This window comes from Lentinula edodes, assembly GCF_021015755.1.
Source record: "Lentinula edodes strain Le(Bin) 0899 ss11 chromosome Unknown C8R40scaffold_60, whole genome shotgun sequence".
Classification (NCBI taxonomy): Eukaryota; Fungi; Basidiomycota; class Agaricomycetes; order Agaricales; family Omphalotaceae; genus Lentinula; species Lentinula edodes.
Window position 1 is genome coordinate 1 of NW_025764366.1, and position 132284 is coordinate 132284.

Here is a 132284-nt window from a genome sequence, read left to right on the forward strand (position 1 = left end):
TGAAAACAATGTTCAGCTGTGCATACTTCAGACTCTACAAAGTCGGGTCTGTCGACAGCTGGATCTGGATGTACGAGGGACATGGGTGGAAGCCTGTGGAATGGATGTAGTAGTAGAAGCGAGGAGACTCAGATAAGCCATTTCATGATCACGACACGCCATCAGTGGCGCAAGCACAATACTTCGAGTGGAAGTTTGAAATTCCCGTATATCACAGGACATGTATGTACAGAATTGTACGCTATAAGGTAAGCTAATTTGGAAGTAAAGAAAGTAGAGGGAAAGCAATGCCAGGGTGAAAAATAATGTGATATGAATGTGCATGTCATGAGATGAGGGATTGAAAGAGAGTAAAAGAAAACCGAGGCGAGGCTGAGCAGACAAGGAAGCAACACAGATAGCAGTTACTAGTGTGAATAGATGCAAAGACCGAGACGAGATGGTGGTCAAACGTAGATAAGTACACACCCATAAGTACTGTGATAATTGACGGAGGAAGAAACATAACGAGCGACTGTATGAATGACTGGAAAAGAGGGCGAAGGGCGGCCGGCGCGAAGAAATATTCAACAACAGCTCCACCCAGTGGAAGAATTCTTGGCTTTCTGGCGTGCTTCCTCTTCCTCTGCTTGGGCAGACCATGTTGGTGTGGCAACAGATGACAGGAAAACACTGTCCCGCTTCTTCATCTCATTCTCCTTTTCGATCACATCCTTTCGCTGAATGATAGCAGTAATTAGATGGTCGAATAACGTATATATACCTGTGGAGAGGGGTGTACATAGTCAAGTCTATAAGCAAACTGAATGTCAGTGAGGAATAATCGGGGACTCACCGAGGTCATCCTTGGCGGAGACTTCAAAGAGCTCCATCTCTTTGGTCAAACCCCATTCCTGCTCATCCTGCTGGCCCTCCTCCTCCTCTTCAATACTATTACTACACGAGTCGTGTAGTTCATTATATCCCCCATTTTGAAAACCAAAATGAGAGCCATATTGCGATTGCACACCGGTGGTATTTGAGCGCATCAGAGGGGTAGGGGCATTATGTCGCGATCGTGCCGGAGCAGCGGACTTGCTGCGGTTTAGCCCTGAGCCTCTGGATGGAGGATCCAGGTATGGTAACGTGTCCATCGGCGGTGAGGAAGCAGCTGGACTGACAGGTGGTGAGCGAAGGCCCGGAAATGAAGTGAATCGCGGTCTAATGTAGGAAAGAGTAGAAGGTTGTGGAGGGGGAGGAGGGGGAGTAGCTGGCCGTGGAGGCGGAAACCAGTTATGTAGTGAAAGTCTTGCGAAATCAGGCGACACCTGTCTATGTCGGTGTAAATCCGCCTTGGATCCAACAATGTATATTATCAGCTCCGGCGGGCAATTTTTCTTAAGTTCTGATAGTTGGACATTAGGAAGTGAAAGAAGAACCGAAGAGTCACGCGCACCTTCTAACCAACCCCTTACATCTTCAAACGTTGAAGCATTGGTGATGTCGTACAGAACAAGAGCCGCATTCGCGCCTAAGTAATTACGATGTTAGTTACAGAGATAGCCCCGCAGTTCCCGCTTGACAAACCTCGATAATACATGGGAGCCTGAAGGAAACCGAGATTCAGAAGCGGTGACACTACGCGTTTGTTAGAGAAACTCACCATACTACGAAACCTTTCTTGGCCGGCAGTATCCCAGAGTTGTAAGCGGACCTTGAGGCCCTTGACATAGACCTTCTTCGTCACAAAAAATGCCCCGCTGGTCGATGTGGTATTCTTGGGATCGAACTTGTTTTGGGTATATCGGTGTAACAAGCTCGTCTTTCCAACGCCTAGGGAAGGTCATGAGTTATATCTAGGCTTGAAAGTTAAATGATAGATACACACCAGAATTGCCCATGATAACGATCTTGCTATCTACACCTTGGTCGTATCTGGACCGAGACATGTCCTGATAATAAGTCATCGTAAACCCGCTTAACGAAGTGGGCGGGGCACCAGCGGAATTTGACGCGGAGGAGTAAAAAGGTATGAGCACAAGAGAGCACAAGAAAAGGGAATAAGAAAGAGGCCCAGAGGCCGCGAGGGCTGAAGGATAAAGGAAAGACGAGAACACAGCTAAGGTCCAAGAACAGTTAAAGCAGGTGCCGATCTAGCTCGGCAACTGCACGTGATACAAGCTCGGAATTAAGTTTCGGTCGTGCTTGAAAAGTTGCTTTTACAAGTATTTAGATGAAACTTATCCATTGTCAGCGTAGAATGCATGCCTTATATGTGTATTGTGGAGAAGTGCATATCATATGGTAATCATTATCCACCAACATAATTATCCTACTCCTGTACGACCACAGGGAACTCGAAGACAACATCCTTTCCTGTCAGACGGCGATACACCGATGAGAACGAGTCAAGTTTGTACTCCAATACATTTGCATCCTTGGAGTCAAGGAAGCTGTGCATTACCACAACCGTTAGTGAAAACCGGATAGGAGCTAAGAACATGAAACATACACTTTTAGCAGTTTGGAACCGTCAACAGCGACACGGGTGCGCTTTCCAACAATCTCAGTGGGGAAAACGAGATCTTCAAGGATCTTTTCATGGACATTAGTCAGTGTACGGCTGCGAGGTCGCTTTTGCTGGACCCGAGAGTTACGGGTAGGCTTGCGCAGCATCCTGCGCTGAGCAACGAAAACGACGTGTCGGTCGGAGAATTTCTTCTCCAGTTCACGAGTGAGCCTGCCAAATCCGGTTACAATAAGGAATAGTACACCAAGCACTAGTGCTGAAACAACCGCGCACCTCTGCTGCACTTTGTGGAAGGCTTTCAACTGGGGAACCGGAACGAAGATTACGATGGCCTTTTTACCACCTCGAACATCGACTTCACGGGCAGCGGAGATTTGCAGAGGCCGAAGGTCAGTCTTCAGGTCGGGAACGTTATTCTCGAGGTCGATAATGGCCTGAGCGACGCTGATTTCCATCTCATCTGGGGGCGTTGGGGGAGCGTTGGCAGTACGGAGAATCTTGTGGTTGACGGACATCTTGAGGGGCCCTAATGAAACAAGATTCCGAATCAACATTCTGAGTTCCAAACTGTACATCCATTTCCTCAACATCCAATCCAGCCTCTTCCGCCAAACCTAGCAAACCTTCCTCTTCACAACTCCTCCAGAAGACCTACAGCAGTCTTCTCATAGATTGATACAACGGTGAACTTACCAGATGGCTTGATACGACCTGAATAAGTTTTTGGGTAGCAGCGGGTGAATCGGATTCAGATTGATTCAACGATCACACATGCGAAAAAATTAAGCGCTAGTCAAGTTAGACGCCAGGGCGCTTACATCACAGCGTACAATGTTACTATTAGTACGTCGTTTCCATGTGAGTAAATACATGAGTTTAGAGTCTTATCGGGTCGCTTTGAATTCCTCTACCCACTTTATATCCACCTCTCCCTTGGGAAGAACTACGAAGGTAAGACAGTTGTCCTTCAATTCTAGACCATCCGGAGGATCGCCCTCTTTCCCCTTTGATGCATTGAAGACATTCCTCAACGACATTTTCTTCCCTACCTTCAATAATCGCTTCCGTCGCGTAATCGCGTACACCACGAGGTTCTCAGCCTTGTATTGACGCTTTGTGTCCCATTCGGGGGCCGGATTGAACATGATTTCCAGGTGTGTAAAGAACGGTGTGTCCTCAACGTACCCTGGTATGACATCCGAAGTGGCGTATTGTGGATAGAGAAAAAAGACAGGAAAGATAAGAGTGTTCCCAGAAAAATCTTCGGGATCGAAACGGGGGACATAAGGGTTTTGAGACCCATCTGCTTTGGGTAGAACGAATATATTTCGCTCCTTCAATTAGATCAATAAGGAGCCGTCGTGATTTCGAGGTAAAATCCCCACCTTGAAGGCATTATCTAATTTCGCCTTTGCCAGAAGTTCTTGTCGGAGTTTCTCCTTCCGTTCCAGGTCCACCTTGTCTTTTGTCGCTTTTGACTTTGCAGCGTGTTCCAGGACACCCAGTACGCCCTTGTTGTCTTTGTCAAACTCAAGGCAGCGAGTACAGCAATCAATCGCTTCTTCCAGTCTGTCTAAAGCCACGAGAGCCATCGCTGATCGATAATACGCTTTTAATGACTTGGGGTTTAGGCTAAGAGCTTTTGAGCAGTCCCGCAGGACAGACCCGTAATTCTCTTGATAATCGAAGTCAGCTGCATGAAAAGGATATATTGCGACAGGAATGCCCACTGAGCGCCAAGTTGCATGCTGCACGATTACACAGCAGAGCCTCCAACAGAGAAGAGTTGTCGGGTTTCGCGTCTATTCCTTGCGTGTAAAATCCAATTGCATCACGGTATCGTTTCCCTTTGAAGTAGTCATTCCCTTGCTCCTTGAAATTTTCCGCAATTTCTGTATCTATATAGAATATCTAGTAGACGAAAAGTGGTAATCAAACTGACCATCCGGTGTTCCTTCGTGTGCGAGACTCTGCAAAGCTGCCAGGGTAGAATTTTCGACTGGATGATCATCAGGGAGCGATCTCATAAACAGAGGGATCGAATCAAAGGAGTCCAATTTTGCTTGGAGATCATCAGAAGTTAAAGGTTGTGGTCCCGACATGGAAGTAACCGTTTTAGACGCCCAAAATCTAGCTTACTAATACTTCAGCTTTTGACGCGAACTTTCAAAGTTTCATCTAGTTTGTTTCTCAACAACATGGTTGTACGTGCTCTCTAGTAGTTCTACTCAGCTACTGATTGTGATATATTAGTCTCGCTGCTCTGGTGCCCTTCGCTCATTTACTCGGTCCGCGGCTTTTGCTTCGCAAGTCATTTTCCCTTCCCTTCCTAACTACTGTTCTGTTGACCTGCATTAATAGATCATCAAGGACAGCAGTTCCGCTATCCAGGCGAATGGCTACCGCCGCCGCAACAACAGCCAAAACTAACCCTTCCTCTCCGCCTCCTCTAGCGAAGTCACCAGATGCTACTATAAACCGTATTGTGGACGATATATCAACGCTGACATTGCTGCAAGCCGCAGACCTTGTATCTCTCTTAAAAGTGCGTGCCATGTTGTCATGTGAATTACCCGTTCCTAACTTGTGTTCATAGTCTAGACTTAATATTCAAGAAATTACCATGCCCGCTTCCGCGGTTCCTGCTGCTGCTGCTGCTGCCCCAGCGGATGAACCTGCTGTTGTGCGTACAACAATTGCTTTATATACATCCACAACTGAAACCTACTCATCATATTCAGGAGGTACCGAAAGAAAAGACCGTCTTCAACGTAAAATTAGAGTCATTCGATGCCACCTCCAAACCAAAGGTTATCCGTGAGGTCAAGGCCATGAACCCTACTCTTACTCTTATCGACGTCGGTCATTTTCTTCCCTGCGCGTAGTCCGTTTACTCAAATATTATGTTCGTCTGCACAGGCCAAGAAGTTTGTAGAATCTTTACCTCAAATTTTGAAGGAAAATATGCCCAAAGAAGATGCGGAAAAGATGCAAAAGGCCTTCGAAGCTCTTGGAGCAGTTGTCAAACTAGAGTAATTAATATATGGATACATATATATGCATCAAGTCTTTCAGGACTTTCGACTTCGATTGTCATTGAGTAGTCCGAATGTACTATACTGCCTATCGCGTACAACTACACAAGCCCGTTGAGATTCGGGGAAGAAGTAATGTGGAGAAAAATAATAATCGTGTACTGAGCAAAATGAATCTTGAATGAAAGGCCTAGTCTTCTGACAGATATCTGTATTCGAAGCGGAAATCGGCCTTTTTCCGCTGGCACCAAGAGCCTTCCCAATCAAAATAGACATATACACCCTGTTCATACTCTTCTGTTATGGCCTGTGGTTCAGAGTGCCGTTGAAACCACGTCAGGTATTTGACATGAAATCGCCATGATTGACGCTTGAGTTCCTTGGCGGCAAGGAACCTACAGACAGACAAACAGTAAATTGGATCCATAAACGAGGGAACGTGCAAAAACTCACTGTTGATATGTTCCTGGAAGATAATAAAACACATAGAAGAGTGTTTCGACGTCTAGCTGAGCGAATATCGCAGGTGTGTTTAATAAAGGATTAGGCATTTGAGGGTAATACGAGGGCGTGTTGAATGGATTCCGCGGAACATAATACTTCGGCCTGAAGAAGGGAGCAGTTAATTATCGTAGTTGGAAAAACCTGAACTGAGATCACCTTTCCGTATCTTGAGGCTGAGGCAGATTTGACAGGCCCCCTTCGAGTAATTTATGCACTTGGTCCAAGTTGTTCATGCGATGTACAGCTAAACAACAATGAAAATGAAAACTGAAATGACCGATGATAAAACAAACCCTTCTGTTTTGCGTTCTCAAAAGATACCACAAGATCTGACAATGAACCAGGAACAGCCCGAGGGGCTTGTTGTGCGACTGACGGCGGTCTTGCAGTCGGGACATTCTGCTGTGGTACTAGTAGCGACTGTTCGTTGACAGCAACTTTGACTCCAGGTGGAAATTGGGGTGCTTGTGCTGATTGCGGTGCCGGTGAGCTTGGCGCAGGGACACCTGAATATTGCTGTAGTTGTTGGGGGAGCGGGGAAGGATTAAGAGCTGATGCTTGGAGAGCCCCGTTCGTTTGGGATTGTGATGGCGGAGGTGCATCCATTGTCTACGTGAATATATGAGTCAGTGAGTGTGGAGTAAGATGATCAAACAAGTTCCAACACGTACAGTATTCGCAGCTTTCGAGGGAGATGATATTGAATCTTAAAGCAATGAGCAGATTATGGTGAGAAGCAAGATTACTAGCAAACCTTTCCGTGCGATAGATGCACGATGTGGAGACGATGTTGCTACGGGAGCACCTACGGAGCTTATTACAGCTTCAGACATTGCCGGCGACTCTTGGCTGGAATAGAACGAGCCGTCAAACTGTTGCGATACCGATGCCGCAGAGGAAAGCATTGGGCTTGTGACCGAAGGGTGGGTCAAACTCGGGGACGATGGAACGACCGATACCTGATCTTGAGACGCTTGTGAGGAGGATGTTGGTATTGAGAATGCTGGTGTTGCATTAGGCCCAGAGTTTGTTGACGCAGCCGCTTTAGTTGCAGAAGGAGGCGTTGGTACTGGTGCAATCGCTGCCGCGGCTGCAGCTGCATACCGTATAGGAGGCAACGTCACTGCAGGTCGTGGTGGTGGTGCCGCTAGCACTGGAGCAGGATGGGGAACAGTTGTTTTGAGAATGTTGGTTATTGGTTGTGCTTTGGCTGAAGATAGAGTAAAACTTGTGTTGCATACCCGGAAAATGCAACGTTACCATCGACAGAACCCTCTGTAATGTACAGTGAGGTCAGGAAAAAATGTCATAAGAAAATGAGGAACGCACTTCTCAGTGTAGTCGTCGCTTTCTTCAATATTGGACTACTACCATGCCGACTACTTGTTGTGCTCTCATCATCATGTTTCTTGTTGGGTGTCCGGGGAGGTAGATCTGTGATAAACACTCGGTAAGTGATTTACTGAGATTGAACAAATGAACGCACCTTCGCTCGCATCGTCAGATTCGTCGCTGTCCTCGTCATCGTGCACCAAGCCACGGAATTTCTCTTCTTCCTCATCAAGATTTAGCTCATCATATATTCCTTCATACTCGTCGAAATCCTCCTCCTGTATACATTTCATTAGCGCTTCCTTCGTGATATACGTATAGAATATACCGTGTTGCTTTCCACGAAGTAGGCAACGTCGTCTTTCAGAGCGACAGCTTTTTCTGTGAATAGAGAGCCATTGTTCAGCAGCCGAAGAACAATTTCAAGGCGACTGATGTGCCACTTCCGTCGGTCGTTCAAATGCTCTAGCTCTTCTGCTCTCCCAGCAGTGCTCGAAGATTTACCCCGCTTCTTGCCTGAACCCTGTAGGGACTCAATCTCTGCCTCGGCCTGCTCAATCTGCATCTGCAACTCTTCGACCTTTGTCTGAAGCCATGCCATGATTTCCTCCTTTTCTTGCTCCTTTGGATCAAGTTTGGCGGCCTGTGTCAAACCTTCTTTGGAGAATGCTTTCGTCTTCATCTCCTTTTCGCAAGCTTTGAACTTCTCCATTTGCTAAAAAGAGGATATAGATGAGCATGAGAAACACAGAACGCGTCCGACACTCATTTAGCAGTGTCACGGAGCAGAGCACACGCGATGCAAGCACCTCAAACACTCACCGTCTCGATCAACTTGCGGTTTTCGACCAGTGCAGACTTATCCTTGATGTCATTGCTCGCATACCAAGTTTTGATTTGATCGCGCATTCGCTGAAGTTTCTTGATTTGTGTTTTTAGGTCAAGTTCCAATTTCTCCTTCTGCGTTTGATTCGAAGAAGCCTGCATCTTGTCGTATACGCTCTCGAAGTACTCAACGCCTTCGCCGACCTTCTTCAACGTTCGGTCGATTTCGGCTAAAGCAGGATAGTCAGTTTCTGCGAAAGTAACACCGCCAGAGGATCCTCACTTTGAAGTTTTCTTGCCGCCATGGCAAGTAATGTAGTGGTTCAATATCAATATGCAGGACCTTGTCTTTCAACTCGAAGGACAGGGTGTGACATTACTAAGCAGATGCCTGGTGCTAGCGCCGGTGAGCGGCATTACTCGACGGCTTAAACGGCCGCTCCGCCGAAGGCGGATCAAATGGGCAAAACCAGTTTCGGAAGAGATATGGCAGAGCGCCGTGGAGCTTCCATGAATGATGAGTGAACGATTTTTCTTCACTCTCGCGAATTCTGGCTTGCGGGGCTAAGTATCATAGAATTATCCATTGTTCTAGCAAGCATATGATACAGGTTTTGCGAATTCTGGCTTGCGGGGCTAAGTATCATAGAATTATCCATTGTTCTAGCAAGCATATGATACAGGTTTTGCGAATTCTGGCTTGCGGGGCTAAGTATCATAGAATTATCCATTGTTCTAGCAAGCATATGATACAGGTTTTGTAGATTGGCAGGCTAAATCATGCTGAATCTCTTACTTCAAGAATAGTATTCAAAGTGGCGGCGGAACCGCGGAGATGAGCACGATTCAAGTTTGAACGATGTCCCTGTACTGTATCAGGATGTATCATTGGAAATCAACTCTCCCCCCTCAAGTTGCCCCGTCGACGTCCTTGCCTCTCGAGTTCCATATCAAGAGATGTGTCAAACTATGTCAAATTTGACCGGGCATACGACGCAGCCATATGTAACGTGTATACGAAACGGATTACAGAAGATCTGAAGACATGCGACAACTTGAAGGTCATGCAAAACCATCCTACCAAGACTTTAGAGTCATAACCGTTGAGGTGATCTACCTAGACCTAAGGCCCTATATGAGGTTGTCGGCTTAAAAAACCTCGCTTAAGCCGACACAGAGGGTGCAGAGGCCTTAAGTCTCCGAGTCCTTAAGCTGCCTCAAGCTAGTCACTGAGGGCGCAGCAAAATTTCCCACCCGTGAAAAAAGGGGGGAAATTTTTCGTAAAAAAAGCTGTTTATTGATTCGAAATATTACCCATTATTTGTCCGTAAAGCTATGAATATCCCAACTGATATTTGTCAGTCAATTTTGACCGAAAAAGGATTCCTTTTGCCTTTGATAATAGTATATTACTGTATATATTTGCTTTGGCCATAAATAACCTTTGTCGCTCGATATAGATAATCTTTCACACTAGAGATAGATAATCTTTCGCGCCTAGATTAAAATGTCCTTTCACTACCGTCTTTTCTTTCTTTTTACGGTCGCGAAAGTGAATGCCCGGTTTTTTGTACATAAGCGCTCAAATGTACTCTATTTGAAAGTGAGATGTCCCTACTTATGCATCTGCAACTACAGTATCTACAAGTTGATACTTGGTCCAGTGCATTGATGGTCAATGTGACCCAGTCAATTTACATTATTTCGGGCCACTCTGGATTGGTGTGCTTACAAATCAAACCTCAGCGCTTCCGGAAAACCGGGCATTCACTTTCGCGACCGTAAAAAGAAAGAAAAGACGGTAGTGAAAGGACATTTTAATCTAGGCGCGAAAGATTATCTATCTCTAGTGTGAAAGATTATCTATATCGAGCGACAAAGGTTATTTATGGCCAAAGCAAATATATACTATTATCAAAGGCAAAAGGAATCCTTTTTCGGTCAAAATTAACTGACAAATATCAGTTGGGATATTCATAGCTTTACGGACAAATAATGGGTAATATTTCGAATCAATAAACAGCTTTTTTTACGAAAAATTTCCCCCCTTTTTTCACGGGTGGGAAATTTTGCTGCGCCCTCAGTGAGTACCATATATTGAATTTAAATTTAAAGCAACAATGGTGTTACTTCGTGACGTAAGCGTCACAATCAGATCCCTCCGAGCTTTCTTTTGTTCAAACCTTCACCTTTTACATTCACGACTTGCAACGATTTTTCTTCTCTTCGAAACGCTATGAAGTCCATTCGAAAAAGTTTGAATGGAACTAAAGACTCACTCAGAAATCAGATATCTACACCACTCCCTTTACCTTCCGTCTCCAAACCCGCCTCTGCAGTTACCCCGCCGCAGAAAGTAATCAGAGCAACCGCGGACTACCGGTCCCAAGCTCCCCAAGAGCTCTCGTTCAAAAAGGGAGACTTCTTTTATGTCCTGAGAGACGTCGACGATCGCGGATCGTGGTACGAAGCGCACAACCCGATATCAGGCGCACGGGGGCTTGTTCCGAGAGCAATGTTTGAAGAGTTCAATAAAACTTCCGTTTCGTAAGTATTCTACATCTCCCTGCAATCAATCTGAGCCCGAACTTACCTAACCGCAGCTCTCGTATCTCTCAAGGTAGTAGTCTTGGTAACATCAGCATTCCCACCGGGATACGCTCGTCGGACGTTCCTTTGACACCCAAAAGTCCCACCAAGTCGCAGGTGTTTTACGCCATCGTCTTGCATGATTTTGAGGCTGAGCGAGCAGATGAGCTTGATGCCAAACGCGGCGATGCCATTACTGTCGTTGCACAGTCTAATCGTGAATGGTTTGTTGCCAAGCCAATCGGAAGGCTGGGTCGACCAGGACTCATTCCTGTCTCCTTCGTGGAGATTCACGATCCATCAACAGGAAGAGCTGTTCCCGATGTGAATGCCCTTATGGATCGAGGAGATTTACCAAAAGTTGAGGATTGGAAGCGGGCGATGTTTAATTACAAACAGAGCAGTATTGCTCTAGGAGTTATTGACGCACCAGCCGTGCCGAATAGTCCCTTTGTTAATGCACAACCTCCACCACTTCCCCCTTCATCCAACCTGTCCGTCATCGAGGATCCTGCCGCCCGCAAGCAGTCGACACCATCGATATCCTCTGGTCCCGACAGTGCCGATTGCCTTCCTGAAGGCATCCTTCTGTATGCCGAAGCAGTTTCTTTCCACTATGAAATGGAAGAGTACTGGTTTCGAGTAAACGCAATATTTCAACCTTATCCTCCGCCTGGTCAGGATTCACTGCCAAATGCGAAACAGCTCATCTTGTTCCGAGTGTATAACGATTTCTACGATTTTCAAGTCTCATTGCTTGATACCTTCCCAAGAGAAGCAGGTCGACAGCCTCCACATCCACGGATGTTGCCCTACATGCCAGGGCCGGCTGAAAACGTCAACGATCAACTCACCGCGACCCGCAGATCGGAGCTTGATGAGTATCTACGTAGTCTTTGCGACCTCAACAAAGCCGGGGCCAAGTATATCCTGGAACACAAAGTGGTTAGGGAGTTTCTCTCCTTGAAACCTGGCGATGTCGAAAGTGAAACTGAACCGAGGATGCAGGAGATAGAAACACTTTTTGCAACTGACGATGATGAACAGTATGGCAATGACGATGAATATGATGAAGTTCGGGACACTCTTGGAAGGATGAAAGTTGAGGATGACAGAAAAAGCGCAGGTTCGGAATACGGAGAGGACGAGGGCTACGCACCCTCTCCACAGGGGACGTATGATCGACATCCTTATGCACGGGTCGATGAAAGAAGGCCTGACGATAACCTTCGTCTGCATGCTCACACTCAGAATCATCAACGCAATGGCTCTACTTCATCCTTTAACCGCACATCGTCACCATATACCTCCAACTCCCGGTCGAACTCACCCATTCCTGAACGTGGTCAATCTCCTCTGCTTGATGGTGAATACTCGTTGAGACATTCGACTGGCAAGACTCACAATGCATCCTCACCATCAGTATCATCTGTACGCTCAACAAATGCACCTACCGTAGGTAGAGCACGTTCACACTCAAATGCCAACAATCCACCCATATCAGCAGCCAATCCCCAGACAGCATTTGTCAAGATCAAAATCTTTGACCGTGTTGCCGACGACCTTATAGCCATACGTGTCCATCCGCTTGTGACCCACTCAGAGCTGATGGACAAGGTGCAGACGCGATTAGGAGGGGAAGTCAGTAATCTTAGGTTCCGTGACAGCATGAGCAACGCCTTTGTTGCATTGGATGATGACAATCAGCTGAGAGCATGGATGGATGGAACGGACAAGCATGTACTATACGCTGATTAAGCCCACCCACTGGATGGAACATTGGTCTGACATCCGAACTCGCATTTGGATATCTAGTTCTTGATTCTAGTCTCTTTCGATTTCTTTCTTGTATGTGTGACTAAATGTCTTCTTCCAACTATCCATTATTATCTTCGTTGTTCTCTGTTTCTCTTTTGTTTTCCGTGTTCATCTCGATGTCTTTCTGAATATAATGTAATAGTTGCTTACAACTAGCTTAGAATGAAGCACGTCGTATAAGATGCACAGGCTGAGCATTATTTAACTATGCATGCTGAACGTTTCAACGTTGAATCCCGGAAAGGACTCCGACGACTGCCAAAAGAGGCAATATATCACCGGCACCAGTCAGACATAGCTTGACCATTGACTGTCATGGTCTCTTTACATCGTACAATTCGCAATATGCGTCGGGTAGGGCTGCGGGAATGGTGGAGGCAGATGCAGTATATTGGCGATGCCAAGTCTGGAGTGCATGTCGGCACTGACCAGTAGGTCCTCTCCAGGTTTTCAAAATTGTACTGATTCAACTGCTTTGCATGAAGATTTGGGAACCGCTATTTCGAAAATATGAATGGAGAGGAAGAGATACCAGGTGCATTGCATAAACAGTCTCGATGAACATTGCTCATTCAGATGTGTAGGTCGTCAGCGATGGGTTGATTTCGCCCAAGTGCGTCCATTTTATTTCTGTTAGAGTTATGTGACCAGCTTGTTGAGACGATGACAGCACGAGTATCATGCTTCTCAAGTTCCTCCTGAGTGGCATTCTTGGATCCACCATATTCGAAAGGACCCTCCCACGAATGACCCTGTCATCAAGAACTTGACCCCTCCTTGGCAAACAGTGCGCTTCTGCTCTATCATCCATACAAACCAAACACTCATACGTCTTCAAAGCCCTGGATGGAAAATTTGACTGGGACTCGTGGTGCGTTCAAGACTTATAACACGGTTGCGCCAAAGATCAACGCATGGGAACCAAAAACTGTTTCGCGAGGAGCTTAATATTCATTGCGCAGGATTAGTACTACTGAGTAGATCATTTACAATATATTCCGCAATTGCCAGACAAGAAGTCAATCCAGGACTCTCTATTCCTAAAAGACTGATCATCGGGCCTTCTCCAACAGTACCACCGCCTCCAAATTGACAAGGATAATCAATTCGAAAGACAAAATCCTGGAACCCCGCGCCTGCAGGTACTAGCTTAGGCCGAATACCCACATAATCCGGCCGCAGACCATCCGCCACGACTTCCGGAAGATATTGTTTGACTGCGAGATGCATCTTTTCAAGGCTAGAGTCATCAGGGATCAAATGCCTCGTCCAATAGTCCATGTTTTCCTCCGAATCTTCAGAGCTCGGAGGTGAAAGGAATTCGATGTCTGGTCCGAATTTGACCTTTCCGTTCAAGTCAAGTGTTAAATGTGTCCCCAGTGAAGCGAATGCATGAGCATTAGGACCTGTGTCAGGACAAGGATAGATGAGATGAGATATTCCTGAAATTCCAGGGCCCTGGTACGAAGCATAGGAACCCCGTGCATAGTACATGAGAATGCGCCGCTCTGGAGGAAGCAAGGAATTGAGAATAAAAGGACCAGATAAACCTGATGCATTGAAAACCGTCCGAGCTAGGATAGTATCACTTTCTGTTCCCGAGCCCTCGTCGTTTCCAGTAACAGTCTGCACCACCCATCCTCGTTCTGCCTCTGACATTTGTTTAGAGCTTCTGTAAGGGTCCAACCGGACGACACGGGTTGCATAGGCCAAGTTGCCCACTTCGGATTCCGAAATATCGTGTTCCAAACTTTCCATAAATGAATGAGAGTCGACGATCCCAGTCTCTGGACACCACAACGCTGCTGAGATATCCTGGGACAAATTAGGCTCCATAGCACGAGATTCGTCTCCGGATATAAGCCTTGTAGGAAGAACAGGTGAGTCATCAATGGCATTGGAATACGGAGGCCATTGTGATCTCAACGCCTTCAGATGGAGGTTCTCAATGTAAGGACGCTGGTTGTCCTTGGCAACAACAAGTTTACCAGTCTTGCGATGCGGTATATCCAGCGCTCGACATCGCTGATACATCAGGTCGCGTCCACGTAGACACAGTCGAGTCTTTAGAGAATCAGCCGGATAGTAGATACCTGCATATTTATGAAGAGTGTTGCGCCACAGTCAAATGTGAAATTAAACTCTACCAGAGTGTATGACTTCAGAGTTTCTGGAGCTACGGTATAAAGAACGATTGCCGATGAATAGCTGCACACGATAGTAAACGGCCTTTAGATGAATACCTTGTTTCTTCTCCTGCTCGAGCGTGGCGTTCTACAACATACGTCGATTTTGAAGGGAAACTTTCGCACAATCTTTGAGCGATTGCGAGACCCACCACACCTGTGTTTAATTGAAATCCAATGACAGTAGCAGTAGAGCTTGTCGAGACAACTCTTACCAGCACCAATAACCAAATGGTCCACTGCGACTTCTGGGGCCTACGAAATTTCGTTAGCACCTGAGATTAAAGTTAGTGAAAAATAGTGGATAAAACTCTACCTTGAACTTGAACTTGCCGCTACTATTTAAAGCAGCTACTAGACCTCGAACTGGTTGCTTCATAAGCTTCATGGAACCGATGAAGGAGAGCGGGGAATCCGGATCCAGAATTAATCCGATATGTTTGTTTACACTGTCCCTGATATTCCCATCCTTCTGACGACATTTTCACTGCTATATCTTCTCAACGTCGCTGAAGCGATTTTCAACTACCTCCTCGAAGCTGGCCTCCTGGGCTCCCTGGCAGTAGGAATCGTCTATGGGCCAGAAGTCTCATCCATCGTTCCTGAAAATGTCCTTCAGACTCTTCTTATTCTTGGATACATCGGTCTCATACTCCTGGTCTTCGAAGCCGGATTGAGCACAAACATTGCTCTACTGTATGATAATTCAACTTCATCAATTCTGGTTGGTGGATCAGGTATTTTACTTCCAATTGCACTTTCAATTCTTGTTGTGCATTTCGGATTTGGGTATGACATATTACCGAGTTTCGTAGCAGGTGCATCATTGAGTTCCACATCCCTTGGCACAACCCTTTCACTTCTCAAACCAGAACTTCGTCAAACCAGGCCCGGGATAGTTCTACTCAGTGCCGCGTTATTTGACGATGTCGTGGGGCTTATCATTGCGGCAATAATGCAGACGTTATCGTCTAATGCCCTTGGCTCTGTGTCATGGCAAAACATCGTCCGACCACTTCTGGTTTCAGTTGCATTCGCAGGAAGTACTTGTCTTTTGGTGTGGGCTCTACAACTATTGATGAAACCAATGCCTGATCACTGGAAACGAGACATTTATCGGGCGGAAACTCAGCTGTTTTTACAAGCAGTCTTCTTGGCGGGCTTTGTAGCTGGGGCCAAATACGCTGGGACCAGTGAGCTTTTTGGAGCATATCTTTCCGGTGTCCTCGTTGGTCACATCTTTCAATCACCCCCAGAAAATGTTCAACCGTCGGCACGATCTGCGTCGATCGACTCTGCTGGTGAAAGCCGCGTTTCGCTCGCATCGGGAGCTCCCAGTGCCGGAATTTATACACCCCACCTCACATTTGATACCTTTGTCCAACCTATCCTTCGATATGTTCTTTCGCCCATATTCTTTGCCTCTATCGGATCTGCTCTACCTATCCGGACTCTTGGTTCCGTGGACGGCTCATCGCGAGTGGTTTGGCGGGGTTTTGTATACGCGCTTTTAATGGCGGGCGCAAAAGCCCTGACTGGCTTCTGGCTTTTTATCCCCCCCACATTCTTGACATTTCAAACGATTTGCCCAACATGGAGAATAAGGAATCGACATAGGCAGTCTATCCCCGATCCTCTTGAAGAGCTGTTGATGTCCCCAATGCGCTCGGCAATATTTGTGGGACTAGCTATGATAGCTAGGGGAGAGATAGCACTAATTATTTCTCAAATAGCTAGACCCATTTTGACACAAGTTTCTCAAGAACTTTATGCAATCGTCATTTGGGCCATCTTGTTAGACACAGTCATCGGGGCTGTGGGTGTAGGGATAGTTCTTCGACAAAATCCTAAGGCGTCAGGATGAATCTACAATTTTTCCTGATCACTCTTTTTACATAGTATGAATATGTACAGTGCACGGAATTGTGTTGATTACCTTACTCAATACGTGGTCCTCTTGTAGACCTCGGAATCGTTGGTGGAATCATTGCTTGTATCCCCAATGCTGACTTCTTTCCGCCAAAAACATATCGCTCTCAAGATATCCTTTGAGTGACAACGATAAGTTGAGTGTTCAGCCAGTCAGTCAGAGATGATCAGTCACCAGCTGAGTCCCGAATATCAAAATGACCACTGTCGCAGCTGATTCAACTTCAAGTGAGCCTGATATCTCAAGCTCAGAAAAGACAGCTGATTACGTACCAGATGCAATGATTAAATCCGGTATCGGACTTTCAGGTGATTTCATTGATAGAAGGCTTAAACTGAAAGAAAAGTTCAGTATGTATCAGACTGCTGCTGAAAACTTCCATTGGTACCTCATAGCAACCAGAAGATACATCCCAAAAGCCAGAATGCGTAGTGGCAGGTTGAGCTCTGCAGCTGTGAACATTCCGCTGCTCCCTCGGGCAATCGAAACCCAACGTTTATAGAAAAGCACAATTGTCCAAGCTGTTGAAGATTGAGTAACGGTTCACCCGAGCAGATATGGAAGCAGATTGCCTTCTAGAATCAAGGTAGCTAGTAGAACTACAGCAGCGAATATCGTCAGAGTACCAGTGCTTTGAAGGGCAAGATTTGATGAGTATGATGTTAACGGTAATCGGTTGTAGCCCGCCCTCACAGAGCATCAGATTTCACTGAACAATAGAAAAAACGGCGATCCCGCGACACATTCGCTGGTTCACCAACACCAACCTTGTATTTGATGTTCAGCGAGACAAAAATATGTTTTACCAAAGATCGCTCACAAAGACTGTCACCACGATGAATACGATCCAGACAGCGTATGGAGCGATGATCATCTTCGATCCAAACCTGCAATGAGACGGAGATTTACGAATCCGAATAATAAGATCTACGTACCACCCAGATACGTACGAAGTGTGTATCTCTGCTTGGCTGCTTGTAGAAAGCCGCTCTGATTACTATGAACATCTGGAATTTCTGCGTTAGAAGTATTCTAAAGTATGGCCCGAGAGCTACCTGGAATACCAGTGCGAACACGGCAACAGATGTACTTGATATAGACATTGAGTTTTGAACGTGTTCACAGAAACATTATCACTTGCATTCCTGGCATTCCGTATAGCAGCGCCGCCTGAGCTAAGCATAACGCTGGCGAAGGTTCTGGGCCTGACGCCTTCCCGGCATAAACGCTGTCCATTTTTATCAGCATCAGCGTGATCGGTGATATTTCTATGGCACGAAACAGCGTACAGCAGGCTCGAAGAGCTATGTGCAAGTGACTGTCAGTAAATACCCGCGACCGAAGCATAACGCTCACATTCCCACTACAATGAAAACTATCAAGAGATTGACGAAAGTCGGATGACGTTGTACACGTTTTGAGAGCAATACGATTGCTAGAAGAATCGGTAAACCAAAGTGGGAAGGCCACATATTCAACACCAGAAACAATATGAGCTCTGCGTGCGTTCCATGAACAATATTCATCGGCATTGCCGGTCCTGCATCAGCTGTGGTGAAGGAAGCTCAGAGATAAGATCCAGAAGATACACAGCAGAGACATACCAGGGAGAGCCATAGAATAAATATGAGTGAGCAAAAATAGTCGCAGAAGCCTGCTTCAACTGGGCGGTAGAAAGTGAGAGAGCTCGCAGAGCAACAGAATGGGAGAATGAAAGGAAGATAATTATATTCTTCGATGCTTGTGACAGATCGTCAAGATCAATCCAGTTTGAAAGAATCACAGCCCCCTACAGCCCCTCGCATGGAGTGGAATCCGATCTGAGTGGATCGCTATATATCCACGACCAAATGAATCTCGTTGTCAGCTGAGCTGAGAATAGATCAAAGGGGATTTCTTGCAAACAGCGGATGCATACGCTCCCATGAATGGAAGTTGATCCGCCGTTGGGTTATCACGTTGAATATTTCAACAATGGATAAATGTTAGGATCGAAAGCCAGAATAGGCCAGAATTCACGGGAGCCTTGAAGAAAAAATGTTCACTCATGGGAGCCCATGGGAAAGTAAATGTGGTTTTTTTCTGAAACTTGATTTTTGCAGTTTTGACTCGCAGTAACTCGAATGAGAAGACCAGATAACAGCTTGCTTGGCTAGGTTTCTCGCCATGTTTAAATTGACGCACCTTTCGTTCCATATCGCAATACTCTAGGGCCGCCGCCCTATTAACTCTTCCGTTCAGTCTCAATTGCACTTCGACTCTCTGAGCTGCCACTCAGCCTGGAATCACCTTTGGCTTCATCGTCTTTTCTTGCTCTCATTGACTGCTACGTAGTACTAATCAGTATGCACATTTCAAAGATTGCATCAGCCACCTTAATCTCCTTGTTTTGTATTTGTGATCCAGACAAGGTCGCCTCGGTACGATTTGATCTTAGTAACCTGAGCCTCTGGGAATTTCAATTACGTGACTTCCCGGCGCTTCCTTGACTTCCTCTCGACCAACACTTCGATGTACCATACTTTTCCGCGGAGAGAAGGGATCGCATTTGCTCAGAGTGCACAATGTTATACTTACAACTGGTAATCCTGAAGGTTTCGAAACCCCCTGGAAGCTCCTTGGAGCTCTGATACTCTTAGTACGACTCCGTTCTAACAACGTACACGCATGGTAGTTTGATTAACATTTCTAATCCTTCCAAGCACATGCACCTACATGCACTGATCTTTGACTGAATCGTACAATTGCTTCCAACATGTACGCTCACTGAGGCCTGAGGATCGAAACCTCCGTACAATGAGTGGGCCGCAATAATCAGGATGTACAAACAGAATGTCTCTCCTTGTCAGATAGTATTTCTCAACCTCTGATCGAATTTGATAAAGTGTGAGTTTAACATTCAACTCACAGTCTAGCCCGGCTATAGTTGTAACAGCTATCTTCTAGCTCGAATTCCTCTGTAGGCAGATCAGTAAAAAAACAGTAGAGACCAATAATTTTGCTTCTTTCAAGCAGGGATAGCAAGGTAAACTGTAGCACTCGCGGGCTCCGTTTTATCTTGAAGCTACAAATCAAATGGTAGAATGCACACAGGCGACCGGTTTCCAGGTTGTCTTATCACCGACGGTTCGAGTTAACCTCTCCATCGTTTGCCTCTTTCTCGTACAGGATTCTTTAGGAGCAAAGCTCTTATCGAATAATTCCCGGGTCGCCTGAGGTCTTAGGGCTGGCCGTATCATCAGGAGAACACCCTCGGAAAGCCAGAGCATGGTCAATATGCGATCTACCTACTTTGTATCACCACGAAACTGAAGGCTTTACCGGGGAAAACATGCTACAAGCTAACCACTTCGATTACTCAGATGGGCATCTTTGTTTGAGCTTCTGCCGTCCTCATATCCGGTTGAATCCTTAAAGACCAGTCCCGACAGGAAAGTGGATAGAAATATTCACCACTTGACCCAGAACTTGAAGCTTCACGTTCTCTTCGCTCTCCTTATCGCCCTGAAAAATGCCTACAGCTGATGAACCTCACATTATTGTTGACAATACGTTCGTCTCAGGATGTCCTTGTCATATTCTTGAGCCGATTGTATCATTCTAGAATGGGCGCAGCCTTTATTGGCGTCATCTGTGCTGCAAGGTAAATTCGGTTACATGCGCTCAGGCGCCCTACTACCTCGAACTTACACTTGGAATGCGTTTCCAGTCTGTATGGAGGTTGGTACTTTTTTGCTCTAACATTGTAAAACTTGCTCAAGAGGTTCCTCGCTAGTATCTTGCGTCCAAACATGGTTCTACTTCAGCCGTTACCCCGGGGTCAGAATCACAATTCACGCGTTTATCACTATAACTCCTCATTAATTCGTAGTACAGGACTTATGGTATATCAAGTGTCTGGTAAGATTTGCATAGTGTGTGAACGCGAAAGGAATTAAAGAGCACCCCCTTCATAGGTTGCAATTGTGTGGGTTTTCGACAGCATCCACCAAGCCTTGATATCACATACAGGCAAGCCTCTTACTGAATCGAGGTGCTAGTTTCTCAAAGAAGGATCTAGTGTATTTTTATGTGGTAACGAACTTCAGTAATCCCACAGAGCAAGCGAAATTGGTCTGGTAAGCTTCTGAACATTTTGACGAACGGCGCTCATTGTCCTCTAGGAGTATACTAGTGGGTCAATGTTGCCTTCACCAAGCACTGCAGTTGATTTTGCTTTTGTAAGCTCGAGGTTTTGTTCAACGTAAGCCCATTTTCATTTTTGCTAGTGGGTCAACAGTGCTAATACCCCTACAGGGTTTAATCGGATTTCTGGTTCAAAGGTAGCCGTTTGTTTACGATTGCAGATGTATTGAGTTTGGCTAATGGATGACCTCTAAACAGTTTCTTGACTATGCGCGTATGGAAGAGTAAGTTTCAATGTACAAATTTTTTATACTACTCACATTTTGCTCGTTAGTGAGCAATCAAAATAAACCTCTCACATTGCTCATTGTAAGCGAACAGTGTGAAGTTACTATGTTTACTACTCAATTAATTTACTGTAGGTATTGTTCGTGTTGGGAGAACTCGGTGAGTGGTTGATCAGACTGTGTCATGTCGTGCCATTGTTTGACCTGACTTCATCTGCCAACCAGGATGCTCCGTCGGTGAGTTTAGTATAAGTTCGAATCGGTACTCCGATATACACGCTACCACTCTCTACAGCCTTCACCATTTCTTCGTGGGTGATCTCTTCCTAAATTTCTGGCTAGCTCAAAATGAATGCCTCGCATTGGCAGACTGAAACTTGTTACCTGGAAGGACTTGACAAACCTCAAGGTGCGCACTGCAATCTTCTTCGTTGTTAGTCTCTCATATCACCTGCATGCGATGTAGAGTCTTTCAATGACAGTTAATGTCCTTGGTGCTGTCTCCGACGTGATTATTGCAGCGGGTCTATTTTACTTCCTTCATCGTTCCAGGACAGGATTCAAAAAGTGAGTCGCATTCGTGCAAGGTTCACATCGGTGTCTGCTGTTTTCCGTGCAGCGTGGGTGTCCAGTTAACATGTATACTGATACGACGATCATTCTGGCACTCCCTAGATCGGATACAATGATAAGCAAACTGGTGTGTACATCGGAAGTCAAGCTTCAAGCGTTCTTTGCCTCATTGGGAAGGATGTCAGATCATGTTTACCGTGAGCACCGGTCTGCTGACTAGTGTTTGCGCTGTGGCTTCACTGCTGTCTGTACGTCGACTTTTTTGATTATGATGATCCAGAAGTCCTTTACAGCGTTCCTGCGTCTTTCGGGACCGCTATCTAAAACCGTTCTGCTGACTGAGTATCCTTGTTAGATCTTAATTTGGGGTAAAACCTTGATATATGTCGCCTTCTATTTCAGTCTGGGAAGATGTTCGTTCTATCTTGGCATTGTCTACTGTTCAACCCTCATGAGAATTTCAAAAAGTGTATTCAAACTCCTTGTTGGCTACGCTCAACGCCCGTAAGGGCATCAGGCGAGTGTTTTGTATCTCGACACCTGGACGTGTTAGATTGATGTTTTTGCCTGCTGTTAAAAGAGGTCTAAATGTCGAAGAGGGTGACAACGTCTCTGTCTCCTTGCAGACGTTTTCCAACAAACTTCGACTCCGACCTATGAGGAACATGACGATGGCGCCTAATGTAAGCGACGTCCTATTTCTACCTTCTAATCTTTGGTTGATATATGATCTTTTCCATTCAAGCAAACGAATATCTCTATCAAAGTTGATACTACTCAAGAACTAGTCCGGGACAAAGCGACAAAGGAAAAAGATTTTGAGGTATGTCTACTACATTGATGGTTTGCCGTATTGAATTATTGATTCACAACAAACGTAGTTTGACATCACTGACGTTGGAAAATCGGAAGACACACAATCTGAGGTTGTATGACAGTACAACGTCGATATCAAATATACTACAAAATTCCAATCTTGACTCTCCTTCCGCGTTGTACATACACGTTGTAGAATATCTGGGCTCAAGAGTATCTTTGATTGTGCCCGTATGTTTATCATTTACGGTGTAGAACATTTATGTGCACCTGTACCATGCTTCTCCTCAAAGACATCAGGAAAGTGGATATTCATTTGTTACTGGGCAAGTCAATATTTGCGGTATGCGTTATAAGAGCGCTAGACCAGGCTTGACTTCTCTTCATATCCAGGGCAACTTCAAACTACTCCAGGCCCCCCTCCTTAGAATTTTATCATCCCTGAAAACTGAGTACCTGTTATGTAGTTTAAGCGCCAGACCGCCGGATCAATGGCATGATTCGGAGCGCCAGCCTCGAGGTCAACCTCGTGTATTTTTGCAAATCACTTCCATTGAAGTGTTTCCTAATTCAGCTGAGTTCGCTTTTGGACTCGCGAAGAACAGTACTCATGCGAAATATCTTGAAACGACCACGTTGGCTCGCCCTAGCTCTCTTCTTATCTGCCATTCGTTGACGTCCGTCCGCTGCCTATTGGAACTGGAGTACTGAAGCTTGAAGGCCTCTGCTCGAGTCTTTTCGGCTGCATTTAGCAGTTTGGCATTTTGGATCGTTGGTGGACCGAATTGGGTGGACGTAGGAGGTGCCTACCTGAATCTGAATAGATAATGAGCCTGTTCCGCTGGACTAGAAGCTGTTCCGGATCTTGTGAGTTGGAAACCGATGGTTTTTCCTAGTTTCCTTGGTCCCTCTAACTACGCAACTAGTTGCCCTAGTTGCCTAGAGAAGCCTAGGTTTCGATGAGAATTATACTTGACGATTATTACGCGCCTCTGTCGGCAATCGGGAAGGCTAAAGGCTTCCATCTGTGAAAGTGTCATCGACAATGTATCAAGGTTCATTAATGCGTTTTTTTCGATTGACTTGGGTTAGTGTTCGATTGTTCGAAAAGAACTCCGAACTCGGACCAATCGATATATGCCTGTTCATTTAATATCGACCATCCTGAACTTCCCTTTCTTTCGTTCCTTCTTATTTTATAGCAAAAAGGACTTGTATAAAGCCTGACCGACCTGAACGCTTTTGGCCAACTCTTGGCCTACATCGATATCAGATAGTCACATTGTGACTTCCCTTCACGTTCCTTCATTGTTTCTTTCTTTCTAATCTCCAGGACGCTGTCAGTTGCGAGAACAGATGGCTCTCAACGTTCTTACCGTGCTCGATCTCTGCTTCGCTGTCGTCGGTCTCATCATTTTACGACGCATTTTTGGTCCAAAGTCGTTACCGCTCCCTCCTGGTCCCAAGGGCCTGCCACTTATTGGCAACATTCTCGATATGCCTACCGAAAAAGAGTGGGAGACATTCGCTCAGTGGGGCGATGCTTTTGGTCAGCCCCTTCTCTCAGTCATCCTTCCATCGTACTGACTGAATTTATTTTCTCTTTTCATATACAGGAGATATTTGTTCGGTAACAGGTGAGCTCGAGTTAGTTCTTGGCCCTATCAAATTTAACTTGCATGCAGTTCTCGGACAGCCTCTCATCATTCTTAGTTCCGCAAAAGTCGCTGTCGATTTATTGGACAAACGCTCTTCAATCTACTCCGATAGACCCGTGCTCCAAATGGGTGGCGAGCTCGTTGGCTGGAAGAACACTCTCGTGCTCCTGCAGTACGGGGACCGATTCAAGCGATTCCGAAAGTTGTTCCACAATCTGATTGGGTCACATGCGACGATGCGGCAGTATTTTCCTGCACAGGAGCTGGAGGCGAAGAAGTTCTTAAGAAAGGTGCTTGCGGAGCCGGATGACTTGCAAGCACATGTAAGGAGGTGAGTTTTCTGAATCTCAGCTGGTGCCTCGTTTTCCATTTCCGAAGGGGGGAAGTATTTATTTCAAAATTTTCACCTAGGTTAGCCGGTGCTGTGGTCCTCCGTATTTCGCATGGATACGAAGTGCAAGAACATAAAGAAGATCCTTTTGTGACGCTGGCCAATAGCGCTACTGAACAGTTCTCGCTTGCAACATCAACTGGACAATTCATGGTTGATTGTATTCCTGCTCGTAAGCATGATTCATTTTACCTTCTTTCCTATTTACCTGACGGTTACCACCTGTAGTTCGACATGTACCCGACTGGGTGCCTGGAGCGGATTTCAAGCGAAAAGCTAAACAATGGGCCGCCACCCTCATAGAACTTGTCGAACAACCTCACAACTTCGTTAAACAGCAGATGGTGAGCTCTTCCCCCAAATCCAAGGCTCACAAACCTGCATCGTGTGGATTCTTGTCGGGTATATTTACACACCGCATGCTTTATAGCTTGCTGGGACGGCGAGTATCTCCTTTACCAGCTCAATGTTGGAAAGTAAGCAGCTTACCGAGGAGGAAGAATTCGATCTTAAATGGTCCGCGGCTTCGTTGTATAGCGGTGAGTAGAATCCTCTCGTACTTTATACTTTAATAACCCTTGTCTCTCAGGAGCTGCTGACACAACGGTGCGTATTTCAGTTTCCTCATGGTTTTGATTTTCATTAGGACAAGTCCTATGAACTAACGCATACCGTACATAGGTCAGCGCAATTTATGCCTTTTTCCTCGCAATGACACTGTAAGTTAGCTTTCGGCTTGTGTAAAATCAATCAGCTAATCGTTCTTTACAGGTACCCGGAAGTCGCGCGCAAAGCACAGGCTGAAATCGATGCAGTGGTTGGGAATGACAGGTTGCCTACATTTGCGGATCGCGAACACCTTCCGTATGTGGACGCAGTCGTAAAAGAAGTTTTCAGATGGAATGTCGTTACTCCCTTGGGTATGTTTTTGATCTCAGGCATCGATAGGGAAGTGTGAAGCGAGACGAGTGACGAATACTGATTCGCATGGAACAGCGGTCCCTCATCGTGCAACGCAAGATGACTTCTATGATGGATATTTTATTCCGAAAGGGTCTTTACTTATTCCAAATCTTTGGTTTGTTATGCATGATCCCGCATGTCTTACACATTATGCTCATATCCCCGCTGCAGGAAACTCACGCACGATTCGCGTGTATATCATGATCCGTTCGAGTTCAAGCCCGAGCGGTTTCTTGCTGATCTTCTTGCAACAGAAGGGCTGGGGAGACAGGTGGAACCCCATCCTCGAGAAACGTGTTTCGGGTTTGGAAGGCGGTATGTCATTTGAGTACATCACTTGGTTTTTGATAATCATTGAATTCTACTTGGCTTCAGCATTTGCCCGGGTGAGCCTTCTTATTTTCCGCCCCTTGATTCACCTGATTTAACCATGTCCTGATCACATACAGGCATGCACCTCGCTGATACCACCGTTTTTGCTTGCTGCGTCACATCTCTAGCGATATTGGACATTGACAAGTGCAACGAGAACGGCGTTGTGATTGAACCGGTGAATGATCAAACGAGTGGGACGATCAGGTATGTTCGCATTCAAACTTCTCTTTCTAGGTACTAGTATCCACGGAATGACTCACGATCCACCAGTCATCCAAAACCTTTCAAGTGCAGCATCAAGCCTCGTTCACCAAAAGCAGTGGCACTTGTTCAATCCTCCGACGAACAATTTTAGATTTTGAGCATATATTACTGTATCTAAATCCTTATCTACTGACGATCCCAGTAGATGCGCATAGTATATCTCAACTGTCGGTTCGCAAACTTTTCTTGCGCTCTGATCATTATTGCAGTGTTTTTATTGCAGTGTTTAGGCGCTTTCATTTATTCTTTTCAGCTTTTTTGTAAACCAGACTGTAGACTATTACTTGTTAAATAATACTCATGTGCGGGTAGTCCCAACCATCATTTCTTTCCACAAGTTACGGGACTTGAGACGCAGCCATTACATAGTTGTAATACCTCGCCAACAAACAAGGAGTATTGTAGTATTTTGAGCAAACAACTCACATCGAATGTATTGTCCCCATTGCGACATGACTCGGAGCTCTCCTCATCAACATCAGCATACCTCATCCCTATGCTGCATCCTCCGGCTTTCTCCCTCCGACTCGTAGTGAAGTGAACTCTCCGTAGTCCAAGCTGTTAGCGCTTCAAGTTGTGAGGCTATGAGTAATTGCAAATTTGATAGTCTTCCTTAGGTAGAAAGGGTGAGCAACTCCAAGAAAGTCCAAGGATCCATCCGGCACAGTAGATGGAATGGCAACAGCCGCCCTTTCTTTAGAGAATAATGATTTCCTTACCCGGAGGCGGAAAGAGAAGAACAGGTTTATTATGCAGGCCTGCGAACCATCGATATTTCTGACCATGGCAAATCGAAGTTCATTCACGAACCGCGTAGTATAACGACTTTGATTTTAGTTTACAGACGTACAAAACAGCATAGTTGGAACAGAAACAAATGTATTTAAATTTCAGTCTTATCTCGTTCTCGAACCCTCAGAAATTCCTCCAGTTGCCATGCTACCGGCCGACACTCTTCTGTTCCTTGTCGGGAAAGTGGCAGAGCCCTTCTGCTAGTGGTTCATGGACCTCGGTCCAATTGTGATGCATGTGCTTCATCCACAATGCATCCCAGCTAAGTGCCCGACGATGACCTTCTTAACAGCACCGATGAAGGCAGACAGCCAAAGGGCGGTGAAAGAGGGACATGTGCGCAAGGAAATAAGCGAGACGAGGAGTTGGGGAATAGTGGGAATGAGTTCTATTGATGAACAAGACGATTTCGAGATCAGGTTCATTGAATAGCCATTGCATTTGACATGACGACATCTGAGCTGCCTTCGGTTGTTTGCTGAGTAGTACGAGCAATACTACGCTCCGTCTGGCTCATAGAGCTTCCGTCCTGAGTAGTATGACTTCTCCCGTCGTCTGGCACAGACTCAGGCAAAGACGCGGGTGCGGGAACGCGTACGATTGTTGTTTTATCCGTGTATGTTTCCGCAATAACAGACGGTGAACGAGACGACACGGAGGATAGCGAGGATAAATTTGAAGAAGATCGTCTAGTTAGTGACGGCGGCGAAACTGTAGGGTCTTTGACATCGGGAGTATTGTCGAATTCTTTTGTACCGTTTACAGACAGGTGCGACTGAGGGGAGGGCGACGTTGTGTCAGCAGGATTGTGGTTGCCTGCACAAGAGGAATTAGATCGTATGGGAGGATTCGTATTTATTGCACCATTGATCAAAATCCTGGCCTCCTCAGCCTTTGTATTCTTCTCTTCTCTGATGTTGTCGGCAGACCCGCCCATTGCATCTTCCCGTTTGTGATTTGAGTGTTCAGAGTCTCTGGGAGAGGCCAAATCGTTCTCGTCTCCCACTTTCTCCTTCGATTCCCGATTCCTTTCATTTTCGTTTGGCTGGTCCTTGAGAGCTCGTAAGATGGATTCCTTTAGGCTGTCATCGAAACTTTTGTCAGAGAATATCGGCATGTCGTTTACAGTTGTTTCAACGTATGGGTAACTATTCAGGAAGAGCTTGAAGTCAGATACAAGACACCTTCTGAAAACTAGAAATAATACCGTTGAATTTCCTGCAACAACTCTGTCCGAAGGTTGCTTTCATTCTTGTTGAATCTAGCGCTGATGAAGGATCGCGATTTCATTGATGCAAAACGCTGCTGGACGACATCTTCAGTCTTCTTGTTGAAGGAAGAGATATGGTCCTACAGAACGGAGAAATGTAAGTTGTCAAGGTACAAAGTTGTATGTGAATGAAAAACTGACGCCTTTCTGAAATTCCGCGAATAGTTCACGGCGAAGTCGGTCGAATTCTCCTGATTTCTTGAACCTAAAGAGAATTATCTGAGAAATCATCTTTGTGACATGAAAACCACGCGGACTCACTCTTCAACCAACTGGTTCGGATTGGAAGCTGGCATCGTAGCCTGGGAAGTAGTTCAGAGAGGCATGGATTCCTTGATGGAACATATAAAGAACAAGATACCTGAAGGTTCGGGTAAGTTTCGGGCGCCTATTCGGAAGCTCAGTTAACCGGCCGGCAAATATTTAACCGGCAGTGGCAATCGATCGTGTCGCGACCGAAAACCAGGAGCGTGTATAATTAAAAACATTTCTCTCTCTTTCTGCGTTCACGAGCATCCCAGAACCGCTGCTAAAGGCTGAAGAATCCAAAATTGCAATGGTTGAACTCCCTCCTCTGCGCAATGACCTCCTGCTACGGGCAGCTAGAGGAGAAAAGACGGAAAGAGCTCCGGTCTGGATTATGAGGCAGGCTGGAAGATATTTACCAGGTACACAAGTTTCGTTCAGTTACGCTTAGATTCTTATACATCCTCAGAATTTCGTGCGCTCCGTGCTAATCATGAATTCTTCGAAATCTGCCGTACTCCTGAACTCGCGACCGAAATAACACTTCAGCCTATCCGGCGGTATTCTGGTCTAATCGACGCTTCGATTATCTTCAGCGACATCCTCGTAATTCCTCAGGCTATGGGAATGGAGGTTCTGATGAATCCTGGTCCATCGTTCCCAGATCCATTGAACATACCGGCCGATGTAGCCAAGCTGAGACAAAATGTCGACGTGGAGAAGGAGCTAGGGTATGTTTTCAAGGCCATTACGCAGACCAGGATAGAATTAAAAGGCGAGGTCCCATTGATTGGCTTCTGTGGTGCTCCTTGGACGCTCTTTGCATACATGATCGAAGGTGGAGGATCAAAAACATTCACCAAAGCCAAAACTTGGCTATTCAAGTATCCTAAAGAGTCGGAAGCACTACTTATCCAAATAGCGGACGTATGCGTCGACTTCCTGGTAGGTCAAGTAAAAGCAGGGGCTCAGGTATGCATATTTGGCAGGAGTTCGGTTCATGTCTCAATATCTTCTCCTGCCAGTTGCTCCAAGTATTCGACTCTTGGGCAGGAGAGCTCTCTCCGCACGACTTTGCCCTTTTCTCTCTTCCCACTCTGAGACATATCTCAAAGGGTGTTCGCGAAAAACTTGCGAATCAAAATATTCCTCAAGTTCCCATGACCCTTTTCGCCAAGGGAGCGAATTACGCACTGGGTGAGCTCGCCCAGGATTCCGGCTATGACGTTTTGGGATTGGATTGGTGTATCGAACCCTCAGTCGCTCGAAGAACTGTCAACGGTAAAGTTGCACTACAAGGCAATATGGATCCGAATGTGCTGTACGGAGGCAGGGAAGCCATCGAAAGTGCTGTGAAACGGATGTGTAAGGAATTCCAAGACGGTAATAATGGTGGAGTCAGTGCATGGATTGCGAATCTAGGTCATGGTATAACACCTGGTGTTGACCCAGAGGATGTAAGATGGTACTTTGAGTGTATACACAAATATTCTGCAAGTAAACAGTAATTTCACCGTCGTCCCATGGGACAATATTTGTGCGTAGATGTAAATCAGGTTTAAAAAACAACCATAAGTGTAGATTAAGATATTGGATGAATAGAGGGAGAAATTGTGAGTGATCGTGGATGTGGTGCAGGTAGCTATGAAAACAGACATTGTGGAAAGAGGGAGCCGCAGAGAAGCTATACGATGATGGAGATGTTATAATGAAAGTACATGCCAGCCAATACATTGGATAAAAATTTAGAACACAAATCAAAGAAAATCCTTATGCAACAACATCCGCCGAACTGAAACTACTTCTTCTCCTCCTCACACTACTCCGCAAGCCAGGCCTCGACTCGCTCTTGTTCCCGGTCCCACTAGTGACCACTACCCCGGCGGCTTTTCCGGTTGCCATCCATGCAGGAGCGTCAGCACTTTCTTTCGTTTTCAGGTCGGTTGCTGCGGGACTTTTCTTGCTATGCAAAAGCGCGGCCGCAGCCGCATCACTTGTTGAATTCGAATGATGTGTAGCTAATCGGCCTCGGGCTGGAACAAGGGTTGGAAGACGTGAAGGTGTTGGAGAGGGAGCAGGGTTCAATTTAGAACGCGTTGCTACCGCAATTCGTGGTAAGATTGGTTTCGGAACCTCTTTGGCAGCAGCAGCCTTGGCTGCTAAACTAACTGTCGACTTGCCCATGGCCAACCGGGGAATTTTATTGGGTCTCTGCCCCGTAGTAGGCTTTGTAGGGGACGCAACGACAGACCTACCAGCGGCACCTGGCTTAACTGCAGCCCCAGTACTTGTTGTACCGGCCTTTCGAATAACGGCAGCTCCAGCAGTTGAACGTGTCACTCTCGTTGGACGCTGCTCTGATGCCGTAACACCACGGGAAACGACTCCCGCTTTGATCTTTCCAGTCGTTTTGGATGTTGATCCCGCACGAGCACGAAGTCTCGCAGACGGAGCAGGAACAATAGTATGTAGTGAAGGAAGGATGTCGTTCATTTCATCAGAGTCAGAGTCAGAACGAATACCCAGAGGATCGTCTTCATCGTCGGAATCATGTGCAGGAGCGGAGCGTTTTGCGTTGGGGGTTTTGCGCGGTTGACCGGGAGGAGCGATTTCCCTGGCCCTTGCTGCTGCTGCTGCAACATGGCGACTGGGTGTAACTGGTGGAAGAGGCATGGCAGATCCCGTGGGAGTCGTAGGTCGAGGAAGTTGTTCTTCATCTATATCCGCAGGTGGAGTGGCAGGGGTGACAAGAGTAATCGTCGGTGGTGTAGCTGCAGCCGCTGCTGATTGGATCTTACGTGCTTCATCCATCGCAGCCCATTTTGACCATTCTAGCTGCTTCAGATATAGATACTGCTGTTGAGGGCCCACGACACTGCCTGGTCGTACGATCCTCATAAATGCGATAGCCTCGTTCGCCGTGAAACCGTATTTCCACACGAGATAAGCTCCAATAAGAGTAGCTGTACGACCTAGTCCTGCTTTACACTGTGAAAGAGATATGAGGCATAACGATGTCACTCGGAATGTTCACGTACATGAACAGCAACAACACCTCCGTCTTCTATCACTCGGTCTGCAACATCTAGGAAAGTTCTGACAATCTCATCTGTAGGATTGGTTCCATCATCGAAATAGAGTTCCATATGGTCGATGCCTCTGTCTAGAAAGGTTGTGCGATCATATAATTGGTTATTCAAACGCACTACCATCTTAATGTTGCGTTTCTCAAAGTAGTCGAGGCAATTGAGGAATGGTGTTGGAAGTTTGCCTTGTAGTGCGAGATTGCTGTTGGTAGACGACGCTAAAGCAGAGGGCGATGCTGGATCCTTTGCTGCTTCTTTCTGGCGTTTGATCCAATTTTGATCCACAGGCGAGGCAAACGCGATAAAGTTGGGCGTAATCCAGTTCCAATCACCATTCTCGACCTTTTCATAGTACTCATAATCGTCAATGTCGAACTCATTCATGTCACACAGTCCGTTCTGCATAGCTTTCCAAATTCCCCATAGGCAGTCTTGAATATTGAGGTTGAAATCTGATGGACCCCGACCTGCGTCTCTAAATGGCATAAATTCAACTTCTGCGATCGGGTGAAAGGCTTCCCAAGGCGCACGACGTTGGACAATCATCTGTTGAAAGGTACCGGGTCAGCGTGTCATGGCAAAGAGCTGGTACGGCAGACATACGGAGTAGAGGGCCATCAGAAGGGCGGCATTTGCTTTTCTTCTCGGGTCACTGGACGAGTATAACACCAGTCGGTGCGCGGAGAGGTCCTTATCCTATCGCAGACTTATAAATAAGCATAAACCGACATGAAAAAGCCTCGAACCTCGAGCAATTCGTGTAACAAGATGCACGCCTTGTAGACCATGGCAATATTAAGAGGGCCCCAATCTTGAAAGAACGAAAGATAAAGCAACTGGTCGTCAATTGTGAAATAATAGTAGGATGCTTCTTCATCGGGTGAAGTGGCGGGAAAGCCTCTCGGTCTCGGCCTGACGCGCGGTCTATAATTCGCATCTGCTGCGAGGCGATTTAGAGTCCCGGGATTCGGCGCAGGATGAGGGAATGTAGTGAAATATAACCTGCCGTCAATAAACAGCGAAACAACAAAAACAAGGACGGTTTAGTTAATTATAGAACATGTTAAAAGCGATAGACAGCACACCTATCACTGAAGCAGCACAGCGGCTCGCATTTCGGGGGCATAGGAACGCGCAATTCGTCGAGATCAGAGTCCGAGTCGTTCAAGGAAGAGAAGGAATCTCGCATGTTCAACTTCAAGTGCAAAGCGACTACAACACGTGGCGCAGGTAAAATTGGTCACATGTGCGGCGCGTAGAAAGACATTGGCGCCACACTCACTGCGGGGATGAGCCGATTTCCTCGAGGCGAAAATGTGGGTTTTATCTCGAGGTTATGTACAAAAATATGGCAGCAGATATCTTGAAGGAATTGAGCTGATGTTATGGTAAAATTATGAAAAGATAATTTAAAATAAGCACGCCCCCCCGCCAAATTCACGATAGCTTCACAATAATTGCCACACGAAAAGTTTTAAAATTCGTGCTCAGGATTTTTGACGAATTTTGGTAAAAATCCTTGCATTTTCTCTTCATTTTCACCGCGAAGACATTGGCTCATCCCCACAGTGACTTCGTCGCGCGGAGTACGAAGTTGAAAAGGTAGTGAGGTCAACTATGTACTGTAGTACTTGGGTATTTTGGGGTAAGAGAGACATCTGGCAAAGTTTTCAGATCGAGCTCCAGTCTGGTTTGTGGGAATATGAACCGTTCAAAAACATCATTTATTTTTATCCACATACAGAGAGCCAGTACATTTGCCGAATAGAAATTTTAGTACAACACGACCCAACAAAATTTGGAAAGTTCGACTTTGCATTTCAAAACATTCAAAAGAAAAGAGGTCAATAACTTACTACTTATTCTAGTATTTCTCTCCATTCGCCTTTGCCCACCAAATCATGTACTACCTGTCTGTCTAGGCATAGAGAGTCCTAGCCTCGGGATGTGTTAGATTTACCAGACGGCTCTTCCGACTCCAGCGTCTGAAGGGGGTATAGATCAATGCACACATTTACCTAGCACCCACCACAAAATCCACATACCTCAAGAAGCATCCCCAGAACTCCATCCACCTCCGACGGAGGTATTCCCCCACACCCAGCCCCTATCAACCTTCTATAATCCTTCATCCTCCCCTTCGTCCCTGCCTCAGCTTGAAACTCCACCAATTCATCAAAAATCACTTTTCTCCTCTTTCTATGCGCCCCAAGCTCCTCTCTTAAGCCGTCGCAGGCGCGTTTTAGGGCCTCAGGGTCTGTGGGAATGTTGTCGTGTAACACAAGAAGGTCGGAGACAGTTTCGTCTATCTGTATACCAACTTGGCGCTTGGACGCGGTCCCGTCATCATTATTCAACAGAGGGTCTTCGCTAGAAGGCCCACCATTAATGATGAACGTAGCTGTGCCGGGTGTCAACTCTAAAACACCCCCGGATGCATCCCTTATCCTTATTTCCCTCCCTTCCTCATCCTTTACCCACTTCTCACAGCCCATCCTGTACCGCCTACACATCCTGTCATTTAACTCCTTCTCCAACGCACTCAAACTCTGCTTTGTATGCCCCATTCCTTCCGCCACGCGTTGTAACTGCCCTACAGCGCGTTGGCTCTCCAAAATCTCACCTTGGATATTGCTGAGTAAGGCATGGGCTTGCGTGGTGTCTCGTTCTTTATCTCGGAGTTCTTGATCGAAAGAGGCAGCGAGACTATCGAGCATGCTCGTCATATCGTTCACACACCGTGTACTTGCTCGCTGTCCGGCGACGGAATGGTGAAGAGGCGGACGATCGCCATTCGATGGCCCGAATGAATAGTTGGGGGGTGCATTAGGTGGAAGAAAAGCGACCTGCGCGTTCCGGAAAGACATAGTCATTGCTCGGGAAGGAGGAACAGGCGAAGACCGGAATCGTTCGTCTTCAAGGATATAGTCTTCTGTGCTTTTCCCATCGTTGTTTACAATCTTGGGATCCGCCCCATGGTCAATAAGGAGTTTCACCAGCCTCTTACTCCGACACCTTGCCGCCATCGTCAACGCCGTTTCGCCATCTTCGTCCTGGAAATTGATCACATCCGCCAATTCCTTGGGATACTCAGCTAGTCGGGTGAGGATAGTCTCCATATAATACCGCGCCGCATGGGTTTTTCCTTTAGACATCGCAACGTCCACGACGTGATGGAATACCGTCCGGTTGTAGTTATCGATGTTGAGTGTAGACCGATGCAACAATTCGTATAACTCCGGGAACTTCCGAACATCATAGTTGTTAGCGAACATTACACTGCGCATGAGCGGTGTCTGCCCGGCCTTGTTGACTTTGAAAATGTCCGCTCCGGCAGTAAGTAAAAGTTTCACGATACGGAGCCGTCCCATTGCACATGCCCAATGTAAAGATGTGTGACCGTCATCGTCAATGGCCATATTCGGGTCAAAATCGATAGGAGGATTAATGAGTATCGCTGGAACTTGATTCGTGTCAGAGATGAAGTACTCGAGAATTTGGTCCCCGTATGCACGAGCATCGTTGATGCCACCATCCGGTACTTCATCCTCATACTCGTTATAACGATCATCGATCGACTTTCTCCTTTGTCGTGAAGAACCAACCGTGTTCAAGCTATAGGGACCAGGGCTATTTATCGGGGAGGGGGTACGTGAGCTGGACGACGCTTCTGATGGTGACGGCGTCATTGATCCATCTTCTGTCCCAACGACAGACAAGGTTTCCTGTCCCTCCGAAGCCTGGTCGACTTCCTGATGAGCTTGACGACGAGACGAACGCGTATTAACGACCGAACCACCAGGTCCATCACCGGTGGCTGTTCGCCGTGCGGGACGCGGGGCGGTGGCGGAGACAAGGTGTTTTGGTGCTAGAGGAGGGCTTTTCGCAGCTGGTTGGAAGTCGATGAGGGGTCGAAGTAGAGTATCGCAGTTGTATTGTTTGGCTAAGGAGAATCCTCGTTCTAGAGGAATCCAGGTACCTAAGGAGATGCCATTCGGATCAGTTATCTAAATAAAATCGGTCCGAGAGCATACCTTGGTATTTTCCATACCCACCCTGCACCTTTTCGTGCTCACCCTTTTGTACTTCCCTCTCCAACACACGCGTCCGTTGAGGTTTATCAAACCCGGCGACTTTTAGTATCTGCGTCGCGTTCAACCACGCATCAGACCGTCTACGCATCACAGCTACCCCTTTACACATCCTGTACGTGTTTTGTTAATATAAAGTCGTGTAAAATCGCGTCAAAAATATTAATAAAGAGCACTTGCATCTCGTATACGGGGATTCCACTGTATGTAGCCTAAAAGATGGCAATATAAGTATGGGTCAATTAACAAATCGCCTTATGTGAAACATTGACCTTGAAAATCTGAGGATCTGGCGGCATGCTTGGGAGAGCTGATAGGCCGAGTTCAGCTAGTGGAATAGAATATGGCCAGGGTTTAACGTCGAAAGAGAACAAGAGCCGAAAAGTTGAGAGCGATGTGATGACTGAGTGCTCGTGGGAAGCATTTCGTGTGTTCCTTTTCCAGTCAAATGACCTCCGGTGAAAGTCCCCTTTGGACGCTGAAACCGCCTCTTCAGGACTCGTCTTCACCACTAGACCAAGAACCAATCGAAGTTCGAAAGCTTAGAAAATGGCAGGAACAACGGGTAGCCAAAAAATTACGCGGTGATCATGAGTCTGCTACGCTGCATCTTGCGGACTTGGTGTGTACAGTAGTTTTTTCTTTGATACATCTACATGAACCCATGCTGTTGCTTCTATATTTCTTAGATTAACAACAGTCTCCTTGCGCCTCTCTGCGTTGCCTCCGTACGCGTTGAAGGGACACACAAAACTCGGCCTTCCTTCTTAGGCTTCTTAATTAATCCCATCGTGTCACCCAGCTCAGGGGGGTCTCTGCAGGGTCCGCAGGATGTGCAATCCGTATTACACGCTACAAGACATATATCCGACGTTCTACAACGCGCCGATATCTTTCATTCCGTTTCAGCCAAGATTGAACGTTCGAAGGATGAATTGTATCCTCCAGAAGCGGTAGACCTTGTTTTTCAAGTGCGCGAAAAGGGAAGGTTTTATTTGAAGACTTCTACGGAATTGGGAAACAATGAGGGTAGTGCAGTACGTCTTCGTAATGTTGCTTTAATATTGAATCAGGGCATTCATGCAATAGCGTGTTAATGGTGATCACAGAGCGCAATAGGCCGCATTCGTAACGTTTTCGGGGGTGCAGAGACATTCGAAGCTAACATGTCCTTGGGGACAACCACTCGGAAGTCATTCAACACCTCGTTCTCCTTACCGATCACCCCTGACCTCAACACGTATGCCGAGATCGGGGCGTTTGGGTTGTCCAGAGACTATTCAACTTTCGCGAGCTGTTCCGAAACTTTGCGTGGTGTCAAGGCGCTTGTTAGGGTGAGCCTTCTAGGTTAGCTTCTGAAAAACTTCTTCATTATGTGACTGATTTAATGCCTTATACCTTATATCATTGGGCTTCCCTTATATTTTTTAGCACGGAGAACCATCGACTGGGTCCCATGAATTGGCGTATCAAGCTGTTTTAAGAAACCTCGGGAATCTTTTGCCAACTGCGTCTATCAGGTGCGCTGATAGTTATACCCTCAGCTGATTTATGCTACATCGCAAATTTTTAGTATTCGAGAATCAGCAGGCCAAACATCTAAGTCCTCTATATCCTACACCTACTCCTTCGATAATCGAAATGACCGTATAACTGGCACGCGTGGGTTCTATACGAAATTGTTCCAGGAATTCGCTGGGCTGGGTGGAGATGCTTCGTATTTCAAAGCAGAAACTGAGAATCACATTTCAAGATCGGTTTTACCTGGGTTGGTACGTGGTTACGCCACTTTTCCTAGTTGAACTCCAAAGAGGAGTGACTGTTGTTTTGTTCTTCTTGTTGTTGCTGTACAGACTGTAGCACTCTCAGCCTGTTCAGGCCTTCTGTGGAGCTTCTCACCGACACCAAGTCTGTTCCCGGATCGATTCCAGCTCGGAGGTCCGCTCTCCGTGCGTTCCATGAGGTTCGCAGGTCTGGGACCTAGAGATGGCTGTATGTTTTTTCTCATTTTACACAAAACGATGTCGCTTCAATATTTTTTATTTTCAGTGGATTCTCTAGGCGGAGATCTATACTGGTCTGCTGGTTTGAGCGTCATCTCCAACATTCCCAAAAAGGGACACTGGCCGCTCAAGACGCATATGTTTCTAAATGCTGGACGTTTAGATAGTATTGATAAATGTCAGTCCTTGAGCTCAGCGGTATCCCAATTGACTCTTATCCTCCAACTCCACAGCCCGTAACTTCGTCGAAAATATTCAGCGTACCATCTCCCAACCGTCGATATCCGCCGGGATTGGGCTGATATATAAATTTGAACCTATACGGATGGAAGTGAACTTCGGTCTTCCACTGGTTACTAGTAAGAGCGATGGTACGAGGAAAGGAATACAGGTTGGGATAGGACTAGAGTTTTTATAAAATTTATAATATCTATACTTACTCATGATTACCCCTTCTCGTTCGAATAAAACCAAAAATTCTCAGTATAAGAAATCGTACAAGGCGGAGGGCAACAGATACATGCTCAGACTGTGACTGTGGAAAACCGGTCCGGTCTTATTCAAAAAAGACGCCAGGTCGTTTCTGCTTTTTACTGACAGCGACTACCTCCCATGAATCATGCCCCTCCACAGATTAACTAAACAGGAAATTCATAGGGCAATCACTCGGAGCCCATGGACGACATCTTTCCGACACCTTCTCCCCGTATCTAAAATTCTCAAGGATAGACTCCAGGTGTCGTCTTTGGAGAACGCCAGTAAAAAGGTGGTGCCGGTGAAGGATAGGATTAAATACTGGAATATCGTGCCTGGAGATCAAATTAGGCTGCTCGGTAGAAGGAGAGGAGGGAGAAGCGATGAAAACGAGGTGTTGCATGAAGTAGTCGCGGTCAATAAGTTTAGGAATAGGGTTTATGTGCGAGGGATGAGGCATGATGTGAGTGTCTACCTGCTTGACTCCAGTCCCACAAAATAGTATAAAATTGAAGCTGCATCCCTCTCTAGGTTTCACCGGACGCAGGACAACGAAAAGACAAGAATTATCACTATTCTCGGTGTCAATTGTTTTTAGGAGAACACGAGCTCCCACTCAAAGCTGGTGAGACGGAGCGAAAGGTTGTGCCGTACGTGTTTCTCATCCTATTTCCTATCGCAATTCCATTTGCGTTCTCCTTCGCCTTTCTGTGCGCGCAGTCTGACGACTGCTCTCGTGTTTCTGTTTGCAGGGTTTTCGCTCAACGAATAGGAACATCTCACCCCGTGTGGAATTCGTTTCTACGTAGATGGCAATGGGAAAGATTTGCTTCAAAAACTGTTCCCGTCTTACCAGAACGTCGTCATGAACATATACTCATTCCGTGGCCAAAGTCACAACCTACTATTCATGCCGATGGTGCGTTATCGTCAGCTATTCGCTCTGTATACGCTGCTAATTCACACTGGAATTTTTACATACAAAGCTACGCCATACGACACCCCGGAAGAACAAGTCTTGAAAGTAACATACAAACCTCCCCCGTTCAGCCCGACATTGCGAGGACTACAGCCTCGAGTACCTACAGAAACAGAGTACCTCCGGGCTTTGTACAACTCGACCTACAAAAACTCGGCTTATAAAACGTTCTTCGCCGGCACCCAGCCGCCTGTGGAACAATTCCTCTACAAAGAACTCTCAAACCCGCATTCGCGTGCGAAGAAGATGAAGCGCTGGCAGGAAGTTCATCGTGCCAAGAGGGTGCTGCTCAACGAATACATTGAGGAAGAGGTGAAAGACCTAAAGGGGCGGACTCGGGGAGAGGCTAGAGCAGAAGCTGCATTCAGGTGGAGACAGAGGCTGGAGGAAGATAAGAAAGAGGGTAGGAAAATCAATTGGATAAAGAAGGGTGGGGAGGAGAAATTGGCGAGGAAGATTAAGATGAGAAAGAAAAAGGAGGAAAAACAAAGATCGAGGTTGGCGAGTTTGACATTGAAGGAGGAGCCGAACCAGGTCATACCCAAGGAGCTTTGATTATAATATACATTCATAACATGTTTTGCTTAATTTAACCGGACAGCTTGAGCCGGGCGCTATCGGGCTATAAGCTTCTTTATATGTCTCGCTCATCACCAGAGGCATTGTACCACTCCATCGCTCAAGCACCGGTTGCTGCGCCAAACGGTTCTGACATTGAGCTTGATAACGAAGAGGGAATTGAAGAGATTATACAGCCAATATCTCGTGTGGATCCAAGAATTAAGTGGATAAATTTCGTTTTAGGTGAACAAAAACTGCTGAACAGAATGAAAGAATGACTGATTACCGACTAAGGATGTGCTGTGCTCCTGCCTTGGAATGGTCTGTCTGTCCTTTCGGTCGCTAGACGCACCTGGCTAATTCTCGAACAGCTCTGATAACTGCAATCCCGTACTTTCTCTCAAGACTCAGTGGATCGTCTCTGCAATCTACATTTATATCTTATCTTTCAATAACGTTCACTCTATCCAACTTTCTCTGTTTGGCTCATGCCACCGCGACGTCCAAACAGGTATGTAATTATCGTCAATGCTTGAGCTAGTTGTCTGAACAGGACAATCTAGATGGCTCCCTCCCGCAGAGCAACTATCTCCCTTACTGGCATTACTGTTCTCACCCTCCTTCTCACCCTCAGCACATTCCTCACACTATCTCCCGGTTTCTTCTTTACATTCGTGCTCCTCAACGGCATCGCTCAAGCAGCTTTCGGATCGTACCTACAAAACTCTGTCATAGCCGTCGCGTCGTTATTCGGGCCTGCAGCCGTACAGGCGATGCTCGCGGGCCAGGCGGCGGTGGCGGTTGTGGTTAGTACTGTGCAGGTGATTAGCGCAGCGGCTTCTGTTAATACCAGCACCGAGTCTATGGACAGACCAGCTGCCATCGATGCATTAGACGTCATATCTAGTAGAGCTAGAGATCCAGAAGAACGCTCAGCATTCATATTCTTTGGCCTGTCGACGATTTTTCTAGTATTTTCGGCGGCGGCACATAGATGGCTAGTCTCGTTGCCAGCATATCACTCCGTAGCAGGTGCATTAGAAGCAAGGAAACCAGAGCCGGAGCTTGGTACAGATGATGAACGTCGAATATTAGTTTCCGCGGGACCGTCACGAGGATTATTGACACAGAAGCAAAGTATCTGGCGGGTGGCCAAAACGAACGTGTTGTATGAGATTGCGGTAGCGTATGTGTTTACGGTGACTTTGGTATGTTAGGGTTTCGGTTTTGTTCTGTATGTCCTAATCTCTGACGATATTCCCTTTCCCTTTATCCCCCCATTCAAAAGACCGTCTTTCCCCCAATCACATCCTCAATCCAACCAACCAACCCGTCCATTCACCCCCTGCTTTTCACCTCTATCCACTTCCTCGTATTCGGTCTCGGTGATTTTTTCGGACGGTACATCTGTTCGTTCCCGAGATTATTAGTATGGTCTGCAAAGCGCCTATTGGCGCTGTCCCTATCTCGAACATTGTTCATCTTTTTATTCCTATTGTGTAATGTTCAACGACCTCCAAATCCTACTCCAGATTCTCTTTCTTCACTAATCCCCGACTCCCCAATACCACCGATAATCAACTCTGACTTTTTGTTCATGCTCATTCTCTTCCTCTTCGGACTATCGAACGGATACGTGGCGAGCATGTGCATGATGTCGGCGCCGTCTCTAGAGCATAATCCGAGGCTGAAGGGGAAAAAGGAAGATGTGGATGTAGCTGCGACAGTGTCACAATTTTGCTTAATTGGGGGACTAGTACTGGGGAGTGTTGCAAGTTTTGCAGTGAGAGGTGCGGTTTGTGGATGTAACCCATTTGTGCTGTAGTATTAAGGACATACATAGTCGTGCATCGATATTTTATGATCATCATAGAATGAAGGGATAGGTTGCGATTTTTACGACATTATACCAGAGATAATCGTTCCATTCGTATACATTTACAACAGCAAATGTGGCAACTCAGAAGCTCGTTCACGTCGATGTTTAGATATTTAAGTTATCTGATGAAATTCAGATGTAGAACAACTCGAATATGTCAACCATAGTAAAAATTCTGTGAATAAATATAAGTATTGGATCTGAGCCGACCCACATAGTGACTGATGGTATCCTGATACCATCTCAGGGTAAAGCCATGAACTTGAAGGAGGTACGAATACTGAAATAGAGCGAATAGCCCGGGCCAGCAATATTATTTTTTGGCGTCCTGACATGTCACCACTGCTCGAGTTATAAAGTCATCTGGAGGATAGCATAGGTTGCCAGACACCATAGGAGATCTCTTCGATGTGGTGCAGATCTACGCGATCCCAGGGAATAGGTATTCGGTTTGCCTGCGCGCGCGCAGACATAGGAGTCAAATGCAGACCTTTGAACACGAGAAAGTAGGACTAACCTGGAGGTAGTGGACACACGCTCTTGAAATACGTCTCGCTAAGGTTTGTAGATTTATCCGGTCGTCGTACGAAGCTTCTACCGGAATCTCGTACGTTAAGGAGTTATAACCAGCCCACTGGTATAAAATTTTCTTAAGATACTGGAAAAATTTTAGACCTTCTTCAACATGGACTTACTCTTATCTTCAGGAAAATCGTGTGTCGTCGATCTGCGTGCAAATCGTGAAGGGTATAGTAATCATTGTTTGATAATCTGGCATATCCTTGGGCTTCAGCTAGAGAAATACCAGCCATAAGGCTACTCCGGCGTTTAAATTTGATGTGGATTGAGCTAGCACGGCGGTACGTATCCATGGGTGGTGGAAGGGGAATATGTGATATAGCTGATACTGCAGAATGCCGTCGAGGCCGGGTCATGCTCATCGCTGAACGAGGTCGTCGGATATCAGGGTAGTACGGCTCTCGCACAGTCATGTCATCATAGGCTGCTGTCCAACCATTGCACGATGCAATTCAGCAAAACATAATAGGAGGAAAGATCAACTTACAGGGACCCATCATCATGGGCGTCACGCCCCCCATGGAGGGGTGCAGGCCATGCATGCTGTTGTACTGCTAGAACGAGGGATAAGAATGGCATCGCCAATGAAAAAATGATCGATGAGTTTGTCTTACCCCGCCGTACATAGGATCTAGGTCATGGTAGCCTACTTGATCATATGCATAAGAACTGCCTCCTCCGTACATGGACGGGCGGCGAGACATTGAATAAGGATTATAAGCATCGTAGCTGTTGTCGTAACCAGGAAATACTAGAGCCATACTGTACAACTGCGATTGAGGCCGGGTGCGGTTAAGCTGGGAATCCTACTACCTCGCACATCGTTCTCTTATATATGCCCTTGAAAAACGACAATACGACAATGTGGTAGGTTTCCAAAAAACCGCGATCACTGGCCTCGCGGAGGGGACGCGGCTCCTGACAGTCCAACAGTGGGAACGAACCGTTAATAGAAAACGTTCTGTGCCCGGAATCCTTGCTGAGTCTGGTAAACAAAGCGTAGGAAGAGTTAGCTTCGTAGGTCCGCCTCACAAGAAACTTTGAGTATATCAGCATGGAACTCTCTAAGAATGGTCAGCTCGAGAATGAAACATTTTCGTCGATTGATATTGGTGGCATCGGGAGAGGACATAATGAAGAAATGGCGAGCGCGCCGCGAAAGGGAAGAAAACCATGCAGAACTTGAATGACGATTGGCAGAATTATTCATGCTGATCTTCGGTCGAGTCGCTTAGTCACTTGAACTGAATATTACTGAGTGATCAAAGGACCGGGGAATAGGGATGCGAGAGCACTCGAAACCTGGAAAGGCCGGTGCATATCAGTGAAAGTTCTAGAGAAAGGTCAAGTGCGATGGCGCCACATAAGCGCACACGTGGGATGCTCGCGGTTTTAGGGCTTTCGATTTGACCCAACCGTCCCCAGAGTCAATTACCTCTAAGCCCGTTCGTTCATTTCACTGAAACACATTAGTGGAGAGCCACCTCCCCCTGAACAGCCTGCGTAGTGACCACGCACGGATGTACTGTGTATGCGAGGTTTCTGCTTGTAAGTTGGTTCTCGGAACTTAGCTTTGAAGAAGGGATTTTGACTACTGAGTACTTGTTTTAAGCGTCAATCTAGAAGATCTGAAGCCGCATGAAAGGTAGAGTGTGATGATAGAATAAGCATACACTCCCTTCTCCAGGTGTCGCGTGAGTATGAGTGAAGTATGCGACTGCGAGTATTCAATGTGAACGCTTGAGAATACCTGCGGACTCGCTTCGACATACATAGTCCTCCTTATGTGAATTTCTGTAAGATCTTGAAACAAAAATGTAACCCTACATTGACCAACGGCTTTTCCTTATAGATTCAGTGTATTCGAGCAGGTAGACGTTGATTAGTGGATAGCAGCCCAACTCTCAACTTCGTGTGCAGTTGTCAGGTTTTGTTTTCTTGTAAATGGCAGTGGACAATGCAATGATATTTTGTTGAACCATGGAAAACTCGAGTACGCTCCAGTCCAACCTAGAATGAATGAGAAATATTCAGAAAGTCTAGAGTACGAACGACCGCGACAAAGTGCGTGTTTCCATCTCGCTTAAAAAAGATATCTGAACGAATGAACAAGAACTTCTTCTTGCTGCATGGTCGCATGAACCAAGCTAAGGAAATAGGTCACTATCATCTTCAAACAAATATCCCACTAACTCACTCTGCACTCTGCTTAACAATTTCCTCGTCAGTTATATAGGCCTCAGCTTCACCCCTGTCTAGTTTCTCATTCTGTGATATCAAATATTGTCGATAAGCTGTACGCATTGACGGTCAGCGACGATAGAGTGTGAAATTGATTTGAAAACATTCACCAAATGCAATCGTTAAACTTAACGCCATCAAGCATATTTCGGTGGTAAAGGATTGCCAGTAGCGTTTACCCCACCTCGTAGGCCATAAATACGAAGTCGGAATCTGAACGCTGCTTCAGGACACAAAGAAACGTACAGAAATGAATTGTCGGACTTGTCCAATATTAGCGAAAGCATTAATGAAAGCAATGGACGCCGCGCGCTTAATGGGTGGGCGTGGTATTGAGGTGCTGATCCAGCCGAGAATGATGATACCACCTGCATGTACAAGTCCGTGAGCGAGGATTCAGCCGCTTATTTGAAGAAGAACGTGCCACTATAGCCCATACACATCCCGAACAATGAAACATATTTTCCGGAAACCGTGTTGGCTAGAGATGAGGCATTGAAAAATAGAAGCAATTTAGAGTTCACTTTATTTTGCTGTACCAGTCAAAGCGACGATATAACCGAGTATGGCGAAGCCATAAGCACCGGCAATATGCCAAAACTTATCGCCTGTTCGATCAGAGTGCCAAGAATTGGCCAGAGCGTAGACAGTGGCAAAAGCCCATGGGGGAAAGGTAAGGAGAAGAGTGATCGTAGTCGAGAACCCAAGCGTCGCAGTGATTGTTGGCATGTATGATGCAAACGACAAACCCATAATGTAGGTGAAGTACATGAAACTAAGGACAATTAGTCGAAATGAGTCAAACGCTAGAACGACAGCAGTCAAGGGAACTGACGCCAAAGCCCAGACTTTGATGTCTGATATAGTCATGAGTACCCCTCGCATGATCCCAGAACCAGATTTTTCGTCATTTTCTGGATTATCAATGATACCGACATCCGTGACCAGACGGCCTTGCGCAATGACCCGTTCGCGGTCAGAAAGCCAATTGGTACTGATTGATTGACGCAAATCAAAATGTGTGTTCACATTGATTTGACAAGGCTCACCTGGAAGGATAGTCGGCAAGAATGAAGGGCAATAACAAACCAAAGGCAACGGTGATGCTGCCCTCGATTATATAGAGCTTCGAAAGAGATCAGTAGGTCGAGAACTGTACACCAGCCCAACCGAACTCACCCATCTCCAGCCGCGAATACCTTTTACATTTTCCATCCCTCCTAGTATACCCGCAGCGAATAAACCACCGAGACCTTGAAGACGTGAGACGGTCGATGGCGACGTGGATGAACATCGTTCACCTTGAGCTAACATATTCCCAGCATTTAAGCTGTTGCAAGGCATGAGCCTTTGTGTTTATGATGTTAACATCAAATGCTTACAACGCGATTCTAAAGCCAACTTCCTTGCGTGTATACCATCTTGAGAGGTAATACACTGCAGAAGGGTAGAACGCAGCCTCTGCAAACGAGCTTGAACAGTAGAAAATGAGCATCGAGCTATAACTCACCAACGAATCCTAGGAAGAACCGACACACGACGAGATCAGAGAAGTTGTCGCAGAGCTTATATTGCAGAGTCATTCAACGTCAAATTCAGTGGATGAAATAAATATTACAGATGTCAGCGCGGAAATGATTCCCCAGAGGCCTACTACGGTAGCCATGAATAGCCTAGGCTTCGGGATCGCGTTCATGATGAGGGTGCTGGGCACTTGCATCTATTTAAGGGACTGTTGATGATGCCATAGAGGAACTTGCACATGAGACAATACGAACAAGGATATACCCTGCGAACAGAACAGAGATGCACGTTGCGTATTGAGTGTCATTGAGGTTCAGATCGGTTTGTAGCCCTTTGAGACGGGCATTGGCTAAATTTCCCCGCTGTGGTCGATGAATAAGAACGGCAGGATGACTCATCATCGTAATTCTTACATCCTGAATAACCATCAGCCAAAGTACACTACACGGGATAAACGACACTCACGAGGAAATTCAAGATGAAAAGCTTGACACATCGGGTAAGTTTCCTTCTTGTGAGACGGGTAATCTGGCACGAACAATAACTAAAGCAGGCTGTGATACACGTTACATGTTAGAAATTGAATCGCTCGGATTTCGAGTGCTGGTAAAGCTCGTACCATGCAGCGAATGTCAATCTTCCTCAGTAATCGCTTTTCCTCATGATGGTCCCATTCGACAGATATGTTCTTGCCAATCGTGTCCGAAATTGAAGAGATTGTACCTGCCTTCACATCAGGCGAGAAGGAGCGCATGTTGCGAGGAAGTTCAGAACTGTGAAGAAAAAATTTGCAATTTTTATATCAACGCAAACTACGATATTGTGTAGAACTCTAGAACTCTGCTCAGCTAGATCGACCAATTAGGTCTGCCGCAAGAGACTCCACGAATCTGCACTGCGGTACCTTTCGGGTGTCCGCTCCGCTCCAATCCCCTTTCCACGAACCAAAATTTCCTTTGTCACTCATGTCCTACAAATCATCTCTCGATGTCCCCTCTATTGAGACTCTACTGGGACTCCAAAAAGTGATGGCTGATGCCAGAAATCCCCGACGACCGGTAGTTGGTAGTTGGTAAGCTGTAGCGTCCGAGAAATCTCTGCAAAAAAAGTAATTCAAATTCTAGGCTAATGCTTCCCGGCGCAAGTTTAGCACGTATGGTAGCCCAAATGGGATATGATGTGTGTCACTTCCTCTTCGACTGGACGCCATCTCATACTATTTCGTGATAGTTTGTTCTAGTGGACTGCGAACATGGGAATCTTGCAGATGCAGATATGCATGCGTCCGTTGGGGCTATCGCTGCGCAAGGCGTCTCGCCAATGGTCAGAATTCCTGCACCCGAGAACTGGATTGTCAAGCGAACTCTCGATACCGGAGGTGGGCTAATTATTCTGCAGAACGTATGTGTAAACCGCCAATCGACTAATCAACTCTGTAGCTCATGGGATTCTGTGTCCCATGATGTCTACATCGGAAGAAGCGCGAAAACTCGTGTCTTATGCAAAATTCCCCATTCCAAAATCTCAAAGCACACCAGATACCACCTCCGGGATCCGCGGTGTAGGCTCACCGTTTGCCCCAGCAGTATTTGGTCAACGAATGGATGATTATATTGCAAGTGCAAATCGTAATACTTTTATCGCTGTCCAAATCGAAACTGTTGAGGGGTTGGAGAATTGTGAAGAAATTGCAAGGGTTGATGGGATAGGTCTTTTTGTTGACATTTTCTGCACCGTGGAGACATTCCTAATTTTTTGTGTAGATATGCTCTTTGTTGGGTACGAGGGAAACTCATTAGGTCAAATCACTCATATTGAGAGGAGAATTTTCTTAGTCCAAATGATTTATGTTCCTCAATGGGCTACCCTGCTTTAGAACATGCCAGTATTCCCGAGGTTCAAGACGCGGTTCAACGTATCCTTTCCGCTGCAAAGGCAGCTGGAAAATATGCTGGCATGTTCTGTACTTCAGCTGAACAAGTTGAAGCTAGATACAAGCAAGGGTGTGAGTAATATCACTCCTACCAAGCATTACAATTGACTGCTTTGTGTATATAGTCGATTTCATGAATTTGGGTGCTGACGTGGTAGCTTTGGCCATGTGGAACGCGGCTGAACTAGAAAAGTTGAAGAATATTCGCATTCAAGTTTGAATGCATGTACACAGAACAAATTGATGTATGTAGAGTACCGGATAGTAAATCAGAGTGGTTCATACTATCATTGAATTATCTGCATTGTTGACGTCGACAAGAATGAGCTTCGCGGTCAAGAACTTACTGACTCAAGCGTACTAATGCCCCAATCAGAGCCCAGCATTACATTACTCTTTCCATCCATCTCATTGATCAGCATGCGTGCACTCTCTGCACCTGAAACTGGCAAACGCAACATCTTCTGTCCCTCTGTAGTAGGATATGGTACATGGCTAGCCAAAATTCCAGCTTGGAAGAGTGCGGTTGCTTGATCCCACCAGATGTGCTCTGTGTTAAAAAGGGTTGTGAACATATGGATGCCAGAATCTTTGGGAAATACTTGCCGTGGTATAAACGGTCCCCCCGAATGTTGATGACACCCATCATGGGTATCTCCAAAAGTTTCCCGGTTGGGGGAACTCCGGGAAGGAGCCAGTCAACGACTCTGTCGTGAGTCAGCTTGAAAATGAATTCATCTGATAAGATATTAGCATCCATGTTCATACTTGTTTTAAGTCCCAAGTGACATACCAACGACACGGTCACTTCCGACTGTCCTGGAAACAGGTATCATGGTTGCATCAGCAGGGTTCCTGCGGAATGAGAGATACGAGACACATAAATTGTAGAAATATCAACGTATGTAAAAGAGGAATGCATACGCAAAGATAAAATGGTCTCTGTAGAAGGCGCTGAGAGCCTTTCGCCCGACACCACCCGTCATCTACGTAAAGGTCAGCTTACTGGGTGAAGAATGGCGTTGAGTAGGAAATCCCTACTGTAGGTACGTGGTTCACGTATGGTTCAGCCTGCACTAGGTTTTTTTACACTTGAAATCCCAACCAATGACAGGTTGTTCATCTTACCACCATCGTTCCCATAGTTTTGGCGACACTTCGTACTTCGAATTCGAAGTATGTGTGCTCTTCCCAGATGGCTTCAATGTCGAAAACAGGGCCTCCTAAAATCCTTCGTAGAAATTCCAATACACGACTGTGCGCGAGCGTCGCTTCGCCAGGTACATATTCGGACGATTGAGGAAGGAGAAAGTATGGTGATTTGGTAAATCTGTGGGAGATGGTATTGGGGATTTGAGGGTAGTCGGCTGTGGGAGGAAGGTGGAGGTACGTAGGGACGGGAGGGAGCTTTTCAGGATTACCAATAGCCACAATACAGGACAGGCGGGTATCATTGGCTTGTTGGATTCGCAAAAGGACTTCGGAAACAGCATTTGGGTCGTATACTAAACATGAGATATGTAGTATAGTGCATACAGACTTATCGGCGGAAGCCGTGTGCAGAAACTCACCATATACCGCAAATTTATCCCTGGTGTCAAGCTCTTCCAGAGACAACAAGGCCTCAACGCCTTTCGTCAGAGCTTCTTCAATTGACCATCCTTCACCGCTGGTTACTCCGACAACTGCAAACCCTTCTTCAGCCCATTTTTGTACGGGTTCTGGATCCAAAGTATTCTCTATGTTGGGTTTGTAGGCGGAAGATGGAGGCAAGAACGCAATCATTCCTGGACCAGTTCCTCGACGAGTGAGGGGAGGTTGTAGATAGGCATTGCTGCTAAGAGTTATGAGAGGAGACGAAGGAAGGGCAACCTCCAATTCGTCCAGTGAATCAGGGTCATAACATAGAGGGGCCATTGATGATGATGTTTCTCATCAAGCATAGATTATAATCATCAGAGAGAGCACTTGATACTCGGATGAATCCGCGGAAGAGCGCGGAAGTAAGTCCGGCAATGACTACGGCATTTGTACTGCAATTGCTTTCCCGTTCCGTGACCTCTTCAACCAAAATTCAGATGCCAAAAGGATTGAACATACGTTCAAGTCAACTCTGTTGTTATCATGACTCAAGTGAGTAACTATGGATGCATTCTCATCAAAGCACTGTCTGTCGAGGTCAAAGAAGTCACTCTCCCTGTCGTCGGGCGAGAGGATGTGATGGTGAAGGTCGAATCTACCGGAATATGTGGTAGCGATGTATGTTGACTGTCTTCGTATTCTATGATAAGATACTGAGCCAGAGGATACTCAGTTGCACCTGTACAATCACTTCGGTTTCGGAAAGGTCATGATGAGAAAACCCAATATTCTTGGACACGAATCAGCTGGAACAGTGGTCGAGGTTGGACATAATGTGACCGATGTCGCTATCGGAGATAGAGTATGCATCGAGCCCACCATGTTCTGCAGAAAGTGGGTTCCCTCCGCTGTAAGACTATGTCCCACAGACTGATGTGCCTTGGTCAGATGCCATAATTGTAAAATCGGTAAGACTAACGTTTGTCGCAATTTCAGACAAGCTGGGATGGAACCAACTCCAGGAAGTGAGTGTGCTCAACCATGCTTGTAGAAATTTCAGTCATAAGCGATCTTCGCAGCGTTGCAACAGTACTACGTTTGCGAATCCGATTTTGTTGTTAAAATACCCGACTCTCTGTCTTGGGAAGAGGCGGGATGTATCCAACCCCTCGCTATCGCCATTCAGGTAAGCTTGGGCTTGTAAGGAGAACCACTTCTCTGAACTACCCAACATCCAGTTAGCCAAGCGCGCGAAATTTGCAGCGGGACAAACGGTAGCAGTGTTGTAAGTACACCAGCCCTCAAGTTGAAAACCAAAGCACTTCGATTAATTGCAAATATTCCAGCGGATGTGGACCTCTGGGCGCTTTAGTAATGGCTACAGCTCGAGCTTATGGAGTTTCCAAAATTGTCGCCATTGATATCTCTCAGAAGCGTGTCGATTTTGCAAAAAGCATGTGGGCTGATTATAGTTTTATTTCCCCACCGAAGGAACTCCCCCAAGATTATCCAGATTGGGCCGCAGCATTCAAAGATCAGGTGATGAAGGATGCTGGTCTCGATCCATGGGGAGTGGACATTGCTGTGGAAGCCTCAGGTGCAGAGCCTTGCATGCATGCGGGTATTGCTTTTACTCATCCAGGCGGAACCTGTAAAATATCTCTCTATTCATTTGTGTTTCATCCTCACTTTGATTGCGTGTAGATGTCCAGGCCGGTTTAGGACGTGCTATAAACTCTTTCCCCACTGTGGAAGTTGTGGCAAAAGAATTAGATGTTATTGGGTCGGTTCGATACACTGCAGGTTGCTTCCAGACAGCGATCGACCTGGTAGTCAGCGGCAAAGTTGATCTCAAGCCATTGATTACTGCAATCTTCCCCCTCTCCCGCAGCACTGAGGCTCTCGAAGCTGTTCGGAGGGGTGATGACTTGAAAGTAGTTATCATGAATCAGCAGTGACCATGTACCTCCATGTACTTGTATATCTATTGTTCCAATGATATTATTCCGATTTTTCTTGAGAGATTACCATAAAAAGAAAGTGGTGACAGGTGGTGGCGGTGAATTTGAACAACGGGATTTCCGAATTTCTCACCGGAAGACTTCCGTTTACCTTCTCTCTCCCGCGGCAGAATGTCCGAGCTCACTGAACAATCAGGCGAAGGAAAGACAGATGCCAGGTGATTATGGCCTTTAATCAGTTTTCTATGCTCCTCACGATGCTCAATCTCTATCTCATTGTTACCACAGTCGCAAAGTACAAGCCAGAGCAAGAGTATGGCGAGCATGTGAAGTTTGTCGTAAAAGAAAAGAAAGTTGTGTTGAATATTGAACTGTTTCTTATAACTAAAACGACAAATCCGCAGGTCAAGTGTAATGGCCAGGTATATCACGACTCTAACTGGTGCAACTTCCAGTATCTCAATCGATATGTCAAATAGGAACCATGCGCATACTGTGTCTCATCGGGCAAACTTTGCAGCTGTGCGTGGCGTCCCTATGTTATCGGTCCTTCCGGTTCTTACATATCTAGTCAAAGATATCAACGACAATGCCGCTTCAGCTCGACAGTGCGATCCTTCCAATCATCCCAAAGTGAAACAAGATCCTCATGTTGTTTCCAGGCAGAGTAACAGTGTAGAGCTTCGGCTGGCTAAAGTTGAAGAGACGATCCTGAAGCTGCTTCCGATGGCACAAGCCTTCGAAGCCTGGCTCAGAGCTAACAATCAACTTTCAACTCCAGGCTTGCCGTGCGTCGTGTGCTCTTACAACAATCACGTTGTATCTGACTTTCTCGCCTGGTTCACTAGCTTCCGTATAGATCCCGATTCTACCGCGTCGAACCTTCAATCTCCAATCTCTCGTTCTCCGCCTGTAGAGGACCGCCCCTCGACTTCCACCTCGTACCGAGCGTCAAATGCGATCAAAGACTTGTGTGTCAATGATGTTTCCGAATCAAGTTACACTCCCCAATACGACCCCGATCTCATGGAAAGCAGCTCGTCTTACGGACCTGAAAAATGGTCCGACAGATACTCTCATCTTTCAAAAGACAGTTACGGCCATCTCAGGTGTGCATATCTTGTACATGGAAGTTCTATTTGTTCAACTATATCTTCAGGTACACCGGTGGTGCGGCGTCTTTCATGCTAGTGGATGCACTTGCGTCTCTCCAAAATCATGCTGCAATCGACGCATCATCAAACTCAACTCTGTCAGCGAAAACCGATATACAACTACCTTTTTTTGCTCCGGACAAGACATTTCGCAAGCAGCCAGCATTGTATGTTTTCCGATCATTTCAGAAGTTGAAACTGACTAAAGTTCTCCGCCAGGCCGCGTCCTGATGACATTGGATACCCCTCTCATGAGCTGGCAGACGAGCTTGTTGCCACATACTTTGCTAGTATACACCACACGTTCCCCATCCTACATCAACAGACATTTGTCGATCAATACATGAAAGCAATGGCGCAAAAAGCCAAAGGGAAACCAAGTAGAGAACATGGCTTTCTGTCGTCTTTGTTTGCTGTATTTGCATGCGGGGCTTGTTTGATTGAGAAAGGTAGGCCAAAGTCTGGTCAAGGTGAAGGAAACGAATTCCGAGGCTTCGAGTAAGGCCATACAGTCTTCTACTGGGCCCTTCATTGATGATCCATTTTAGTTTTTACGAAAAAGCACAACTGCTATTCTGGATGGGAACGGGCTCTTCACAAATCGAACAGTAGGTCATTTTTGGCACCTTTGCCGGTGGCCCCTATCGTTGATACCCATTCAACTAGTGTGCAATGCCTGTCAATCATGGCCATATGCAATGCGACGTGGAACAGTGAGTGTTTACGTTTCACTATCTTTGGTTCTAACGTCCAATTCAGCCCTTGCTCAAAGCTGGATCAACGTTGGTGGTGCTGTTCGACGGGCGCAAGATCTTGGCTTGCATGTGAGCTTGTGATCGTATGTCTAGCAATAGTGTTTGCCACTGAATATGATTATAGCTTTCTGGTCGACACCTTCCCTTGACGCACTTTGAACGCGAGTATCGAAGGCGTGTATGGTGGTGTGTTTATGGCTTGGATCGTGTCCTCTCTATATCTCTTGGCAGGCCTAGTGGAACACACGAAGATGACTATGATGTTGAACTGCGTACGCCGTACTCCATCAGCTCTATCCGTCTCCTCTGACTCTTTTTATATCCAGCCTCTGAACTAGATGATGCACAATTGGCTGCCCTCCGTGATGGGACTTTTCTGTCTAATTCCGTTCCTTCAAAAAAATCTTACATGATCGGATTCGTTGCGTGAGTTCCTCCGTCCATCCGAGTCAATCACAGGCGACTGAAGTGTTTGCATTTGTAGGCTTCTCAGAATTTATGTGATTGCAGGCAAGATCATGAGATTTGTGCAGTCCGCCAAGGTCGAGGACGCAAAGAGTGAAAAAATGCACGAAAGTGTCATGGATCTAGACTCGGAATTAGACAACTGGCAGCACAATCTCCCACCCGAAGTCAAATATGCAGCAAACGATACTTCCAACCCGAAAATGTTTACCCTTTGTCTCATTGCTCACTTTGTGTACAACTCAGCCAAGATTAATCTTCGTGGGTACTTTCTATTCTTATTTCCTCATATTCTGACAACATAACATAAAGATCGACCATTTATTCCGGACCGTTTAACATCATCTAGCGATCACTCCTCGTGGACTCGATGCTTAGCTGCCGCTCGTTCTTGTATGTTGTCTACCTGTTTTCCTCTTTCTTTTCGTTTGACACGGTGGCGAACAGGTATCAGGATTGGTGAAATCACCCAGGAGGTAGGTATTTGTTAACGCCAACGACGTGTTCGTAATTGCCGATTCCCTTATGACTGTTCCTAGATGCTTCCGGCGTCTCATCATCTTGCGTTTGCTGTGCAGTATATCACGGTAGGTTTTATTTTGCTACCCCGTTCAGACATTTCATTCCTGCGCAGCTCAGCGCTGTCCTTTTACTACGCTCAACTGCCTATGTGAATCAACCGGAACTGTTTTCAACTATCATATCAGATGCAGAAACAGCGGTGAAGAGTCTAGAGGGAATGGAAGGCATATTCCCAGCTTCAAAGAGGTGTAAAGAAATTGTTTCAAGCCTCCTTTCTGTCGTTCGAGTTAAATTGTACGGAGGCCCTTCAGCAATAGAAGCTCTACAAGCAACCCAGCGAATGCAGGAAGAGCCTCAACAAGAGTCTTTGTGAGGTTTTTACTTGACTTATACCGTGGACCTGTATTGAAATGGATATGTGTAGATCTGCTGGCGTCAAAAGAAAAAGGTCGGAGGACCCTGGTCCCATCGCATCATCTTCTCGGCAGCGTTTGGATGATCGCGGGTGGACGTCTGCGGGATATGACACCTCCCTTGACCGAAACACCGACGAAGAGCGGTATGAGCAGCAACAGTTCTCGAATCTTATGCGCACGTCCAGCATCCGTACCCCCATGTCAAATGATATCAGCCTACCCCCAACTCCTAGCGACACTGTGCCGGGGCATGTGTTGTCCAACTTTCGCGGTGATCCTGCTCTCACACTAAACTCCGGCAAACAAGCTCTGCCATCTTTCGAACAACTAGTAAAATCTCAAGGGTATACTGAATTACCGACACAGATCTCTCTCGACATCAATGCCTGGTCAACCGGTAGGAATCATAGTATCGACGAATATTCTGGTTATGATTTTCTTGGAGAGGATCTCTTCGCATTACTTGGTAGTGTTGTAAAACCTCTTGAGCAGCCCAGTCCTCACACTTTTGAGGAAAACGCACAGGCTTTGTGGCAAGCCTTTCACGGGAAACCGGACGCACCATTTGCGACATGAACCGGGCGATTTATTTTACACTTGCATTCTATAATTGTGTATATTATATATCTCCATATCTGCGTATTTACCTACCTACATAATGATCTAGTTACTGTATAGAACTTTGTGTTTATAGTCTTTAATAGTTTGGAATTTTCCCCTCAGCTTCAATAAGAATTAGACGCGAATAAAGGCGCCTGACCGTTCGTTGGTCTGTGCGCGCCTGGCGGACTTTCAACGAAAATCCAAGGTGGACACAGCACAATAAGTCGCGTCAGATTTCGTTTCTTTCTTTCCCCCATTTCGAGACCTAATACACATCGTACTATCTATGCCAGGGTATCGCCTTGAATATGCTTCAAGCAATCGTGCCAAATGCAAGGGTATGCGACGTTATTTCAAAAGAGCATGTTGATGTCCGTTGACTTGTACTTTTCTCATCGTTTCTCTAATTTTCTAGGCCCGAAACCTTGCGGTGGTATGCAAAACTTGCCCTATAATTAGTTTCCTCTGCTCATTTTCTTCAAGGTAGCACTCTCACGAAAGGTAGCCTTCGTTTTGGTACCACAGTCGAGTTTCAAGGCAAACAAAGCTTGTAAGCGTGTTTTTTCTCGGCGATAAAGCGACATTCCACTCACCGATGTCTCTATACCTAGCGCCTGGAGGCATTGGGGCTGCGTTACCTCGAAAGTGCTGTCCAATGTGAAGAGTGAACACCCAGAAGCGTCGGACGTCGATGGATTTGAAGACCTTCGCCCTGAAGACCAAGACAAAGTGACAAAAGCTTGGGAGGTTGGAAATGTTGCAGACGAAGATATTCCCGAGACTGCGAGAAAGGCAGATGGAGATGGGGACGAGGAGGAGGAAGATGATAAGCCGAAGAAAAAAAGCCGTGCGACAAAGAAGAAAGCCGATGATGATGGGGAGGAGAAACCCAAGAAACCTAGGGCTACAAAGGCGAAAGCGAAAGTCAGCGCTTCTTCTGATTGACACAAGTCTTACATTTAACTCGATCTTAGAATGCGGAAGAGGATGGTGCTGGCGACGAAGAACCCAAGAAGGCAGAAAAGAAACCTCGTGCGAAGGTATGGTTTTCTTTTTCCGGGCTTTTCTACGATTGTTTGAATCTATATCGATCTATTTCCTCAGAAAACTACAGGAGAGGAGGACAAACCAAAAGCGAAGAAAGCTGCTCCCAAGAAACGTGCAACCAAGAAGGTTTGTCCTCTTGTCATCCTGTATATGGCCCTCTTGATAACGCGATCGTTGTAGAAGGAGGACTCTGACTCGGGCGAGGACTTTTCCAAGGACGTTGCTGAAGTAGAGAAAGGCAGTGATGAGGAGGACGACGATGAAGAACCGGCCCCCAAGAAAAAAGTAGCCAAGAAGCCTGCAAAGCCTGTATCCAAGAAGAAGGCAGCGAAAAAGGTCTGCTCTTATGTGTTTAATTAACTGTGTCTAGTAACAGCCAATCTTATTTTCCAGGATGATAATGAGGACGGAGATGAAGATGCTGAAGAGGACCAGGAGGAAGGTACCAGTAAGAAGCGGAAGGCGAGTTATAGTTATATGTGTTGTGTATCCTAGTCCTCAAGTGCCTGACGCTTGTTACAGAAACCCGCTTCGAAAAGTGTTCAGAAACCAGCGAAGAAGCCGAGAGCCACTAAAAAGGCAGCAAAGGTAGACACCGAAGAGGAGGAAGAGGAGGAATAGGTAATTTGTTTACATTCTATGAAACACTGCTTTCCAATCCAGTTTTTGTTGGTCGTTAATAACTGCATCTGCTTTGATAGTCTTGTAAATTATGTATACACAAACTGATAAGTGCTTGTCTCCTCCTCAACCGCGTTACAACCTACCCTCAAGTTTGAAGCTTATATGACGTCCATATCGGTGACGTCTGCAGTTCAAGTTTCAACGCTCAACCTTTATCGATTATCACCAAACGATGTCTTCTCTGAGTCGTTCCCAGCTCCTTCAATCTGCTACTGCGTTTTGCGATGTATTTGCCCAGAAAAAAGACTTAAATGTCATCTTATCCCATTTCAGCACCACGCACCAAGTTTCAGCTGTCGAACATGGTGAAAAGGCTTTGGCTCCGTTTCTGGGCAGGTCTTTTGAAGGTCTAGATGGTATTCGGGCGTACTTTGAAACCATTGCCGCTCTGCTCTCGTACGAGGACATGGAATTCTCGGAATTTACGGTCGACACGGAAGCTAGGAGAGTGGCTTGTAAAGGCAAGGCAAAATTCACCTGGAATCAGACAAAGGAGAGTTGGGATGAGATGTTTGCGTACCTGTTAGACTTTGATGATAGTGGCAAAATTACACACTATCAGGTATGGGCAGACTCTGGTGCAGCGTATCTTGCGAGAAACGGACAGCTGGACAAGATTAGAAAGGTATGTAAACAATCTAGCTTCTTCCGAGACGTCAGTGAACCTTTCTGCAGGGTGAGTCGTAGCTACGGTGCAACTTTATCAATCCATCGTACTACATTAGGTGGAAGTGTCTAAACACAAAGAATCTTTACATATGCTGTCGACTTCATAATAAAATTACTTACCTTCCCTTGACCGGTGTCATCAAATAAATCGAGGCGATAAAAGTTCATAAAACATCGCTGTCGTCCGTCGGTGGGCGCTTAACAGCCTTAACTTGCTCTTCGCACGCGGCGCGGAATCATCCGCGGGTACCCGCGGCCGAGTCAACTGCTGTATTTGGTTGCACTCAACACGTTCAATAAGATTGTGATAGGCAGAAACCCAGTTCCATACTTAAACATGCAAATCTCACTCGTCACTCCAACATTCTTCTCCATAGCATTAGCACTTTCTCTCATACATTGGACCTCTACTTTTTCGAAATGGTATCCTCAACAAACCCCAACTTCAAACAACTCCGCGTGGCAGTAATTGGTGGAGGTCTCGGAGGTCTCTCTGCTGCCGTCGCTTTGCGTCGTGCTGGTCATCTTGGTGGGCTTCATCACTTGAACATTGCTTCACGTCATTCTAATGTGTTGTAAATTTCCACAGTTGAAATTTACGAACGTCGCGACTTCAACGTAGAAGTCGGTGCCTCCATCTCTTGTGCCGCCAATGGAACCCAGTGGCTGCGAGAATGGGAAGTAGATATTCCCGATATGAAACCTGTTATCCTTGTTCGTCCCGTTTCTGGTCCTTTTCACCTGTCTAATGCTCAAGGATACCTTCAGATGAAGCTAGTAATGCGCGACTGGGAGACTGGAAGGATTCTGAACCAATACAACTTGGATAAATATGAGGAGGAATGGGGAAATGTCTACAACATGTTACATAGACAAGACATGCATGCTACTTTGCTCAAGACCGCGACTTCTCCAGAAGGCAAAGGAACGCCATGTATAGTGAAAATCGACCACATGTATGACCTCCAATGATTCATCACTGCGTATGGCTGATTTTACTTTTGGAATCTAGCTGCGAGACAGTCGATTCAGAAGCGGGAACCGTCACGTTCAAAAATGGTGTTACAGTCAAAGCGGACATTATCATTGGTGCAGATGGTATCCGGGTACGCTGAAAATCTGTTTTGATGTCATTGTTCTGAATGTGACGCTTCATTTAGTCTGTTGTTCGAGGCCAAATCGGGGTCGTACCAGACATGAAGTCGGCTCCGCAGACGTGCTATCGCCTTAACGTCAAAAAGTCAGTTGTTGACGAACTAGGGCTTGTGAAGTACTCTTATGAGCCAGCTATGTGAGTGACTATATAGTAAGACATCAATTACTTACTGAGTACGGATTTCAGTCAGTTCTGGGGTGGTCTTCAAGGCAAAAATGGTCGATCCAAATATTACAAGATTGTGATGTCGCCGTGTTCTGATGGAGAGATCGTTTCCTTCTATTGCAAGTATCATTCCCACATAGGCAATTTCTACAGTGATTCTCATTTCTAACTTCCAGGCTTTATGCCAACTGAATTAACAAAGCACCACGAAGAGGGCTTTACCTTCGCGGAAGTGCCAGTATCAGACGTTATTGCCGGACGGTACGACGAACTAGACCCAGACTGCGTGAACCTGTTGAAGAATTCGGTCGATCGGATGCCTTGGCGCCTGTACGTTCATCAACCTTACGACGTAAGTGTCATTTTGTGCTCTCCCGCTCTCGATCTCCTCATGAATCATTTATAGCGGTGGTTCGCGGGCAACACTTGCATTCTTGGTGATGCAGCTCATCCCATGATGCCCCACCAGTGAGTTACGTTTATGGCATGCCAAAAAAATTTCTTCGTTGAGCCTTTGGAAAGGTCTCAAGGCGCGTGTCAGGCTATCGAAGATGCCGCCGCTCTAGGTATCATCTTCTCCGACAAGTACAACTTTACCACAGATGTCACCGCCGGATTGGCTATGTATCAGACAATTCGAAAGCCCAGGGCAACCAGAGTACAGTCTGCATCTGCGCGCGCAACAGAGAATTTGAACGAGAGGATCGGTTTTACTAGCTTGACACCTCATGACGCGTCCTTAGCTGCTGCAGAGGGAAAATTGACCAGTACGTACAGTGGCCATTTCTTGTGTTGAACCAACTGACAGCGTAATAATCTATAGTTAATGAGATGAACAGCTATAAAATGCACAATCATATCGCGACCGAGGTGGACAAGTTAGGAGGTGGAATGGGCCCTACTATTGCAGTGATGTGAACGTAAATACAGGACGTCTAGAGGCAAAGATGGTTGGTTTTGACTTTTCTGGGTGCTGGTGATGATTTATTACGATATTCCGCGCTGATTGTATTTTCTTGTTCCCACTCCTTTCTCCGAGTTCTTTGGTCGGATTATATGTAACTAAAGTGAAGCACGATCCCGTAACACCATTTCTCTCCAATTGCGATCCATTGTCCAGTTACACTATGAAAATATCGTACCTTTGTGCGGCCTGAATATATTCTCACTCTCTAGTATAATCACATCCGAGAAACCTGAAATTTTCGAGGCATAAGATTCTTCGAAAGTTCCAGAGCATTTTTTCCCCACACACTCGCATTAGTACAATATCCAGGCATTTGCGAAGATGAATGGAAAATCCCACAGAAATATCGGAAGAGTTCGCAAGAACTCTTTGACCATCTAGTAGTAATCATATTGGCATTTCTGGCGTTACAAAAAAATTCTCTGCTATTCATCTGGAGGATTATTCTTTAAAGGCTTCTACTTGCTCTTCCTTTTATCAGCTCAGAAATCCTTCCATTCAAAGATGAGAAAGCTTTCCGAAAGGGTCCAGGGAAGGCCTGCCGTACTGGTTCTGCAAAGGAAATATTACATATATGTTACACAGGGCAGTAGAACCAATAGACAAGAACTTACCACACCCCCAGGCTTATTCCCCAAAATTGCTTCGATCTTCTCCAAAATCTCCGGGGTCAGCTTTGGAATAACTTCAATGGCCTTGAGATTCTCTAGGAGCTGCTCTGGTTTCGTGGCACCAAGAATGACAGTGGAAGTGTTTGGGTTTCGTGCAACCCATGCTAGAGCGAGGGCGGAAGGTGTGGTTTGAAGTTCTATATGCAGATAAGATCGGATAGAGTCATGATCGTTGCGATGAGAGCTTAGGCAAACACATACCTTCCTGAGCCAACTTTGTCAGCTCTTTGACTTTCCTGATCTTCTCTTGCCCTTCTGGACTCTGCAACTCTTTCAAGGTTCCAGAGAAGAAAGACTTCTCCACGTCAAATCTCGAACCCTCCGGGATACCATCATTGTATTTCCCTGTGAGGAGACCGGATGCAAGAGCTGACCAGACGGTGGTGCCGATGTTGTATGACGAATACATTTTGCTACGATGGGGGCAGAGTTAGAATCGGTAAATAAGTGATGCACGACCAAAGATGGAAAGGGAAAGGAGGGGGGACTCCGCCTCCTCGGATGAGAAAACTAATGGAGAACTGACGCGTATTCTTTCTCAGGACGCTCACGATGGAACATGCTAAAGGAATGCATTAGTACTAGATATGATCAGTATGTACAACAAACGTACTTGTGCTGGCATTGTTCGGCAATGGGGGGAATGAGATGAAGCTTATCAGCAATGTCTATGAGGCAAGTATCAACACACGGAACAATGACCATGATTGAATACTTGCGATATGCTTCTTCAATTTGTTCTGAAGACCACTCTGACGTCGCCTGAGAAGTTGATATGTAGATCAATGGCGAGAACAGTCATGCAAGATAGAATGTACCCAGTAGAATGCCTGCAAGAGATAGCAAAAATACATGAGCGATAAGTAGAGAAACGTCTGAAGGAAATTGAACGTACCCAGCCTTTTTCAATAACGTAGTTAAACGCCCGAACAACTAAGCAGTCTCAGTCAGTACCACGCATTGCAAAGTTATCTGTTACTCGACACACACCCTCTTCCATTGGAACATTAGTATCTGCCTATGGGGTAAAATACTCAGAAGAACGCAGGTAGGTAGAAAAGATACTATTTTACTCTGTGGGCAAAGATCACATCAACGTAATCCAACTGGAGGCGTGCAAGACTCTCTTGGGTTCCTTCGATGATACTGTTCGCATGGATTTTTGAGAACATCGACCGCAGGATATAAGATAAAAGCTAGAACTTACTGCTTGCGAGAAAGACCACCGTTGTTCGGCCCTGGCCTTGTTCCCCAGTACAACTTGGTAGTCACGACGATGTCGGAACGACGCCAACCTAGCTCTTTGATGACGCGTCCCCTTTGTGTAAAGAGTCATGAGCCTGAGTTGAAGACACCTTATCACACGTACATCTCTTCTTCCGACTTCCCTTGACTGTACACCTAGAAACATTCAATCAACACCCTGTTTTTTTCGTTAAAGGTGTAAGAAGTTCATGCCTCAGCTGTGTCGAACATGTTGATTCCATTCTCGAACGCGAGTTTCATGATTTCCTACGTTCAGAGCATGGACTCAGTATGTCGTATTATATCACCTATCAAGATCATGATCATGATAAACCACTAACCTTGCATGGGTCTCCAACAACCGATTTGCCAAAAGTAAGCCCTAATCAATGATCAATCTTGATCCTCATTTCTCTTGACCACAGACTGGAATGAACGTACATCCTCCCAAAGAAAAAACAGGGACTCGCAGGCCGCTAGGGCCCAAGCGCCTGAAGGGCATGTTCTTGGGATCGAAAGTGGGGGGAGTAGACATCTTGCAGAGAACGTTGGGGAAAAAAGCGGAGTGAACTTTGTCTTTTTATATACGCTGGCCGATTCGACTTTGTAAGGGACTTGAATAACTTGAATGAGAAAAATCGTCCTTATCAAGCAGCTGATTAATTATGACCTCAATGATCAATAAGCCTCATCGACAACCAACAAACGAAGCCCCGAAAGTTGGAATTGGGGGGAAAAATTCGCTCTCATTCAATAAGACGAGGAAATGAAAGGGATTGGCTCTTCCTACGAATGTTTTGGATGAATAGTTGATGGGTACACTTAGCAACAAAGGCGTGGTCAAGAAAAGCGCGCGCAATTAATTTGGATGGAAGCATTGCGCACGGACCTTGACAATTTTGGTCGTCTTCCATCATGGCATATAATAATCTTGTCGTAACACCGTGTATCTCTCGTACTTCAGAGCTACCATCACGACGAACACTGGACGAAAGTTCATCTGTATCTTTGGAAACCAAATCGATTTTCTCTATATCTGCAATCTCTGCGATTTCGACAAACAACCCAACAAATTCTGCTTCTTCTCCGACAAGATCAACTACTCCAAACACCACTAACATGGTGAAAACGCCTCTCAGTGATGTCCCAGAGCACGGTCCTTTTACGCCCACCTCGTCAGATACAGCACTACCAGCTGTCCATCACAATAACCATCACAGTCCAAATTCGCCATATTTTGCAGGCGGTTCGTTATCGTCAGCTAGCTCAAGTGCCACTCTAGGAAGTGGAGGAAGAGAGGGTAAAAGCGGTAGCGGGAGAAGATCAGGTTCTTCAAGAAAGGCTGGCAGTTCCTCTTCGAGCTCGAGTTCCCGCCGCTCTGCGACCGACGCGTCCTCGACGACTCGGACAACATCTTTAAGTCGTACAGCATCGACTTCGACCTTAACTGCATCTCGTTCAACGCCTCGGTTGGCTCATTTGCATGAAAAAGACGTTCCAATCGCGTCAAGCACGATTATGTATTGGTCAAGGGCACCTGTGTATGGCGCATGCCCGACAAGAACAATGCGAGGGCATACCGTAACCCTCGTCGATTCAACTGCATGGGTTTTTGGGGGATGTGATGATAAAGAGACAGCGAGGGACATATATTGTTTTGACGTCGGTGAGTCTACGTCCTTTCCTTTCATCATAATCGTCTCCATCAATCCTGACCGAAAGCCAATTAGAAACAATGCAATGGTCACATCCTATCACAAATGGCGATCTTCCTCCACCCTCTCGTGCTCACACCGCCACCCTCGTTGATCGAAAAATCTATGTATTTGGTGGCGGGCAGGCCGCGTCTTATAGCGATTCCGTCTACATACTTGATACTGTTACTCGAAAGTGGACAAAGCCTATTATCAGTGGTGCTATCAGAGACCCGAACACTGGAGAAGTTATTGGAAGTGCACCTGGTCCTCCAGGCTCAGGTGGCAGCAACCACAGCAATGGTACTAATAGTCGCTCGAGCCCTATTTCCTCGACCGTTTATGGCGAAATTCCTGCTCCGCGACGTGCTCACACTGCCGTGTACTACAACGGCAAAATCTGGATGTTTGGAGGAGGCAATGGGATGATGGCGCTGAACGATGTCTGGACATTGGATGTGTCCAAAATGATATGGGAAAGAATGAATGTTCGGGGTAGAGACAGTGCATTGAGTCCCGAGGACTATCAGGATGGTGGTAAAGGTGGGCGTTACCATGGATTGGGAGGTATACCTAGTCCTCGAGGCTATCACACTGCGAATTTGGTGGGAAATATGATGATTATCGTTGGAGGAAGCGATGGGAAAGATTGTTTTGCAGAAATTTGGTGCTTAAACTTGGGTAAGTTCTTGTTTTTGAAGCTATCGCCCCTCACACTAACATACTCCTGGATTTTGAATTTTTTGCCCTAGACACCCTCGAATGGACACTTCTCGACCTTCCCGAGTCGCACAAACGGCTTTCGCACACTTCCACCCAAGTTGGCTCGTACCTTTTCATCCAAGGAGGACATAACGGCGGTGAATACATCAATGACATCCGGTTCTTCAATTTAGGTGAGGACATTTGAGTATTAGTCTGAATATACTCATCTTTCTTCCGTTTGTAATCTCGTCTTCTCTCAGTGAACCTGCAATACGAGCCTCGCCCAACCGCCGGAATTCCCCCTTCTCCGCGTGGATATCATTCTGCTATTCTTGCCGACTCTCGCTTATGGGTTTTTGGTGGCTACAATGGAAGTCAAGCGTATGATGATGTGTTTATAGCGGATTTAGCTGGCGGAAGCTATTTACCGCAGGTTACGAGTTTCAGTGTGGAAGTCTGACTTGCAGACTGGGACTTTGAACAGTGTACTTCTATATCCCTGCACAATGTTATCGTAATATCTACATTTTCCACCTCAATAATTCTATACTATGTAAGTACTGATAAACGTGCGTAGACAAAGGTAATATCTGGTAATATGTACAGCATCATGACCATCTTTATCGATGGAGGATTATCCTGATTGGGAACAAAAATTTTACTTTCACGCTGTTTATCCGGTTTTCATCTGTTTTCATCTCATCTATCATCTTGCACGCTCCCATTGAAAGTCCTTGAGCAAAGGTAAGCCTCTCTCCAGGGCATTATGAATTCACATAGACTCATAGATAGATGCATACACAATCACCAAACAGAACATAGTTTATGATCATGATGTAGAATAGAGAAAAAACGAGGCGACTTTCAGTTCTTTGCTAAATCCTCAAGCAAATCGAGGACCATCGCAAGAAGTTTGACTGGTTTCCGGTGCCCAACTGGGGGTTAAAATGAGGCGTTGTTTCGGTCTCTCGATAGTCCAATTAAAACATCGTAGAATGGTTCGCTGATGCATTTGTTCCACTATTGGATCGCATGGATCATGCACAGAACGAGGTGTGGACCAGACCTTATGTTTGAGCTGGAAGGTGGTCTCAAGGACTCCAGAAGGCTGGAATGATGGAATGAAAACAGGGGACCGGTTTTTCAACGAGATAGGACTCCATCGGGCTTGAATGACACGGACTGCTGAGTGGGAGGGGGGCTCACCCGCTGCGCGTAATATTTGTGTGTGTTCTTTTCATCCTGGAAATGAATATTAGGTGCCCTATGTTGAAGAAAACTTAACGGGAAAGGACCTACCGTCAGAGGATAACGGACAAACTTGTTCTCGAAGATGCGGACAGCGGATGTGCGCCCCTGTGGCTCGTACACACTTCGGGGTGGGGTGATTCGAACCTCGTATCTGTGCTCTGACGGATCGAAGAACATTCTTCCGGTTCACGAAAAGTATCTGGTCTCATATCTTTCTTGTATTTGGCAAGCATAGGCATGCGTATCGAAGTGATGTGGCTCGACGGGAGTGGGTGTAGGAGAGGCCCTTGTCGAGTGCGATGTGATTGAAGCAGGCGAAAGCGATGGAGCTAGCTCCGCGATGAGTGAATGAAAGAGCTCATCTGAGGATAAGATAAGGCCGGCGAATGAGAGACGACCTAGCGCGCATTGAGCGCTTAAACATTCTTACTTTCGTCTCTCATCGCCATCGCGTACTTAACGCGTTATCCTTAACTATCTTCGAAAATTCCCTCCCACCCTCCCTTACTAAATCAAGTTCAGCATTCGGTCTTCCATACTCCGAACGCTCCGGCCTACACCCTCGCGTTTCCGGTTAGATAGCCCACCCGCGCGGGGCCAAGCCCCAGCCAAAACCCCAGCTCATATATACCTCACTGGGGACTTACTTCACACAACTAGAAGTAAGTCCAGTTTAGTATCGACTCCTAGCTACTTATCTTATTGAGGCACATAACTATCGGTCGACAGAGGTAGCCATCGCGTCGGCACTGGAGTCTCTTTAGAACGTTTATGAACGGGACAGGGGCGCCATCGGTATAACCTGGGATCTGTGAATCATCACGGGTAAGTCGTCACACTTACTTCAACATTGCAATAAGCACCGGTAGTGCTGAGTAGTCTGGAAGTGTAAGAGACGGGTGGGTTTCGAAGAAATTGGCAAAGCTTTTCCACAAGTACGTCTATTCTATACTCTCAAACAGTACGAGAGGGCCAACACCCGCCACCACTGACTGATAGGCTAACAACTGTCTAGAACTCTAAATCGATGAGTTATCATCCGAAATGCGGAGCTAGCACGCAGGTAGAATATGCAACTACTACTTTGAATCCAGTTAGGTTACCTGTGTTTCTAATTTGTCAATTTTTTTGGATTCTTGTGTCAAAATGTTGTCTCTAACGGTCGGTAAATCTTGGTCTCGAATGAATGTCGTTAATCCTGTGTCAATCTATCGGTTCATAGCAGGCTCTATGGTGGGGCTTGCAATGATTAATTGGTGTTAGTGAATACAAAGCAATTATATTCACCCAGTCTCAAATGAGCGTACATTGACACGTCTGGACTGTGTGATCTAGCTAAATGTTATGTGCGCCCACATTCGACTGCTACTACTACAACGTCGGAAGTTATAATGGAGGAATAACACAGAGTTCATGAAAGTTGTATTCAATGATATTGAACAGAATCCTCCCCCTACCAAATGTGAAAATAAATTAAAAGGATTGACAGTGAAGCTGGTTCGAGGTGCACGGGAACATGAAAATATGCATTCTCTCTACCGCATAGACCTCGTGGTATCCGAATCGTCCCTAATATTAGCCTCCTTCATATCTGCCTCGTCCAGATACTTCGATGGCCTGTACAACCTCCTCATCCACGACGCAATGCGCTGAGTAGGCGCTGGGCCGTCATACGGTGTGACGATGACGGGTGTGAGGACTACACCATGGCCGTTGCCATTGTTGCCACTAGTCTGCATAAAGGTTTGAGCAAACTCTGGTTTTCTGTGTTGCTGTCTGTAAAGTCGGAACCACATCCCAAAAAATATCAACGCAGCTAGAAAGCCAAGTACACCGATAACTTCGCCGGCAATGGCACCTGACTCAGATGAACTAGAGCTCGTTGAGGATGAAGGAGAGGTGGTGGGTGTGGAGGATGCGGATGGACACGACGCGCTGTGTGGAACAACATAGGAAGATGAGCACGAGAATGGCATTATTGGGGACCAACGAACCTTGGTGTGGCCGAAGCCGAGCTTTGATAGATACAACGAGGTCAGCTGGATAAAGGAATAAATAAGGGGGACTGGACTCACGATGAACTTGTGCTCGAAGAATTAACAGGAGTAAACAAGTTTCCAGTATAGAAAGGTTGAGAGGTGGCCGTCGAGGTGGAATCATTGCTTTCCAAACAGTTAGTTTCGTAGGTGTATACTCAAGGGGACCCTACGTACTACGCTACTGCTTGAAGGAAGTGCGGTCTGGAATGTTGTACAAATTGGATATAAGATGAATGTTTTCAATTCTGATTCAAGGAACTGAAAAACGAACCCTGCTAGCTGAAAGGAAAAGCTCACTGAGCCTGTTCCCGACAGCACTCCGCCTATCTGTGTGGTCCCATTGGCATAGACATTGCGTAGGAGCCATTCAGAGGGGTCGCTGGATCCTGTAGCATAGCTTATGGTTGTTGTTTCGCCTAGTGTAATGGTGTTCTCCAGGGTGATTTGAAGGCCCTTCGTGAATCCAATATAGCGGCTGAGTGTCAGACTTGAGGATACAAAGGAGCGATATAGATGAGTAAAAACTCTTTGGAGGTTCATGGTCAACTCACAACAGCGAAAATAGAGAAACCAACATGGTGCTAGCAGATTTACACTTCTGGATTGCCCCCTAGTTTCGTTGAGTGATAAAGAGTGTCAAGAGTTGGATGAAGGAACTCGAAGGTGGGAGCCAAGCTGAACCAGGGCATTCTGATCTATTCTGATGCAAAATTTCGAAAATATGATGGACCTATGGAAGGAGATGGTGGCCGGCGGGATGCAGTAGCAACATCAATTCTAAGATTGCCCGACGGTCGACGAGAGTGCCTGGAAGATCTTGTATGATAGATATACTTCTGATCTTATACGTTTCTGAAGAGTGAAGAGTGAAGATGTAATAGGATGTAATGGGTCGTACAAGTTACATGGATGACTCCCCATAAGGATTATTGGACAGTTCATTTTTCTCACATCCTAAGTGAGACGGATTATGAGTAGAACTCTGAGAACAGGGAGGCATCTGAACCCCTCCCTAGATGGTTTTGCACGAAAGCAGCGTATCAATTGTCCCTCGTCGCATCAGACCAGCTCAAATATCATTGGGCCAATGCTTACGGGATGAGTAATCTGAAGTCATCATCCAATGTAAGTATGCATCTTGAAGACTTGATGCTGCTGTTGCACAGTCCTCAAAGTTCAGTGAGAATAGATCGGGTCCGGGCCACTCCCTTTCCTATGCTTCGAGTACCTCTCTTCCACTTACCGTTTCTCACCGTTTGAATGTTCCTCTCATCTACGATACACAGATGCAGCGACTCGATCCTCAGCTGCCGTGCTCCATAATTCGACCTCGACGTAACCGGATGTAACCTAACCGTGTGTATAAAGTACGTACCCAAATTCGTATACATCATCTTCAGATCACACCCATCCACGACACCTCTTCGCGCCACAGAAGCATTCACTAGTTCCCTGCGGTCGCATCTCCTCCCACTTGCGCGCCTTCCCTTTCTTCGGTAACGGGTTACCGGCATGATAATCCACAGTCATTTCGGTACCCTTTAGTATATCTTCCAACGCGAAAAACACGAGGCGAGGAATATTTTGTTCAGGAATAGTATCCAAGACGGCTGTATATACGGCGAGGTTGGGAAGGCAGGAGTGACTAGATGTTTGTGCAATGTGAGTGAAAGCAGCATGGGTAAAGTTTGGGCACGACTTACTTCAAGAATCGTGTCCAATTTCCACATTTCCTCGCATCGATACTATACATCTGTAGATTTGGATCCGATTCTTCATCGTCTTCTGCGGGGTCTCTTCCATCCAAGTCGAACACATATGTTCCGTATTCTCCTTCAAGTTCATTGGCGGTTTGACGATGGATTAATTCACTATGTAGGATAAAAGTTGATATTGAGTACAGTAGAAGCACAGTATCGAGAGTCTAAGAAGACAATGTATAATAAATGCTCATAAAACCTGAAGAATGATACCCACCCAGTGTAGCATCCCAACACAGTTCCCCTCTTGACATTCTGCTTCGCGCATCGAACTCCCCATCCTCTCCCTTTATTCTTCCTAGGTTCCTCGCTCCCGCCGTGGTCGTCCACCCCTTCTGATCCACTTCTCGTCTCAGACTCCGTCTTGAAAATCTCCACAGGTATGCTTCGCGGACGTTGCGCGATCCGATTGCTACATTCGTATAGAGTGCATTTACAGTATTGGTTACACTCGATAACTTCAATGCGCGGGTTTGAACGAGAGGTGAATTTGAATAAACCCTATGCAAGTATAGGATGCGATTAGCGCAAGTTCGAACGAGCCAGTGTCCGAAAGAGAAGAAATCGGCTCATCGCATACCTCATCCGTATAAGCCCTTATATGTTTCCCGGCCTTATCCACTAGTTCCGAAATCCCTTGACATCCGCATAGACTAGAAACATCACAAACGTTCTGTAAAGTGGGTATGTGACCAGAGTCTGAGTTTTCCTATACGTGTAAGATAAAGGAGCATCAGTCAAGTTATTTGCAGAGCAAGGGCTTGATTTCAGTCAAGCCTGGCTCCTTTAAATAATGACCTTAGCTTTCCCTTTGCCTTTCGGGGTGTCTAAATCCGATTCCGTGCCTCCGAACAGCATCTCTATATCAATATCGTCATTCACGTCCATATCCACATCCCGATCCGACTCTGCGCCACAGCCGCATTGGAGAAACATTCCCGGGTCTGGAGGTTCAAGAAGCTCCTGCAGATGAGTTTTGGGTTTACTAGATGATTGTTCAAGTGTTAGAATTGCGCTCGGAGCAGTACAGAAATAGTGGGGAAAGGTAATTAAATGGAGAATAACACGTACGCTTCCAGGTATGTGAATTCGCCCTCCCTCGAGTCCGTGTCCAGCCCTACACCAGGCGGTCCATCCTCCTCATCAACCTCGTTCACGAATGTGATTGATGCAGCACCAACTTGGGCAGCAGCTTCAGTCCAAGCGAGAGAAAGAAGTTGAAGGCGGCTGAGAAAGCAGAAAAGAGTAGACTGATTATCAGTATTCATACGAAACCGAAGCAAATGGACGCAGGGAGAACAAACCTTCTTGTTTCCCTTGTTTTCCCCTTTCTATTGGGCTTGACTCGGGCATTGTCCTCTCCTAACTCCACATCATTATTTTGATTGGCGTCTAGATTCATTGAGTCCGTGGACGCTCTTGACTTTGATCCCAGCCCATCCCGTGCTGTCTCAGCACTCGTAGTTGTAATTTTAGTCCGAGTACGGGAGTTATGCGAAAGAGTTGGCTTGGAGGTCGTACTCGCAGTTGTGGACGTAGTTTCTGAGTTGAACGTTTGAATTTGAGTCTGAGTCTTCCGATGAGGTAGAGCTTTCATTGGGCGGGACTCAGCAGCGCCCAGCGGGATTGAGTCGGCCAGTATCGGTATAGTGTGTTTTGGAAGTGTCTCCGAGCCGGAAAAGGATAATGCAGAGGTGGAACGACCCAGTGTGGGAGTGGATACAGTAGACATTGAGGATAACGAGGAAGCAAATGTAGAAGACATGATAGATAGAGGTTCCGAGGATGAAGAGGACGAAAATGAGGATGAGGATGAAGTGGGCAGAGATGGATTCAAAAATGACACCGCAGAAGAACCTATTTTCGTAGGCAATTTCGTCATTGGAGATGTAGCCCAAAGTTTTTTCGATATAGATGATGTTCTTGTCCTTGTCGTCGAGGCCGAATGGGATGTAGACGATAGAAAGAGAGATGACGAAGGAGGAGGAGGCGTAGTGTGTACTGTGGATGCAGGGGACCTCGACGATGCCAACCCAGTGGAAAACGTAGAGGAGGATGTCGTAGGACTGGAATGAAGGGGTGATGCGGGGGGGATCTTTCGAGATACCTGAGGACCAAAAGAAGGAGGAGCGGGAGAAAAAGCAGAACGTCCTGGCGGTATCAAAGACGACGATGGCCCTGGTGCTGATAATTTAACCTGGGTTTGAATATTCTATGAGATAATGGAGAAAGATTAGAATGGTCCTATGAAGACTTACTTGTCCGACAGAGCCTTGTGCCTGTGGTATCCTAGGAATGGATCGTACATTGCTGACATTCTTCAACTGTGAGCGCGAAAGTCCTGAAGGTCCTGAAGAGATTGTAGATTGAGCTCTTGAGATTGAAGCACTGTTTGAAGTAGAAGGAGCAGTGCTTCGAGTTCGACTGCTGGCGGTTTCAGAGCGTGTTCTCCTCTGGACGCTTCGGTCGTCCTGATTTTCGTCGTTGTCGTTGTCGCCGTCTTCGTTGTCAGTATCCTTCCCGTCATCATCATCGCTGTCCTCGTCGTCGTTATACTCTTTCAACATCTTCCTGGTTTCTTCCTCTCCGATCTCCTTTTTCAGCAACCTCAGCATTTCTCTTTCAAGTCCCTCCCCCAAATCGTACTCAACCCTTACTGCAGAATTTCTCTTTCTGTTCAGCCGACCCTCAGTGATGGCTAGTTTTTCGTCGAAAAGTTGGGCGCGGTATCGCGTGTTAGAGCTCATCACGTCGTTATCTGGCCAAATTTCAATCCCCAGCGCTGTATCGTCTTTACTTTTCTTGACTTTTCCGATGAGATTTTTAATCTTATTTTGACGGGCATTGTCCCAGTCGCGAGTAAGTCCTTTGATACTTGGGTCATTTTTGTGGTGATAGGTATTAGTCGTACCATCTGAACGAGACCAGCCGGGCCAGCGGGCTTCGTAGCTAGGATATGGAACGCGTCAAAGAATGATCAAATTGGCAAATAATAGGTGACAAATCTCACTAAATTTCATCTCCATTTGCTACCTCCACTCCGACAATCTTCATGTCCCAATCCTTTTCAGTATCGATTTCGTCCTGCCAATCCTCCCTCTCAGGCTCGGATGATTCGTACAAATTGTTGTCGGACTCGCTGGATCCTCCATCCTCGTCGGTTTGTTGATTCTGCTGTTGCCCCGGCTCATGGCCACCAAGATCTTCGTCGTCATATAACATAGAACTTTGGAAAAAGTTAGATGTAAAGACGTGGGACCAGGATTTTCGAAACGACAGCAGGTAAAGAGCTTTACTGGTCACTGTAGAAGCCTTGAGCTTGGACACCAAAACTCAGCCGGAACTGTGGACTTAACAGTCAGTAATGGACCTTGCTCAATCATGAAGCAAGCGTGATTCTATGTATGTATGGACGGGAATCCAGGCCGAGAATCAGCAAGGTGTCGGACTTTTGACGGCGCTTGCGTCTACTCAAAATCATATCAATTCGATTTATAATCTAAAACATATTCAATACAACAAGCTTTAGAACCCGTGCCTTCGCCACGGTGGCTCGCTCTGCTCGCACCGTGTGCTATAGCAGGGTTCACAGCTTGTTGGGGGCAAGCCCCTAAACCCCCCTGAGTCGGCGCCTTGCGCCTCCATACTTCAATATTTATTATGCAGTATTCTGAGCCATTTTCATTGCAAACAACATACTTTTCCTATCTAGAAAAACTTCTGGGTACACCAAGGTACACCATATTTGTAGTAAGGCAATGTCTATCTTCTAAAATTCAAAGTCAAAGTTAGAGACTTGCTATGAATTGAATATAAAACTTACCTTTACCAAACAAAACTTTTATTACAGCCTTCTTTATCATACTCCACATCTGTAAAGCTTGTATATTTGCCAGTCCAAGGGTGCCAGGTGAAGAACACTCTCCATTACCCTAAGCACTTGGAGTATTTTTGACTTGTTCTAAATGGTTTGGCTGCTGGGAAGCTCTTTCAGGTGCTCTCAGACAATTAGCCAGTACCATTGCTCTGGAAAACACACAGGATTTGGAAATGCAACATGTTTTACAGATTTTCCCTGTAATTTATTTATTATCATTGCAAATGTAAGTCATACTGGAATCTGGTGCCTCTTCAAAACCTGATGAACTGAGTATAATACAGGGAATTGATTTTCCAGATTTATCACAACCCAATATTCCTGCTTCCAGAACTCTGACTCATCTGCAAAACCTGAATATTCAGCTAAGGGCCAAGAGCAGATCCCAGTGCTGCAAGCACTGAATGTAACATGCTTTGGGTGCTTCCACTGTTGGGAAGTGCTCTCAACTGTTCTCAGACCCTTAGCCCAAGATGAATATCTGCAAAACATGGATGTTTGCCAGAGCAAGGATACTGGCTGGAGAGCATTGTCAGCTGCTCTCCAGCTATTAGCCAAAAACCCAGGTTTTACAGATGTCAGGTTCTATTGCAGATACCTGGAAGTAATATTTCAAAGTATCATAATAGGTGCACCAATCTTGAGCTCAAGTTTTACCAGTGGAAGACCTGGTTCATGGATACTATTTAAATACCCAACAGGGTAGTGAAATTCATTGTTGTTGTCCTCTCCTTCATTTGCACCAACACTATCAGCTCTCTAATAGGTGAATGCATTTCCTGCTAAAGCATCCAAGTAGTTAATATACTACAACATTTCTGTGGCAAATGATAGTACATTCAAGAACCCATGGATCATTGTTCACTGCAGGATGTATTGATTTGAGACTTGTAGATGGCAAGCAATTTCGCTAAGTCAGAATTCTTCTTCATAATGCCTGGCAAAGTTTGAAGTGATTTCTTCAATTTGTAGCACTTCTTATATCAATACCGTAAAATGAGGCAGCAGCCACAGCATACAGTATACTCATGGCATACATATGAATGTATCATGTCACAAAGTTCAACTGTTAAAGTACTTGTAGTATTGACCCTCACTTGAAGTCGCATTAAAAAGTGCTGGAGAACACGGCATTGATTCCGGCGACTCCGCAGCACCGTTTCGTGGTAAAATTTAGGCATTTAATCTGCTGACCAATTATTGGTAATCATGCTAAGCACCCAGTTAGTCTTTTATAATATAGGATGGCCAAGAGTCGCCATAATCGTCTAAGGTTTGGTCAAAGTAGCAAAAAGAAATACACAAGAGTTTGGACTCTGGAGCGACTGAAAGCACCGATGCGCCATAATTACGGCTTCACGTCCGGACCGTCAGACATCAAACCAATCCACTCTTTGCATTCTAGAACGGATGTCTTCGTGGTTTCTCAAAACCATCCCGAGAGCTTGAAGCAACATTGGGTTTAATTTAACTCCTTGGGTCAATCGGTAGTTACCTGCTTCCAATTCCGCATCCGTTACATCGAATAAGCAATAAGGATCTGTTCCATAGGGGTAAAACGGAGTTGTATGATCATCCTCCAGAGGGTCCTCTTCGAATTCATCATTTTGGGTTTGAGAACGAGTGACAGCTGTGTTAAGATCATGTACACCGTGTAACCGTGCCAAAGCCACAAGGTGTCTAAGTGCGGAAGACGAGTGGGACAGTAGTGAAGTTATTAACAACACCGCCGTTACGCCGTTAGTCCCCGGAGATCGAGAGTAGAGAAGGGAGGAACTGAGAAGCAGCCAAGTCGGAGCGGCGGTATCGCTGGTGACGAGGAGCGAGCCAGAGGACGTCTAGTCCTAAGGTAGCGTAGAGAGTACTTCAAGGCGGAGAGCCTGAAGACTTAGAGGAGCACAGGGTTAAGGAGGGAATCTAAGTCGATCTAAGTCGATAATTAAACTGAGGAACTACAGTAGCGTACAAGCAGTATTTATATCTACGGAGCGGCGCAGCGGGGCAGAGCGCCAGACTAACTACTAGGAGTTATACGTGTAGTCCTGCAGGGTAAAGTAAAAGACAATAAGAAGGAGCTAGAGTGAATGGGTATGTGTAGCGAGAAAGAACAATAAGGAGAGATTACAATAAAAGGTAGATCTTCGGGATACCGAGCGGCGGAATGGAGGCCCGAGGCATGGGCTTGACAGTATCCCCCTCTTAGGCTTGAGCCCTCGAAAGCCATCAATACCGGGAGTTGATTTGTCACCAAGAAAAAATTTTAAAGACCGTCAGCCTCGGGAATTTGGCCTATCAGTAAGCAGAAAAATTTTCAAAAGCCGTTGGTGCCGGGGATTATCGTTAGTCATCCAAGAAAATTTTTGGTACACCGTAAACCGAGTACAACTCGAAGAAAATTTCTTGCTGGTCCGTGCGCAGTTTTGACCCTATAAAAAAGGGCCAGGTTTTGCCGCTATGGCCAAGCTCCCAAAACTCCAAGTCTACACATGTCCTCTAGTCGCACCACCACCAGAACCACCACTACCGTCGGCTCGATTCCGGTCACCGGCGCCCATCCAACTTCGCCCCCGGCCCCAACTCGCCCTTCAACGCCGGATCCCTCTGACGAGGAACGGGAGCTCGAGCTCCAATTGCAACTCACCAGGGAGAAGAACCGGAAGAGGAAGGAGGAAAAAAGGAAGGCGGAAGAAGAAGCTAGACAGAAAGCAGAGGAGGAGAGGCAGAGGCAGGAGGTCGCCGAGCGGGCCGCCAATGCCAGAAGATTGGAGGAAGAGGCAGCGGAGAAGAGAAGGAGGATTGCGGCAGCCGCGGCAGCGCGAAACCGCCGGGGCCTTTCCCCAGGGGAAGCATCTACTTCCGCTCGTCGAGTGGAAGTAGAGATTCCTCGAGTGATCAAGAAGAGTAAGGGTAAACAGAGGATGGAGGTGAGTGATACCTCTATCTTATTACCAAACTTACTAACTCTAAGTTTTTTAGGCTAGCGGCGGAGATCCGGACGACGGCGGGGACGGCGGAGATGATGATGATGAAGACGACGAAGAGCGGGCGCCGTGCGAACAGTGTCAACAAAAGAAAATCCCCTGCCTGGAACAGGTGGGCAAACGTAGCACCGTGATATGCAAGCCATGTCACGATGCAAAGGTCAAGTGTTCGTATTCGGGCCGTCCGGTACAAGTGAAGCGGGAAGGAGGACCGGGCGGCGAGCGCATGGCCGTAATGGAGAGCCAGTTGGCTCAATTGATGGCCGACAACCGGGCCTTGAGGGAAGCCACCTCAAGGTCACATCAATACCTGCGACAGCTCCTGCGGCGGCAGGATGAAGACCATGCCCGGCTCATCGCTATTGACACTAGGGACGCGATGAGGGGAGCGGCGGTACCAGGACCGTCGAGATCGGTCTCCGAACGGCCGAGGAATCTGAAGAGGAGAAGAATCGTGGAGAATAGCGAAGAAGAAGAAGAAGAAGAAGAAGAAGAAGAAAGGGATGGAGAAGGAGAAGAGGAGATGGAGGAGGGAGAGAAAGAAGAGGAGGCGCCGGCGCCAAAGAAGGCGAAGACGGCGCCCTCTGAGAAGGGAAAGGAGAAGGAGGTGGTAGTAGTAGAGTAGTACCATGGACATCGGACATCGGCCTTCGGCCCACTTCTTGTATTCTTCTTGTAGCCCTGCTCCTGTTTAATTTTTTTGACTTTGTATATAAAAAAATGTCAACGCAATTTAGAAATCGGAAAGCGAATGGGCCACGAGGCGGCGTAAGAAGTAATTAGTTTAGCATAAGTAGTATAAGTGTGAATGAACGCTAAATGAACACTGTAATTAAAGAAACTATAATAAGCAAATAAGAGAGAGAAGTAAACACTCAATTTGCTATCATCGTGTTTACCCTCTAAACACACGAAGTGAACTTCGGCGGAGCATGGCGAAAAACGGGGGAAAGGAATAGGATGTTTTTGTGGTCAAGGTCCAGGCTTATGAGGGTATTGGGCGTGGAATGCCAGTACAAGTTCGTCAGCGTGTAATTCATCAGCAGCAACCCAAGAAAACTCATCGTCGGTACCTTCGTAACCGGCCCACCGAATGTAATAACGTAGGGGACAACATTTATACCTTCTGTCCAGCTTAGAGTCCAGAATTTCTGCAACGTTGTACTCTTCTTCACCATCAACTTCAATTGGAGGTGGAGGAGATTGAGTTCGATTCGGAAAAGGGTTCGGCGTAACCGGCTCCAGCTGTGAGACGTGGAAAACCGGGTGAATTCAGCGAAGGTAGTCCGGGAGCTTGAGTTCATAAGACAAAGTGCCAGGTCGACTGACGACCTTGAAAGGACCAAGATATTTTTCAGAGAATTTTTCAGTAGGACGAGTAGAGCGAATGTGCTTAGCAAGAACAAAGACTTCGGAGCCGATCGGGAACTCCGGATGCGAGATTCTTTTCCTGTCAGCTTGTTCCTTGTATCGAGACTGAGCTAAATGTCACGAAGCGGCAGAGGCAGAGTGACTAACGGAGCGGAAAAGCAGAGCGACTAAGCAGAACGGTGAGGCGGAGCAACTGGACAAGGCAACAAGGCGGAGCGACTAAGCAGAACGGCGGCAGGCTGGTCCCAGATAATGACAGAGATATATTGAGTATCGTAGTCATAGGTAATAATAAGTAAGCACATACCTGGTCCCAGATAATGACAGAGAGGTCAAGATAAGGGACCAGGCTGTGGAGGGTTGGCTATATATACATAATCCGGTCTGCGAGAAACAACGATGTAATACTGTACAGTTTAGGAACAAGGAAGGTGGCAGAAGCCAATAGAAGGAGAAGATGGGTCAGGTGGATCAGTAATCGATGGATCAGTAATCGATGGGGGTTTGACAGTGATGGGATGATGTATCGTACAAGTAAAGGCGTCGAGACAGTGAGAAAAGGAAGATGATAGGGGCTGCGTACTTTATGACATTACCCCCCTCCTTATGACCATTGCCCTCGATGGTCAAGGCTTTGCCGCTGTTGGGTGTTTTTTATGAAAGGCCCGAACAATTTTTGGTGCCCGACTGAGGTTGGCTGCGGGTTCCCAAGAGTTGTGCCCTGCGTCGTAACCTTTCCACTTAACCAAATATTCCAACTTCTTCCATCGAACCCGGCTGTCTAAGATCTCCTCTACTTCGTATTCCGGTTCGTCTTCATCCTCTAAGTATACCGGCTCTGGTGGTGTTCGTATTTCGCCATTAATGGAGTTACCTTTCCAGGGGTATAGTTTATCAACATGGAAGACGGGATGGAGGCGATCTAGGGATAGGGGAAGGTCAAGGCGGTAGTCTAAAGGGCCAATTTTCTCCAGAATGCGATAAGGGCCAAGCTGTCGATCTCCTAACTTTTCACTGGAAAGTTGAAGGTTAATGTCCTCCGCACTGAGCCAGACTAGGTCTCCAACTTTAAATTGATGAGCTTTCCGCTTCCCGCGTTCGTATCCCTCCTTCTGTTGTTTCTTTCCTAGGTGTAAGGCAGCTCCAGCATCTTGTCGCGCTTCTCGGAGAATCCGTATACGGTCATCCACAGCTGGAATACCGCTACGTTGGCCCACTGGGATATTGAACAGGGGAAGATAGCCGTAGGTTAGCTCGAACGGGGACATGCCTAGCGCAGAATGAGTCCGTGAGTTAATCACAAACTCCGCCATGGGAAGGTGCTCTGCCCAGTCATCTTGTCGTCGTCCTACATAGAGGCGGATGTATTTCTCTACTTCCTGATTTGCTCGTTCGGTTTGGCCATTAGACTGAGGACGGTATCCGGAGGTTAGATCTGATTTAATTCCTAGCCTAGCGAGAAGGGATCGCATGAGTTTAGCTGCAAACTGGGGTCCGCGGTCGGATTTAAAGTGAAGAGGAAGACCATGGAGACGGAAGATCTCTCGGTAGTAAATATCGGCAACGCCTTCGGCTGTGATGGAGCTGGTGCAAGGAATGGCGTGAATTTGTTTTCCATACAGGTCTGTGCAAACCAAGACAGCATCGTAGCCTTGGGAGTTAGGTAGCTGTGTTATCAGGTCAACCCCTACCTCTTCCCATAGACCGGATGGTACATCTAATGGTTGAGTTACGGCCCGTGGGTGTCGCTGGATCTTCTTACGGGCACAAACCTCGCATCCCTCAACGTATTTTTCCACAAAAGAGCGCAACGTAGGCCACCAGAAATGGGTACTGACCAAGTCGAGTGTCCCGTGTAGTCCGGGGTGTCCTGCAGTTGGATTGTCGTGGCATTGACGGAGTACCTCAGTGCGTAGGTCGTCGTTTGCTGGTACATATACTCGACCTCGGTAGTAGACCAACCCATTGTCTTCTTCCCATTCGGCTATCCCATTGGCCAAGCGCTGTAGTCCGTGCTCTTTGACTGTTTTGAGACCCTCCAATACCTGTGCCTCCCGTTCTGAGGCTTTCCGGATACGATCCTCTAAGGGGTTCTGTAGGATCGAAGCTGCAATTTTCACGAAGTGGCCAGGTTTAAGGACTGTCTGTTGTCGGTTATCATCGCTGTCCGATACATGATGAACTGCCATGCGGGAAAGAGCATCAGCTTGGGTGTTTACTCTGCCAGGGCGGTGGATCATATGAAAGTCAAACCGTGACAGATAGAGGGCCCATCGGGCTTGTCGGCGGGTGAGGTCTTGTGCAGTGCGCCAGAATTCGAGGTTCGAATGGTCCGTAATGATGTCGAATGGTTGAGGGAGTCCTTCTAGAAAGTTCCTCCAATCCTTCAGTGCTTCAATGATAGCAAGCATCTCTTGATCATAAATTTCGTAGTTCCGTTCCGCTGGCTGCATGGATGCCGATCTGAAGGCTACCGGATGCCATTGGCCATCGTCTTGCTTCTGCATAAGGGCGCCTCCCGTGGCAAAGCCTGATGCGTCTACCTCGATTCGAGTAGGCCTGTCTGGTGTCCATAGAGCAAGGATCGGTGCGGAGATGAAGGCTTCTCGAAGGGTATCAAATGCTTTCTGTCGAGTGTCGGTCCAGGTAAAGCTGGTGTCTTTCTTCGTCAGGTCGTTCAGAGGTCGTGCTATTTTGGCAAAATTCCGGATAAAGCGTCGGTAGAAGTTTGCAAATCCCAAGAACCCTCGTAGTTCCCGAAGATTAGTAGGGACTGGCCAGTCGCGAACAGCCGCTACTTTTACCGGATCCATTCTCACCTCCCCTTCTGAGATGATGAGTCCGAGGTATTCAATCTGTTGTTGTTCAAATTCGCATTTTTCTGGTCGTAGGTAGAGGTCGTGCTTTTCTAACCGGGTTAATACTTCCCGTACCATTCGTCGGTGTTGCTCGAGATCGTTACTGAAGATAAGGATGTCATCTAGGTAGACTGCCACCTTGCCGGCTGCAATGAGATCAGCAAATATAGCATTCATAAGTGCTTGGAACGTGGCAGGGGAATTTGTGAGACCAAAGAACATGACCTTAGGCTCGAACAAGCCTCGGGTTGTTGCAAACGCGCCTTTCCATTCATGCCCCTTCTTAATCCGTATGTTATTGTAACCCCAGCGGACATCAAACTTCGTGAAGTATCTGGCTCCCTGAAGCCGGCTAATGATGTCAGCAACTAATGGGAGAGGGTATCGGTTCTTCACAGTGTACTCGTTCAGTTTTCGGTAGTCTGGTACGAAACGGAGTTTCCCATCCTTCTTCTTTACGAAGAAGACCGGTGATGAGATTGGTGATTTTGAGGGGACGATATAGCCTTTCCGTAGGTTTTCTTCTAGAAAACGATCCAACTCCTCCTGCTCGTTTAGGGACATGGGATAAATCTTGGTACGCATGGTTGCCGGTGCTCCAGGTACGAGATCAATCGCATGGTCCCAAGGTTGGTGGGCAGGTAATCGTTCGGAGGCGGATTCTGAGAAAACCTTCTTGAAATCACGATACTGCTCAGGGACCATTTCTTCGAAGGTTTTAATGGGTTTGTCTCGGTTGGCTTCCTCTGCTAGCTGCTGGGAGTAAGTGAATCCTGCGGCGCACCAGACTTCCTCCGTCTGTTCCTCTAGAATTCCTGCTTTTACCCATGCCCGGCGAGTTTTATGATTGGCTCGAATTCGGTGTATTGGTGGTTCTTCCACCGCTGCTGATTCACTTGGTTCAAGGGTCGCTTCTAGTGGCACCTCAATGTGGGGGTTTTCTGCGGGAGGTTCCAGTTCCGGGAGTTCGAGGATCGGGGTTTCTGTGTGAGTGGCGGCTAGATGAGAGTACAAGATCTCCTCGTCTGGGACTTCTTCTATCGTTACTCGAGGAGGCTTTACTGAAAGTCGTCCTTTCTCCCAATCAATCTCCGGATTTACCTTCCGTAGCCAGGGGAGTCCAAGGATGATGTCTTCACCTCCTAGGTTGGTGATCAGAAAGTCCATCCATCGCTCTTGATTATCCACTGTGAGTGCTAGACGTGCAAAATGGGTTATCCGTCCAGCTCGGTTAGGTGTTCCATCGATATTAAAAACGTCGATTGGTTTATGGAGGGGTGCACATCTTACATGATTCCGGGTGACAAAGTCTTGGTTTAAAAACAGGGCGGTAGCTCCACAGTCTACCATGGCTGCAGTTGTTATACTGTGATTCCTTCCTCTTAGTCTCGCATGAATTCGGAAATGTGGGGAAGTAGAGTTTAATTCCCGGATCGACGATATTGTACATGATGGGTGCTGTCATAAAGTACGCAGCCCCTATCATTTTCCTTTTCTCACCGTCTCGCCGCCTTTACTTGTACGATACATCATCCCATCACTGTCAAACCCCCATCGATTACTGATCCATCGATTACTGATCCACCTGACCCATCTTCTCCTTCTATTGGCTTCCGCCACCTTCCTTGTTCCTAAACTGTACAGTATTACATCGTTGTTTCTCGCAGACCGGATTATGTATATATAGCCAACCCTCCACAGCCTGGTCCCTTATCTTGACCTCTCTGTCATTATCTGGGACCAGGTATGTGCTTACTTATTATTACCTATGACTACAATACTCAATATATCTCTGTCATTATCTGGGACCAGCCTGCCGCCGTTCTGCTTAGTCGCTCCGCCTTGTTGCCTTGTCCAGTTGCTCCGCCTCACCGTTCTGCTTAGTCGCTCCGCTTTCCCGCTCCGTTAGTCACTCCGCCTCTGCCGCTTCGTGACATTAGGTCAAGATCCATTACTGCACTGACAGCCTACCGATAAGGTTGTCCTTGCAGGGTCTATAGACACCACGTCTTCCCCAGTTCCGCCCGACTCTGAAACACCTGTTGCCAGTATAGACTGCTCCGCACTCCCGCACGCACTTGACCCCAGAGACCAAGCTCACGCCCATAACAACGACGATACTTGGCGCGATTGCCAGTCTCAACCTTGCCCCAACGCCCTTTCGAACTCAATCCGAGAGCCACTCACTGTGAGCAATATAACCTTCCTGCCGATTCCCCAGCCCCGATTGCCTACTCCCATCATGTCGACTCCTATCCCGCCTGCCCCAAACACCTCTGCGGAGGATCTCATGGCTCAGCTCATCAGACAAGTAGCTAACCTTGCTACAGCTATGGAGGAACGCTCATCCTCTAAGTCAAGCATGAACAAACCCGAGGTTTTCAAGGGTAAAGATGGCGCTGAAGCCCGTCGCTTCATGGCTCAGTTCCAGAATTGGGCGTCAGAACAACCGGATCTCGCCAAAAGCCAAGTAAAACTCATCAAGTCCGCCTTGGGCTTCTTCACAGAAAGTGCCGGAGATTGGGCAACTCCCCATCTGCTACATTTCAATGCGGAAAATCCCCCTTTCGGAGGAAATTGGGAGGCGTTTCTGAAGGAATTTAGCCAACGGTTTGAACCAATGGACCCAGGTATGGAAGCCCGTAGCGAGATCAAGAATCTCAGGCAAAGTAAAGGACAGACAGTTGCGGAATTCGCTCAGAAGTTCAAGGATATCGGAGATCGGACTGAAATGTCTGATATTGACTTGCGGGAACGTTTCTTCACTGCATTACTCCCAGAGATCCGACAACACCTCATCACCGTAAACATTGCCCAAGGAATTGCTCCGACTCTGAAGGAGGCAATCAAACGGGCCATATCGGTGGATGTATACCTGCACGATCCCACCATGACTGGCCGGAACTCTGGATACCCTCCCACGCATACCGCTCATACTACCCCTGCTGACCCCCACGCTATGGACATTGATGCAACCCACACCAGTAATGGGAATACTAGGGAAGCATTCCTAGCTCGCATGCGAGGACGATGCTTCGGCTGCGGTGCCCAAGGTCATGTCAAGCAAAACTGCCCACACCGAGAAACCACCTGCCGCTACTGTGGACGTCGAGGACATCTGGAAGCAGTCTGCCAAGACAAATTCATGGGACTCGGACGAGACCGAGGCCGACGCCAGCAACCTCGACGCCAACAGATATCCGCTACGGGACCCGCGCCATTCTCCCTATTCCCAAACGAATCCGTCCAAATCGCGTCCTCGACCCCAACATCTGCTCCTGCACCCGTAGCTGCTACTCCGAGCCCCCCTAACCAGGACTTTTCCAATCAGATTGGTCAAATAAGGGAATTACTTGATCGTGCTAACGCTATGTCCTCCTCGTCCTCTGGCTTTCAACAGGGTTTTTAAAGAGGGTACCCGCTTCGGCTGCACCGAGAGTACCCCGTAATCAGTTTGTTATGTTCGCTACTTCCTCGTATGACTCGCACCTGTCACGAAGCGGCAGAGGCGGAGTGACTAACGGAGCGGGAAAGCGGAGCGACTAAGCAGAACGGTGAGGCGGAGCAACTGGACAAGGCAACAAGGCGGAGCGACTAAGCAGAACGGCGGCAGGCTGGTCCCAGATAATGACAGAGATATATTGAGTATTGTAGTCATAGGTAATAATAAGTAAGCACATACCTGGTCCCAGATAATGACAGAGAGGTCAAGATAAGGGACCAGGCTGTGGAGGGTTGGCTATATATACATAATCCGGTCTGCGAGAAACAACAATGTAATACTGTACAGTTTAGGAACAAGGAAGGTGGCGGAAGCCAATAGAAGGAGAAGATGGGTCAGGTGGATCAGTAATCGATGGATCAGTAATCGATGGGGGTTTGACAGTGATGGGATGATGTATCGTACAAGTAAAGGCATCGAGACGGTGAGAAAAGGAAAATGATAGGGGCTGCGTACTTTATGACACTAAAAGGATTTCCTCTCGAAGGAAAGCGTGGAGTTCATCGAGGTTAACAACGAAGTCTCTAGCTAGATCAGACTTCATGTCGACCTCGGGCCGAACGGTGATGTTGGGGTGGTATCCTTTGTTAGCGAAGAATGGAGTAATACCTGTGGAAGCGTTGGGAGCGTTGTTATAGGCGAACTCGGCGATCGGAAGTAGCGGCGACCAGTCATCTTGTTGGTAGGAACAATAGATCCTGATGTACTGCTCGAGAGTCTGATTGACGCACTCGGTCTGCCCGTCGGCTTCCGGATGATATCCAGAGGTATAATGAAGTTCCATGGAGAGCGCTTTACCGAGAGCCCGGAAAAACGCCGAAACAAATTCAGAACCACGATCAGAAGTGACATGATTAGGGACACCATGCTTAGAGAAAACATGAATAACAAAAAGCTCAGCTAGTTGTTCGGAAGTAATGGTGTCGTGAGTTGGAATAAATATAGCTTGTTTGGAAGATCAATCCACGACGACTAGGATAGCGGTATAGCCATTCGACATTGGCAGTTGCTCAATGAAGTCCATGGAGATGGAATCCCATGGTCGGACCGGAACCGGCAGAGGTTTCAACAAACCATAAGGCCGATGACGGCGGGGCTTATTGCGACCACAAATAGTGCAAGAAGTAACGTAGTCACGGACAAAGTCTCTGACCTTGGGCCAGGTGTATTGACGACGTACAGCTTCGAGAGTGCGGTTCTGGCCGAAATGGCCGGAGAGTGGATGATCATGAAAGTAACGGAGAACTTGAAGGCGAAGATCGCCGTGATTAGGGACATAAATACGGTCGTCAAGGCGTGGTAGCTTGTCACTACCTAAGCTCCAACGTTCATTGGAAGGATCTTTTGCAAGTTCCAAACCAACAACGGAGCTCGGGTCGGCGGGAAGGGCGAGGATGATGGCTTGGTGTAGGGCTTCGATATCCATGATAATCGAGGCTCGTAAAACCGGGCCTTCCAAGAAGGTAGCTCGAAGAGACGCAGTGAGTTGTTCGTTAGTAAAGATAGGACGGAAGTTGTGAGGGTTCACTTGGGCGTAGCCGATATCCCCCTCTTTAGGGTAGACATCCCAGCGTCTAGTTATCGAGTCGGGTTTCTCGCCGAGTTTCCCCGGCCGGAAGCGAATGACCATATTAAATTGGTGTAAAAATTCTGACCATCGGACCTGTCGGCGGGTGAGAACCTTGGTAGTAGAAAAATACTCAAGATTTTTGTGATCGGTGACGACGTCCACCGGATCACCCGAGCCTTCCAGATAATGACGCCAAGCTTTAAAGGCCTCGAAGATGGCCAGCAGCTCTTTGTTGTGTGTATCGTAGTTGAGTTCAGCCGCGTGAAGCGTTCTGGAAAGGAAAGCTAGAGGATGAATTTCACCGTCAGCATATTGGATGGAAAGAATAGCCGCAATGGCGTAATCGGAAGCGTCGGTCTCCACGATAAGTGGGCGATTCGGCTCCCAATGGGCCAGTATCGGTGCAGAAGTAAAAGCGATTTTGAGGTTTTCGAAGGCCTCTTGACAGCTGCTGTCCCAGATCCAGGGAGCGCCTTTTCGGGTAAGCCGAGTCATCGGCACAACGATATCACTATAATTATAAATAAAACGACGATAGAAGTTTGCAAAACCCAAGAAGGACTGAATGTCCTTAACCTTCCTCGGGACCGGCCACTCTAGAACTGTCTGGACTTTCTCTTTGGACATGGTTAATCCATCAGGAGAAAGAATGTAACCCAAATACTCAACAGTATCCATATTGAATTCGCACTTGTCGGGGTTGGCGTAAAGCCGATGTTTCCGTAACCGCCGAAGAACTTCCTTAACGTGTTCTCGGTGTTCTTCTGGCGTATCAGAGTAGATTAGAATATCGTCAAGATAGACGATGACACAAACATCGAGCATGTCAGAGAAGATGTCATTAACAAACCGCTGGAAAGCCGCAGGGGCGTTCGTAAGGCCGAACGGCATGACCTTCCATTCGTAAGAGCCGTAGCGGGTCCGAAAGGTGGTTTTCCATTCATCACCTTCAGCGATTCTGACTAGATGATAAGCGTGAGCGAGATCCAATTTGGTGTATATTTTAGCTCTTTTCGGAGCGTCGAGGAGGTCTGATATGAGTGGGAGTGGGTAACGATCCTTTTTGGTGATACGATTGAGTCCACGGAAATCGACGCAAAGGCGAAGTTTGCCGTCTTTCTTCGGGACAAAAAGGACCGGAGCGCCGTGAGGAGAGGATGATGGGGTGATGGCACCAGTAGCCAGCTGTTTGTCAATAAAGTCTTTAAGGGCGACTAGCTCCTTTTCAGACAAAGGGTAAATACGGCCGAGAGGCGGCGAAGCGCCCTCTTCCAAGTCAATCTTCAAGTCGTAAGGTCTATGTTCAGGGAGTGAATCTGCAGCAATCTCGTCAAAGACGTCTGCAAACTCTGCGTACTCTTCTGGGATAGAAGGATGGAGTGGAGGGACAGTAGGAGTGGTGGAAGAGCGGTCGGCGGCGCGGGCCGCGACCTCTGAGTGGATAGCACGAAGTAAAATAGGTTCCATACCAGCGTCCTTGCAAGCCCTGTTAAAGACTGCAGCACTGACAAGTGCAATGTCGACCTCGGGAGTTTCCAGTTGAGCAGCGAATTGAGAGACCGTAGGGTAAGAGTAGATGGGTTCAAAGGGAAATTTGGATGAAAGGGGCTTGGCCCGTGAAGTCCGAGAGCGGGGGCGAGAGCGAGAGCGAGGTGGGTCCCCAGGAGGGGTCTCCAGAATCGTCGGTGAAACCGACGGCGAAAGTTCCGGTAGCGGAACAGCGACCTTTGCAACAACGGGGTTGATGGCAGAAGGTACAGACGTCTGTGGAGAATCAAGATGTGAAGTGTTACGGAACGTAATGTTTCGAGATGCCCAGTCAATCAACGGATTGTAGCGGGATAAGAAACTGTAACCTAATACTGCTTTACAAGATGAATCTAAATGAGTAACATAAAAGGGTAATAGAAGCAGCTCGCCAGAAGGTGTCATATGCATGCAATTCACCCATACGCTTCCCGGCCCGGCCCGGAGCGGCCGGACTTCGGAGTAATTACCTTGTGACTTATTTATTATTCCGAGCTTTCATCGAGGTCTTATGACTACTGTATTTGGGATGTATATAAGCTAGAATACTTTGTACGTTGTAGGCAAGCTTGAAATCAAGTGTACCACCTTATCCCAGTCTTTAATATCTTCTTTACCCTTTGCTTCCGGACTCCCGGATCATCAGGAACCCCATTTAGGCTGCTCATACCAATCTTGCACTCTTGCCATAATTCCCAGGGACACCAACAGTGTGTGAAGGGTGTTGCTAATAGCTTCACCGACGTCCCACTCCCAGTGTGTACTACAGGCCAGTACTCGGCTCCGGACCTCGGAGTTATCCCGGGCCATTTCCGGCCCATATCCGACCTCAGAACCTCTATAGTTATTGACCTGTAGGCACGGTCTTGTCAGTACTGCTGTATTCCAGTCCTGTAGTCCAATTTTCGGGCCAGCCACTCCCGATTTTCCGAATTTCGGAACTTGTTTTAGTCTTTTGAGACTTCAGAACACTTTCCGGCCGGCCCGGACTTCGGAAGTTACGTGGTCATCCATTCTTTTGTTGATTATTTTGTTACGAGTTTACTTTGTTTCAATCTGGTTTTTGTTTGCTTTATTATGTTCCTTTGACCCCCTACATCGGCAGGCCGATCCTTTCCAATTTCTCCGAGACTTCCACTTTTAATTTATTCTTCACTACTGGATCTAATCCAATCCCTTTGCTTTACTATACTTTACTATTTCACTGCACACATATTCACAGAGGCCTTCGTGGGCTCAGGCCTAACGGGGGGATACTGTCATATGCATGCAATTCACCCATACGCTTCCCGGCCCGGCCCGGAGCGGCCGGACTTCGGAGTAATTACCTTGTGACTTATTTATTATTCCGAGCTTTCATCGAGGTCTTATGACTACTGTATTTGGGATGTATATAAGCTAGAATACTTTGTACGTTGTAGGCAAGCTTGAAATCAAGTGTACCACCTTATCCCAGTCTTTAATATCTTCTTTACCCTTTGCTTCCGGACTCCCGGATCATCAGGAACCCCATTTAGGCTGCTCATACCAATCTTGCACTCTTGCCATAATTCCCGGGGACACCAACAGTGTGTGAAGGGTGTTGCTAATAGCTTCACCGACGTCCCACTCCCAGTGTGTACTACAGGCCAGTACTTGGCTCCGGACCTCGGAGTTATCCCGGGCCATATCCGGCCCATATCCGACCTCAGAACCTCTATAGTCATTGACCTGTAGGCACGGTCTTGTCAGAAGGGAACCGAACGGCGATATTCGCCATATCGGTAATGGGTTTAGAAGATAATGAACCATCAAAAAGACGAAGATTAACAGGAGAAATTTTGGTCGTAGGAATAGAGTTCTGAGAAACATAACGAGTATCGATGAAAGAGTCAGTAGAACCAGAATCAACAAGAGTAGGAAATTTGAGAAGAGCAGAGATGGGCTCGGCCGGCGCGGCCGAATCGGATAATGAAAATTCAGTAGTCAAAGATATTACAAGAGATCGTTCAATAGAGGAAAGAGCGGACGCGTTGAGATATAACTCCCCAGGTGAGGTACGAATCTGATCAACGCAGCTCCCGTTTCGTACCGGGGAACAAGAGCTGCGGATTAGTTTTCCGAATCCTCTTCAACAACCTCAATGGTTGCTTCGGGGGTTTCTTCCACCTCGGCAGCGCGGCCTTTCGATTCTCGGGCCTTCCGCTTGTTGCAGTCAGCAATCTGATGCTTACCACCGCAGAAGAGACAAAGATTGTTCTTCATCCTTCTTTCCCGTTCGGAGGGAAGTACTTTACCATCTGATCCTAGATGGTTGAACGCGGGGCGCTGACCGCCGGATTGACCGGAATTCGAAGAGTTCTGGGGCTTACCATTATTGTTAGGCTTACCACCAGAGAAGGGTTTAGGTTTCGGCGTGAACAGCGCCGAAGAACCCGAAGGCTGAGAATTGTTGTGCTGGTTAGTAGAACCAGTCTTGAAATCCGAGGAACCCTTCTTCGGGTTCCGAGCAATAAAAGGCTTACCAGCCTCATGCTTCTTGGTTTCTTCGCGCTTCCAATAACGGTTGTCAATGCGAAGAACTTCCAGACGATAAGCAGCGAGCGTCGCCGGTTCGGGCAACCGCGCCATTTCGTCCTTGATACGTTCAGCCAAGCCTCGTCCATAAGCCCATTTCAGGGCAGCAGAATCCCAGTTGGTACTAGCAGCCAGGGTGTTGAACCGGATGTTGTACTTCCGGATATTCTTGGTTTCCTTCATCTTAAGGTTACCAAGGGCGTCGTAAACGCCGAAGTTGTCCTGTAGCTCCTTTACAAGGGCCGTGAAGGACGACGTCCAGGCCGGCAGCGAGTCGAGGTCCGGGTCGAGGATATCAGGGACAAACCATTCTTTGGCTGACCCACTGAGATAAGAAAGAGTATAATTCACCTTCCGTTGGTCGGTGAAGTACTTGGGATGGTCATTAAAGACCAGGGCGAGATTGACGAAGAACGTCTTGAGTTTTCGGGGGTCCGAACCGTTCGGGCTCCTTGACCTTGCTCTTAGATTCAGAGCTGTCAGAGGGACGGCCGAGTGCGGCGAGAACGGTACCGAGGGTTTCCATAGAAACCTTAAAGCCCGAGAGGAGATCCAACATAGCACGTTGCTCGTTGGGGATGTCAGGAGAGTTGGAGGAACGAGGTCCACCAGGTCCGCCGGGACCACCGGGACCGCCAGGTCCACTGGGGTCACCAGGCTCACCACGCGGTAAACCGCCGGAGTCGTCATCCAGGTCATCATGATTATTATCGGCGCCCGGGTCATCGGGGTCGACAGGAGGGTCTTGATCATCGTGATCACCAGTATCCAAATCGAAGTGAGGAGGTGGGTCACGAGGAGATTCCGAAGCTGCTCTGCGTTGGGGTTGTTTACCCGTACGGCGAGCGATGGCTTGGAGGATTGGAGAGTCAATTCGAGTAGTAGACCGGCCCCGAGCCGGGGCGACCACGGGGGGTTGTCCACGGCGAGGGGTCAAGACTTGGACAGGTTGTCCGTCACTAGTGAATAAAGTACTGTACTCAAATTGCTGTTCTTCCTCCATGGCTTCAGGAAGAGTCGACGTAGTAGGAACTGTAGCTGGACCGAAACCGCGATTACGGCGACGTGGTTGACCAATGGCAGAGATAGAGTCGGAGAATGGGGCAAATGATTGGGCTGTAGTGAAGAAAGTATTTTCTTCGGAGTTAGCTCTAGATTGAGCTCGAGTTTTCGGAGGCATAAAAAATGATATGTCAGTACGACGTTAACGGATTGAGTTTAATTATACTGTTAAGATCATGTACACCGTGTAACCGTGCCAAAGCCACAAGGTGTCTAAGTGCGGAAGACGAATGGGACAGTAGTGAAGTTATTAACAACACCGCCATTACGCCGTTAGTCCCCGGAGATCGAGAGTAGAGAAGGGAGGAACTGAGAAGCAGCCAAGTCGGAGCGGCGGTATCGCCGGTGACGAGGAGCGAGCCAGAGGACGTCTAGTCCTAAGGTAGCGTAGAGAGTACTTCAAGGCGGAGAGCCTGAAGACTTAGAGGAGCACAGGGTTAAGGAGGGAATCTAAGTCGATCTAAGTCGATAATTAAACTGAGGAACTACAGTAGCGTACAAGCAGTATTTATATCTACGGAGCGGCGCAGCGGGGCGGAGCGCCAGACTAACTACTAGGAGTTATACGTGTAGTCCTGCAGGGTAAAGTAAAAGACAATAAGAAGGAGCTAGAGTGAATGGGTATGTGTAGCGAGAAAGAACAATAAGGAGAGATTACAATAAAAGGTAGATCTTCGGGATACCGAGCGGCGGAATGGAGGCCCGAGGCATGGGCTTGACACAGCTGCACCTTGACGTGCATGTTCTCTTGTAAAAAACCCTGGAGACATAGACTCTACCCTGTATTCCACCAGAACAAAGTAAGGTCCGGATATAATGAATGTATACATGCTAGCGTTTCCTTGCAAGTTGAAATGTGCTAGTGCATATTGTGCTTGAGTATTGGTTTGCTTCACCGTGTTTTCTTTAACATTATTTGCTGCTATTTTTCCATCAATTGTGAACCAGTCATCGAAGTCATCCCGAAGGCGTTTTAGCTCCGCCCAGAAGATGAATTTTCATTGTGGGGTGTCATCGAGCTTAAGAATCATGTCATCGGGTATTTTCACATGGTGTGACATCGATCCTCTCGCATTCAAGAATTTGTGATCCAGAGTGTACTGTGCAGCCACTGAGATAATTGTTTCGGAGTCGGGATTATTCAAGAGAGATGCAAAATTGTTCCAGACTGTATCCCAAAGAGGGTATAAGTCACTCTCAAACTGGTTCCTTTTTTCAGCAATGGAACAGAGAGTAATCAATTCCAGCATAAATTGGCTTTCGCATTTGCCGCGGACACATGTTCTGCTTGCCTTTGAAGGAACAAAACCATCAGTATGTGCACTGCAGGCAGCTGGTAAAGTCAGGCATACCATTGCTATCAGAAAATAATGTAGAGAGTGGAGTGGCAATTAACAGAGAGCTGTTGGGGTACTTTTATATGACAGTGGATTGATCCCCCAATAAGCAGCAGGTTTTCATGCACCATACAATGATACAGATACATATAGCGGCAGTTTTTGTCATAGATACAAGCTCAACACAAGCCTCAAGGTTAACAAGCGTCCGGTAGTCCTCGGCCTACTACTTAGTATGTTTCAGTCATAGAAACTCACAAATAATACAGAGGTTGTAGACTACTTGTAGTTTACAGAAGAATCATTATGTACGTCGGTCTACGTCGGTTTGTGCACTGCCATGCTCTGATGCAGTTCGCATGATAAACTGAATGTGACATTGAGCTCTGGGACGGATCTAGCTCTATCTAGCTCCTGGAAGCTCTTGTAGATGTTGTGAAGATAGATATAGAGTAAGCAACTTGAACAAGTTCTAGACTCATCTTGTAAACTTGTAAACAAGGAACTCGCACAAGCCGGAACAAGCAACAAGCCACAAGCCACAAGCAACTAACACAAAGAGGGGTGGTAGTCCAGTGAGTTCAATTCTTTCCTCCCGTGACCTCTTTGTTTGACTTTCTCTTATACCTTTAGGTCCGAGATAAGTCAACCGTAGGTTGGCTTATCATAGGATAAGATAAGGAGTGGCAATGAGTGTTATTAGGCGCTCGTCCGTTCTCACTCACGACACTCATCGCAATACACCCCACAATCCCATCTTTCGTCGTAATCTTCAGATACAACAATGCAGCTCCCTTTACGCAGCCGTCCGACATTACAGAACCCCAATAGAGTGCATATAACCCACAGTAGCACTGAAGCTCGCAATATGTTCGCTTCCTGGGATGTAATGACGCATCTTACATTCAATAAAGAAAACAATGCAAACAATATTCGTCGCGATTTACAACGGGCAGCACATCTTAGGGATCCGGAGAACATCAGGGCGCCATCACCAGTCACTTCCGAACTCACTATCCAGCCGGAAGAATGGGAGAAAATCCGCACTAACCCATTTCGTTTCGACTCATTGAAGCACCTGATCCCGGATTTCGTACTAGAATGGATGGAGAGCTGGAAAAACCAGGAGGAAAAGGATAAGAGAGAGAGAGAGAGGAGGATACGAGTGCAGAAGCGGAGGAAGAAAAGAAGAAAAAGAGAAGACTGGCCAAACCCTTGGTCCCGGTGATGAAGAATCCACTAGTCCCCTTCCAAGCAAACTTCCACAACGCGTTATACAAAATTGCCTATGTCTCACCTATTCCATTACCATTCTTCAGCAACGACTCTCTCCAATTCATCTCCGCTCGCGCCCATTCCCTTCCACGGAGGAAATACAAGTCAAATGATACCAGGAAGAGCGGCTACTTCATCGACCTCGAAGCCTTGAAGAAACTCCTACGTATAAAATACGCTGAGGAAGACCAACTTGAAGGACTCAATTACATTCTTTTTCGTGGAGTGTGTCAACAACTACATGAGGTTCGAAACGAGTCACGACCCAGAGGGCCCAGCAGGTTCACGAGCCCAATTTATCATCCAACATTTCTCATTTTTCCTCAATAAACGTCATACGGCAAAGCTCTACACTTCCTGGAAGCCAGCGGAACTCCGAATCAGAAACGAACAGTACCTGGAATTCACCGGTTTCGTACAGGGAGTGTACGACTCGGAATGGACCAAGGTGGAGAGCAGAGTTGAGTTTGAGGAGACGATGGCAAAAGCCCGCAGTGGATCATCGTGGCATTCTTATCCTTTCCAATCCAACCCAACCTCGAACTACTACTCCTCTTCTTCTCATACAAACCAGCCCTTTCCGCAGGGCAGTAAGGCTAACAACCCCGGACCTTGCTGCATTGGATGCAGTCAGCGGGGTCATAAATTGGGAGAACACAAGGATGGTAAACAGGGACCGTTACTCTGGGCTAAATACAACAACACCAGTCTGGTCACGCCTGACTGAGCGGCCGAGCGAATCTGCATCCCCTGGAACCTGGCAGCTTCCCGCTGTTCCGTGTCGTGTACATACCTCCACGTTTGCTCCCTCTGCGGCAGTAAGGACCACCATGCCGGGAGGTGTAAATATTTCTCCGCTTGATCGTTTCTCTCAGTCTTCCGTATATCCCACTTTGCAATTCCATGATTTCTCTTCAGCTATTATCGAACGTAACCCTTTGCCAAATACGCCAGCTCATTTAGTTCAACTATACAACAAAATTGTGACTCCTTACAATGCCGATGTTTTTGAACGAATGCTTTCAGAATGTAATCTCACCAGCTCCCATCCTCTCTTAGTTCGAAATCTTCGCTTGGGCTTTCCTATCGGAGTTATGCCACCTCTCACAGAAACAATCATTACACCCAATCACCCGAGCGTTTCGCAATACCCTCAGGTAGTCGACCAGTATATTGCTGAAGAAGTCGCCGCAGGTCGTATGGACGGACCTTTCACACATGACGAGATTTATTTTATTTGCAGAGGACATTTCCGGGTTTCCCCCTTCATTGTTTCCAAATCAGAACAAGGACCCAGTATTCCCCCAAAATTCCATGTTTGCCATAATCTATCCAAAGACGGTCGCAATTCATCTAGGAATACAATTCCATTAGTAAACTCTTCTGTCGAAAAGACATTATTTCCGACAACTTTTAGTTCAGCACCGGAAATAGCAGATACGGTGAGTCTTTTCTATTCTAATTTACACTGATTACCCCACGGTCTACTTGGCTTCAATCCGAGGGACCAGCTTATATTATTATGCCCTGTTATTACGGCCCTACGGGTGTTATGCCTATTCATATTATCCCAGGCCTTATGATTTTTATGCTCAAAAAATTATTATTCCGGGCATTATGCCGCATTATTATATTCGAGTTATCACTTCCAGAATATTCAACTTATACTTATATCCACAGATTGCTTCGGCACCGCGTGGTACCAAGGGCCTCACCCTTGATATCAAAAAGTTTCATAGGACAATTCCAGTACTCCCACACCACAAACCTTATCTGGTGGTACGCGACAATCACGGCAATTTCTGGTTCGAGAACATCCACTGTTTTGGACTTTCATCAGCTAGTAACAGGTCTCCGCAGCGGTACGGGATATCTGGAAAGCCAGAGGGGTACATCCGGTGCAGAAAATAGAAGATGATTTCGCGGTGTTTTTGGCGCCTCTTAAAGACGGTACATACCCCTATGACCGCGAACAAATGCTTGATATAATTCGACCGCTCGGCGTTCCATGGCACCCCCTCAAAGGCGACAAACTATTTGTCTCTATTGTCACGTTTATAGGATTTTGTTGGGACATCGACAACCGACGGGTCAGTTTACCAGAACCGAAACGAATCAAATACCTACATTGCCTCGTAATTTTCATCGAAAAGTTCACTGGCCACAAAACCCCATTACCCGAACTAGAATCCCTACACGGCACCCTATGTCATCTCGCTTTCTTACATCCCGATGGTCGTTCACATCTCCCTCCCATATCAAACTTCATGGCTACATACCGTGGCGAGCGCGAAGCTTCCGCTGGATGTTTCCCAACACCAGCAGTCTTTACAGAGATCAAATGGTGGTGAGAACGCCTCAAAAATCCTTTCTACTACCGCGAGCTACGACCATTAGGAGATCTGCTAGACTTGAATATATACGTTGATGCATCCACGGACTGGGGTATCGGCGTCATTATAGGGGACACTTGGGCGGCATTTCAGCTAACTTCAGATTGGAAACTTCCGGGAAGAGATATCTGTTGGTTAGAAACCATCGCTATCGAATTAGCCATATACTATCTCGAAGCAATGGGATATCATGACGTTCTCATTCTCATTCATTCAGACAACAAAGGTGCTATTGGAGCACTCAACAAGGCTCGTAGCCCAAACTTCTGGATCAACACATCTATACGACGTATTTGCGGTGTTATTGGACCCCTTTACATTCAACCTAAGATTGAATATGTCATCTCAGCGGAGAATCCTGCCGACCCTATATCTCGCGGAATATTAGGATCAAGGGATACGAAACTCCCACTTGCTTTTACGCTCCCGCAGGAGCTGGATGATATTCTTATTTATGTTTAGGTATTGAATGCTCATATATTATCTCATTACGAATATTCTGATGAACAATCTGTCAAATTTATTAGGCTGCCACCAGAATTTGCGCTAGCCGATTCTAGCACGAGCAAGGTGCTTCCACGAGTGCCCGCTGCTCCAATATTACCACATATCCATACTAATCCCAAATCTACGGCACCTATTATCCCAACATTCCTTACTCCGTATATCCCTTCTACATATCCAACAGCTCCGAAGAACAACCCGAATCCTACACCGACCCCACGTCACCCTCTCCCGGACGCGAATACAGGCCTTCCGACTTACGAAAACATTCTATGGCTACCAAACGACTACACACTTGGACGTCTCCCTGGGCAGTTGAAAACTGTCAAGTCCATGCCGCGGGCCTCCATTCCGCCGCTCGGTATTCCGAAGATCTGCTCTTTATTGTAATCTCACTCTTATTGTTCTTTCTCGCTACACATACCCTTTCGTTCTAGTCCCTCCTTATTGTCTTTTACTTTACCCTGCAGGTACTACTCGTATAGCTCCTAGTAGTTAGTCTGGCGCTCCGCTCCGCTGCGCCGTTCCGTAGATATAAATACTGCCTGTACGCTACTGTAGTTCCTCACTTTAATTATCGACTTAGATTCCCTCCTTAACTCTGTGCTCCTCTAAGTCTTCAGGCTCTCCGCCTTGAAGTACTCTCTACGATAACCTTAGAACTTAGACATTCTCTGGTTCGCTCCTCGTCACCGGCGATACCGCCGCTCCGACTTGGCTGCTACTCAGTTCCTCCCTTCTCTACTCTCAATCTCCGGGGACTAACGGCGTAACGGTGGTGTTGTTAATAACTTCACTACTGTCCCACTCGTCTTCCGCACTTAGACACCTTGTGGCCTTGGCACGGTTACACGGTGTACATGATCTTAACAAAAACCGACAACGTTTATCTGAATCCCTCCCACTATCAGTTATCGAAGATGCACATAACGCTGTGCAAAAGTCCCTGGCACCAAACACTTTAGCTTCGTACGTGGCGGGCCCTTTACGTTTCATTCAATATTGCGATTCTAGGGAAATCCCAGAAGAGGATCGTATGCCCGCCCATCCCATGCTTATTGCAGGTTTCGTCGGCCATCATATGGGCAAGGTCTCAGGCAGTTGTATCAAGAATTGGCTCTCGGGTTTACGTGCATGGTTCGAGTATTCAGGTGCTCAATGGCCGAGTGATTCACCAGAAATAAGGATGGCTCGGAAGGCAGCGAAGAAGGAAGGAACAGCCCACAAACAGCCCATACGACATCCTATTACACTCGCCCATTTATTTCGCACCATAGATACTTCAAACACATTCCATTGTGCTATATAGGCCCTGGCTTTGGTTACTTTCTGGGGATGCCGTCGACTCGGGGAGCTCACTATCCCTTCGCGCAACGCTTTCGATCCCAAGTTTCACGTGTCACAAAATATGAAGAACGTTAATTGGAATGACCATGGGGGCAATCCTTCAGTCCATATTCAGCTGCCTTGGTCAAAGTCTACTCGCAAAGATGGTACGAACGTGGTTGTAACACGTCGCGGAGATGTTGTATGTGCATATGATGCTTTTGCAAAGCACTTGCAGGTCAACGACAAAGTACCCGATGATTTCTCCCTCTTTGCTTATATCGATGACAAAGGAATTCCTCAACATATGCTTAAACATACATTCCTTACTTTTTGTTACGGCGTCTGGGAACGAGCGGCAATGCGTCATGTTCTGGGCTATAGTTTCAGAATCGGAGGAGCAGTCGAACTCCTTCTCGCGGGTGTTTCGCCAGAGGTGGTTGCAATGATCAGAGGTTGGACCTCACTGGCCTTTCTTCTATATTGGAGACATATGGAACACATCATCCCAACACATTTGGCAAAGGCTTATTCACAGACTCAAATTGATGCTATTTCGGACAACATAGAGCAATATAGAAAGAAGAATAAAGTTAGTAATGAACTTATCACTGCTTGTATGGCTGGTTTAGATATTACCAACGTTTCGGACGATACTTAAACTCTCATACTTCCTTTTGCACACAGAAAATACATATAATTTTGGCTGTTAATAATCAGAGTCCTCAGCTCTATTCGGGGTACAACTCCAATAGTTATTCGGAGTGTGCTGGGAAGGAGCCTCGGGCTCTGTCTGGGTGACTCGCACTCTCCTCATTCATGGTGACATGCCTAAATTTTGGCTAGACGTCTATGCTGTGAATTGTGACATTTTCACACATAGATTTGTATCGAGAGGACTGTAATTGAGACCCAGATTGACAGTCAAAGTCGATACTGAATCAGTCTAATAAGTTGAAGGGACCATATACCCATACTACCACAAGTTGGTTAGTTTACCCATCCCCGATACTACCTTCGGATAGCAGTCTACCTGTTTGTCAAGCAGGATTATACCAGACTCGGACTACATCCAAAGGATGACCATTCACGTATGACATACCAAGGGTATTCTTATTGGACCTTACACTGGCAAGAGTTTGGAAGAACTTACTCAAGTGACCATGAGCCGAGGATTGACTCGAAATGACTTTCTAGAACTCAGGAATTATCAAATACTCCTTCTAGAACGAGATCATGCATTAATCTAAAAGACTGCGATTTAGTCTAATAGACCAATCAAGTTGCATGGTTGAGGAAAATGACTAGAAGAACGATCAAAGTACTGCGAGGCTCCGAAGACATATCAAATGAATGTCAAAGAGTCCTGACATAGAAAATATTGAAGAATGCAATTAAATGAATGCTATGCGTAACTCCCTTGATAGAGTATAGGCACATTGGGTGTCTGTTGAAAGAGAGAAGCAATTAGTTTAATCCAGATGAAACAGATTGATAGGATTAGAATCGAGGAGAGCTGATTTGCCTCCGGACGAGGTGACAAATGATCGAAGTAAGTGTTGAACAGCAATGACAGTTGAACACCATTCGAGTCATTCTCCAAAACAATTAAATTAAATGAATAACGAAGTACCTACCTATGTTTGGAGGTATACTTGAATCTTGGAACCATTATGGACCAAATAAGGACATGTAGATTCAAATTAAATGGTATCAGACCGAGTGTAGAAGTTTCCTTGCGGTTCCGAACGTTTATTGTATTAAATTAATTGTACTGTGCGACTCTATATTCTGTATGTATAAATAGCGATCCAATGTATCTGGAATACAAGTGATTTTGGGATGACGTTGCAGTGCTAATCTGTAAAAAGGAAAGACACACTCCCGCCAGACTGAAACCTCTTCGCTAGCAGCCATTCGGGCCCGGCACTTGTGAGTATAGGAACATTGTGTTCTGCTCCTTGTGACTGCAAGAAGTATATCCAGTTGTTGGGTATTCTTCGAACTTAGGATCAGTTGTTGGTCTTAAGGGCAAATCACGCTGTGTGGTTGTGCCAGCACATAGTTCTAGCCCTCCGTAGGGGTCTGTGTGTTTCGGTTTCAATTTACTTTGATTCAAACCCCCAATTCTTGATATACCCATATCAATACAATCAAAGCACAAATCGTGCTGAATCTACCTTGATCAAAGGAATATATTGAATCCTTAGAACGATTCAAATTGATTGATTAAAGCTTCTTACTTAGCTCTCAAAGCTTTGCGGAACCTTTGCCAACACTACCCCTTGCTATTAAATAAATTTGATAGCAGTGAACTCGCATATTGTGTATTAGATTGGTTGGTTGGAGTGCCCATTAGATTCCTTCCTTTCTTTTTCACACAAAAACGAGGCAAGCTCGTTAACGGGTGGGAGCGCGGGACTTCGCCCCTAGGCAAAACCTTCTTATATACTGATACTAACTATTATATGAATATCTAGGTATACATATAAGCTCACTTGAATAACTTATTCCGAGATAAGATAAGGAGTGGCGATGAGTGTTATTAGGTGCTCGTCCGTTCTCACTCACGACACTCATTGCAATACACCCCACAATCCCATCTTTCGTCGTAATCCCACCCTCCCTCCCTTTCTTTATTTCAGTGTCTGACGGGTAAGCTACCACAGCTCAGACACTCCGGGCTCAGAAGTCTCCGCTTAGCAGTGTGTTGCCCACCCACGTGGGACTTCGCCCCCAGGCAAAACCTTCTTATATACTGATACTAACTATTACAGTCGACTCCCTCTTAACCCATACCCCTATAAACCCATACTCCCTTATACTCCATACATTTTCTGGGTTACCGACCTCGTTTGCAGGGAAATGCCATGCATAACCCATAACTCTCCCATACCCCATAATCCATACCTTTTTGGGGGTATTCTCCGCTATATTTTCACCCATAACCCATACCTTGATTGCTATCATTGCATTTGATACTCCCAAAATGGGATCAGTAAGTAGACAATTGGCACAAAATTAATACAAAACCAATAAAATGGTCGATTTACACTAATTTTGAGCTAACATAACCCATGATAACCCATGTATGAGGTGTTACAGCTCCCAATTAGGCAGATTGTCACATATGTCACTTGGTGTGACCACCCCATAAACCCATACTCTCCCATAACCCATAGGTCTGGACCTCCACGGAGGGGTATGGGTTAAGAGGGAGTCAACTGTATATGAATATCTAGGTATACATATAAGCTCACTCGAATAACTTATACAGATGAATATCATCATGTAAACAATTGATGATTTCATACTTTCAAATTCACATGATCACAAACTCGCTATGTATAAATCTTGCGTCGCCTCAGGTCCCATCTCAACATCAACCATCAATTTGATTCTAATGTCAACGCTCAGTCAAGAAAATATTCTCCAATACCTCAGGCCTCATCGAAGAGAGCAGTTCCAAACATGGGACTCAGAACGAAGAAATCTGTTAATCGACAGATTGCAGGTGACAGCTGCAGTACCGCTATCAGAACCCGTACTCATTTGAGTTCTTAGGCCTGTATACCTTTCCTCAAGCACTTTCCAGTTGCTGCTGATGCACTTCCGTCACACCTCTTACGCATTGACAGCGGAATCCTTCTCCACTTCGGTTGGATAATAGACAAAAACGAACTTTGCGAACTGGCAATAAAGTCCTTCCCTGAGGCTGTTCATCGTGACAACAATCTTGCGCCGATTCCTGGAGTAACAACTTTTTTTGTGATCGGCCCCATTGCAGAGGCCTGCAAATTACCCGGCCTTTCCATTCAAAGATGCCGTATTGGCCCTCATGAATCCGATGTTAATCATCTTGTACTTTCTTTGGCGAGCAACTCGAATTTTGAGCGACGAATGGAAGAGTTATCAAAGGAAGGGATCGATAAATTGAAGGAGATGGTCAGATTACAAGGACCTCCGAGGTGGTTTGTTCATCACGACGTGTATATCTGGCTATCTTTCGATCCTGTATAGGTTTGACCTTGTTCCACCTGTCGCTCAGGATTCATCATCATGCTAATATTATAAATGCACACATCCATATCTTCTGAATTTCATGGACTTGTGCTGTGATTCCTTTACATGTCAATACACCAGAGTCCACACTCCATGACCTCTGTCCAGCATGGAGGATGGAGATTGGGTTTTCTAGGCAAGATAGAATGGACAAAGGGAGACCAGTACTATAGTTTTACATTTGTAGATTCAGTTATAAAGCAATTTCCACATCCCCTCTTGCTAAATAACCATACACCTCCGGGCTCATTCGGTATTTGAGTAGTCCCGCATACACCATTAATGCACGACTTTTCTTTCGCAGGATTGCAAGCGTCGCATGTCTTTGTGCTTCCCCAGCATGAACTCCTCCACCTGAACAAACAAATGTAACATGTTAATGTAAGTAGGAATACCAAAAGGTGGACACAGACCGGATTTTATTTTGGAAGCAACACCGGACAGGGCATCCATACACAGAACAAGATACACTGGTAAACACCTCTGCAATGCTTCGTGCTGCTGGGTGAATTCTTCCGCTTTCTTTGTTACCTTCATTACGTCAACCTCACTCTCTTTACCGCTTGTGGTGGCAACATCTAGGGGGACTAGGGCGGTGGATTCAATAATCTCCAGAGCTCGTTCGACGTGCCCATCCCGTCCCCTCTCACTTGCTTCTAGGATTTTCAGCAATTTTACGCACGCATCACGATCTTTTCCGCCTGTGTTGGATCCACTGGGCCCAGAGACACCAAGCCCGGTGCCTCGACCCAAGCGTTCGTACACAGTGAGGATTTCGCGAGCAGTTTTTTCCAGTTCCTTCGTCCGGTCCTGTTGGTCTCCAGTCGCGGACCAAGTCATTCCTCCTGCTCCTAGGCCCGAGGTCGTGCTTCCAGATGTGACCAAGTTACCAAGCGCTTGGGCGAGACAGCCGACAACAGTGTCATATTCGCCTGCTAGGTCGTACAGCTTGATTGCTTCGGTAAGACGATCATTTGAGAGTAGAGAAGACGCGGTGGGAAGGAGAATTTGTGATTTGTAGTCGGAAGTCTGGAGAGTAGGAGGTCCGAAAGAAGACGATGAAGATAGCGCTTGCGGAGATGGGTAGGTGTTGGAAGAGGAGGATAGTGAGAGACGGAGAAGAGGCAAGTGAGTGGGGATCACACCAGGCTAGATTATTTTCATGATTTACCGCAGTTCAAAAGAAATAGGACGAAAAATCCACTCACGAACCGCGTTCCATCTCCCCTTACGCCACCAACAAGTTCTTCCCACATCGGTCCTCCGTTTGCCATCACGATGATCCTCCTTACAAGTTCCCATGCCGCCTCTAGTTGTTCGCGACCAACGCCAGGAGGCGAAGGCTGATCGGCGGAGAGCGGAAGGATGTAGACATACTGGAGCAGATGATCAAATTATTGTCCCAATCCTTAAATGAGAGGAGGCATACCTGTAATCCTTCTTTTGCATCCATCTTGACGAACTGTCGGATATACCGCCATATAAGAGTATGCAGTGCCAGAGAGGGTATATGTTGGGCTCCGGTGGTAGAAGGGGAAAGGGTCACTAAGTTCACACAGCATTTGTATTACTTCGAGGGAGAAGGAAAAGGAGAGCCCACATATATCAACATCACTCCCTTCTGCTTTACTCGAAACTCTCAGCAGTCCGTGATATGCAAGCGCTACGGCAAGGTGTACGGCTTCGACTTGTAAGCTTCCTCCCGAATCATGATCCCAAAGAGATGCGACGGCCTGCGAAAAATTTTAGTGATGCGCTGCGTTTGTGAGAATTCAAGAAGAACAAACGGATATATGAATAATAAATGAGCGGAAAACTAAGAACTCACTCTTTCGAATTGTCCACACATCAACAACACACTGGCCCAAAGCCCCGACTTTTGCCCTCCGGTTCCTGTAGCAGGCTCGAAGTGCCTCTCTCCATAAGCCAGCAAAACTTTGGTTAAAGAAGCCAATGAACTTTCATCATTTTCATCGCTAGAGCTTTCGTCGACCATAGCGAACTGCATCCACAACCAGTCTTCAGTTGTGGTGGTGACATTGGGTATACTCCGCCGCGCAGCATCGAGCCGCGCAACGAGTTTATACAGAGCGAGTTTGAACGGATCCGTTGTCTGAGCCTGTAACATGTGCGCATTATATACCCCAGCAAGCTGATCCCGTATGGATCGAGGGAGGGAGCGCTCAGTCGAGTCAGCCCAGATACGGAAAGCGTCGATAAATCCTGGTTCGCGTGCATCGACGGCGTCTTTGACGCGCATTAGCACTTGGAATGCCTCTGAGACCTCTCCAACTCGGACGAGGAAGAAAACTTGCGCCCAGACTGGTGTGCCTTTCACCAACTCTAATCCTGATAACCATTCTCCTTGTCGGTAAAACCTCACGGCACAGAAGGCCCGAACCAGGTTAGCGGTCGAGGGATCCCCTCCTAGCTGGGCTTCAGATGGATGGGAGTGGACAGTTCGCTGGATGATGGAAAGATATTGTTCTTCGAGCGCTTGACGTGCCCCAGACGCGATTTGTTTTCTTAGTGAAATCGCCGGGGTCTGAGAAGTGAGATATGCCTTCGCGTACTTCCGCTCAAAAACGGGGGAGTTAAGTATGTGAGCAGAGGCATGTTCCAACGGTGGTAGTGATGGTGGCTCTTGGGTGATATTAGCGAGAACAGTGAACATGAAAACTATTTGATTGTTGCTGTTTGCCGCGTCGATCAAAGCATGGACGATAGGGAATGATGTCCCTCCAAGTCGTGCAGAGTTGAGAGCAACGATTGTGCGGTCGTAGGCAAGCATTTTGGTGTGCATTTGGAGTGAGAGTGGAGCGGATGATGACGCCTGTTTCTTCATCGTTGAACTCGACATTCCCATAGTTGAGGCCGCCAAAGACGTAGACGCTGCTACAGGTACAGAGGCTCCCAGCTGCTCGAATAACCTCTTCTTCTTTACCTCCCAGTCTCTCGCTGTTCGGTCTTCCAACATACGGTAGAAGCTCTCCTGGGTTTCCTTTCTGCCATGTTCGATCGTACTAATAAGATTTTGCTCATGAGCGTGTCGGAGAAAGGAGGAAACATCAGTGTCTTGTAAAGGTTGCAAAGAAGAAGAAGAAAAAGTGGTCGATGCATTGAGATGAGCGATGGACTGGCTTAGAGCTGAACCGTTTACTGATGCCTGCGCAAGAAGATAGTTTCTTTTTGGCTAAATTAGAGAAGGACAGGGTGAATAGTACAGCGACTTACGCTTTATCCACATCTCCAGCTGCATTGTGTTTTGACACCAACCTCCGCGACTGAGCTTCGATTTGTTCAAGAGAAAGATTCACTGACGGCAAATCGGGTGGTTTAGAGTTCAAAAGGTGTTTTGTCAAGTCTTTGGAGGCGGAAAGGATAGAGGAAAGGTCGGTCGATGCCAGGTTATTCATTCTGCAAAAGAGCGGGGTTGAGACGCGCTTAGGCGAGCACGGATGATTGAGTTATCAGTTTATAACTATCATGTCCGCGAAAAAATGAGAACGATGCGTGTTATTGTAAAGTCTGATCCTCACCACTGATTTAATCGCTTCCAGTAGTAGCGTTTGCGGATGGCGACACTCGAGGAGCAACTCTGGAAATCTGTGGACAGGACCGTGAGCAGGATCTACCAGAGAGAGACAACAATCAGTTCTACGTATTCAGAGGATTTTGCAGGTTGTAACTAACAGCTGGTGTACCGGCACTGGGAAGAACTTTCAATTTTGTGTAAGCGCCCGTGTTCAAGACTCCAACCAATCACTAGCACTATTGGCTTCATGCGCACATTTTGACACGTCTTGGTATGTCCTTCACCAGAGCTATGCCAACGAAATTTCGTCTATGAGTAAATATTGACCTTGCAGAGGTACATAGACGGCTGCGCTCAGAATATGGCTCTGCGATTCAGTCCGGAACGGAAATCGCTGAGACCGTGGCGGAAGTCCCCACAAGGACTCCTGATACTAATAGGACCTGATACCGATTCCGCATGATCTTTCTCCAGATTACAAGAATCGTTTGCACTTGCTTCAACGTTCGCTTACACGAAAACTTGCCAATGAAACCAATGCGGGAAGACCGAGTTGAGCTTCTAATGACTTGTTGAAAATGCTTGCGTTAATAATAAGTGGTGCTCGCGCTGCTAAATCCCACTATTCGGTATGGGCCTCCATACAGGTCAAGATATTGGCGGATCCTCCACGTCTCCTCGCTTCCTCATTCTGGATCGTTTCTGAACTCCTCTCAACAGGCTCCCCTCCGACTAGTACTGACTGATCCCAATTTAGAAATGCTGGAAAATGTGATCTTTACATCCATCGACCGTCCTTCTCAACCTCTCTGTTTATTGAAGGTGAAGAAGGCTATAGCATGGGATGGTCTGCAGGAATCGGATCGAATGGTTTTATATCCCGTTCATCCTGCCGTCTGACAACAAGACTCTCCAAGTTCATACCTCTCTTGGATTCCGATCTCATTGATCTTCTTCAGCACCTACTCTACTTCACCTCACGATTGCCAACTCCGAATTTGACCAGAGGCCCCAGCTCATCCAAAGTCTACATGCCTTACATCACAGTACTAGCACCGTACATTTCTCCGCGGTGCTTGTAAAAGGCTGCAAAGCCTTTCTCTCAAAACCAAACTCGATCGCGGCCGAGGAATTCGTGGGTCGGAGTTTTGTCGATAGATGGTTCTCTGCTGCTTGTACTAGTGGTTATGGTCTGGATAATGAACAGTCGTTGCATTCCGGAAGTGGAACTGCGTGTTTGCGCTCTGTTGTATTGCTGTTCGCAGATACGAATGCGGATGAAATGATATATGAGTTACTGGAGTCTCTGGAAGAGGATGATATGCAGCCCGTGATCATTGAAAAGACCGTTCGAACATCCTTGCGTGTTAAAATCGTTACCTCTTCAACTGGAGTTTATTCCAGCATCAAAAACTGACTCCGCAACATTCTTCGCAACATAGGAGTATGTAGAGGCAAGTAATGCTTTGACCTTCCAAAAATGGTATTCGCGGGAGGTCACGGAACAGCCGGCATCCACCGAACCATCAATATCTGCATCCTCTTCTACATCCTCGTTTCGATTTCATTTTTCTTTCCCTAAGTGTGTACTGGGTGCTACTTTCTCCAAATGAAACTCAACTAATAGACCACTCTCATTCAGGACATGGCATCCAAAACAGCCGCAGCGGTGGTTGTGAGTATTCGAATTTTCGAGACCTGGCAAGACGCGGGGGGATATTCACACTGGAATCAACGTTTTTAGGACTTCACCCGCATTTACACTTCTCTTGGTCTAGGAAAGGGTGCGTTCCAGAATTTTAAAATCTGGTTGTGCAAACACCGACCAGCGTAACACGAACAGAGACCATTGCCGCCCTCCAGGCTTTCCGTAAGCGCCACGGTGAAGCTCAGCGCGCACAAGCTACCTATTCAAATCAACCAACCACTGTCGACTTCTCCCACTATCGCTCTGTATTGAAGAACAAGGCTATCGTGGACGAGGCCGAGAAACTGCTAAAGGACTTCAAGCCCGTTACCTACGACGTTAGCGAACACATCAAGGCGATTGAGGCTTTCGAGGCCAAAGCCGTACGTGCTCAATTTTCTACTGCACTGCACTGTGGGATTTTTGGCCCGTGGCTCAAGTCGAAATGTTTTTGCTGTCGCATTATAGGTCTCTACAGCGAAGGAAACAGAGGAAAAGATTGACGTGGAGCTTAGGGATTTGCAGGCAACTCTGGCGAATATTGAGGAGGCCCGTCCCTTCCAGGATCTTACGGTGAGTACGATGCTCGAAATGAAGGAGGAATTAGGAATTAATTGTGCTGTTCTCTATTTCAGGTTCTGGACATCGGCGAAGCCCACCCACGTATAATCGAGACGGTCGAGACGATGATGAAGAAAGGCAAATGGAGTGTTCCCGGTGAGTGCTTTTTTCACTTTCACGCAGTCACAGTATTCTTAATAGATATATAGGCTACAAGGAGAAGTTCGGCGATCTCAATCTCATGTAATTGTTATACTCACCTAGATATTCTTACATGAGAAACACATTGCTTTCGAACATCTGTATACATGCTTTGACGACACCGCGCGCGTGTTCGACGGTTTCAATTTTAACGAGAGGCTCTCAGGAGACTACACTTCCTGAGTGTGTCCCTTTCTCGACGTCCATAATACAATGTCAAAAATGTGTCGGGGACGCCCGTTCCAGGGTTCGGGGTCTTTGAGTTGAGGTTCCGCGACTATATCTGCATGCTACCTGTTTCGATTTCAATTTGATTATATGTTCCAATCGCAGAGCTCGGGATATCAAAGAAAAGTTGGTGCTGTAGCGGCGCAATGCAAATAAACTGTCGATTATCTTAGGGCATATGCTACACTAAGGTACTAGGAACGCTGCAGTGCAACAGCTCAACATGATTATATCTTCTTCAGTTGAGCGCCTTGAGTCAATCCCAAGTTGAATAGCATGGGTCGAACATTTGGCATAGACTCGGTGGTTTATCACGTCTGTCTCACATCATGAAAGGCACAGGAGGTCCCCGGTTCGAGACCGGGCCGAGTCATTTGTTTTGTTCTGCTTTTTGTCCAATTATGTGCTACGTGGGAGTGGAGAAATGATGTCACAGGCACACCTTCAATGACCTCCTAAAGTGGCTCGCACCGGAATTCTTGGCGGCGTTTCCAAGTGCAATTTTTTAGTCGTTGGCATCCCTCTCCTCACACCGACTAACTGCTGCTACTTAGGTTGAAGTTGGCTAATTGCAATACCATATCACCTCAGAGTCAAGAGAATAGCCACAGCAGAGTTACAACAGAGTTTTTTAAATTAAGAACTCCCTCGTCACTTCATTGTGGAGTCTTCGACGCTTCGGTAAGTAAAATTAATACCATGGTTCGCTTCTGAGCTGAGGGCTCCAATTCTCCGACGTTTGATTGACTGTTGATTGATTGCATTGGGGCGACCGCTATGTATATAGGACTTGGACTTGATAACAGGAAGCCGGATAGATCCCGGAACAACGACAAACTGGATTGGGAAGTCATTGAGGCAAGAGCAGTATCACAGGGTCAGCGGAAATCACCAGAAATATGGCTGGGAGTATTTTGGATTCAAACTCTTCTCCTACGTCGTTGACTGCTGCGGGCAAAAGGCCAGAAACTACCTCCAACGATTCTCATAATCAGCCCTACTTGGCGCCTAATTCTCACAATCCCCGTACTTTCCCCTCAACGCTCTCTCTTGACGATCACGATCACGACGTTGCGTCACCACCATACAGGCCAGAAGCTAGCACATCCAGTTTGCACGGTCAAGACTTGTTGCTGCACCCCAACCATCCATATTCCAGTTATCCTCCTAGTCCAGCGTATAGATCGCAGGCAAATATGTCAGACGAACTTCACCTAGATGGTGACCGTCGCGCTACTGGAGACACTAAATGGGAGGGAGAACTCAGTGACACGAAACCTAAGGTCCATTATCCCGACATAGAACCGGTCCCCGTTGTTTCCGGTGACGCCATTTCACCAGCCGCGAACAAAGGTCACCTTCGACTGGACGAAATGCCTTCAAGGGATTTCAACCGTTCTGGAACAAATAGTCCGGCAGATGCGATGTCGCTCGCTGGAACGGACGACGAAGAAGACGATAGTGATTATGACTGGAGCGGTGAAGATGATCTGGTTGACGAAGAAGCCAAGTTTGAGCAGCAGATGGGTGTTAAACCCAAAAAAACAGGGTGGGGATTCAAAAGAATTGTCACTTTACTCTTTTCCTCTCTCCTCGGCTCCACACTCGTTGCCGGAATTCTCGTCACACCCGGTATTCTAATTCACTTTTATTGGTTCAATAACAATCCTACCTCTCACCGAAAATACGTTGAGCAAAACGTTCAAGCATGGCTTTTCTGGGCTGCTGCGAACCTTCTCTTATCCTGGTACCTCGCTGTCATCGTCGATCTTGTCCCGACTCTTGCCACTTTCATAATCGCCGCTGTATGGGGCCATGTTTCCGAGGTATTCAAATCTCGCGTCGAACTGTACAACTCCGTCAAAAACACTTTCAAGCCTGTTTTGTACGCGGCTAGTGCTTGGGCAAGCTGGGTTATCATCTTTGGACACATCTTCAATCTGTATGACACCGTAGACACAAGCCAAAGCCGGGCTGGATATACGCAGCGACTTTATCAGGTGGTAGAATTTCTTTTTTTCTTCGTCTTGGTGATTTGCGCGCAGAAGATGCTCTCGCACGCTATCGCGTTCGCGTTTCATCGTACGGCGTTTAAAGAACGTCTCGATGAAGTGCAGTATTCTTTGAAAGTTATCGAGCAGCTGCGGAATTATAGGCCCAAGCATGATCGTTTTGGCAGACAATCTGGTGCCAGATCCAGTGGTTGGGCATGGGGTACGCCAGTACTAGAAAAAGCCGGATTCGGCTTCGGGAAGAGCCATAATAAAGGACTTTCGTCCTCTCGTCTACATTCACATCGAGGCACAGAAGAAGATGGTTATGGTGCCGATGCAGACAATGACTATGATGATCGGACTGTGGTGGGTACATCGTCCAGAAAATCTACTTTAGGAAGCACATTCGGGTTCTCTAACAAAGGCAAGAACAAGAACAAACGACAATCTGGTAACTTCCCCTCTCCCTCTGGAGGTGGTGATCACGAACTCGGTGTATTCTCTTCTGCTACGTCCCCTCACGGACGTTCCCCGAGCTCTCCTTCACCGGACACCAGTCGCCCTATGACACCCTCCACTGCGGCTCCATTCATTTTCAACCACACAAATTCTCCCGCTGGTATATCCCCTTCGGAGAACGGCGGTCGCGGCACTCCACATCGCTATCCCCCAGGCTCAGGCATGAACACCGCCTCTCCGCGCCCCTCCCTCGACTCCAATCACGGAGCAGGCGCTTCCGAGACACTCGCCGCAGCAGCCAAGGTTTTGAAATCTGCCGTCCTCCACGATGCGCGAAATATTCGCGGAGATGCCGATCAAATTGGGAATGGTGGTGGTGGCGCCATAGGCCTGGGTCATGTCGGGTCGAGTTCAGAGGCGAAGAGATTGGCGAGGGCGATTTATCTCAAATTCCGACCCCTTGGACAAGGCAGGACGTATCTCCTACCCTCAGATTTTCACCCTGCGTTCCCTGATACGACTACCGCCCAAGCAGCTTTCAGAGTGTTTGATAAAGATAATAATGGGGATCTGTCTCGTGCTGAAATCAAGACTACGCTACTCAAAGTGTATAAGGAACGTCGGTTCCTTGCTCGGTCTATGCGAGACGTTGGAATAGCACTCAAAAGCTTGGACGGGATTCTCTTGTTCTTTGCGCTGGTTATCGTATTCTTCATCAGCTTGTCGGTGTTCGGTGTACAAGTTGGTGACTCTCTGAGTAGTGTCTATACCCTGGGTATTGGTGCGAGTTTTGTCTTCAAGGCTAGCGCGAGTAGCGCTTTTGATGCTATAATGTTCTTGTTTGTAACACAGTCAGTGATCTTTCTCGAATTTTCCTCACTTCGTCTGATCACTTCGTTTTCAAACTAGCCCTTATGATACCGGTGATCGATGCTTCATTGATGATGAAATTCTCGTGGTGAAAAGGATGGGCCTGTTCGCTACGGTTTTTGCACGAGTGGACGGGACGGAGACGTACTATTTCAACAGTCAACTTTTCACAAAGTTCATGTGAGTGCCCTGATTCCACAACTCTACTGGTATATCTTTCTTACTCACTTCATCACAGTACCAACGTCCGTCGTTCCGGCCAAATGTACGAAAATGTAACTCTTCAACTCCATTGGCGGACCCCACTAGCTAAACTCGACGCTCTCGAGAAATTCTTGAACAATTGGCTGCAGACAGAGCAAAATCGATGGTTCGTACCGAGTACCGCGATAATGTTGCAAAGTATCAATTTCCAGAGATACCTGGAAGTGACGATTGGGATTGGGCACAACGGGTGAGTTTTCTATACTGTACAACATATCGGACACTGACTGACTGCATTTTCTTCACTGATCGCAGAACATGGCAAGATTGGGGCCTCCGTTGTGCTCGTAAAACTGCTTTTCACGCTGCTGTTCAACATTACACCCGTATACTCGGCATCGTCTGCTACGAGTCAACCCAACCAATTGTCTACAATAACTCTTCCGATTCCCCCGCAATAAATATCTTGAACGACGGCAGCGTTCCTCCGCCTTCACCTGGGGGTTATGGTGGCTGGTCGGGATCCGGTGGGTATGAACTGGAACCAGGTCCAGATGGTGGTGTGGACATCGTCTACGGAGGAAATGGCACTGGTGCCACCGCCGAAGGTACGAATACCATGTCACCCGCTGCGGCAGCAGCTCTTGGTGTAGGTGAAAAGGAGAGTGGACTGAAGACTGCACTCGGGTTTACACCTCCTGAGGGCTTGGTTGGCGCGCATCTGAGAGCAAGGAAGACGAAGAGTAGGAAGGTCATGGTTGGGTTGGCTGGAGATGGGTGAACGTGGAAATGAATGTATGGCTGGTATCATATGAGGGCCAACCTCAAACAAAAATGAAATACGAAACGAATTGGATATTCATCTACACACATATATTTACTATCACGTATAGACTCTTCAGTAGCATTATTTCTTAGCTCTTCCTGCGCATTTTTTTCAAGTAATCATCATGCTGGCTTAACAGATATATAATGGTTATGCGTTAGTCAATCCTAAGATAGACGTCATTGCGAGTCATCTGTCATTGTTCCCCAGGCGCAGAGCAAAAACAAATTCAACACTCCAGAGTGAGTGCATCTTGTATTTTGACGACCGCAATGACAGATGATAGGGTAGATAATTCTTGTAAGTACCTTTAAATTGTGAGGACAATTGCACCAGAAAGCAAAAGCCTCCGAAGCGTTTGCCGTTCAGTTTGTAAGTGAAGACGCACGTCAAGGTTGCAACGTCGAGTAATGATTGGGTGTCCGTGGTTGAAAGTTTTTCCAGAAAAATTGGTACTAGGCTTTGGTAGTCAATTAATGATTACCTATGATTACTGAGTTTCTACAGCAAATCAATGATGTCATACCTCTGGCCTCAGTGTTTTAACGCCCGTGCACTGCCACAGTGTTAGTCATCATTGAAGAAACTTAAATGGGGCCACAGCTAGTCATTAGTACAGATATAAAAGGTGAAAGCTAGTTTTTTAGCATGATTTCATAGATCTGTATGATTGGCAACATATGTAACAGAGACATTAAGATCAGACTGTTTTTCAATAAGGCCAAATTCTAGTAACTCCTTATCATCTTCTTCCTGTAATCCTTTTCTGGGCAGGATAGGAACTAAAATGACATCTCTCCCCCCTCAGTTCCTAGAAACATTGTCAATTGAGTAAGTGAATAATTGAATTCCCATTTCAGTTACAAATACAAGACTCACAATCCCCCGCTTCAAGATCTCTCCCTGGGAGGGGTTAGAAGTGAGTAACATGGATGGAACAAAAATACTAACTATGAGTTGCAAAATCTGTAATTTAAACACTCCTCCCTGGTAAATCCTTTGCAGGATTGAAAAATAGGCTTTTTTGCTAGAAAATGTAATTTTGTTGCCTGATTGTTTATTTTGGTTGATCTATGCAGCATATTAGTTACTTGAATGACATGTAACCCACTCTGAAAAGGGGTTGAGAGGAGGAAAACAGCTTACAAGGTTAGCCAATATTTCCAAATGTTCAAGCATGCTCATTGTTATTATTTGGCTGGGTGGGATGGGGCACAGGGATGGGGGGAAGGCAAGTGGAAGGCAGGTTCTGTATTTATTCTCTATATTGTGCAGATTGAATCTACATATCTATGCATATCAATGAAGAAAATTTCATTTTCAATACATTTTCAAGTCTGTTGGAATGTGATAAAAAAGAAGCACAAAATAGGTAAGTATGTATGTATACTTCCATATATATGCTGTATATTACATACATGCTATTTACATAATACTACATAGATCTAATATAGGCTTGGCTCCCCTCTCAGCTAGCTATGGGGCATATCATGGGACTGTTATGGAGCTTTTTCCATGCTTTGACTACTTACATAATCACTGACATCCTGGTGCTTACTAAGAACATTGATTGCTTTGACTGCTTACTAATCACTGGGAACCCAGACTATCTCTTTGCTCTGATTTGTATAGTAGGAAGAATTTACTCAAGTGACTATGAGCCAAGGATTGACTCAAGATGACTTTCCAGAACTCAAAAATTCTCAAACCTTCTAGAATGAGATCATGTATTAATCTAGAAGACTGTGATTCAGTCTAATAGATCAATCAGATTGCATAGTTGAGAAAATAACTAGAAAGAGAATCAAAATACTGCAAGGCTCCAAAGACATATTAAATGTGTGTCAAGGAGTCATGATGCAGAAAAGATTGAAGAATATAGTTGGAATAAATACTATGAACAACTCACTTGATAAAGTATACACACAATGGGTGTCTATCAAGAGCAAGAAGTAATTAGATTAATCCAGATGAATCAGATTGATAGGATTAGAATTAAGGAGAGCTGATTTGCCTCTGGATGAGATGACAAACAATCAAAGGATGTGTTGAATATCCATGACAGATGAACACCATTTGAGTCATTCTCTAAAAACAATTAAGATTAAATGAATACTAAAGTACCTATCCATGTTTGGAGGTATACTAGAATCTTAGAACCAATATGGACCAAATAAGAATGATTAGATTCAAATTGAATGTTTTATAACTTATTAGAGTAGTTTCCTTGTGGCTCCAAATGTTTATTTCATCAAATTAATTGATTGTGTTGTACTGTTCTGAATCCTGTATGTATAAATAGTGATCAGATGTATCTGGGAATGGAAGTGATTTCAGGATGATGTTGCAGTGCTGATCCATGAAAAGCAAAGACACTCTCTCACCAGACTGAAGCCTCTTCACTAGCAGCCATTTAGGCCTGGTAACGAGCTTGTTTTGTTTTTGTGTGAAAGAGAAAGGAAGGAATCAAATGGTCACTCCAACTAACCAATCTAATACACAATATGCGCATTCACTGCTATAAAATTTATTCAATAGCAAGGGGTAGCATTGTCAAAGGTTCTGCAAAGCTTTTGAGAGCTAAGGAACAGCTTCAACTGATTAATCTGATTATTCTAAGGATTTAATATATTCCTCTTGCTAAGGTGGATTCAGCACTATTGATGTGGATATATTAAGAATTGGGGTTTTAAATCAAATCAAATTAAACACCAAAAACACACAGACCCTTACAGAGGGCTGGAGCCATGTACTGGCACTACTACATAGCATGATTTGCCCTTAAGAACAACAACTGATCCTAAGTCTGAAGAATATCCAACAGCTGGATATAACTTCTCGCAGTCACAAGGAGCAGAATACAATGTTCCTATACTCACAAGTGCTGGGCCCAAATGGGTGCTAGTGAATAGACTTCAGTCTGGCAGGAGTGTGTGTCAAGTCCATGCCTCGGTGCCCCATTCTGCTGCTTGGTATTCCGAGGTTTACTGTTGATTGTAATCTCATCCTTATTGTTCTTTCTCGCTACACATTCCCTTTCTACCTAGGCTCTTCCTTATTGTTTTATCCTTTCTCTTATTGTCTTATTTCTACCCTGCAGGTACTACACGTATAGCTCCTAGTAGTTAGACTGGCGCTCCACCCCGATGCACCGATCCGTAGGTATAAATACTATTAAGATCATGTACACCGTGTAACTGTGCCAGAGGCCACAAGGTGTCTAAGAGCGGGAGGTCGAGTGGGACAGTAGTGAAGTTATTAACAACACCGCTGTTACACCGTTAGTCCCCGGAGATCGATAGTGGAGAAGAGAGCAGCTAGTAGTAGCCAAGTCGGAACGGCGGTATCGCCGACATCGAGGAGCGAACCAAAGAACTTAGAAGTCCTAAGGTTGGAGTAGAACGTACTTCAAGGTGATGAGCCTGAAGACTTAGAGGAGAACTAAGTTGAGGAGGGAATCTAAGTCGATAATTAAACTGAGGAACTACAGTAGCGTACAGGCAGTATTTATATCTACGGATCGGCGCATCGGTGCGGAGCGCTAGACTAGCTACTAGGAGCTATACGAGTAGTATCTGCAGGGTAGAGTAAAAGACAATAAGGAGGGACTAGGATGAAAGGGTATGTGTAGCGAGAAAGAACAATAAGAAGGAGATTACAATAAACGTAGATCTTCAGAATACCGAGCGGCAGAATGGGGCACCGAGGCATGGACTTGACAAATACTGCCTGTACGATACTGTAGTTTCTCAGTTTAATTATCAACTTAGATTACCCTCTTATCATCCTTGACTTGAGTCTACCTCTCTTGTCACTCTCTAGTCTTCAGGCTCGTCACCTTGGAGTACTCTTTATTCTATCCTCAGGACTTACTAGTCCTTTGGTCCACTCCGGCTTGGCTGCTCCTGGCTCTCTTCCTTCTCAACTCTCAATCTCCAGGGACTAGCGGTAACGAGCTTGCCTCGTTTTTGTGTGAAAGAGAAAGGAAGGAATCTAATGGGCACTCCAACCAACCAATCTAATACACAATATGCGAGTTCACTGCTATCAAATTTATTTAATAGCAAGGGGTAGCGTTGGCAAAGGTTCCGCAAAGCTTTGAGAGCTAAGTACGAAGCTTTGATCAATCAATTTGAATCGTTCTAAGGATTTGATATATTCCTTTGATCAAGGTAGATTCAGCACGATTTGTACTTTGGTTTGTATTGATTTGGGTATATCAAGAATTGGGGGTTTGAATCAAAGTAAATTAAAACCGAAACACACAGACCCCTACGGAGGGCTAGAACTATGTGCTGGCACAACCACACAGCGTGATTTGCCCTTAAGACCAACGATTGATCCTAAGTTCGAAGAATACCCAACAACTGGATAGACTTCTCGCAGTCACAAGGAGCAGAACACGATGTTCCTATACTCACAAGTGCCGGGCCCGAATGGCTGCTAGCGAAGAGGTTTCAGTCTGGCGGGAGTGTGTCTTTCCTTTTTACGGATTAGCACTGCAACGTCGTCCCAAAATCACTTGTATTCCAGATACATCGGATCGCTATTTATACATACAGAATATAGAGTCGCATAGTACAATTAATTTAATACAATAAACGTTCGGAACCGCAAGGAAACTTCTACACTCAATCAGATACCATTTAATTTGAATCTACATGTCCTTATTTGGTCCATATTGGTTCCAAGATTCTAGTATACCTCCAAACATAGGTAGGTACTTCAATATTCATTTAATTTAATTGTTTTTGGAGGATGACTCGAATGGTGTTCAACTGTCATTGCTGTTCAACACTTACTTCGATCGTTTGTCACCTCGTCCGGAGGCAAATCAGCTCTCCTCGATTCTAATCCTATCAATCTGATTCATCTGGATTAAACTAATTGCTTCTCTCTTTCAATAGACACCCATTGTGCCTATACTCAATCAAGGGAGTTACACATAGTATTCATTTAATTGCATTCTTCAATATTTTCTACGTCAGGACTCTTTGACATTCATTTGATATGTCTTCGGAGCCTCGCAGTACTTCGATCGTTCTTCTAGTCATTTTCCTCAACCATGCAACTTGATTGTGTTAAGATCATGCAACCCGTGTAACCGTGCCAAGGCCACAGGGTGTCTAAGTGCGGAAGACGAATGGGACAGTAGTGAAGTTATTAACAACACCGCCGTTACGCCGTTAGTCCCCGGAGAGCGAGAGTAGAGAGAGAGGAGCTAAGTAGCAGCCAGGTCGGAGCGGCGGTATCGCCGATGACGAGGAGCGGACCAGAGAACGTCAAAGTCCTAAGGTCGAGGAGAACGTACTTCGAGGCGTTGAGCCTGAAGACTTAGAGAAGAGTTAAGTTGAGAAGGGAGATCTAAGTTGATAATTAAACTGAGGAACTACAGTAGCGTACAAGCAGTATTTATATCTACGGAGCGGCGCAACGGGGCGGAGCGCCAGACTAACTACTAGGAGTTATACGTGTAGTCCTGCAGGGTAAGGTAAAAGACAATAAGGAGGGACTAGAGTGAAAGGGTATGTGTAGCGAGAAAGAACAATAAGGAAGAGATTACAATAAAAGGTAGATCTTCGGAATACCGAGCGGCGGAATGGAGGCCCGAGGCATGGACTTGACAGATTGGTCTATTAGACTAAATCGCAGTCCTTTAGATTAATGCATGATCTTGTTCTAGAAGGAGTATTTGATAATTCCTGAGTTCTAGAAAGTCATTTCGAGTCAATCCTCGGTTCATGGTCACTTGAGTAAGTTCTTCCAAACTCCTGCCAGTGTAAGGTCCAATAAGAATACCCTTGGTATGTCATACGTGAATGGTCATCCTTCGGATGTAGTCCGAGTCTGGTATAATCCTGCTTGACAAACAGGTAGACTGCTATCCGTAGGTAGTATCGGGGATGGGTAAACTAACCAACTTGTGGTAGTATGGGTATATGGTCCCTTCAACTTATTAGACTGATTCAGTATCGACTTTGACTGTCAATCTGGGTCTCAATTACAGTCCTCTTGATACAAATCTATACGTGAAAATGTCACAATTCACAGCATAGACGTCTAGCCAAAATTTAGGCGTGTCATCCCCCCCAAACTAAAGAATTTGACCGTCCTCAGTCATTCATAGTTTTGTATCGGGAAAGGAAACCCAATCTGTTATTAGATTGATTCGACAAGACTATATCTCCTATTAATGTAATTCACTGGGTTTGGATCTCTACTTCTCCGTGTTCTCCAATCAATTTGGATGCCCTCAAATGGGTTTCTAGCGCTCATCTTATCAATTTATTCACACGCCTGCTACGAATCGTAACAGTTTAGCGCTCAATTTTAATTGAATACATTTTCGGTATTCGTATCACATTTCGAAAATTTAATTCACAATCTTTTCATCATCTATTCACAGAACGAGCTTCCATTTCACGGAGAACTGCTCTGACGTACGCACTGATTCAGTGTGTACGTTTATTTGGTTCGGGGCACGGGGTTCGATAAAATTTTTCGTTGAAGTCCGTTTTTGCCCTTTATTTCTTTCCTCCATCTCATTCATAAAAATGGCTGCTACTTCGAGTCAAACTCGCACTGCAGTTTCCACCACGCGTTTACCAACCTCGTTATTAGAGGCGCAAGTCCTTTTAGCGAGCACTCAAATCAAGTCTACGCTGCCATTATTTTTCGATAGCCCAGTCTTTCAGCGTCTTCAAGCAGGCGATTATATTCCTCCACTCCTGAGCCCTCAACATACTCCGGATTACGATGGGTCCAGCACTTTTCCAGCATTCTCTTATCCTCGCGCATTGGTCCCTTTCTGCTTTCCTATCGAGACTTCACGTCCCTTGTCCGTGGCCTCTGGCCTGGACTTGTTCTGTTCGGCCCAAATGGCCGTTCGTACCTTACAAATTTTATTCGAAGATATGGCTCCAACAGAATCCGAAGGAATATATAACGTCTTTGAGGAGGCGGCACCTTTCTTGGTGCGTTTTTTACTTCCTCTTTTGTTTCTGTATCCCATTTAAATCCTCCTCCTTTTTTAGCTTTATCTTCGCGACTTTTGGACGGGTCGAGCGAATTGTCCCTTGTTTGTGGAACATGTCATTCTCACTGCTGAGTACTTGTCTCACAATCTCCCTGCCTTCTTGAGGGATGATTTGGAGCAGCAATGGGGAATTCCCCCTGAACATCGTTCACCTGGTTCGGTAAGCACATTTCTTTCCCTATCCTTCTTATTTTATTAATTGGGTTCACAGGGCGTCCTCAATCTTGAACAATTCCCTACCATCCCTATTCCATTTTGTTTGCGTTTTCGCGAGGGAAGCGCAATCATGCGTTTAGTGCCTTCCAGGGATCTAGATCCCTTTGCCTCACTACGCGGCCAAGGCGTTCTTGTCAGAGATTCATCAACCGTTCCCCCTTCCATTACTTCTAAAACTCTCTCTCCTCCTCCGGCCACTAAAGCACCAGTGGTGCCTCCTAGGGCACTTAGAAGGAATCGTGAGGTCGAGGGTCTCAAGGCTGATGCCTCCGCGTTTCGTGAGTATTCGTTTAATTTCACCATTTGATGTTATTCCTTTTGTCTTATTTGCTTTATTTTTCAGTTTCTTCGCCTCGTTCTACTCGTTCAAAAGACTCAGATAATGAGCTTTTGAGCGGGTTCCCATCTGTAGGTTCAGCTGCTCGGGCCTCCTCTTCATCTACCAAGGTTCCCATGGGTAGGAAAGAGCCTAAATCCAAAACTACCATCAAGGTAGTCGAAGATCCTAAAGCTCCCAATTCCCCTCCTGCTAGCATGGTTTACAAAAGGGTTCGACTTCCTCCTCGTTCGAGGAAAATCGCGCCAGTTACCGCAAAAGGCAAATCCCGACAAGTAGTTGTTTCTGAAGACGACTCTGCTTCCAATGAAGTAGAGTCTGAGGACGAGCAAGAAGATGAGGATGAGGAGGAGGACTCTGCGCCTCCTCCAAAACGCCTAAAGACGACATCTTCCATTTCCGGTAAAATTTTTATTCTTCATTCTTCTTCGTTTATTTTATTAATTTAATTGGATTGTAGCTTCATTGCCTCATCGTCCAGTTAAACGGGTGTCTGTTCCCAAACGAGTATCCAAGGCTGCCACAAAGTCCGCTCCTGAGCGTTCCCCAGATAGCACCTTTCAACCAGTACTACTGGCGGACTCTCAAGGACGATTACGGCTCCCTGAACAGTCAACTGGGAGTTTTACTCCTTTCCCCAAATTTGCTCATGCCAGGGCAAGTCGTAGTCATTCAATTTAATTTATTCGGAATGCTAACTCTATTAACTTAATAGAATAGCGCTGCTTTAAATCGAGAAAATCCCTTGCTTGCCATCCACCCTGACTTCGTCGAACTGGGCTCCATTCTGGAGACCCAAAATGCTCGTTTTACGATGCAGGACTTGATGCGGGTTAATCGGGTGATTCGCGACGTGAGTTTTTATCTGACGGTTTAATTAATTTAATTGCTAACATGTTTCAATTTATGTAGCCTTCCCTCCCAAGTCAGGCTTGCGTTTCGGCGCTTGCTCGAGGGGACTTGGAAGCCAATTCAGCTCCTCTTCCAGGATATAAGTGTCAAGCCTGCTCCTCACGGAGTTTGAAGTGCCTGGGATCCTTGGACGTGGAGCTAGCCATGGATGCGCTCAATGCGCTCCATAAGGCTTCAACTAGCAGTACGCATAGTAAGTTTTTGTATTCTATTTGACTTTATTCATTTAATTTAATTCGTTCGATTCTATTTAGATCTAGCAAGCTCATTACGACGAGCCACCGACCTGAACGACCAATCAAAGCAGATTGGGTCCCTTTTTGACACTACGCGGGAACTCTTCTTGCGGTCCATTTTGGACTTGCAGAATGCAGGAGAGGACCCTATCGTCGTACTCGAGGCACTCAAGGCCGCCGAGCCCAATCGTCGGGCAATTACATTGAACGAGTGGACCCTTATGGCCACTCTGTTCCGCTGGCCCAGTCCATTCAACTTGAGTGGGCTGGATTTCGATCATCGGACTCCAGGGGAATGGATCGAACTGCTACGCAGCATCCATTCTGGCGAGTCAACGGCACACATCGATGAACAAGGACACCTGGTCGAGTCTTCCCCGCCTCCGGATTCTGCTACCGAGGCTTTTGAAGGCCTTAATGAAGTAGAGAGGAGATCGGCGGACGAAGGTGCCAGCAGTCAAGTAGGGGGATCGGTTCCTATGGAGCTGGATCTCCCTACGATCGAGAGTTTGGCCGAGCAAACTCTGTCTCCTGAAAAGGGGGCAGAGCCAGCGCAGACTCTTGAATCGTAGCTGGTTCTTTAGGTGTCGGGGCATCGTTTTTTTTATTATTTTAATTTTTTGTTTTTCTTATGCACACACGGACGGACGGGCTTTCATGCCCTTATATCTCATTATAGCTGACCACTCGCGGTCGTATCGTCTGGGTTTCTTAACCCGAATCTCATCTATGGACCTTTTCAGGACCACCGGTCGCTCGAGACCATCTTGTTTTATTAGATTAATTAGTCTAATATCTTTTTGTATTTTCTTGTGTTTCTTGTAGGTACATCTACCTATTATTTTGTTGTGGATAGCTTCTGTTATCCTGTATATATCAATTTTACGAGCTTTCCTGCTCATGTTTATATTAATTTGAATGAGTAAATTTAAGTCTCATTTTAATTTGAATGAATTCCTATAACCATGATTCACTCAATATCCTTTTCAACTCGATTCTTGTTTTAATTTGATTGAGTGTTTGCGAATTATTGAGCTGACTCTGAGTTCCACCTTTGAATAGGGGTTCAAAGTAAGACTCCATTCCGGATCCTGGCATGAACTCTCATGCGAGATCAGGGCCGCAAGACTTTACTGCCTTCCTTGTCCTGGGTGCTCAAGTCGATCTCCGTTCGCCATTGATCATAACAATGTCGGGAGGTATTCTCAACTCCACTTTCAGGTTCTAAGCGCAGTTTCTTTACTCATTCCGCTTATTTTGACCTTCTGTATGATCACTTTGATCAATTCTGGGTCACTGCGTTCGCAATACCATTCAATCTGATTGCAAAACTATTAGTCTAATTGAAATTTTGTAAAATTTTCAATTAAATCGATATCCTCCTCCCCCAAACTAAAGAATCCAACTGTCCTCAGTTGTCCTAATTTGGTCAGGAGCTTGATTTCCCTGTTTCGGTATAAAAGCTCAGGCCAATTGACTATCAATATGCCATTCGTTCCCAGTCGACTTGCATTAGTCGAACTCAGTCGAGCTCTCATTCCATACAAAGTTCCATCAACATCTATTATCGTTCATCCTAGCATACCTATCCATCACAAGAAGGATCTTGACATTGCTCGAGTTGCTGAGCCCCACTTGGGTGCTTTGCAGCAGCTACTTGCTTCGTACAAAGGCAAGAAGACGAACAATCCCGACAAGGCAACAATTTCTGTCCTTCGTCGGTCTACCGAGTATCTTCATGATCTCTTGGTATGTATTCTTCATTCACTTTAATTGATACGTATTAATCTAAATCGTTTATTGTCAGGAAAAGCCTGTTACACTTCGTAGTCATGTTAGACAGATTTCTAACTTGACTGCTTGTCAGAGCATTATCGATACTTTGTGTCTCGGGCACAAACTATTTCCTGACATCGTCAGTGATTCTCACTTCGAGCAACATCTCAAGTTCATGGCTTTTGCCAATGATGCTCGTGTATGTATCAATTTTATTCATGACTATTTACGTTAATAGTCTTTTCAGAACACTTTCGTCAGGAATCGCCTCTTCGATCGTGCTCGTTCAGTTCATTCGGACCACGAGGCTTCTACTCGTTCCGAAAATTCTCGTTTCGTGAAGAAGTCTAAGAAGAAATCAACAAGATTCGCTTCCTCTCGTGACATCAAACGGGAACTTAGATCTGTTCGTTTCGACTCTGATGTCGAGGTAAATCTTCAGATCTGATCTCAATTAATTTGATTTATCAATTTCGTTTAGATGAACTCAGCCTCCGAGGACGAGTTGGTATCTGGAACTGAACGCAGTTTCAAACAGAAGCCTACTCTCTCTTTTATCAAGGTGAGTTAGAATGTTATCATGTTCTGTATCCACGACTCATTCCATGTCGTAGAATCGTCGCAGCACTCCTTATCCCACCACTGGTTCCAACAAAGGTTCCAACAAGGAAGAAAAGTCTGCTGTGAACGATGTTTCTCCTCGTCTCAGCAAGGTCCATTGCCACGCTGACAGTCATGTTTCTTCTAACTGTATGTCGTGCCTCGCTGAAGATAAAGGTGATTCAATTTAATTCAAATCCGTTTCAAATGGATTCTTATTTCGTGATTTAGTGACCCATAGCAAGCATATCAATCATGCTCTTGCTCAAGTCGTATCTTCTAATCTCGATACTCCACCAGCTCCTCTTGAGTCGCAAAGTACCAAATTCATTGCTGCTACACTCAACTTTCAGGCAGCTGAATTCAAATTTAACGCAAACCTGGTCAAGACTTATGCAACTCGTGCACGTATTGCCAAGGTAATTGCGGACGAAGCTTGCAGCATTTTGAAAAGTCGCCAAGACTCTGGCTCAGACTCTTCTGCGTCTGACGCAAGTTTCGCTACTGCTCAGAGTGTTCCCACCACTGGTTCTGAGGACACCGTCGTCACTCCTACAGAGATTGCTGTTCCAGTCCCTAAGACCGTTGAACGAGCCACTACTCCATTCACTCGTGGTGTTACTCCTATGATGGAAGACAAAGGACACGTCTCCGCCTAGGTCTGCAATCCATCTGATTGATTTTCATTTAAATTAATACATCATCATTTAGATGCATTCGTTTAAAACCCATATATATTATAAAAACAGTTGTTCGTGTTGACCCACTGTCTTTACATGGTTTCTTCCATTCGTATTCGTTCATTCCATGCCTACTGTCTTTACGCCATCACAGCTGTATAGTAGATGCATCATCTTACCATCGCCATTCATTTTATGATGTTCGTTTGTAACAGTATATCACCTAGAGTCTCAATCTAATTATTGATCCTCTCCCTCACTGAGTTCTTCGTCAGAGTCAGTATCTGATAGTCTCAGATGCGGTATGGCATTGAATATGTAATCATTTTCTGGTGTCATCCAATATTCATCTTCGTCTTCTACCATTAAATCTAATTGTTCGGCAGTTAAGTCGATAAGTTCGTGGATATTGTTTGGCAATTCAATTGGTTCATTTCGCGTGAAATGCGGCAATACTCTGAAGGCTCCGACCTTCTCTTTGAGTACTGTTCCATCCATTTCAGCAATGATATAAGAGCCACCCTTAGTCCGTCTGATTACGACCATAGGTCCTCTATATCTTGGATACATCTTTCTATCCAAACTCTTTTCAATTCCAGAATTTCTAACCTGGACCAATTGACCTGGTTTGAAATCCCAATCTTTAATTGTATGTCTATATTTTCGTTCGAATCTTCGTAGCTCTGCAACTTTATTTGCATCTACTCTACGTCGTACTTTCTCAATGAATGAGTTATGTTTCGACAGAGCTTGAGCACGATATCCAATTAATTCATCTCTAGTTAAGATTCTATTAGGTGGATTCACCAACCAAGTCGATTCCACTATATCAAAGGGAAGCAACGGTTCAGCTCCTGTTACCAGGAAATATGGAGAACAACCTAGACCACGTCTCGGTGTTACTCTATCCGCCCATAGTATCATTTTCAAAAAGTAGAACCATTTAGATACATCTCCACCAGTTGCTTTAATTAAAGCCTGACGTATGTCCAAATGCGCTCTCTCAATCTTTCCATTAGCTTGAGAGTTGTAGGCGGAAATTCTTATTCCTTTAATTCCATACTTCTCTTCTAGCCAAGCTAGCATGTTTTTCATTTGACCTGCATTATCGGTCACCACTTCTTCAGGACATCCCCAACGACAAATTATATCGTCAAAGAACCATTCTCCTAAAGTTCTAGCATTTTCATGTTTTACTGCCCGGGCCTCAGACCACGAAGACAGTGAATCCCTTCCATGGATGATGTATTTACATCCATTAGACGGAATCGACATTATCATTGTATCGACATGTACCTTCTGAAACAACGAAGGTGTATGCATCAAAGTAGGAGGTGCTTTCAACAGCTTCATCTGTCTATTTTGACACTCCTTACATGATCTCACATACCATTCCACGTCTTTATATATGTCAGGCCACCAGAATCGTTTCTGCAAGAAATCATTCGTTGCAAAGACTCCTTTATGTCCTAAACAATCATGTGCACTATTCAACATGTGCATACACTTTTCTTTTTCCACCACTAATTGTGGTTGATCAGGTTGATCAGTATTCCTATGGTACAACCTTCCTTGGTCGTCCACCTGAAACTTTTTAATCAATCTAATAAATTTAATCCGTTCATCTTGTGGCATTTCACCCAGGGATTCATCTGATGGGTTCGACAAGTACTTCCCAATCAAAGGAATTAATTCGTCTAATCTATTACCCTCAGAAGATCTATGTGCTTCTGGGTACGGATTATTTTGTACAAATTCCTCGTCAAAAGTAGGGAACAAATTCCTACTGAAGACTTCACATGTTGCGTTCTTGGATTCTAACATGTGGTTCCTACGAATCTCGTAGCTGCGCTCTTCATCAAGAGCTTCTTGTACATCTAATTCAATATCATCAGCTTCTTGAGCTGTTTCGTATAAGTAACCACTTCTAGGGTCAATTTGATCTTTGAAGTCATCAAATTGATACGGCTCTTCCGTTTCCCCATCTCCCATAATAAAATTAATTGGTTCCCCACCATCCTCATCAACGTAATCTTCTGGATTTACTTTTGGACGCTTTGTTTGCCATCCACCAGGTGTGATTCGTGATAATCCATCAGGACCATGGGTTGCACCTTTTACATGGATTAATGTAAAGTGATAGTTTCGTACATGCTCAATCCAACGGTTTATGGTTGCATTAGGACCACAACTAGGATTGTCTAACATGCCTTTAATATAACTTGCATCGGTTTCAACTGTTAAACGTCTACATCCATAGACATGATAATAACTAGCTTCCAATGCTAATTTTAAGCCATACAATTCTCTCTTAGATTGCGAGAATCGTGCTTCACGTTCATTCAAAGTCATTGATCCAAAGTAATTGAAAAACTTCTTCTTTTCAGTCGGATCAATTTGATAGATATACCATCCCACAGCTTTGTAAGAGGTATCCACCGCTAAGTAAACATCCCAATCAAAATTAATTGGTCTCAAAGCTGGACAGTCTCGGATTCCATCCTTTAATTCGTCCATTGCTTTGTCACATTTTTCATTCCATTCAAATGGAACGTTACTTGTCAACTTAGTCAAAGGAGCTGCTTTCTTAGCAAAATTCGCAATGAACATTCTCAATTGACTTGCAGTCCCTAAGAATGCTCGAACCTCAGTCTTATCACGACATGAAGGCCATTCTAGGACTACTTGAGCAATATGTTCTTCGGGCATACTGCCTTCATAGGTACATCTATGTCCTACGACAATTGTTTCCTCACAACAAAGAAACGCTTTGGTTCCACTGAAGGTTCCACCTGCATATTTCATTCGTTGTATTACTCTATTCATGTTTTGGAAATGTTCCCAAACAAATCGTCTAATTCCAGGATTTTCTGGAATAGTTTCGTAACCTCCTTCTGGTAATTCATATCGAGTTGATGGTCCTTTTACAGGCACATCATCAATGTAAGGAATTGTTACGTGTGGTATTTCATCTCGTAGAATATAGGTTACATCATCGTGAAATATAGGTACAGAATTCGTCCACTCCATAGGTAGTTTTACTAACCTATGTGGTCCATACGGCGTTTGAAACGTCGTCATGTCTCTAGACAATTGATCTAATTCTCGTTCATCATATCCAACATATAAATCTAAGGTTCCTCCACAAGATCTTCCGCTGAAGGATCTTGCTAGATCTGCAGTTGCAGGAGGTACGCCTGAGTGTTGGATGGTAACCTTATTCAAAGGTTCCAAACTATGTACTAATCGTAGACTCTTGCCATCTTTCTTAATGACACAGAACCATTTCGAACGATAACTAGCATTCGATGGTTCGTATATTCCTGAGTCAATTTTACTTTTAATTATTTTGCACACATCCTCGAAGATACCTGGCGGAATAGGTATATTCCTTTCAACCCACGGTTCATGTGGAATTACAGGTACTTTCACAGGTGGAAAGAATTCATTTTTAAAGGTCCCAGCTTCACTTGGTTCCCAAGCAAAACCTGCTTCCTGTTTACACATCATTTCGTGCATAAGATCTCTTTCTTGTTCCCATAAAAATCCTTCAGGATGATTCTTATCTATAATCTCTTTCCTCTCTTCCGTATATCTTCCCGTAGGAGCAAACGGTTTAGGATGTTTCGACAATTCAGGTAATTCCAATAACGGATCACCATGAATGTGTCTTTCAATTCGAAATTCATCTGGTAACGTTGCCTTTATAGGGTTAACCTTTTTATCAACTGGTTTGTACTTCGTAAACACTTCTTCTGTATTCAAGTTGATTGGTTTCTCGACTCCTATGGCTTCATTATCCACTTGTTTATTCGTTTCATCTATTAAATTGATAGGAGATCTATCCTGCTGATTCAATTTAATACGTTCTTCAAGTTTGTTTGTTGGAGGTTCAGTCACTACATCTGCCTGAACATTCTCCTTCTTGTCCTTCGAGTCCTGGGCCTTTCCTTTCTTTCGTTGCCTCGACTCATATCTTACTTTCTCAAAACTCGGTTGAGATCTTTGGAATGATTCAGTTCCTCTCTTGAGTATTTCATATCGAACCATTCTCTTCCTAGTTCTTTGAGAGTTTTTAGGTTTATTCCAATTATCATCTCTGATCGTTTCAGAGGTATTTTCGTTATTACATTGATTCTGTGTGGTTTCTGTGGATTCAGATTTATCGCAATTCTCCCCCAAACTAAAATTTTGAAGTATGGGTTCGACAAATCGCCTCTTCTGAACTTTCTTTCGTACGGGTTTAGGCTTGATCCTTCCATTTTGAAGGAAGAACGACTTTATAGGATTTAAATTGAATTGTTCATTATTCAATTGATCGTCAAATTCGCCTAAAACACCATCTCTCCATACACAGAATACTTGTTTATCCCCAATCGTCTTTTGATTAAGGTAACAATCAATTATTTCTTCAGCTTGCTCATCTTGAGATTTCAAATGTTCCCTAGATGCAAGAACATATGCTTCAGAAAGTTCCTTCTTAGAGAACGTTTCTTGTTCACATCGTTTGTATCCATCTAATACGATGTTTTGCTTTTCATCAAAGTGGAAGCTTATAGCGTATTCATCCTCTCCTTGGTCGCTACTCAACTCATCGAGGAATGAAAATTTCCCTTTGAATCATGTTCACCTGTCGATTTTTCATTATCAGGTGTAACATTCTTTGGTTCATTATATCGTGAAGTATTAATTTGAATGTTTCGACCTTTCTGGCCACGAGGATAGGTTCCTACAGTAACCCTCTTGTGTGAGTTCGGATCGCTGATTGTTATCTCGGAATCTCCGTTTCCAAAGGTCTTAATTTCACTTTCCACCAAGACGTCAAAAGGTCTCCCTAATAACACTTGAAATGGCGCTTTATTCTGTACGTGTAGCTGTAAGTACACCGTAACTTCACCAAATTTAAATGGAATATTTCTTGCTAAACCAAGAGTTTGGTTTAATTTTCCACTTGCATCTTGCATTCTGATCGTGAATTCTGGATCCCAAGTAATTCCTAGACCTATAGCTATCAATCGGTCTATCACAACAATCTGTGAACCTTGGTCCAATACACTTTCAATCTCTTCATCTTTATTATTGATTTCAGGAGTAACAGCACGTAATCCATTTGATTGATTCGCTACTACCACTGGATGATCACTATGGTCTTCATATGCCACGCTTTGATTAGCAACTATGGCAATGTTCCTTCGTTCATCATCAATGGAAAGGTCTCGTAGAAAACTTTCCACAATGTCTTTCTGCACTATAGATCCCACAGGAATGTCATTACGACTTTCAGTCAGGACTTCAAACATATCCGTCTGATCCTGCCAAAGATCCTCAATTCTAATGCATGTATCAATCATCTGTACCCTAGAAGGTTCGTCCAAAATTTCAGTTTCTCCATCTTCGGATAAAGTTGATACATAGTTATTCGTTTTAGTCCTTGGTCGGACTCTCCTATTGCGTATCTTGCGCATAATAATCTTTCTGATAGCAGGTGATAAAGCTGCTAATTCTTCTGTACTCAAATCAACTTTAGCATCGAATATCTTCTTTGCTATATCTTCTTCTACACCTGGTCTCGAGACTTCATTTCTAATTTTATAGGCTGGAGTATATCCATGACTATCAATTTGATTCGTCTGGTCTCTTGGTACCTTCGTAGGTGTATTAATTTGAATAGGACGATACGTCCTAGGTTGAACATGATCATATGGTCTATGTTCGTTATTAATTTGATTCGTTGGTCTTGACGAAGGAATTAATTTAATAGTATCCTCGTCATCAGGTTCATCAACATCTTCGATCGTGACTGAAGGCTTCTTCAAAGGCCGATCTATGGACTTTGGAGCCTCAAATCTCACTGTTTTCTGATTTCCATTGGTCGTTTCAACCAATTTCCCTGGTATTAAACCTGGTTTCTTGGGTATATGCACCCCATCAAATACTAATCTTTTCGTATTTTCATTAAATTGATTTCGTTTTGCTTTCTCACTTTCCTCCGGAGCTACAGCATTGGATCTTAAAGTTCTCATGGACCGATCCTGCTCCTTCATTGGAGTACTTATTTTTTTCCATTTGAACTATCTTGGTTGAACACACGGACATCATCTTCTCGGTGTGCTTCTAAATTCCCAAGTCTATCTGATAGTTCCTCTATTCTTGTCATCCAAACAGCTAGATTGACGTTAGGATTCATCTGCTGGTCCATGACTTTATCATCTTCGTCATCTTCCATGTTTGCAAAATAGGATTCAGCACGATCCCATCCCAAGTCTTTCGCCATTTGTTCAATTTTCTTGTAACGAGGTACATTTGGATCGTCTCGAGGCATTCTAGCGTTGTCTCTTAATTTGTAACGCTTCGAGTCACCTCCTTCAGGCATCATCCAACCTCTTTTCGTAAATTCCAGCAAGTGTGGACATTCATTCATAAAATGATCTGTCGACTTGCACAAGAAACATGCCCACTGAGTTCCATTCGAACTTCTCGGTGTCGTATTTCTTTCAAATCTATTAGATTGATTCGAGGGACCACTCGGTGGTATCGAATTAATCATTCCTTTAGCATTTTCTTTGGCCATCTGTGCCATTACTGCTGTTAACTGCGTCATAATGTCTGCTCCTTCTTTGAAGTGCGACTGTAATGACTTCACAGCTCTAATTTCTTTCATGTTTGCCTCCATGAGGTCTTTATTCAACGCAACCATTTGCTGTTGTTCCTCCGTCAATTCCCTTGGGATCAAACTTTCTAATTTAATTCCCAGAAGATCCTTAAATTCGTCTTCTACTTTGGGTTTCAATGCCTGAAGATAGTTCCTATCTGTCTTGGGAACATCTGCAGCAAACGGTAAATTAATGTGGCCCCTACTAAATGAATTAGGGTTATTAATTGGTGGGCTCGAAGAAGCAATGGAAAGTGTTTGATAGTAGTTATCAAATGAACTCCCAATCATATACTTCTCGGCCGCATTCATTACTTCGTCAATCTTAAAAGGGTCTTCCTTTCGTCTATCTGACATAGAAGTAACTGATACATCTTTCACCACTGTTTCTAGCACGCCTCTCCTTACTTCGGGAGTCATAGGTGCCAAGAACAATCTTACTGCATCACTATTTGTGATCATTTTCGGTTCATCCATCAGCTTTTTCATTTCAGCATCGAAGAGGAGTCTGAAGATTCTCATCTTCTCCTGTTCACCTGCATCAATTGGATTAAATTGATGGACCAATTGTTCAAGTAATAATCTAGATCCTCTTTCGTCTCCTACAGATTGCGGAAACATATTCTTTAGATCCTTTTTAAATTGATCCCAATTCGGTTTCTTCACCGAATCAAAGACTCTTAATGCTTGTCTCGTTTTATAAGACGTCCATTCTAAAGCTAATCTCACTTTAGCCTCGTCAGATGTAATTCCTCCATGTTCAAATATGCTTTCAGTAGCTTCGAACCATGGTATCATTTGACTTGGATCAGTTATATCGAATAATGGTGCTGTCTTATACTTTCTTGGAAGTTTCGCACTGGCTTTATCAATCTCAGCCTTAGCTTCAGCTGACAACGCAGGCATTCCATAATTATTGGTAGTCATTTTGACTGGTTCAATCGTATTACTTGTTTGAGAGATAGTCTGATGTAACGTATCTATCAATCTAGTTGATTCAATCGACGTAGAAGATGTTGAAATTGACTCTGGAGCAATCAATTCAATTCTATCTTTTTCTAAATCAATCGGATTAATTTCTTTTCTCTTCCTTTTCGGATCGAGATTAGATTTCTTCAAATTCCTCGGCAAAGATGTAAGTCTTCCTCGAGATATAGATGATCCTGTTCCTCTAGAAACAGAACTTCCACGCGATTCTTCTGTCGGTATTTGAGAAGAGGATGGACGACTGGATTCGTTCGTAGGATTTAATAGGGATGTTCGAGCTGATGTGCCGAACGTAGATCTCCCAAATACAACTCCTGCTTTACGATATTCTTCCGGTGTCAAAACTCCTGCTTTCTCCGAATTCTTCGAAGTACGCGGTTTTCCTGATGAACTAATGTTGACAGTTCACAGAAATGGTATCACAAAGATCAACACACTTCTACCAAATAATCGAATATAATCCAAACAAACGTTCAATTTAATTTATCAAGCTAATTGTAGCTTCAAAACCACCCCTCGCGGTGGGCTCCAGATAACGAGCTTGCCTCGTTTTTGTGTGAAAGAGAAAGGAAGGAATCTAATGGGCACTCCAACCAACCAATCTAATACACAATATGCGAGTTCACTGCTATCAAATTTATTTAATAGCAAGGGGTAGCGTTGGCAAAGGTTCCGCAAAGCTTTGAGAGCTAAGTACGAAGCTTTGATCAATCAATTTGAATCGTTCTAAGGATTTGA

At 45.8% G+C, this 132284-nt stretch overlaps 36 protein-coding genes across 36 annotated transcripts; 20 read left to right on the top strand and 16 right to left on the bottom strand.

Moving 5' to 3' along the window:
• Positions 1–566: 566 nt before the first annotated feature.
• On the bottom strand, positions 567–1928 carry C8R40DRAFT_1060458 (P-loop containing nucleoside triphosphate hydrolase protein; the record flags this gene model as incomplete). The annotated part of the gene is made up of 6 exons (XM_046225352.1): positions 567–763; positions 836–1384; positions 1436–1510; positions 1567–1585; positions 1643–1812; positions 1868–1928. The coding sequence occupies 6 exons, from the start codon at positions 1926–1928 to the stop codon at positions 567–569; spliced, it is 1071 nt and encodes a 356-aa protein (XP_046080084.1).
• Positions 1929–2311: 383 nt separating this feature from the next.
• Positions 2312–4611, bottom strand: C8R40DRAFT_1060434 (40S ribosomal protein S7; the record flags this gene model as incomplete). Its single annotated transcript, XM_046225349.1, has 7 exons — positions 2312–2432; positions 2492–2719; positions 2783–3123; positions 3421–3843; positions 3895–4184; positions 4240–4401; positions 4452–4611. The coding sequence occupies 7 exons, from the start codon at positions 4609–4611 to the stop codon at positions 2312–2314; spliced, it is 1725 nt and encodes a 574-aa protein (XP_046080085.1).
• A 293-nt stretch (positions 4612–4904) lies between these two features.
• On the top strand, positions 4905–5545 carry C8R40DRAFT_1074338 (ribosomal protein L7/L12 C-terminal domain-containing protein; the record flags this gene model as incomplete). The annotated part of the gene is made up of 4 exons (XM_046226695.1): positions 4905–5054; positions 5106–5192; positions 5251–5367; positions 5429–5545. 4 exons carry the CDS (start codon positions 4905–4907, stop codon positions 5543–5545), a joined length of 471 nt encoding a protein of 156 aa, XP_046080086.1.
• A 189-nt stretch (positions 5546–5734) lies between these two features.
• C8R40DRAFT_1259856 (Not1 N-terminal domain, CCR4-Not complex component-domain-containing protein) lies at positions 5735–8590 on the bottom strand (the record flags this gene model as incomplete). The annotated part of the gene is made up of 12 exons (XM_046233807.1): positions 8489–8590; positions 8203–8435; positions 7709–8095; positions 7535–7658; positions 7378–7482; positions 7309–7323; positions 6803–7258; positions 6720–6754; positions 6342–6657; positions 6205–6292; positions 5998–6150; positions 5735–5939 (listed from the first exon to the last, which is right to left on the bottom strand). Exons 1-12 carry the CDS (start codon positions 8508–8510, stop codon positions 5735–5737), a joined length of 2139 nt encoding a protein of 712 aa, XP_046080087.1. The 5' UTR covers positions 8511–8590.
• Positions 8591–10276: 1686 nt separating this feature from the next.
• On the top strand, positions 10277–12908 carry C8R40DRAFT_1259861 (uncharacterized protein). Its single transcript, XM_046233808.1, has 2 exons — positions 10277–10752; positions 10809–12908. The coding sequence occupies exons 1-2, from the start codon at positions 10442–10444 to the stop codon at positions 12550–12552; spliced, it is 2055 nt and encodes a 684-aa protein (XP_046080088.1). The 5' UTR covers positions 10277–10441; the 3' UTR covers positions 12553–12908.
• A 1-nt stretch (position 12909) lies between these two features.
• C8R40DRAFT_1132290 (NDUFA12-domain-containing protein) lies at positions 12910–13590 on the top strand. Its single transcript, XM_046229234.1, has 5 exons — positions 12910–13043; positions 13098–13147; positions 13197–13225; positions 13283–13399; positions 13453–13590. The coding sequence occupies exons 1-5, from the start codon at positions 12928–12930 to the stop codon at positions 13558–13560; spliced, it is 420 nt and encodes a 139-aa protein (XP_046080089.1). The 5' UTR covers positions 12910–12927; the 3' UTR covers positions 13561–13590.
• C8R40DRAFT_1163726 (NAD dehydrogenase) lies at positions 13564–15186 on the bottom strand (the record flags this gene model as incomplete). Its single annotated transcript, XM_046230398.1, has 5 exons — positions 13564–14705; positions 14760–14788; positions 14856–14955; positions 15014–15053; positions 15115–15186. 5 exons carry the CDS (start codon positions 15184–15186, stop codon positions 13564–13566), a joined length of 1383 nt encoding a protein of 460 aa, XP_046080090.1.
• Positions 15187–15234: 48 nt separating this feature from the next.
• Positions 15235–16662, top strand: C8R40DRAFT_1060362 (Cation/H+ exchanger; the record flags this gene model as incomplete). The annotated part of the gene is made up of 2 exons (XM_046225344.1): positions 15235–16099; positions 16130–16662. The coding sequence occupies 2 exons, from the start codon at positions 15235–15237 to the stop codon at positions 16660–16662; spliced, it is 1398 nt and encodes a 465-aa protein (XP_046080091.1).
• Positions 16663–16739: 77 nt separating this feature from the next.
• C8R40DRAFT_1060562 (uncharacterized protein) lies at positions 16740–18269 on the bottom strand (the record flags this gene model as incomplete). Its single annotated transcript, XM_046225356.1, has 11 exons — positions 16740–16844; positions 16903–16940; positions 17001–17062; positions 17117–17197; positions 17276–17359; positions 17422–17495; positions 17549–17602; positions 17664–17760; positions 17858–17956; positions 18018–18032; positions 18085–18269. Coding segments are annotated over 11 exons (894 nt in total), but the record flags the coding sequence as incomplete, so codon positions are not given.
• Positions 18270–19986: 1717 nt separating this feature from the next.
• On the top strand, positions 19987–22858 carry C8R40DRAFT_790436 (uncharacterized protein). Its single transcript, XM_046236221.1, has 23 exons — positions 19987–20280; positions 20333–20371; positions 20438–20448; positions 20504–20547; positions 20605–20628; positions 20685–20739; positions 20789–20846; positions 20892–20901; positions 20954–20971; positions 21025–21050; positions 21112–21137; positions 21188–21222; positions 21276–21300; positions 21366–21377; positions 21436–21451; positions 21510–21549; positions 21607–21707; positions 21816–21840; positions 21899–21961; positions 22069–22126; positions 22182–22396; positions 22459–22536; positions 22595–22858. Exons 1-23 carry the CDS (start codon positions 20240–20242, stop codon positions 22646–22648), a joined length of 1074 nt encoding a protein of 357 aa, XP_046080093.1. The 5' UTR covers positions 19987–20239; the 3' UTR covers positions 22649–22858.
• A 1027-nt stretch (positions 22859–23885) lies between these two features.
• Positions 23886–26271, top strand: C8R40DRAFT_1060563 (cytochrome P450; the record flags this gene model as incomplete). The annotated part of the gene is made up of 14 exons (XM_046225357.1): positions 23886–24078; positions 24146–24166; positions 24215–24518; positions 24599–24750; positions 24807–24922; positions 25009–25117; positions 25168–25184; positions 25260–25297; positions 25350–25498; positions 25575–25656; positions 25713–25856; positions 25917–25927; positions 25991–26120; positions 26187–26271. 14 exons carry the CDS (start codon positions 23886–23888, stop codon positions 26269–26271), a joined length of 1551 nt encoding a protein of 516 aa, XP_046080094.1.
• A 1122-nt stretch (positions 26272–27393) lies between these two features.
• Positions 27394–28538, bottom strand: C8R40DRAFT_1177130 (uncharacterized protein; the record flags this gene model as incomplete). Its single annotated transcript, XM_046232632.1, has 4 exons — positions 27394–28120; positions 28180–28322; positions 28384–28447; positions 28504–28538. 4 exons carry the CDS (start codon positions 28536–28538, stop codon positions 27394–27396), a joined length of 969 nt encoding a protein of 322 aa, XP_046080095.1.
• Positions 28504–29996, top strand: C8R40DRAFT_1219776 (uroporphyrinogen decarboxylase; the record flags this gene model as incomplete). Its single annotated transcript, XM_046233254.1, has 3 exons — positions 28504–28910; positions 28958–29460; positions 29514–29996. Exons 1-3 carry the CDS (start codon positions 28799–28801, stop codon positions 29994–29996), a joined length of 1098 nt encoding a protein of 365 aa, XP_046080096.1. The 5' UTR covers positions 28504–28798.
• Positions 29997–30258: 262 nt separating this feature from the next.
• C8R40DRAFT_1163731 (protein-tyrosine phosphatase-like protein) lies at positions 30259–32700 on the bottom strand (the record flags this gene model as incomplete). Its single annotated transcript, XM_046230399.1, has 5 exons — positions 30259–31476; positions 31527–32120; positions 32178–32270; positions 32321–32576; positions 32660–32700. The coding sequence occupies 5 exons, from the start codon at positions 32698–32700 to the stop codon at positions 30259–30261; spliced, it is 2202 nt and encodes a 733-aa protein (XP_046080097.1).
• A 578-nt stretch (positions 32701–33278) lies between these two features.
• C8R40DRAFT_1132339 (transcription factor) lies at positions 33279–36083 on the bottom strand. Its single transcript, XM_046229235.1, has 5 exons — positions 35938–36083; positions 35846–35877; positions 35609–35778; positions 33620–35553; positions 33279–33559 (listed from the first exon to the last, which is right to left on the bottom strand). Exons 1-5 carry the CDS (start codon positions 35962–35964, stop codon positions 33509–33511), a joined length of 2214 nt encoding a protein of 737 aa, XP_046080098.1. The 5' UTR covers positions 35965–36083; the 3' UTR covers positions 33279–33508.
• Positions 36084–36098: 15 nt separating this feature from the next.
• C8R40DRAFT_1132343 (surface antigen-domain-containing protein) lies at positions 36099–38189 on the top strand. The gene is made up of 8 exons (XM_046229236.1): positions 36099–36287; positions 36355–36702; positions 36775–36999; positions 37097–37185; positions 37239–37437; positions 37519–37657; positions 37715–37846; positions 37902–38189. The coding sequence occupies exons 1-8, from the start codon at positions 36114–36116 to the stop codon at positions 38084–38086; spliced, it is 1491 nt and encodes a 496-aa protein (XP_046080099.1). The 5' UTR covers positions 36099–36113; the 3' UTR covers positions 38087–38189.
• A 98-nt stretch (positions 38190–38287) lies between these two features.
• Positions 38288–39676, top strand: C8R40DRAFT_1074352 (uncharacterized protein; the record flags this gene model as incomplete). The annotated part of the gene is made up of 4 exons (XM_046226696.1): positions 38288–38605; positions 38674–38792; positions 38895–39061; positions 39129–39676. 4 exons carry the CDS (start codon positions 38288–38290, stop codon positions 39674–39676), a joined length of 1152 nt encoding a protein of 383 aa, XP_046080100.1.
• An 83-nt stretch (positions 39677–39759) lies between these two features.
• C8R40DRAFT_1060469 (nucleoside transporter-domain-containing protein) lies at positions 39760–41507 on the top strand (the record flags this gene model as incomplete). Its single annotated transcript, XM_046225354.1, has 5 exons — positions 39760–39925; positions 39977–40003; positions 40054–40197; positions 40265–40890; positions 40971–41507. The coding sequence occupies 5 exons, from the start codon at positions 39760–39762 to the stop codon at positions 41505–41507; spliced, it is 1500 nt and encodes a 499-aa protein (XP_046080101.1).
• Positions 41508–41920: 413 nt separating this feature from the next.
• C8R40DRAFT_1177135 (uncharacterized protein) lies at positions 41921–42901 on the bottom strand (the record flags this gene model as incomplete). The annotated part of the gene is made up of 5 exons (XM_046232633.1): positions 41921–42016; positions 42079–42195; positions 42257–42567; positions 42628–42694; positions 42755–42901. 5 exons carry the CDS (start codon positions 42899–42901, stop codon positions 41921–41923), a joined length of 738 nt encoding a protein of 245 aa, XP_046080102.1.
• Positions 42902–44223: 1322 nt separating this feature from the next.
• Positions 44224–46659, bottom strand: C8R40DRAFT_1060396 (MFS general substrate transporter; the record flags this gene model as incomplete). Its single annotated transcript, XM_046225348.1, has 17 exons — positions 44224–44287; positions 44338–44434; positions 44492–44594; positions 44646–44749; positions 44809–44862; positions 44921–45156; positions 45217–45375; positions 45431–45507; positions 45561–45634; positions 45683–45711; positions 45764–45842; positions 45892–45946; positions 46000–46101; positions 46160–46267; positions 46365–46391; positions 46445–46459; positions 46525–46659. The coding sequence occupies 17 exons, from the start codon at positions 46657–46659 to the stop codon at positions 44224–44226; spliced, it is 1518 nt and encodes a 505-aa protein (XP_046080103.1).
• A 106-nt stretch (positions 46660–46765) lies between these two features.
• C8R40DRAFT_791054 (Pyruvate/Phosphoenolpyruvate kinase-like domain-containing protein) lies at positions 46766–48116 on the top strand. Its single transcript, XM_046236223.1, has 6 exons — positions 46766–46977; positions 47030–47084; positions 47136–47283; positions 47345–47684; positions 47741–47910; positions 47964–48116. Exons 1-6 carry the CDS (start codon positions 46871–46873, stop codon positions 48056–48058), a joined length of 915 nt encoding a protein of 304 aa, XP_046080104.1. The 5' UTR covers positions 46766–46870; the 3' UTR covers positions 48059–48116.
• Positions 47958–49856, bottom strand: C8R40DRAFT_790954 (uncharacterized protein). The gene is made up of 7 exons (XM_046236222.1): positions 49410–49856; positions 48967–49343; positions 48880–48909; positions 48763–48824; positions 48632–48693; positions 48445–48576; positions 47958–48388 (listed from the first exon to the last, which is right to left on the bottom strand). The coding sequence occupies exons 1-7, from the start codon at positions 49753–49755 to the stop codon at positions 48174–48176; spliced, it is 1224 nt and encodes a 407-aa protein (XP_046080105.1). The 5' UTR covers positions 49756–49856; the 3' UTR covers positions 47958–48173.
• Positions 49857–49962: 106 nt separating this feature from the next.
• Positions 49963–51377, top strand: C8R40DRAFT_1060463 (GroES-like protein; the record flags this gene model as incomplete). The annotated part of the gene is made up of 7 exons (XM_046225353.1): positions 49963–50097; positions 50153–50313; positions 50368–50444; positions 50499–50605; positions 50658–50704; positions 50766–51070; positions 51124–51377. 7 exons carry the CDS (start codon positions 49963–49965, stop codon positions 51375–51377), a joined length of 1086 nt encoding a protein of 361 aa, XP_046080106.1.
• A 141-nt stretch (positions 51378–51518) lies between these two features.
• C8R40DRAFT_1132392 (fungal-specific transcription factor domain-containing protein) lies at positions 51519–55480 on the top strand. Its single transcript, XM_046229237.1, has 21 exons — positions 51519–51598; positions 51669–51729; positions 51785–51802; positions 51860–51902; positions 51952–51988; positions 52043–52168; positions 52229–52351; positions 52418–52489; positions 52540–52701; positions 52754–53032; positions 53083–53142; positions 53201–53247; positions 53294–53358; positions 53414–53561; positions 53616–53715; positions 53774–54015; positions 54067–54147; positions 54202–54230; positions 54294–54341; positions 54389–54645; positions 54701–55480. The coding sequence occupies exons 1-21, from the start codon at positions 51552–51554 to the stop codon at positions 55266–55268; spliced, it is 2613 nt and encodes an 870-aa protein (XP_046080107.1). The 5' UTR covers positions 51519–51551; the 3' UTR covers positions 55269–55480.
• Positions 55481–57087, top strand: C8R40DRAFT_1132394 (uncharacterized protein). Its single transcript, XM_046229238.1, has 9 exons — positions 55481–55633; positions 55711–55728; positions 55779–55845; positions 55907–56219; positions 56270–56335; positions 56400–56468; positions 56523–56678; positions 56736–56804; positions 56865–57087. The coding sequence occupies exons 1-9, from the start codon at positions 55582–55584 to the stop codon at positions 56961–56963; spliced, it is 909 nt and encodes a 302-aa protein (XP_046080108.1). The 5' UTR covers positions 55481–55581; the 3' UTR covers positions 56964–57087.
• Positions 57088–57906, top strand: C8R40DRAFT_1132399 (uncharacterized protein). Its single transcript, XM_046229239.1, has 2 exons — positions 57088–57651; positions 57702–57906. The coding sequence occupies exons 1-2, from the start codon at positions 57199–57201 to the stop codon at positions 57711–57713; spliced, it is 465 nt and encodes a 154-aa protein (XP_046080109.1). The 5' UTR covers positions 57088–57198; the 3' UTR covers positions 57714–57906.
• Positions 57887–60194, top strand: C8R40DRAFT_1132401 (salicylate hydroxylase). Its single transcript, XM_046229240.1, has 10 exons — positions 57887–58224; positions 58285–58409; positions 58464–58651; positions 58708–58801; positions 58856–58986; positions 59038–59135; positions 59193–59368; positions 59423–59484; positions 59539–59783; positions 59840–60194. The coding sequence occupies exons 1-10, from the start codon at positions 58116–58118 to the stop codon at positions 59932–59934; spliced, it is 1323 nt and encodes a 440-aa protein (XP_046080110.1). The 5' UTR covers positions 57887–58115; the 3' UTR covers positions 59935–60194.
• C8R40DRAFT_1132404 (voltage-gated potassium channel beta-2 subunit) lies at positions 60159–62749 on the bottom strand. Its single transcript, XM_046229241.1, has 16 exons — positions 62570–62749; positions 62341–62513; positions 62241–62281; positions 62113–62166; positions 62024–62055; positions 61862–61972; positions 61728–61800; positions 61645–61672; positions 61550–61587; positions 61473–61484; positions 61374–61416; positions 61268–61322; positions 61181–61216; positions 60856–61067; positions 60598–60791; positions 60159–60535 (listed from the first exon to the last, which is right to left on the bottom strand). The coding sequence occupies exons 2-16, from the start codon at positions 62432–62434 to the stop codon at positions 60482–60484; spliced, it is 1077 nt and encodes a 358-aa protein (XP_046080111.1). The 5' UTR covers positions 62435–62513; positions 62570–62749; the 3' UTR covers positions 60159–60481.
• A 65-nt stretch (positions 62750–62814) lies between these two features.
• Positions 62815–64758, top strand: C8R40DRAFT_1177144 (uncharacterized protein; the record flags this gene model as incomplete). Its single annotated transcript, XM_046232634.1, has 4 exons — positions 62815–63565; positions 63630–64274; positions 64346–64489; positions 64559–64758. 4 exons carry the CDS (start codon positions 62815–62817, stop codon positions 64756–64758), a joined length of 1740 nt encoding a protein of 579 aa, XP_046080112.1.
• Positions 64759–65181: 423 nt separating this feature from the next.
• Positions 65182–65726, bottom strand: C8R40DRAFT_1074364 (uncharacterized protein; the record flags this gene model as incomplete). The annotated part of the gene is made up of 3 exons (XM_046226697.1): positions 65182–65406; positions 65505–65540; positions 65598–65726. 3 exons carry the CDS (start codon positions 65724–65726, stop codon positions 65182–65184), a joined length of 390 nt encoding a protein of 129 aa, XP_046080113.1.
• Positions 65727–66809: 1083 nt separating this feature from the next.
• C8R40DRAFT_791318 (uncharacterized protein) lies at positions 66810–68265 on the bottom strand. The gene is made up of 6 exons (XM_046236225.1): positions 68140–68265; positions 67860–68075; positions 67763–67789; positions 67625–67711; positions 67544–67573; positions 66810–67484 (listed from the first exon to the last, which is right to left on the bottom strand). Exons 1-6 carry the CDS (start codon positions 68163–68165, stop codon positions 67085–67087), a joined length of 786 nt encoding a protein of 261 aa, XP_046080114.1. The 5' UTR covers positions 68166–68265; the 3' UTR covers positions 66810–67084.
• Positions 68266–68759: 494 nt separating this feature from the next.
• C8R40DRAFT_791176 (uncharacterized protein) lies at positions 68760–72788 on the bottom strand. Its single transcript, XM_046236224.1, has 9 exons — positions 72359–72788; positions 71607–72297; positions 70653–71545; positions 70420–70575; positions 70147–70333; positions 69929–70057; positions 69566–69849; positions 69292–69459; positions 68760–69233 (listed from the first exon to the last, which is right to left on the bottom strand). Exons 1-9 carry the CDS (start codon positions 72568–72570, stop codon positions 68990–68992), a joined length of 2964 nt encoding a protein of 987 aa, XP_046080115.1. The 5' UTR covers positions 72571–72788; the 3' UTR covers positions 68760–68989.
• Positions 72789–100890: 28102 nt separating this feature from the next.
• Positions 100891–101507, top strand: C8R40DRAFT_1177152 (uncharacterized protein; the record flags this gene model as incomplete). Its single annotated transcript, XM_046232635.1, has 2 exons — positions 100891–101001; positions 101052–101507. The coding sequence occupies 2 exons, from the start codon at positions 100891–100893 to the stop codon at positions 101505–101507; spliced, it is 567 nt and encodes a 188-aa protein (XP_046080116.1).
• A 235-nt stretch (positions 101508–101742) lies between these two features.
• Positions 101743–104965, bottom strand: C8R40DRAFT_1177153 (Nup93/Nic96-domain-containing protein; the record flags this gene model as incomplete). The annotated part of the gene is made up of 7 exons (XM_046232636.1): positions 101743–101903; positions 101963–102698; positions 102758–102925; positions 102979–103094; positions 103150–103282; positions 103378–104734; positions 104784–104965. 7 exons carry the CDS (start codon positions 104963–104965, stop codon positions 101743–101745), a joined length of 2853 nt encoding a protein of 950 aa, XP_046080117.1.
• A 1764-nt stretch (positions 104966–106729) lies between these two features.
• Positions 106730–107579, top strand: C8R40DRAFT_1163747 (ATP synthase d subunit; the record flags this gene model as incomplete). Its single annotated transcript, XM_046230400.1, has 6 exons — positions 106730–106759; positions 106829–106868; positions 106928–107154; positions 107240–107344; positions 107407–107488; positions 107542–107579. 6 exons carry the CDS (start codon positions 106730–106732, stop codon positions 107577–107579), a joined length of 522 nt encoding a protein of 173 aa, XP_046080118.1.
• Positions 107580–108660: 1081 nt separating this feature from the next.
• C8R40DRAFT_1177155 (uncharacterized protein) lies at positions 108661–112069 on the top strand (the record flags this gene model as incomplete). Its single annotated transcript, XM_046232637.1, has 4 exons — positions 108661–111065; positions 111124–111264; positions 111323–111538; positions 111604–112069. The coding sequence occupies 4 exons, from the start codon at positions 108661–108663 to the stop codon at positions 112067–112069; spliced, it is 3228 nt and encodes a 1075-aa protein (XP_046080119.1).
• Between the last annotated feature and the right edge of the window lie 20215 nt (positions 112070–132284).

Excerpts from the sequence above, each read along its gene's own strand:
- C8R40DRAFT_1259861 (XM_046233808.1), top strand. The coding sequence starts at position 10,442 with ATGAAGTCCATTCGAAAAAGTTTGAATGGAACTAAAGACTCACTCAGA. Across the intron at positions 10,753-10,808 it reads TTCAATAAAACTTCCGTTTC|CTCTCGTATCTCTCAAGGTA; the intron begins GTAAGTATTCTA and ends ACCTAACCGCAG.
- C8R40DRAFT_1132290 (XM_046229234.1), top strand. The coding sequence starts at position 12,928 with ATGGTCTCTTTACATCGTACAATTCGCAATATGCGTCGGGTAGGGCTG. Across the intron at positions 13,148-13,196 it reads TGGAGAGGAAGAGATACCAG|GTCGTCAGCGATGGGTTGAT; the intron begins GTGCATTGCATA and ends TCAGATGTGTAG. Across the intron at positions 13,226-13,282 it reads GATGGGTTGATTTCGCCCAA|CACGAGTATCATGCTTCTCA; the intron begins GTGCGTCCATTT and ends AGACGATGACAG.
- C8R40DRAFT_790436 (XM_046236221.1), top strand. The coding sequence starts at position 20,240 with ATGCCTACAGCTGATGAACCTCACATTATTGTTGACAATAC. Across the intron at positions 20,548-20,604 it reads ACTTCAGCCGTTACCCCGGG|GACTTATGGTATATCAAGTG; the intron begins GTCAGAATCACA and ends TTCGTAGTACAG. Across the intron at positions 21,708-21,815 it reads TCCAGGACAGGATTCAAAAA|ATCGGATACAATGATAAGCA; the intron begins GTGAGTCGCATT and ends GGCACTCCCTAG.
- C8R40DRAFT_1132339 (XM_046229235.1), bottom strand. The coding sequence starts at position 35,964 with ATGCCGCCAGATCCTCAGATTTTCAAG. Across the intron at positions 35,554-35,608 it reads TGGGTATGGAAAATACCAAG|GTACCTGGATTCCTCTAGAA; the intron begins GTATGCTCTCGG and ends GCATCTCCTTAG. Across the intron at positions 33,560-33,619 it reads TTCTGGGGATGCTTCTTGAG|ACGCTGGAGTCGGAAGAGCC; the intron begins GTATGTGGATTT and ends TACCCCCTTCAG.
- C8R40DRAFT_1132343 (XM_046229236.1), top strand. The coding sequence starts at position 36,114 with ATGACCTCCGGTGAAAGTCCCCTTTGGACGCTGAAACCGCCTCTTCAG. Across the intron at positions 36,288-36,354 it reads CGCTGCATCTTGCGGACTTG|ATTAACAACAGTCTCCTTGC; the intron begins GTGTGTACAGTA and ends TATATTTCTTAG. Across the intron at positions 37,186-37,238 it reads TTGCCAACTGCGTCTATCAG|TATTCGAGAATCAGCAGGCC; the intron begins GTGCGCTGATAG and ends GCAAATTTTTAG.
- C8R40DRAFT_791054 (XM_046236223.1), top strand. The coding sequence starts at position 46,871 with ATGTCCTACAAATCATCTCTCGATGTCCCCTCTATTGAGACTCTACTG. Across the intron at positions 46,978-47,029 it reads CGACCGGTAGTTGGTAGTTG|GCTAATGCTTCCCGGCGCAA; the intron begins GTAAGCTGTAGC and ends TTCAAATTCTAG. Across the intron at positions 47,085-47,135 it reads TAGCCCAAATGGGATATGAT|TTTGTTCTAGTGGACTGCGA; the intron begins GTGTGTCACTTC and ends ATTTCGTGATAG.
- C8R40DRAFT_790954 (XM_046236222.1), bottom strand. The coding sequence starts at position 49,755 with ATGGCCCCTCTATGTTATGACCCTGATTCACTGGACGAATTGGAGGTT. Across the intron at positions 48,694-48,762 it reads AGAGACCATTTTATCTTTGC|GAACCCTGCTGATGCAACCA; the intron begins GTATGCATTCCT and ends CTCATTCCGCAG. Across the intron at positions 48,389-48,444 it reads GGGGGACCGTTTATACCACG|AGCACATCTGGTGGGATCAA; the intron begins GCAAGTATTTCC and ends TTTTTAACACAG.
- C8R40DRAFT_1132392 (XM_046229237.1), top strand. The coding sequence starts at position 51,552 with ATGTCCGAGCTCACTGAACAATCAGGCGAAGGAAAGACAGATGCCAG. Across the intron at positions 51,989-52,042 it reads AATGCCGCTTCAGCTCGACA|GCAGAGTAACAGTGTAGAGC; the intron begins GTGCGATCCTTC and ends TGTTGTTTCCAG. Across the intron at positions 54,342-54,388 it reads TTGCTGTGCAGTATATCACG|CTCAGCGCTGTCCTTTTACT; the intron begins GTAGGTTTTATT and ends ATTCCTGCGCAG.
- C8R40DRAFT_1132394 (XM_046229238.1), top strand. The coding sequence starts at position 55,582 with ATGCCAGGGTATCGCCTTGAATATGCTTCAAGCAATCGTGCCAAATGC. Across the intron at positions 55,846-55,906 it reads TTTCAAGGCAAACAAAGCTT|CGCCTGGAGGCATTGGGGCT; the intron begins GTAAGCGTGTTT and ends CTCTATACCTAG. Across the intron at positions 56,805-56,864 it reads GTACCAGTAAGAAGCGGAAG|AAACCCGCTTCGAAAAGTGT; the intron begins GCGAGTTATAGT and ends CGCTTGTTACAG.
- C8R40DRAFT_1132399 (XM_046229239.1), top strand. The coding sequence starts at position 57,199 with ATGTCTTCTCTGAGTCGTTCCCAGCTCCTTCAATCTGCTACTGCGTTT.
- C8R40DRAFT_1132401 (XM_046229240.1), top strand. The coding sequence starts at position 58,116 with ATGGTATCCTCAACAAACCCCAACTTCAAACAACTCCGCGTGGCAGTA. Across the intron at positions 59,369-59,422 it reads ACGTTCATCAACCTTACGAC|CGGTGGTTCGCGGGCAACAC; the intron begins GTAAGTGTCATT and ends AATCATTTATAG. Across the intron at positions 59,784-59,839 it reads TGCAGAGGGAAAATTGACCA|TTAATGAGATGAACAGCTAT; the intron begins GTACGTACAGTG and ends AATAATCTATAG.
- C8R40DRAFT_1132404 (XM_046229241.1), bottom strand. The coding sequence starts at position 62,434 with ATGTCTACTCCCCCCACTTTCGATCCCAAGAACATGCCCTTCAGGCGC. Across the intron at positions 61,323-61,373 it reads ACAAATTGAAGAAGCATATC|ACATTGCTGATAAGCTTCAT; the intron begins GCAAGTATTCAA and ends CTTGCCTCATAG. Across the intron at positions 61,068-61,180 it reads CGTCCTGAGAAAGAATACGC|CAAAATGTATTCGTCATACA; the intron begins GTCAGTTCTCCA and ends CCCCCATCGTAG.
- C8R40DRAFT_791318 (XM_046236225.1), bottom strand. The coding sequence starts at position 68,165 with ATGTTGGTTTCTCTATTTTCGCTGTT. Across the intron at positions 68,076-68,139 it reads GTTTCTCTATTTTCGCTGTT|TCTGACACTCAGCCGCTATA; the intron begins GTGAGTTGACCA and ends TGTATCCTCAAG. Across the intron at positions 67,790-67,859 it reads TTTTCCTTTCAGCTAGCAGG|ACCGCACTTCCTTCAAGCAG; the intron begins GTTCGTTTTTCA and ends ACAACATTCCAG.
- C8R40DRAFT_791176 (XM_046236224.1), bottom strand. The coding sequence starts at position 72,570 with ATGTTATATGACGACGAAGATCTTGGTGGCCATGAGCCGGGGCAACAG. Across the intron at positions 71,546-71,606 it reads CACAAGGCTCTGTCGGACAA|GTTAAATTATCAGCACCAGG; the intron begins GTAAGTCTTCAT and ends ATTCAAACCCAG. Across the intron at positions 69,460-69,565 it reads GTGTTGGGATGCTACACTGG|TGAATTAATCCATCGTCAAA; the intron begins GTGGGTATCATT and ends TATCCTACATAG.